Consider the following 144179-nt stretch of genomic DNA (forward strand, 5'->3'; position numbering starts at 1 on the left):
GGTCCCTAAAGTTTTTTCCAATTTTATATCGATGACTCAAGAGGGAACTTTTGAGCACCATACATTTTAGCTATTTTTATCTTTGCCTTTTGTCCCAGCCCTACTACATTCTGAGCTCCGGGGAAAGCAGGGACTATATCATATACTCCCCCCCCCCCCCCAAGTGCTAAGCACAGGGCCTGAGAACACAATAAATGTTCACTGATTGACTTACTGATTGTGGATCAGCATCTGATTGCCCTTGGTTCTGTAAGCCAGCCAGAATATCAGGATCACTTTTCTGCCTATGAAGCCCTAATGGATACAGATGAAAGACCCAGAGTCCACATTTCTTGCTGCTTTTTGCCCTTCCCTTGCCTGGTCTTTGGACAGTTTCAATAGGACCAACATCATTGGGATTAAGAGATTAAAAATTAAAAGAGATTAATTTTAGAGATTATCTAGCACTGTTTTTTTCTTCTCCTTCTCCCTCTACTTCCCATTTTACAGAGGATTGGAAAGAAGCCTGATGAGGTGAAATGTGTTGTCTAAACTCACATTCCAGGAAATAACAGACATCAATTCAATTTAACATCCACACTCATAATACCACTATTCCCACCATAAAGAAGGGAGGGAAATAGGTTATCTCTTCTTTGAGGACAAACTTGGAAATCTAGAAGTTCAAAAGTCATTTAAGCAGCTGATTCCAGCCCCTTACCCACATAAAACCGAGGGCAGAAATAGGATTTGCTCTCACACCCATAGACTGACCCTGTGGCCCTCTGGTCATAGCATAAGGATAAGATGCTCTGACTACAAATTCAGGATTCTCTGCCATCCTAATTACCATGCCCTATGATAGGACAAACCCAAGAGTCTGCTTCATGGAGTAGTATACAAGGAGCTGTCCTTGGTGTCGGGTTGCTTGCTGGCTGTGTGACTGAGGAAGTCACAACCTTTCAGGGCCCTAGATAATTTTCTACACAATTAGGTTCCGAGCAATTATTTGCCCTCATTGGGAAAAAGAGTTCCTGGATGGGGAGCTTCTTACACAGATGAAATCATGGGTCCAAGAACAAAACAAACAACAATGATAAAAAGAAGACAAACATTTATTAAATGTCTCCTATGTGTGGTACCCAGTGCTTGGCTTTGAAGGAAATACAGATCTCCACCCAGCTGTCATGAAGGGGCACATTTTAGTCAGGGGCTAAGACTGGCATTGATAATTCTAATTTCCAATAAAATTCAGGTTCACCAAACACACATTGTGCACAAGAGAAAAACCTACTACATATTACATAAGACACAAACCTACTATATTTAACAACAGCACACACCCATTGTGCTTTAAAATTTGGGAAGAGCTTTTCACATAACAACTCAGTGAGGTAGATGGTAGTATTTTTTCCCCTCCTACAGATGAGGAAATTGAATCTGAGAGAACTTAAGTGACTAAACCAGGATCACACAGCTAGTGAGTACCCGAGGTAGAGCTATCCAGACTCCAGTTTGAACACTCTACTGCCTTTACCACCTAGCTGTCTCCTTTTTGGATGTAAACTCCTTGAGATCAAGTAGTTTCAGGTTTTTTCCCCTTTGTATTTCTAGTGGCTAACATAGTGCTTGGTGGGAAGTAGGTGTTTAAAAAATTCTTACTGACTGATTGACTAATGTTGTTCATCATTTCAGTTGTATACAACTCTTCTTGATCCCATTTGGGGTTTTCTTGACAGAGACTGGGATGTTTTACTTTTTCCTTCTCCAGCTCATTTTACAGATGAGGAAACTGAGGTAACCAGGGTTAAGTGACTTGCTCAGGCTCTTACATCTAGCATCTGAAGACAGATTTGAATTCAGGAAGATGAATCCTTCTGGTTCCAGGCCAGTTGTTTACTGCATCACCTAGCTGCCCTTGATCAATTAACATAAGGACTATAAAATGAAAAAAAGGGGTGAAAACAAGTTAGTAAAACTAGCCTACAAATCACCCATATCTGGCATTGTATTCTGTGTTTCACACACTTAGTTTTCCCCTTGTGTGAAAAAGGGAAAGTTGTATATTTCCCCATCTCTTCTTCAGGGCCGAACCTGATGGTAATGATATATAGCACTCGGTTGGACTATTTTTGTTCTTTCCACTTACATTGTTGAAGGCATTGTGAATATTTTTTCCTAATTCCGTTTGTTTCACTTTGCCTCAGTTCCTATAGAGATATGCATCATATGCATCATTTCCCAGAGTACTGTAATATTCCATTATGTTCATGTACCACAAAAAATATAGATCACCACAATTTTGCATGTTATCTTTGCAATAAGGGCCATACCACTCTTCTCTGTATCATTATGATTTTAGTATTCTTGTTGACAAATCAAACAGAGATATGGACATTGTCGTCACCTTTTTTTTGGATAGTAGCCCAGTACATTGCAGACTTTACAGGAGGCTACCCCAGGGTAAAAAAAGGGGGCAAAAGATCAAAATATGAAAAATGCATGTCCACATATATTTCTTAGAATTCTTGGGTTTCTATCTTGTTTGCCCTCAAAGACACTTCCACCCAGATTTTTACAGGCTAAGGACAAAGAAAGCACCTTATCCCTGTGACTGCAATTGTGGAAAAACCAAGTGTAAAGTGATCTTTTGGTAGAACCATTCATTTTCCCAAGGGGAAAACCATAGACTATAAATATATGTATATGTATTGATATATGTAATGTTTATATATACACATTATATAATCTATATACATGCACATACATATATGTGGATATATTAGTTTATGGTACATATATATGTGGGATGATTGTATAGATAGTATGCATACAGATGTATATATCTGTATATGTATTTATGGATATGAATGATGAGCAAAGTGGAAAGGAACTGAGTCCAGAAAGAGTGTAGGGTATAGTTTGGGGTGAAATTAGAAACTACTAAAAGTGAAGTGAAACAGGATTGTTCCATAGTTTCTTCTACTTCTGCTTCCTGAAAGCATTAGAGGAAGCTCCTGTTCATTTCTATTCCCCCTGGCAAAAAAGGGAATTAGGAAGAAAAGAAGAAATCAACCCAGGTTTCAGTGTGATTATGGCCGGCTATATGGATCTTAGTTTTATTGTTCCTATTTATGTTAAAATACAAGGACATAAATTGCAAATGGTGAATCCTATGAGTTTGGAATTTTAGGATTAAGTGGGGTATAAATTTAGTCCTTTGTGCATGGGGGTGTAGAAATGGGGGCCTGGAGGAGAAATTTTGCATTTTGTGTAATTTTAAAGTATATTTGGGATCAGATCTGCTGAGCTACAATTGCATGTGGGATGAGAGGGAATGGGGGATAGGTAGTGAATAGGCTGCTCATAGGTAGCTCGAGTTCCCTCTGGTGGCCTAATAATGTACTTACCTCAGTTTGCTAACATCACATGATACACCCTTCCCCCTCCCCAAGTCCCCCATCTCTCTCAGCAGAGAGCAAGGGAACAGCCAGAGGTGATTGATTGCATCTGTTACTAAGTGCATCTTTTAGCAATGCACCCAGCGCTTCCTGAACACTATTATAGCATCATTACAAACTGGCTTCCAGAATGACTGGACCAATGTGCATTTCCACCAACAGGGTTACTGTAACAACTGTATGTCTGTCTTCCCAAAGCCCCTCCATCACTGACACAAAAAACTTCTTCAAGAAGCTTAGGAGTATTTTGATTTGATTTTTCTTTCGCAGCATGATGAATAGGGAACCATGTTTAAAAGAACTGCACATTTTAATCTAATTCGGCTTGCTTACTGTCTTGTAGAGGGGAAGAAAGGTAAGGGAGGAAGGGGGAAATGTTGGAACACAAGATTTTGCAAAGATGAATGTTGAAAACTATCTTTGCATGTATTTGGAAAAATAAAATTCTATTGAAAATAGGAGTAATGGGGAGGAGAGAGATGGATTAGTACCTGAGTGATAGGGGAGGGTCAAAAATGATTTCATAGGATTATAGACATTTGATCATGTTTTGGAGCAGATGGAAGGAACCACTGATAAGGGAGGGAATGAAGATGTTAAAGTGACTGCTGTAGCACATAGTTTCTGGAGCCTGTTAAATATAGAATTAGGAACTTCTTTGAATCATCACAGTATAGATACACAGTTTAATTACAAAGTTCCAACTTCATGAATTATTAGACTGACTTACTCTATCAGGGTCAGGTAGCCCTTTCTTAGAAAACCAGGCACAACCCCCTAGCCTCAGAGTGAAGTTTCCTAGCATCCAGGGTGGCTGCTTTCTACTTCTTGGGTCTTTGGGCCTAGAATCTCCAGGTGTCTCCTCAAGAGAGAGTTCAGCCTTTCGCTGATCCTGCTTGGATTTTGGTTTGCTTTTCCCCTCTCCCCCCACTGCCTTTAGTTTTCTCTCTCATATCTCCCGTTTTATTTGCACAGGCATGGGATTGATGTAGATGTACACAGACATTTGAGAGGACATCTCCCAAATACCATACCTGTCTCACAGAATTACAGAGTTAGGAAAGTAGAGAGCATCTTGTTCAACTCCGTCAGTCAAAAAGAGAACCACAAAAGCCCAAAAGTGTATTAGGGCTTTCCTTATACAGTTTTTCATCTTGTACATTTACCAAAAAGATTATTTTATGGAGAACCCACATAGGGCAAACACTCACAAGGTGGTCAATAAAAGTGATATAAGGACATTCTCAAGGTCTCTATAAAGACCTTTACATATATATATAATTGACTGCATGACATGGGAGCTATGGCGTGTCTATATCAGAGAAGGTTCTATACTCTATGAGAATTAAATTAGCTCAGAAGAAGCTCAAGATGTGCAAAGTTAGAGAAGTCACCCCAAATGTTCATCTGGACTTTGTGGGAGAGCATTCTGAGTATGTATGGGTCTAATCAACCAGTCACCCTGTAACTTGATTCTAACAGAGTGATGTCATTTTTACCCTCTTCAGGAACAAAGGACAACAACCAACTTTTCACCAAGGAGGACCTCAGAGTCAGGGGTTGCCAAATTAGGAAAATGTAGGGGGGAGACAGATAAATGCTTAAAGCTAGACAGAATGGATCAGGCAGGACTCAAAGTCAGAACTGACCCAGGGATGAAGGAGACTTACAATACAGTAGGTAAACCCGCTATATCGACTCCTTCCAAACAGACCACTGACCCTATTGTTTTTTGTTTTTTTCTGAGGGGAGTGGATCTGTCTTGTCCCAGAGCCACTATCCAGATTGATGGGGAAATTCAGTGTGGAAAGACAGAAAAGGGAGAAATGTATATTTCCTTAGAGATAAAACTTTTACCTCACACAGAGGGAAGTGAATGGATATATACAACTGACCTCCCTTCCCCCTTTCACTCTCAGGAACTGACTCAGGACGGAAATGGAGTGGGGGACTTTAAATGTATACATAGCCTGCACATTTAAGGAAGTCAAGGGGGTTTGCAGATGCCATTAACTTTTTTAACAAAATTTTATTGATGTCTTTTTAAAAAATCATAATCACATCTGGAAAGTTACCTTCCCTCAACTCACTTCCTGTCACTTCCCTTATGGAAGTCCTTGCTAGTAACAACAAAAAAATTAACCATAAAGATCCATATGATAATATAGACAATGCTTTATTTCATTTTCTCCACTCCAGGATCAATAATTTTTGTTTTAAGTAACTTAGTTTAGTTTCCTTTTAGCCATCTTTTCAATAATGCTGTTGTAATCATTGTGCATATTGTTCTTTTGGTTCTCCTTATTTCACTTTACATCAATTCAAATTTTTCCCATGTTTCTCAGAATCAGTCAGTTAATTCTTCATATTCATTATTAGGGGTCCCTCATCTTGAAGGAATTTTGTTTACATCTATCTAATACACTTATTATATAATAGTTTACAGAGAACTGTAGTTGGGGCTATGTTACCCAACCAAAACCCCATCATCTACAGAAAGTCTCTCCCAATCTCTCTTCATTCCTCTGTACCCTCCTTCAGGATCCCCATTAGAGCAGAAGGTACAATAAAGTGAGACTTTACTCACTACTCAATAGTCATTCATTAATCAACTATTCCATGGGCTCATACTTCTAGAACCTGGGACTTCAGAGGCCATCTAATAAGTCCAGCCTCTCAGTTTTACAGGGAGCCCAGAGAGGTGAAGTAGCTTGTGTGAGGTCTCCTAGGACAAGAATAAGCATCAGAGAACTTCAGGCAGGATGCTGTCCTGGGCACTAGCAGGGATGGCGAGAGAAATAGAAGAACTCCCAGGCCACTGGGAGAAATGTGATACACACAGATAACAAGAGCGTAGATGAAAATGTGATAGACTGCAAAATGCCAGGAGATCACTTGAAGGAGATTATTTTCCAGTTATAGGAAAGTCAACTAATGTGAGCAAAGCAGGCGGCTAGGTGGCACAGTGGGTAGAGTGCCAGCCCTAAAGTCACAAGGATCCTAATTCAAATCCAACCCACACACTTTAGAATTGTGTGACTCTGGACGAATCATTTAGTCCCAATTGCCTCAAAATAAATACAGAAATGCTAAAAAAAAAAAAAAAAAAAAAAAGGAGGATCTGGACTCCTGAAAGAGGTGGGGAGATTCACTTGGAATTTGGTATTTGAGACTGAACATGAAAATACTGGAACCTGTCAATTAAACTCATTTAATTAATTTCTGTTCAGTTTAGTTCAATTCAGGATGCCTTTGTGGAAGACACTACAGTAGATGTTGGGGATAAAATACAAAATAAAAAAAAAAAAATTCCATTTCCAAGGCCCTTACAGGAGGACTTTGCTGCTTCCTCTAGGGATTGGTACCTATTTTTATTAGTTTGTTTTTTTTATTATCCTGTATTTACTGTTCTGTGAAAGCACTATATCCCACTGAAGATAGTAAGCCCCTTGAGGAAAAGGATTGCCTCACCTTTTACTTCTATTACCAGTAGTCAGTGTAATGCCTGACCACAGTTCCTGCTTAATAAATGTTTGTTGATTGATTGAATGAATGATCCAGAATCCAGTTGTTCTTTCAAAGAAGGCAACTGAGAAACTAGAATTGTGTGTGTGTGTGTGTGTGTGTGTGTGTGTGTGTGTAGGGGAGGAGTTGAGAGGGTAGGTAGAGAAAGAAAGGGGAAAGGGGAAGAAGGGATTTCCCCCAATCATGCCCAAGTCTCATCTGTACTTTTTTCCATCGGGAATATGTCTCAGCAAACCCCATTCCATTTACTTACTGGGTACCTCTTAAATGAACCCTTTCTTTCCAGGAGCAGAGCTGGAATTTATCTGGAAACTAAAAAGGATAAAATAGAGCCACGGAATTTCAGAATCCCAGCATTAAAAGGAAAAAAACAAATGAATGAATGAAAAATACTTATTAAACCTTATGATTGGATCTTGTGATATTATGGTGAACCTAATGGGTTCAAATTCAAAAATAAGTCTCAATAATCTTATATTCTAATAGGGAAAGATAATACAATAATAATAGTTAGGAAGGGGCATTTAGAGGGACGGGGGTGCTGCTGAAAAGCAGACTGCCATGTGGCAGAGGAGAGTATTGTGGCTCTAGGACTAGAGAAAGGAGAAGTGGAGAAAGATCACTGTCTTAGGCTGTGATGTAGAGAGGTGGAGGTTAGGAAGTCAACAGGCAAATATTAAGCTCCTAATGTGTGGCTTGATTCTATGCCAAGGGCTTGGTAGGGAGTGAAGGGAAGCAGGGTTTTAGAAAAAGCGTGGTCTTCAGGAGAGGCAGAAACCAGTGAAGGTGGAGAAGAGGAAGGGACAGATGAAGAGGAGGCTGGATAGGAAAGTATTTACAGCTGGATCCTTTGATTAAACTATTAATTTTAAGGATGAAGGGGTTCTATCTCCTCTGTAGTTTCTCCAAAGGATTGCCTTTTGTTTTTCATCATTATACTATAATTTACAAATGAGTCCTGAACTGCTTTCTTCCACTGAGCTCCCTTATTCTGGCCCCTATGTCATTGTTATTCTCTCATGTTCAAAATCTCATCTTTGAGTCCTTGTTGCTGTTGTTTAACGTTTATTTTTATAAGTATTTACTATCTCTCCCTTCCACTGCTACTCCCAACCCCGCTTCATTGTACAACAACAAAAGAAAAAGACACTTCTGTAATAAATACACATACTCCAGCAAAACAAAATCCCACATTAACTCTTTTCCCCCTTTTATGATTTCATTGGCATACAGACCAGAAGAGACACTACTGGATCAAAGATAAGCATGGAGGTGGGAGACTCAAAGCCAGACCCTTTAAGTGAAGTCTGGCACTTTTTTCCTTCTACCATTAAAAAAAAGTGCAACTCAAATCCAATTCAGTAAACTTATTTTTTGTGTTTTTTTTAGATTATGCATGCACATTGTTGGTGGAGTTGTGAATGAATCCAACCATTCTGGAGAGTGATTTGGAACTATGCTCAAAAAGTTATCAAACTGTGCATACCCTTTGATCCAGCAGTGTTACTACTGGGATATACATCCAAAGAGATTATAAAGAAGGAAGGGACCGTAGTGCAACGAACGTTCGCAGCCCTTATATAGTGGCTAGAAACTGAAACTGATGGATGCCCATCAGTTGAGACTCGAATCAAATTGTGGTATATGAATATTATGGAATATTATTGTTCTGTAAGAAATGACCAACAGGATGATTTCCAGAAAGGCCTGAGAAACCTTACAACCAACGATGCTGGAGTGAAACTGAGTAGACCAGGAGATCATTATACTTCAACAACAATATAGATGATGACCAGTCCTGATGGACCAAGCCATCCCAGCAACCAGATCAACCAAATCATCCAATCGGAGCAGAAGAACGAATCAGCACCAGAGAAACCTGGGATGACTAACGAACCATCACATCGAATCAACCCATATCTATGCAACCCAGCATTTTGATCCTTCACAAGTCTAAGTACAATCTCAAAGTCCGATCTTTGTACAAAATAACCTTCAGATCTATCCTGTGATCAATCCATATTCTTAATCGATCTAACATCCATCCCGCCATCTAGAGGTGATAAGATGAAAACGAACAAGATATCAGCAATCTCTGTCAACCACATATAACCGTACAATCACCATTAAACCAAAGATCATGCACCATCCATTCATCTTCCATGAACCATGTTAGAGAAAACCAAACAAAACGAAACCAGAGAAGAAAAGTGAACATCAATCGATCCATCCAACCTAGTCCTCCGATCAGAGTCATCCCAAACCAAACCAATCCATGAAAAGAATCAAGTCATCCCAAACCATAAACTCAAGATATGAACATTCACATAACGAAAAAGCATTCAATCATACGAAAACTCTAATCATGATCTTGAGAAACGAAAACATGACAACCCTATTCCATCTTATATCCAGATCATGTCTATTATAAACACAAACAAACGTCTGAGAGGATATGATAAACCGAACCAACCTAATATTGTGAGTCGTAAACCGATCCAACCATCCAGAGAGAAACCTAGAACCATCCCAAAAGACTAATCAAACCGCAACCCCTGATCCAGCATCCCATCATCCATATCAACCAACGAACCATAAAGGAAAGCAACCACTGTATAAAACGTCTAGTAGCCCTCCAACAGATTGAAACGAAACGCCAACCACAACCAGCATGATGAACTATACATTATCCATCCATTATATTACATATTATATCACGACATACCATAACACATCACACATATATACACAAACCTATCCAATACACAACCCCAACATCAACACACTCACACACCATACACACACATACATACTATTACACATATAACACACACACAAATACACACACACACACACATATAACACACACATACACACATAACAAACATATAACACACACACACACACACACACATAACACACACACACATATATCACATATATCACTACACACAATTATACACACACACATCACATACACACTATACATACACACACATATATACACACATATACACCACAATACTACACATTATATACACATAATATATACACATATATAATCTAAAGCACACATATACACACATACACGCACATACACACATATATACACATACATACACACATATACACGCACATACACACATATATACACATACACACATATATACACGCATATAACGCACATACACACATACATACACGCATATACACGCACATACACACATACACATATATACACGCACACATATACACACACACATACACGCACACACATATACACGCACACATATACATGCACACACATATATACACGCACATACACACATATATACACATACACATATATATACACATACACACATATATACACATACATACATCACAACATATGAAAAATACATATACACGCACATACACACATACACACATATATACACGCACACATATACACACACACATACATACAGCATAACATACACGACATATATACATCAACATATATATGCTACATACAATATACACGACATATACATTATACATATATATATACACATACACATATATACACATACATATATACATACATATGCATATACACATATACAATTATACTATATATCACATATACAATATATATACACAACATACACATATATACATATATATACACATAATATAAGCATACATATATACACACACATACATACACACACATATACATGCACATACACGCAATACACATATACACGCATATACACGCAATACACATATACACGCATATACACACATATACATAACTATGATACATGTACACATATATATATACACGCATATACACACATATACACGCACACACACACATATACACATACATATACACGCATATACACACACATACACACACATACACACATATATACACACATATACACGCACATACACACATATATACACGCACATACACACATGTACATACACATATACACATATATACACATATACACACACATATACACGCACACATACATGCACACACATATATACACGCATATACATATACTACATAAATACACGACACAACTACATATATATATACATGAACATATAGCATAATATACATACACGCATATAATATATAACATATATAATACCATATTATACAACATGCTACATCACACATAATTATATCTATATATGACACATACATGACAATCACATAATATACAATATATGCTACATATATTATATACATACAATACATATATACAATTGAAAACAACATATATAACAACACACATTTATATCAAGGCAGTTACGGTTTTGTTTCCTCATAACCTATGGTTGATACCTTCACAATATGACAACATATGAAATACTTAAATAAGATTTACATATTTATACATTATCAGATACAGCTGGATGAAGAAAGAGAAAAAGAACATAATAAGTGAAAATTATTTACCATTATTGGAAAAACAAATACTGAAATTAAAACCCACTTAAACCTATAACAACACAAGTATTATATTACTATGTCAAGACATATAAGAAAAAGACGAAACATACAAATACATCTTCATTATGGATTAGTATTGCTGTGGACAAAAGAGATGGTACAGGGTGGTACTAGGCAGAATTAGCCCCCATCTTCCCTTACACAGGGCCCCAGGGTTGTGGGCAATATACCCATAACCAGAGATGGAAGCACATTTAAGATATGAGATGACGTCCACAGCCTCATTTATCAAATCTGTTGGGGTGTGTGTGTGTGTGTGTGTGGGGTGTGTGTGTGTGTGTGTGTGTGTGTGTGTGTAACTGTTCAGGAAGATCCATAGAGGAGGGAGCAAATCTTATGCTGAAAAAAATCATACTTTACTCAGCAGGGAGGAAATGACAAAGTTATCCAGCCAAGTGAGGTTGTACAGGTAGAAAATATTGAGGGGGGGCTTCAAAACTCAGAAAATCATAGCCACTGATTCCAATGTGACAAAGCCCTGACAGAGGGGAAGGGAAGTCTAGGGATAGTTTGCGCTTTGGGGGCTGGTGTCAGAATGATTCCGTGACAATGATTGCCTCCAAATGCTTTCAACATCACATGCCTTGTGTGTATCTCAAATCTCAAGGAACATTCCTGATGTTAGGTGCATGGGGAAGGCAGAGGGAAAAATACTTGAGGCTTCTGCCCTGAAGGAACTAGCATGATAGGGAAATCAGAGATCCAGAGGAAAAGTTAACCAAGAACCTAAGGCAGTGCATGCACCCCAAATACCACGTGAATGAATGGTACCAAGTTCAGAGAAGGAAGAAAAAGTGCTCCTTCCTGGGATGGCCAACAAAGGCTTCATGGAAAATGTGGCATTTGGGCTGAGCTTTGAATGATGGGAAAGAGGAGGAAGAAGAGAGATTCTCAGTGTCAGGAGCTTCACGTGGAGAGGCAGCCAAAAAACCCAAACCATCATCCAAAGTCAAAGCGAAGTTTACACTTTGGTTGGTTACTGGTCAGACGTTAAGGTCATCAGTAACACTGCCTCTCCAGTTTTCTTGGCTTCAGTGCTGGCTTGACTCACACAAAAGGAGTCTCTTTAGGCTCCACTCTGGCAGGGACTCTTGGAGCCGGCCTGATCGTAAAAGCTCTGGAGCCCTCAATACCTTCCTCCAACCTTGCCCAGGCATGAGTCCTAGGGCTGGAGTGCTCAGCTTTTGCTAGGGCATCGTCAGTTTGGATGGGATCCCCCCAGAGGCCTCTAGTCCAGCTCAAACATTGTCAGCAAACCGTCCTTTTTAGTCCAGCAAACTCCTGGGTCAACCCGCTCCATTCTCGGAGAGCTGGTGGGAAGCTCTTCCTTACACAGAGCAGAGATGCCTCCCTCTACCTTTCCCCAGTGGCCAGCCTTCCTCCCTCACTCTAAGTCGCTAGCCCTGAGTTAGCTGTAACCTCAGAACCTTTGAGGAAGCAGCCCAATTCTGCTTTGACAGATGCCCTGCCTCAGGGAAGCCGACATAGGACCTGCGCTGCTACAAGCTCTGTCTACATCCTGAATAAAGTCCAGTTTCATCACCCAACGAGACAAGTGATGACAGCAGACCTTAAAATGCAAAGGACCAGTGTGTGTTCTCTGCCTGGGTTTTCTCTCGGTTCCACAGCTGCAGAAGAACCCCAGCATCCCCCAGGCACCTCAGCGTACAGCTCACCCCCATCCAAAGGGGGTTCCCCAAAGTCCTGTGTGGGTTAGTGTGGCCCAACTGTCCCAAAGCTGCACACAGCCAAGCACGATGACATTATTGTGGAGAGAGCACAGCCAAGACTTCACTCTGTCTAGATCCGAGCCAGGGACATGTGGTGAGGTTGGCTGCAGTTGGAAGGTTCCACCCCAGGCCCAGCCACGCCACCCTGCTGACCAAGGACGACACAGACACTGAGATTCCGTTAAGTTGTAGGAATTTATTTTAAATAACCTACAGTTGATTAAAAGGGAATTCATGATAAAAATAGAAGATACTTGAGGAAAGATGTGGGAAATGGTCTTTGCACACACTCTAAGCTAACAATGCCTCTAAAACTAATGATTATAGCAAAAGAAAGAAAAGAAAAGAAAAGAAAGAAAAAAAAAGTCTTCACATTAAAATTCTGCTTTTTATGTTTTTTTTTAAATTTTTTACACAATTACAAAAGAAAAAATAAAAGCCCTAAAATCTTGATTATTTTTTCCTTTTGGGACCAAATACTCATTTTCCTCGAAATTTATTGACCTGTGGAACTTTTTACACAATAGACTCTTTCAAGTAAAAACATTGGGGTTTAAAAAGAAAAAAAAAAAAGAGAGAGGTGGGTATTTTAGAAGTGTACAGAACATGCTCAGAACAAAGAATGATGGGAAAATGGTTTCAGTCACTGATTATTTCATTATTCTCAAACTCACTCATCCCTCATCCCTCCCAACCCCAATCTACACGATCTTTAAGATCAAGAAAAAGGTTTAAATATTTTAAAATAATTAAAAGAAATAAAAATTCACATTTAAAAAGGAACACTCAAGTCAGGAAGCATCTTCCCATCATGCTTTGCTGTGAACAGATGTCTGAACTGAAACACTGCCGATGTCACAATTGCTTCAAGCTAAATGAAAATTGATTCCCATGACGATAGTGACAGCTCTAACAGGTGCGCTGGGTTTCTGTTTTACTTAATTTTAAATTTCTGAAATGGGAGAGGAGAAGGAAGTGGGGAGGGAAGGGTTAGGAGTTCATTTTCTATTAAAATATAGAAGTTATTGCAAAACCCTAACTGTAAAAACGCACCAATATAATCGGACTTCGTATACAGTAGCTAAAGAACCCAAACTCTTCAGTGAAATAGCGAATTTGTCTGGCGGAAGGTTGACAAATTCCCATCCACTCGCCCTCTTAAAAAAACAAAACAAAACAAAACAAAAAATGAAAAAAAATCATACAGCTAGAATTTTGATATCTGAAATATTTTTAAATAAGTTGTCCATAGGACAACTGGCTCAGCTCTCTGTTAGAATATTTCCAGGTTTTTCTCTTCTCAAAGATGTTGGCTTGTTAACACTTCCTTGCCCACTTGCTGTCCTTCTTTCCCCACCCCCCTCCCCCCAAGTACAAGGGCAAGTAAGGCTCACAGTTTCTTAATATTCCTCAAACCTGTTTCCTTCCCATAAAACCTCACCCTGTAAAAACAACTAAAATTCATAGTCTTTATCGGCCATGTCAATGGCCCAGGCAAACTTCTCTCGCTGGGTTTTGTTATAAATTTTCTCAATCGGGATTCCCCACTTCTTACACCTAGAAACAAAAAGGAGACAAATATTAGTTGTTTATTAATATTTTTAAAAAAAGATCTCCTGGAGAGAAAAGACAAGTCCAAATCTGATGTCCATTTCAAATTAAGGATCCATTAGAATCCAAAAACTAAAATGCATTTTAAACCACGGTGGTTGTTTCAAAGGACAAAACTTAGCACCATATCAAGCCAAAATTACAAAAACACAACCCACTCCAAGGAAAGAGCTTCAGACTGTCAGTAGTAGTATCTTTGGAATGCCATTCCATGGAAGCTTCTGTGTACATTTCTGAATTTATCTTTGTTCTTTTTATTCCCTCACTAACTTTTCCCTGATATGTATAATTTTTTTAATGTTTATCAAATAGCACTGTGATTTTCATTTTCAGCATGGATAAACTGAAGGGGAACTGTGGTCCAGAGGCTAGAGAGGCAACCATGGAATCAATAAAAGCTAGGCTCAAGGTCTGCTTTTATAAAAAACACTCTAATCTTACATACTGTTACTTATTACACATGTTAGGACTCTGGCCATGGTAATCGATCTCTCTTTGATCCCAGCAATGTTAGTCACAGAGCAGGTATAGGTCTGTATTGGGATAGGAAATTTTGTCACTAGCAATTTCCTATACCTATGAAATCCCAGGTCTGGTCTAAAAAAGGAAGTAGACAAATGAACGTCTAATATTTTGCTATTTTAAATCTTGTTGCTTTAAAAACAATAACAACAACAATTCCGACTTATGTGATTTGTTGGAAAATAAGAGTTCCTATAATAGAATTTTGCTCTTAGTCCTAATAAGCCTAAATTCTTTCCAGGAAATTTTAAAATAAAAATTAAAAACCATTTCAAAAGCAGCAACTCTAATAAAAAAAAGCATTGGTTGTTGCTAGCCATTAACCTATTCCTTTTGAGTTGAAGGGGAACTTATTGACTGATCAGCCTTCAGAAAAGGTAATGCGTCCCTGAGCCAAGTCTTCTTCCAAAGCTGAGTTGCAGAGTTTAGCAAAGCCCTTACTACCATCTCTCAGAAGGGCAGGGAATGTAAGAAAAGCAAGGAGGAAGCTGTACACAGAATCAGCATCCTTCTGAAAAGGGTATAAAAGGCCCTACCTTCCTCAATATAGAGGGCAGGTACTTACCAAGCAACTGAGATCCTGGGATCTAAATAGTTGAGTTTGGAGGTTCCCAAGGCAATCTGTTTGTTCTCCTCTCTGTCTGTGGCCTGAACCTCCAGCTTCATCAACTGCTCCTCCAGCCTCTGAACAGCTTTCTTCTTAGTTTCTACCACCCTATAAACACGGGGCAGAAACATTACTCAGAGATGCCCGCCTCTCAGAATATCCGCTGGACAGGCTTTGTTCACAGCTCAGTCACTCAGTCTGACTTTCAGATGCCAAAAGAATCCCCTGACCACATAGCCTCCCACTCTTCCCCATGCCCTGGGTTCGCTGCTGTGAACCCCTTAGCCCTACAGGCCACCTCAACGTCAGGACCTACTTTTTAGATTTGACATCCTTTCGGACCTTGGCCTCAGCTTTGGCACTTTTCAGATCTCTTCGGGCATCAGCGAGCTGGTCCTTCTTGGCATCAATCTGGGTCAGGAAAGAAACCACAATAGCAGGGATTTGGATTAGATAAAGCTCCTGCAAGAGGACGGGCCCCTGGTGACCCAGAGGGAAAGGAGAGCAGCTTCACTGGGCTCATGGAACCTCAGGAAACTCCAGGGCCTTTGCTTCTAGGCTCTAATTTTTTAAAAAAAGTTATTTATTTAGTGTTTCATTTTTCCCCCAATTACATGTGAAAAAAAACACTTTATATTTGTTTTTAAAACTTTTAAAATTCTCCCTACCTCCCTCCTTACTCCACTCATTGAGAAGGCAAGCAATTTGATACGTTATATATATGTAGTCATGCAAAACATATTTCTATATTAGTCATATTGTAAAAGAAAATATAAATTAAAAACCCTCAGAAAAATAAAGACTATTTCAAAAAAGTATACTTCAGTTTATATTCAGATACGATCAGTCCTTTCTCTGGAAATAGATAGCATTTTTCACCACAAAGTTATCTTCAGAATTGTATTGGATCATTGCATTGCTAAGAACAGCTAAATCATTCAGAGTTGATCATCTTACAATATTGATACTGTTCTCCCGATTGCACTCATTTCACTTTGCATCAGTTCATGCAAATCATGCCAGGTTTTTCTGAGAGCATTCTGTTCATAATTTCTTATAGCGCAATAATATTCCATTACAATCACACCAACAACTTGTTCAGCCATTCCCAAATTGATAGGCATACCCTCAATTCCCATTCTTTGCCACCAGAAAAGAACTGTTGAGTACTTTTGTATATATAGGTCCTTTCCCTTTAAAAAAAAAAAAAAAATCTCTTTTTGAATACAGATCTAGTAGTTGCATTACTAGATCAAAAGGTATGCATGATTTTATAATCCTTTGGGCATAATTCCAAATTTAGAATGGTTCTCTAGAATGGTTGAGTCAGTTCATAACTCCACCAACAATGCATCAATGTCTCGATTTTCCCATATCCCCTCCAGCATTTGTCATTTCTCCTTTCTGTCCTGTTATAAGCCAGTCTGATAGGTGCGAGATAGTACTTCAGAACTATTTTAATTTTCATTTCACCAATCAATAGTGATTTGGAGCATTTTTCATAGGGCAGCTTTACTTCATCTGAAAATTAACTGTTCATATTTTTTGACCACTTGTCAATTGGGGAATGGCTCTGATTTTTATAATCTAGGTTCTAAAATTTTACATGAGTGCTGTGACCTTAGACAGACTATTAATGTCTCAATACCTGTTTTCTGAAGGGCCACAGGAAAACGTTGAAAAGGAGAGTTAAAGAAACGAAAACCTTTGGCAAACAACTGGCTGGAAACAGTATATCACAGCAAAAGTCTCAGAGATTACCAAAACCAAGCACCAAGAGACAAATATATATATCAAGTACCTACTGTGTGCTGGACACAGTGGGTGAGTATATGAAGACAAAATGAAATAATTCTTTTTTTCCTCATATAAGAAAAATATACCCTTCCTCACATACACCCCCTAATGTTTCACTGGCTTTAAAAAGATGCCTAAGTGAGGAGTTCCTTCTGCCAATGCTCCTGTTCTGCCTTTTATGTTTTAGAGGGCTACCCAGATATCTAACAGGGATACAAATTTTGATTTGCCAGCGACACAAAGCCTGTGTGTTCAAGGCTTCCAGGTCCTAGGGCCAGGAACAGTGGCCATGATATATTGCCTTTTTACACAAGTATACGCAAAACATAAAATAATAAAGACAGGACTGTGAATTGGTCCAGACAATCTGGAAGCCATATTGAAAGCATGTTCTGACCCAATGATACAACTTCAAAGCCTACACTCCAATGAACGATGAATTAAAGGATTAGACAAAGGATCTATACCTCACCTCCCTGTATCATAGCAGCTCTTTATGTGGCAGCCCAAAACTGGAAACTACAAGATGCTCTCATATTGAGGAATGGATAAACAAATCATGGCATAGGAAGACAAAATCAACAATTTCAGAGAAATTGATATAGAGTGAAGTGACTAGTACTAGGAGAACAATTTATTCAATGATGACAATGATTATAAAGTAAACCAGCTATGATAGACTTCAGAGCTATGATGAATGCAATGATAAACTCCCAGGCCAGAGGACTGAAGGTGAACTAGGCCATCTACCTGCTGCCAGGAGTGACGGACTTAATGAAAAATGAAACATATTTGTTATGGTGGACTATGTATACTTTGAGTTTTGTTTTTTTGGTGCAATTAGGGAAGGTAGTAGGTGAGATAATAAATGTTTCTAAAATAAATTAATAGAAAATGTAATAAAAGGTAATTGGGGGAGAAAAGACAATAACAACTATAGGGCTCAAGAAAGGCCTCAGGAAGAAGGGATCACTTGAATTAAGCCTTAAAAGAAAACCAAAATTTTTAATTTCCTTGTCATAAATAGTTTTTCGAGTCATGAAGACCTGAGTTTAAATCTGACCTCAGATATTCACTAGCTATGTGAACCTGGATAAGTCGCCTCATCACTGTTGGCCTCAGTTTCCTTATTTATAAAAAGATGATGATAAAAATACCTCCCTCCTCCTAGGGATAAGAAAACAACTGTAAAGTGTTTTGCACAATGCCTGGCAACAGTAAGTACAGTATAAATGTTAGCTATTTATTAATCTGGATGAGATTTCTTCAACTCAAGAATGGGAAACACAGAACCTCTCAGGGACAAGGAACAAGAGTTGCTCAGACAAAGGATTCTCACTGGATCCAAAGCACACCAAAGGAGGGACCCTCAGAATGCCCCCGGGTCTTTACAGAAGGAGCCCAGACAAGCACAGTTCTCTAAATTTCCAGGTCCCAGGGAAAATGGCAAACAGCTCCTCACAAAGAGGAGAATCCAGAACAAGACACAAGACATAAGCCTTGAGAGTCCTGGCAATGCAAGGATTCTTAAAACAGAGAAGAAAGGGAACTGCAAATAACCAGAAAAATGGAAAGTTATTGCACTTAAAACACCCAGCATTTGGTTCAGCTGGTACCACCTCCCACCCCTGCACCATCACATGATGAAGGGGGCAGTCCCAAGGTAGAGATGGAGTGAAATGAAGCAGCAGTGAGGACACTCTGCCTCTCCCCTAACAATTGAGATAATTCCAGGCTCCTGTTTCTCCACTCCAATCCATCTGTCCTGGCCCAAGATGCTTCACAAAGAGATCCAATGGGGATGGCTGAGGTGTGATTATGGCCTCTAACCCACTCAGGCCCAGGGGAAAGAAGTGGACAGAACGGGGGCTGCTGGCAGAGAGGAGAGGCAGAAATGGGTCAGGAAGGGGATGGACAAAGTAGCATAGCCAAGGACAAACCTGGGCCTCCATTCTTCCGGCTATAATTAACCCTCGACCCACTAACTTTGACCAGCTCTCTCCATCAGTGACATGCCGCTACTTCCAACTCACTCCCGGCATTCTCAGCACTGATATTCTCAATAGGCTCACAGGCCCTTTTGCCATGGCCAGGGCAAATGTAAGATGATCCCAGAATAATCTGACGTATGTGCCAAGTTATTTAAATGATTCCAAGTTCAAAAGAGTTTGTAAAGGAAACTAACAGGCAAGGTTAAAGCCAAGAATTGGGTGAGCAGCACAAAAATGGTATCAAGCATAAATCACTCTTGCCTTGGAATGAAAACTGCCCACTTCCTGAGATAGTCTGCTGATCTCTCTACCAGCTGTAACCTCCAGAGAACAGAGCAAGACATCACTCGGGGGCCTAGGGAGGCAGCTTGTAAAGCCTCTCATTGTCTCCTTCCAGACACACACAGAATACTGAAGGCTGAAAACAGGGCCCAGCATTGTGAAGGACATTTGAAATAGAATCATCAAATACATTTTACTACCCATGGCTTTTGCCCTAACATACATGTTGGCTGAGGCCAAGCTACGATAACTGAAGGCTGTACACAAAAGAAACCCTCCCTGCACTGGTTGAGATCATCTTGGGGCTCAAAATGAGCAAACCACAGGAATCATCACCCACTTTAAGAGAAGGCAAGTTGAGGGGAGGGGAAAGGGGGGGGGGGGGGGGGGGGGGGGGGAAGGTCAAAGTTAGTGGAAGGAAGGAAAAAGAGATGGAGAGCAACTGGTCTTGGAGCAGCATTGCAGGAAAACAGCCACACCTGCAATGCAGCACAAGGAACCATGGGATTCAGAGCTGGCAGAGATCTCATTTTATAAAGGAGGGAATAGAGGTCAGAGAGGTTAGTGCTGAAGGTACCACCATCTCTCCCAACTTCCCAAAGGCAGTAATTTTTAACTCTTGCCCAGGTCTGAACAAGTCACTCTCTGGCTCAAGAATCTTCATGGGTTTTCAACTGCCTTTATGACAAAGTACATTTTTTGTAGGCTACATTTAAAAACATTGCAATCTGGCTCCAACGTGCTTTTTCCAGACTTTTTTATTTTCTATTACTCTCCTCTATATAAAAGGCATTCCAGTCATATTGGCCCACTTTCTATTCCCTGAATTTGATGTTCCAGTTGTTACTGATATTACTTTTGCACAATTTTCTCTAATGTCTGCAACGTATTCTTTTTCCACATTTTTTGTTTCTTAAAATTCTTATCTTTTTTCAAGGCTAATTTAGCTCAGGTCTCATCTCTGTGAAGCATATCCTGATATACCTCATTTTTATTTCTCCCACTATCTAAAATGATCTGATGTTGATTATCTGTTTACCTGCTCTTTACCTTAGCTGAATGCAAGCTCCTGGAAGACAGGAACTGCTAAGTTTTTTCCTTTGTATTTTCAGGGTTTAACATGTAATTGGTGCTTAATAAATGCTGACTGGATTGAATTAAGTGATTTACCCAAGGTTACACATTCTAAGTTAATTTCCTAGTATTCTGAGATGTCCAAAAGTCAAAAGGGCTGCTTCAAGGTCTGTAAGTAGAGCCTGGATGGCCATTAGTCAGGTATCTCAGAGTGAGGATTCTTTTGAAGAAAGATTGGAGTACGGTCATGAGATCCCTTCCAATTCTCAGATTCTGGGATTCTCTAAGTAATTGAACTAGGACTGTGTATTTAAAGTAGGCTTTATAAAGCCTGTATCCCAAATTAACATTAATTTTCTTAGAAAAAAGTAATCTTGTCTCGTTTCTGATATGGATAAAGCACTAACTGTGGTTCTCAAACCAGAGACCCTCTCCTGAGGTTTTTTCCAAAGAAAGGCCAATCTGCCCAGGAGGTCAGGAAAGGCCAGCCCCCTGGAGAGGGTAGACTGCTATTTCCTCCAAATGTGGTACCTGAAACCAAAGCAGGGAATAAGTCATTTCTTCCTTCTCTGTGTCCATTCAGTTCCAAAAGTTATAAGGAATATAACACACCACTTCCTCAACAGGTTACTGATGCTATCTTCTCATAATAGCTATACAGAAAAAGGGAAATTTATAATGTCCAAGATGTAATTTCCTTTCATAACCTGTGGCAGCAGTCATAATCTCTCCTACTTGTACATTTTGTGTATTTTCAGATAGCATTTGTTTTTTCCTTCTACAACAGTTTTCACCTCAGCAAAATTTTTTGATCCTGTATTGCAAAGGTCCTAATTTGTAAGTCTTTTTCATCTGCCCCCCTAGGGTATTGCTACTGAAGACAAGATGTTTGAAGTTATTTACCTTAGTCTGCAGGTTCAGCATGGACTTCTCAAAAGTTTTTGGTGGTGCCCTCTGATGGTTACACAGAATTGCAACAGCTCTGTTGGCACGGTTATAAGAAAGGATCTTTGCTGGGATATTTTCATCCGCTATAAAAGAACAAACACCGTCTTAAGTTGAATTTGGTTTTGACATCCCAGCTTGTCTCTGCCCCACTCATTTTATTGGCTTTTATTTTATTCCAAAGATTGAGAGATGACGCTCTCAGAATCAAGGTCATGAAGATGGATGCTAACAAATTAAAATACTACCTGGAATCCCACATGCCAGCTCATTCTGGGTTGGCCTTTTATTGAAGATTAGGGGAGCGGGTGTGGAGTTGAGGGGGAAAGGCTTTAGAGGATGGACTCTAGATGGCAGAGAACTTACTATTTATACCTTCACCTTTATTAAAGCCCAACAAACCTATCAATCCCACACCAGCATTATTCTTCCCATTCCTTAAAGGATCAATGGAAAATCTGCAGCTGGGCCAGAAAAAGACCAGGAAAAACATGACAAGAATCTTAGTCTACAGGTTTTTTTTTTTTTTTTAAATCAAGCTTAAAATTCTCTCACTTTGAAAAGAAAAAATTACATGAATTAAAAGAGGCCGTGTCCAGTGAACCTTTTTTGAAGGCAATAATATCATGTCTCTACAGGTGACTCAACACTTGAAAAGCTGTTGAAACTCTGATCCCAAAACCATGCTGTCTCTTCTCCAAATGTTAACTCACCATTTTATGGTTTATAATGTAAAGCATTAAAGCCACTCTCCATATTATAGAGAGTAATTAAAACTTGGCATTGATTTGCTTTGAGGTACTAGCAAATACCCTTCGGAGCTGGTTTTTGGGAAATACAACTAACTATGAGGGGAAAATAGCATATATAACATATACCTCAGGGAAAGGTTTGCTGCTACCTCCTCCATCTAGTAACCATGACAACCCCACTTGCTCTCCAATTTCAAAAGGACATCATATCACAATGTCTTCACCAGAGTGAGCTTTGTAATAATGTATATAAAAAATAAAAGCCTTTTCAGAGCTGTGCTTCAACACACTTGCCAGTCCTTTAGGGAATAATGATGCCAGCAGCCAGCGAAGGACTTATCAGTCTCTGAGCTTCTTCAAACATGAACATGGACACCCCCACCCCCACCCCCACCCCACCCTTGTACATATGTGCCTGTATGCCTGGGATTTGATGAGCTGAGTGTGCTGGATACCCAATACTGTGTTCATTCTATTCAGAAGGGGATCACTTACGGGCAGTGAGTTCCTTTAGCTGCTGCTGTAGCGTGATAGAAGCGTTGTACGTACGGAAAACCTTGGCTGTCAAGCCCTCCATGAGATCTTGAAGGTGTTTGTTGAGGATACTGGTCTAGGAGAGGAATTGAGAATTTCAGCTGAAACCCTGGCCCTGGAATATCATTTGATTACTTCCAAGCCACTAGATCTTACCACACACCAATACAATTTCTCCTATTAGGAACCAATTAAACCAAACACTAGCAGAGGAGAGCAATTAGTGCCCTCTGCTGGATGGAAAATTAGGGGCGAACAGTCTGAAAGCTGAAAAAGTAAAGTCTACCTTTCTCCACAAAAACCTAGAAAGTGGAGCATCTCAGGTTTAGACAAACTTAAAGGCAGGTCTAGAATTTCAAGCTCAGGTCTACAAAAGGATTAAGAGAGGCTGTCAAAGCCTGCACTAATAAAAAGTTAGGGGTACTGTGAACAAAGGACAGATCAGCACCAAAGCTTACTCACTTGGGCCATTTCTGAGCCCTCTAATCTCAGGCTGAGGAGCAAAGTGGGTTGACCCAAGTCACCCACAGATGCTGCTCCCTAGCGGGGATTTCACAATACAGCTTAACTCTTGAATATACTTACATTTAGTCTATCAAAAAGATCATCCTCAGGCTGCTTGTTCTCCATAAATAGCTGAAGATTCTTAAAAACCTAAAAGAAAACATGAGTATAAGAATATACTAAAAATCTCAACATATTCATCATGCCCTGACCTGGAACCTTGCACTGTAAGGGGTCATCCACTGAGGCACATCAGAAAACTTTCTTAGAGACGTACAATCAGGTAGTGGGGCCCCTAAAATAGCTTTCTAGATAAATGACCACAAGTAAGGTTCAGAAGGGGTAAGTGGGAAAAGCTTCTTGAAGGGCAAATCTAAAAGAATGGATGGGGTCAATAAGAGTCTGAACTTCATGTGTGAAAGCTTTGCACTGAATTAAAATCACTGCAATACTCAAGTCTTTGAAGCACATTCTGCTGCATATTAATGAAGCTAACTTGGAGACAAAAATAAGGAATTTTTAAAAAACATAAAATAAGGATACTCTATGGCTCTAAGGCCACACCCTTCTGAAGCCACAGAACACCAACCATAATTGCTTACCCTCTTCTCAACAGGGACTTTGTTGTAGTATCGGATGGAATCCTTTCCTAGGAAATCAAACTCAACCACGTATTCCTGGCCATCCATCTCCGGATGTAAGTTGATGTGCTCTACTCGGAGGGAACAGCAGCCCACAGTATCAGCTGTCTCTCCTTCTTCTTTCTCATTGCCAGCTCTCAGAGCAAGCTGTAGATTTGGCAGCGAGAATTGGAGGGGACAGAAGAGGGAGAAGAGTTGGCAGAAAGAATACAGGTGAAAAACGTGAATTAAAGTGGAGGCTAGACTGATGTCATGAGACTTAAAAAGGGAAGCCTTTTCCTCTCCTTTGGGTAGTTTTGGAATTCCCATATACTACTATTGTATACACTTATTCTCTCAGCTGAGAATCCTCCAATATTCCAATAGGGTATTGCTACTGCTTCAGTCTTAACTTTTTTGTGTCTGTGTATCACAGACACCTCTCATGACCCCCCAGCAGCCTATCGAGGCCTATAGCTCTCTGTTCAGAATTGTGTTTATAAAACTACAAAACACAGAAGATTACAAAGGAAAACAATCATAGTGAAAGACAGTGATTAATGTTTAAATTTATAGGTCCCCTGAAAAGTAGCTACAGGTTAAAAACTTGCTCTATTGTGAGGTAAAAAAGTAGAGATTAAAGAGATTTATAACTTAATTCAGACAAATTCAGACTGCTTTTTGTCACTAATACATATAATTTTCTAAAAGGGACAGAATGAATCTGGCTTTTTAAAATAGGGCTACAAATAAGATGTTGCACCATGCTCGAGAAGCCTGGGATTCTGAGCAAACAACCATACTCACTTGAAATGGTTTGCCATAGGCAAACCCTGTCTACACAGGATGTTAAGCAAAATGTTACTGGGCCCATTAGTTCTAAAGGAAAAATGCTCTATGACAGTATTAAGCAGGATTTCACAACTTTATGATGAGGCTTGATTAAGACAACAGAAACATTATAATAAAACAATTTTGATTTGGGTTATTTTATGTAGTGTGTGCTTATACCCAGTATGGGAATACAAATAGCAGAGTAATTAGGCAACTACAAAAATGATTTTGCCTTTCACCAGAAGATGCTACAGAAAGAACTAGCTTCTTTGAGATAGTAATTACATAATTTCCCATTCATCCTCATTATTTTATATGGACTATATCTTTTAATGTTGGCTGGAAAAACTTGGACTGGCCTGACAACTGGCCCTTTACCTAGGGCAAGATTAAAAAAAAAAAAGCAAAAGAAAAAAGGGAAAATTCCCTCCCTAGTCTCCATGTCAGCATGCCTTTTACCTTGTCAATGAAGTATAATGCTACAGCCCTCTGTCGGACTTTCATTTCCTTGGACTTCCAGTCTTCTCGGTATTGGTTCCGGATCTTGTCTACGCACTTCTTCAATCTACGGGCTGTCTCATACTTCTGCCAATCCTTCTCCCCCTGCAAAGACCCAATCCCAGGAATTTACTGCCAAGAGTCATAGGAGTAAAAAATGTTTCTAAATAAAGCTCAGGCCAACCACCTGAGTAGTTAATACCCAGGTAAAAAGCCTCGGATTGGCACCACATTTGGGCTCCAATCAAAAAGATCCTTCGAGTTGGTAAATGAATGGAACTGAACTAAAAAGGAACTGGCATATAAGATGGATGAGAATTCAGACTATCATAATAGGATTATCAAATCTAGCCCTTTATCTATCAATAAAGTCACTGGCTTTATCTCTGTAAAATGCCTCCTATTTTGGAAAAAGTGTCCAACTGTACCAAATGGAATACTGCCATAATTATCACAGAAGTTATCAAGTATCTCAATATTCCCATTTCATTTGTTACACAGTCAAAAGCTTTATATAAATGTGCCATAGGGCCAGAGTCCTTGAAGTAGCTTCATTCCAGGAATTAGATTCTATGAAACTCAGTATAATCAGGAAGACAAAGAAGCTGGACCAAAGATAACAGCACGAGATAGGGTGCAAAAACAATTCCCAGGTAAAGCTAATCATTTTAAGACCTCTTTATTTGGAGGCATTCTGTAGTACAATTTTGAGGTTATTAAATTCATGCCTTCATTTGTTTCTTAAACCTTTTTTTTGCTGATCTTTTGTTTTTGTTACCTTCATTTTTGAATATATTCCCTCATTCTTTTCCTCCCCAGAAAACTATTCCTTGTAACAAATATTATATGGAAAAAAAAGAGAGAGAAAAGCAACTCAGTAAAACCAAACAATTACCAACTGTATCTGATAATATGAGTAATATTCCACACTTAGAGTCCCACACTTAGGCCTAGCATAAGCCAAACTTATTAAAGTGGTCAAATATTTAGTTTCACTTGCTTGTGTTATGCTATTGCAGTCTCTGTGCATACTGCTTTCTTGGTTTAACTTACTTTACTTTGCATCATTTCATATTAAGTCTGTTCGTGCTTCTTGAATTCTTCAAATTTATTATTTTTTTTTTTTTGTGGTACAGAAATATTCCCTTCCTTTCCCCCTTCCCAGAGAACTATCCTTTGTACCAAAGCATAAAAAGAGATTTTTTTTAAAAAAAGGACTTTGGTAAAATTGGCTGACATAACATGCAATGTTCTACATCTGGTGTCCCCCCACCTTTATAAAGGAAGGATAGAGGAATATTTTCTCCTCTCTTCTTTGGGATCAAGCTTGATTATTCTAAGTGTTCAATTTATATTAGGAATTAGTTTTTTCTTCTCCTTTTCCAATCCTATAATCATCATCCTGACTCTTCTCTGGACTCCATCCCAGCATTCCAGATCTTAAATCAGGTACCCAAAACAAAAATGGTTTAATCAGTATAAAGGTGGATGATAAAATGCTTCTTAGTTCTTCCTCCCTACACCTGGCTGATTACAATATGGAAGGCCTGGGGCGAGGGCTTGGAGACAAGGAAACAAACACATTCTTCCTGCTCTCAAGGAATTCGGTCTAGTCAGGAAGATATTCCTAACAATCTAGTTATAAATACTAGCGTAGTTAAATAATCCCTTAACAACTTATATTGTAAGTTTAAAAGGATAGCACATATTTAACCTATATCAGATTATGCTTGCTGTCTTGGGAAGGAGGGGAGGGAGAGAGAACATTTGGAACACAAAACTCTTACAAAAATTAATGTTGAAAATAATTTTTACAAATATTTGGAAAATAATACCAACAGTATTGGGAAAAAAAAGAAAAAAACAATTCATATTGTGTGTACTCCTTATTCATACGTAAGCTCTTTGAGCAGGGATTATTTAACTCCTTGTATTTGTATTCCCTGTGCTTAATGGTGCTTGGCACATAGGAGGTGCTGCTCAATAAGAATTTAAGATTATAATCAAATACCTACCTGCCATGGGACGTTCTATGCAATGAGATCCATCCTCTTGATATTGCTAAAGTAAACCCGTGAGATGTTCTTGGCTGTTAAGATTTTTTTTTTTTTTTTTTTAATACGTGAGAGTCTTTCTTCAAAAACTAAGGGAAGTTCCCCATGTGCTCGGGCTCCCTCCCAATACACAGACACACACATTGGCTAAGATGATTATTTCCAAGTGCTCTGTTACCTTGATTCGTGAACTAGGGTTCAGCATAATGTACTTGATGGATCCTTGGATATTCTCAGTCCAGGACACCAGCCAGGTAACCTTGTTATCATGTCGAACTTCTTTCCATTTATGTCCAGGGGGAGGAGGAGGAACCTTGGAATCTCTACAGAAGACAATAAGAAAGCATTTAATTAAAGAGAAGCAATCAATGATAATTTCCTTTTTAAATCTATGAAATCTATGGTGTCCTAAAAAGTGACGGGGAAAAATATATATAAAACAAAAACACACATATATAATATGTATGTGAGTTGGTCTTATTTGCACAAATTACCACATTCACCCCTTTCCTTAGTAAAAAAAAAAATTCCTCAAATAGTTGAACCATTTAACCGCATATAATTAACATATTTCCAATTAGACTCCTTACACTGGACAATTTCAAAGAGCTATATGCAATATAGCAAACCTTCCCATTTCCTCTCTTGCCCTATCTTCTTTACCACTTTAGGCACTTAAGGAGAAAGTCAAAGATGACTGTGCTCACTTGCTACAGTTGATAATTATATCTTCAGGCATAATCCGCCTTTTCAACATTCCCATCTTGGGATGGTTGCCTCGGCCCCGGAAAAGACCTGGAGGTTCAATCTTGAAGTTGGCAATTCTCTCTCTGTGATTGTCCATCACACAGAAACCATACTCTTTCAATAGCCTTTCATTTTCCTCTTTGATTTTCTATGAAAAAACAACAACAAAATATTAAAAACCGATTCAGACTCCAGTCATATTTTAGGATATTTTATCAACTGGCCTACAGGTCAAAAGCACATATAGATTTAAAAAGCAATGCAACTAAAACAATTTGAACTCAAAATTATCAAATGACACAAGTGATGTTCAATGATTAAAGTTTGGAATAATTTATTCCTCCGACTATCCAGTCTTACCCAAAAGGTATAAGAGAATCTGGAAAAAAGATTATATCTTCCACCTCCCCCCAGGTCCCCTAGGATTAAAAAAAACAGATTTTCTAATAGGACTGCTTTGAACTTCTAGGCACAAGAATCATTTATTTTTTACAAATAATTTACTGACATTTTAATAAATATATGGAACACTATACATTTTTATAGTATGCCAAGATTTATAAAGTATATCTTATGAAATAAGATAAGAAATATAACAACAATTGTAATAAAATTATTAATTTCATTTTTTAGATAAGAAAACTTTGCTCCAATTACAGAGCTAAGCATTGCCTGGGACATCCTGGCTTTAAATCTAACATTTTGCCACACCATAGACGTTTCCTTTTTCATTGATCAGACTTCATTTTTTCAGTGATTCCTATTTACATTGTAGTCAGTGATACATGCTGATGTCCATGTATCATTAGAGGCAGAGCCATTACTAAGGAATTTTTAAATCTGGGACAAGCCCCACAAAGCACTCAGAGAAAACTATAAAAGGGCATCTGAGTTGGGCAGATGGAGTGAATGCTACTACAAGGGAGGGGCAGAGACCCTGGGATACCAATCACTTATTCATGAAAAGTCTTAACTTATCCTCTTAGCAGAAGACTGCTACTGGGGAGCTTCCTATTTTAACTAATCAGGCTATCTGGATGCTAAAATCATGCTATCTTTGACATTCTAGAAGCCTGATTATTAAGAAATGAAGGTAGGAATAGAATGGTATCCTTTGGTAAGGGGGCTAAGATCACTGAAATCCTATAAATGCCTAATATGTCAGAGAGAATATTTAGTATAATTCCTGGATTTTATAGAGGAAGAAAATGATATCCCCAATCAGGGAAGTTACTTTCTTAAGTTCAAGGAAGATGAGCTGAGAGTAGAGTCGAGAAATTAAATTTCACGCCCAATTTTTGTATAAAAGAGGGACCCAGAGTTAGTGTTATTAGAGGCTTGAACAGAGATTTCTGTCACTTTACTTCACAGTGCAAAGGAAACCAATTGCCTTGAAATAAAATTGTCAAAATATAAAAATAGAGGTTCACAGACTCGGGGAAAACAAAAGTCACTTGAAAGGACAAATCTCTGAAGGAAAGGAAAAAACCCTGCAAAAAGAGGCAAATGTGCTCTAAGGAAAGTGTAGGGATTCTACAAAGGGCTAAAGAATAGTTTTCCTTTTCCCACTTCCAACTCTCTGGAGGTGGCTCTTTTCAACAATGAGATGATTCAGGCCAGTTCCAAAGATCTTGTGATGAAGAGAGCCATCTACACCCAGAGAGAGGACTGTGGGATCCAGAGAGTGGAGTATGGATCACAACACAACATTCTCACTCTTGTGTGGTGGTGTTTGCTTGTATTTTATTTTCTTTCTCATTTTTTCCTTTTTGATCTGATTTTTCCTGTGAAGCCTGGTAACTGTATAAATATGTATGCATAGATAATGCATTTAAGATATATTTTAACATGTTTAACATATACTGGGTTACTTGCCATCTAGGAGAGGAGGTGAAGGGAAGGGGAAAATTTGGAACTCAAGATTTTGCAAGAGTCAATGTTGAAAAATTATCCATGCATGTGTTTTAAAAATTTTTTAAAAAGAAAAAAAATTCCATCTCTCTTTGGTCCAACTGTACTCCATCGCTGTTCTCTGGTCTACTCCTGCCTCCTGGGCAGTGAGATATGTTGTATGATGCTTCTTAAATGTACTACTGCTTTTAGAACAGGACCTGACTTCCCTTTCTACTCCTTAGGCTGGGCCAGAGCTCAGAACCTATCACTCATGTTTTCTCTGCCCTGTGAATCCCAGGACACAGCTTTGAGGTTTCATTAGCAGAAGCCCCTCCTCTCACCAAATTTCAACCAACTCTTCCTTTTTATATTCCTGTCCCTCCCCCACTACCCAGGTTTGATTTCCCATACCTCCCCTCTCAGAATAGAAGTACAAATGTGGTTATCAGCCCACTCTATTTTCCATCCTGGAACAAATCTTGGGTTGCTGCTCTGCTCTTCTTAAGGGCCTGACTATAGGAAGGAAGCCAAATATAATTCCAACTCTCCAATGTCAGATTTGTCTTGCTGGCCAAATTAGTAAAGTCTTACTATATATTATTAAATTCAGGAATGATCAAGTACTTCTTTTCTCATATTAAATTGCTGAGCTTATGTACCTGCATTGCCAAGTCCTTTCCCTTTCTAAGGATAGATAAATATATTTATATTTTGTGGTGTCTGGGCTTCTATGAGAGAAGTTGTGGGCTGCTTTGTGGCCTTTTCTTGAAGATCCTATGGAGTTATCAGAAAAAAATTATAGGATGAGGAATGAATGAAGGGAAAGAGTAAGAAAAATCAATCTCATTTTGAATAATTCTAAAACCTAGGTTGGCAATGGGCTAATCTGTTTTGTTTAATTCTATTTCATTGTATAAGGAAAGGTTCTACAGATCAATTAAGTTTGGGAGGAAGAAAATCATTAGGAAGCCAGGTTTTTTTTTTTGTTTTGTTTTGTTTTTTTTAAAGACCAATAAAACATTTCCATTAAAAAAAAAAAAATCTCTACTAAGCAGCCCACAGAGACTACCAGAACTGTTTCAACAATGAATGATAATGACACAAAGAAACACAAAAATACTTATATAAACTGATACAAAATGAAATAAGCAGAATTAGGAGAACAAATTGTGTAATTACTACTATATTGGAAAGGAAAATGACTTAGAAAGAAAGAATTCTAAATAAATGTAATGATCAATCAATTACAACTGCAGAAGACTAATGATGAATCATGTTTCTCATCTTTCCCAAAGTAGTGTTGGTCTAGAAGTGGAGAATGAGTCATACATTTTCAGACACAATCAAGATAAGGATTAGCTTTGTTTGATTATACTTACTTGTTAGAAAGAAGGTCTTTTTTTATGGGGAGAAAGAAGAGGGTTTTAATGAAAGGGAAGTAGAAATTATAGTGATAGTGATGTCAGAAAGAAAAGAACATCAATGAAACATTAAAAAATATATATAGATGAGGGAAAGAAAGAAAGATCATTAGGAGACAAGAGCAGTATTAGTACTACCACACTGCTTAGTTTATATATGCTTTTAGCAACCAAGCTGCACACTATATTTATTTATATGTTTGTTTGCTTATTAGAAAAGACTTTACTTCCCTCATTACCTTGCAGAAGTAGAGGGCTGTAAATATAGAATGATGCATATAATGTCAGACTTAGTTGAGATGATTATAAGTCTTATTAGACTGCTTTCCCCTTTTTAAAATTCTGTTTTAAGGGACAGCTCTTTGAAACAGGGATATGTTAGGCAATAGATATGATGTAAAAACAAAAGACAGGAAGACAGGAAAAAGTGATGTTTTTTTCCAAAGGCAAAGAAGATTTATGTGTGTGTCTTTTTGACAAAAGTAATGCTCTAAGAATATGACATTCAGAATTTGTTTATTCTTATAATATAGTCAAAAAGGGTGTTCCAAAAAGTTTTAATAGCTTACAACTGCATGAAAACGTTTGGAAAACTTTATACAACTGTTTTAGTCAGCTGACCCCAGGAAGATCAGTCTTTAAGAAAAATCAGTAACACAAACTGGAAAAAAATGTATCAGTTGAAAATCAAAGTAGGATTGGATAAGCTTGGCTTTTACCCCCAATTAAATGTTATTATAATATAAGTCAATTATAAAAGCCGGTAGATGGCAGAGTGTGGATAGGGTAACAGTCCTGGAGTCAGGAGGATGAGTTCAAATTCACCCCCAGACACTTAACACTTACTAGCTTGTGAGACTTGAAAAAGTCATAACTTTTACATCTATCTCAAGAAAAGGAAGGAAGAAAGAAAGGAGGGAAGGAGGAGGGAAGAAAGGAATCATAAAATACAGAAGAGTATTGTGATTATTAGTAGTGTTGATGAAAAGTTTTAAAAATATACCAGTTTCTCTTCCTTGCTCATTTGCTTTCTTGCTTCTGACTGGGCTTTGAAATACTGGCTTATCTGGTTGAAGTCACACTTGCTAAGACTGGTGATATTATTTTTCTCTTCATTTGTCATCTCCTGATGGGAAAATAATATGGGGAAAGTTAAAAAGGATCCAAGAAAGAAAAAAGTTATAATTTCCCTTGTCCCCCCCATTTTACTTAGAAAAATTTCACTAATTAAACTGATGTGCTCTGGGAGGTAGCCAGTCTGAATTAATGAAAAGATCAGTTTAAAATACATAGTTTAATAACATTCAAGTCCACACAGTAATTAAGACTTTTCTGATACAGGTATGGTTTCTAAGAAGACTGATATAAGATTAGCACACAAGCACCAAGACTCACATGCCAGTTAAACAAGGGTGCTTTCAGAATTTTCAGAATTAGTGAATTTTTTATTATCTAACCACTTGGCCAATAACATCTAAAAGCCCCAGTCCAAAATGATGAAGGTTGAGCTGCAGAAATAGTAAAATCAAATAAAGTACAATAAAGAGGAAACTAAATTTTCTCTTCAGAATTCAGAAATATCCATTTCTTTTCTATAGTCAATAGTCAATAAGAGAAATTGAAGTTTTCTCCCTGTATTACCTGTCAGTAAGTAATTCTCAAAACTATCTTAGCCGTTGTTAAAGAGTGTTACTTTGGCCATATGGTATAAATACCTATAGCTCCTCTCTAATATAATGAGGCAAGACAACATTTAATTCTCCTATAAACTCCTAGAATCTCTTCCCTGCTACCCCACTTGAAACATAGCTATTAACCAAAGATTAGTTCTTCATTCTTCCCTGACAATGGCATTTACTCTCAGAGCTTCAGTTGTCAACTTTTATATGAAAATTTTCCAAATCTTGATTTTAGTTACTTTTGTACATGTGCAATTATCCATTGGATTGTGAGCTATATAACAGTACTCTGGTAAGGCAAAGTGCAGGATCTTTCCCAAGTATTAGAAGCTCATTCAAAAGCTAGTAAATTGAATCAAAAGATTACATGATCTACAGCTGGAAGAAACTTCACAGGTCATCTGCTCCAACCTCCTCATTTATAGATGAGGAAACTGAAGCTCAATAAGATGAAGGAACTTGCCCCAAGGTCAGTCAGAGATTTGAGCCCAGATCTTTTCACCCCAGAAGCAGGATTCTTCCCACTGGCCAATCAAATTTCACTCTAATTTTAGGGAACTGTTTTGTCAGTTATCAGTACTCTTCAACAGACTTGTGATTTCACTGGCTAGGACATGCTCTCTCTCTGATAGAAAAATCAATTCTTCCAAACCTTAGATTTTCACGACTTGCTGTGATCATATAGTACAAGTTATAAAGACTAAGTAATTGTAGCTCTAATGGAGAATAATTTTTTCCAATTTAATCTCACCTTTCGGTACCATTCTACATTCAAGATTTTGAAAGTTTCATTTTACTAAAATCTGAGGGAGACATACCTTTCTCCAGTCTTTGAAGAAATTTTTCCTAAAAATATCCTTAGTAGTGTATTCATGGTCAAGCATTTTTGCAAAGAATGTAGCCACTTCTTCTGCTTTGGGACTCAGCTTCATGACTTTACCTAGAGAAAAGATGTTCCCAACAAAGGTTAGCCAAGAATTTAAAGCCACTGTCTGTATAAGCCCCTTTTCCCAAGGCTTGTGAGCCAAAGATGGCTTTTCTAGAGACCAAGTCACTATAATCAAAAAAATTTCTTTGGTAGTTCTTTAAAAGCCCTGAAACAGGCTTTTGATGCTGCTGATTCAGGCAATATAACCCCTTGGGAGAGACTAAAAACTCAGCAGATTCACATGAGGAAAGCAGTTCTTTCTGGGAAATGACAAGCATCTTTTCCAATATACATATTATGAATTAAGATCTTTTTTCCCATTTATAATATAGTTCCCTCATTCTTCAACTGAATATTCAGACTGAGCTTCCTGAGGACAGGAACTATGTTTCCCCAGGTTTCTGGACCAAAGAGGTACTTCATAAATTGAGGATTTATCTTGGGGCTTCTGGCAGTAAACAAACAGTGTACAGAAGGTTAGAGCTAAAAAGAACCTTACGTTATCTAGTCTAATCATTTTGCTTTCTATATAAGGGCAGAAAGACACACAAGACTTGCTAAAAGCCAAGTAATTAATTACAGAGCCAGGTCTAGTTTCTCTAAATTTCCTGCCTCATTCCATTTCTGTTTTAAAGCAATATCAATTTTATTAAATGACTGATAGGCAAAGTTTGATAAATTTAAGTTTTAAATACACTGAGATTTTTATTTATACATATTTATTAGTAGAGAGATATTTTATTGTCCATCTTTGAAACAATATTTTTCTCTGGAAAATTCTCAAGGTAAATTTTAATTTTCTTGGCAAATGTATTTTATAGAACTCCCTTAGATTCATGGATGATCTGCTTCAACCCCTTATTGTGGCATAGACCCTTTTGGTGAGAAGAGCATTTAGCTATAATTGAGTCAAAGTTCAGTCCAGGAGAAAGACAGTTCAGTCAAAAAACAAGAATTGACATTTCAGGATATAGCTACATCCCTTAGAAGACAATGGCTACCCCTTTGTCTGAAATAACAAATTGTCAGGCCTAGAGGGAGGAACCTTAGAGATCACCTAGTTCATCTATTTACAGAGAACAAAATAGGCCAGAGAGTGAGCCTGTCAAGGTCACAGTGAAGAAACATGAGCCTGTTTAAAGGTCATCATTAGTCATCCCTTCAGAACTGACCAAAAGGTGGCGCTCCTTTCCATACAAAGACAAATCCACTTTTAGATCCTATAAGCCAAATGTAGCAATCCAAAGGCCTACAACCCACAGAACCCTTGACACAGCTGTGGGGGACAAATCACTATAGCTATAAGAAGGAACTGCAACAATGTAAAAATTCACAAGCAAACAATAAAAACAATAATGTAATACCCAGGTTTTATAAGTAAATGATTGTTTGGCAATGTAAACATTGGTCAGGATACTAACATTCTGGTTGGGAAAAACAAAAACAAAAACAAAACCTTCCAGCTAAAGTGCATAGACGAAAGCTTGTGCTCTCAGTTACAGCTAGCCCTGACCCAAAAAGCTTCACTAGAAGGGGTCAAAGAGCCAAGTGGCCACAGGAAATATTCCAACTCCTCCAGCCTCTGGAATGTTAGTGAGTTTAAAATGAGCTTCTCAAAGTCAATGACAGTTCCTCACAGTGGTGAGAAGGTGATAGGGCTGTTCCTGGCAATGATATCATTTATGGAACAGGAGAAGCATCGAGATCCAGGAAGAAACTGCTGAGTCAGAGCTGAAAACCTGATGTCCCTTCAGGAAGAGAAGCTCATGCATGTTCTTAGTCATGGCAGGGCCCTAGCTCCCCTGCAGATTTCTCTGGGAAGGTAAATCTGACAGGTGACTCAGAATTCTCTTCCCAAGAGTCTTGTAGGACCAGTTTGACTTTTTCTCTAGGTGGAGCTTGCACAAATGTGTAATCTCAAATCAGAGGGAGAACAAAGTACTAGTTAGTCAAAAGGGCTGAGAATATCTGACACCTCCATAGGAAATGGAGTCAAAGTAGAGGCAGCATGTGGAAAAGGCTATCAGTGATAGTTACACATCAGAAAGACCAATACCAATGATCAAATACCAAAAGAAAATACCTTCAAATTCACTAACAGAATCAACACAAAAATCAAGCCTGTAATTTCAGTGTATGATGGAAGAAAAGAAAGTGGGGACTTTATTATCTCTTTTTAAAAAGGAGATTCAAAGGCAACATCCAGCCCATAGCCACAGTCCAGTACACTAAAGCCTCTTTTCAAAGTCACTTCTCTGGCTATTAATCTTTACTAAAACAATGGAAAGTTGTGCTTTGAAAGGCTACCTCTTTGAGGATTTTAGGGAATACTATATTGACCTTGCTTCCTAAGAAGCACAGATGAAAAAATAATTATATGCCAACTGTTTACATCGAGACACCAATGTCTTTATACAATGCTAATTCATTAAGTTTGGTACTGTTCCCAATTACCAAATGTAGGTAGACTTAACCCTTTTGTCCAAACCATGACTTCATCACATTGAAAACACAAAAGTGCTTATGAGCAATAAGATATGTAATTGTTATCTGAGGCAACTCTGGGGGATCTAATTGGAGCTCCCCATCATTGCTTCTCTTAGCTCTCACATGTGGGAAACTCATCACTTTATGGTAAAAACGACAGATGTGTGTGTGTGTGTGTATATACACACTGCATTTGAAGGTCTGCCAAGTGCTTGCCTCACAACATCCCTGTGAGGTAGGTATTGCAAGTATTATGATCCCAACTATACCTGGCTACCTATCACATAACTAAGAATTGAGATCCATTCCAATGCTCCAGTTATTAATTACTAGTTTACTTTGAGATTTAATCAATATAAATGTAGCTTATGGAAAAAGGGAAAACTTGAGATTAACATCCTGCATATGAGATGCCAGTAATGCCTTTGAACACGTACCCAGCTCCATGGGTTTGCAACCATTCCTGCAGCCAATGGACCAACCAGCCATTATCAAAAGAGAATAGCACCCTTGCAGATGCAATGCCCCAGAAGCGGGGCTGCCTGCTACAACATTTATTAAGCACCCATTCAATACAGAGCACTATGCTCACCTACAGGTGAGTCAAAATTTAGATAAAATATAGTAACTGCCCGCATGGAGCTTACAGGCTAATGGGGAATAAAACACAAGCACCAAGTAAATATAATACACTCTATTACACAGTGATCGGTTTAGGTAAGAAACTAAATGTGTTACTAAAGATGTGAGGAAAAGGGTGGCCAAAAGCCAAGGTCTGAAAGTGCAGGGTGTGTCTGAAGCAAGTAGTAGTTTGGCTGGCAGTCAGAAAGAATGGAGGGGAGGAACATGAGACAAGGCTGAAAGGCAGACTATCCAAGCTTTTAATATAAGACAGAGGAGTGTGAACTTTCTTCCATAGACAAAAGAGAGACTGAAGATTTTTGAGCAGAGAACATAATTAGGTCTATCCCTAAGAAATCCAGCACTGATCTGGATGGACTAGACCAAATAGAGAAGGAAGACAGGATGTGTAATGAAACTATTACTATAGTTCAGGTGGGTGGTGGTGGTGGGAGGAGGGAGAGAGAAGAAGGGAATGATCCAAGATATGTTGCAAAGGTAAAATGGTCAATATTTGGTAACTGACTGAATAGAAGAAGAAAGAGTAAAGATAATCAGTGATATAAGTATAGGAGATTGGGTGAATAACTGTTCAGTCAAAAGAAGGAGCAAGTTTAGGAATAAAAATGATGAGCTCAAAGAATAATACATGCCTCTTCAAGCCAAGGCAGAGGCTAGAAGAATCAGAAAATGGATTTCACCCATTGCTGATTATTGTCTCAGATTATAAACCTCTGTTTAATTGAAATTAAGTAGTATGTTGACACTGAACCTTGAATAATACTGTTGTGTGCTTTTGTTAGAACCATTAGTCCCAAGGGACACTGCTAAACTACAGGTACTGAGTATATCTGTAGTTACCTACCTCCCAGAATGGCTGAAAGGATCAAATAAGGTCATGTGTATGAGACATTTTATAACCTGAAAGCACAATATAAATGTCAACAATTCTTGCTTCTTCCCCTGATATGTAGGTACCCTTCCATATGCCTTGGTACCATTAGGGGAGGGGTGGCAAGGTCAAGATCTTTAGGACTAGAGTATTTTAGGATAACATTAGGGGACTCTGTTGATGTAGGTATTTTCTGTTACAGGAACCAGTGGCCTGAGATGTGGTTTGACTCACAGCCTCTTGACATAATCAATTATCTACGTTCTTCCCTTCCCTTAAAAAGAGGTGAGAGGACAACAGGGGATCCAGATGGAAGGACCAACACTCATGGGATCACAGAGATGGAATCGTCTTCAGTGGCTAATCTAACTCCTTCATTTCACAAATAAGCTCACTGAAGCCTAGGGAACCTAAAGATTTGCCCAAATTCACAGAGGCAGTGGGGTCAAAATCTAAACTCAAGTAAAATATCTACCAAGTAGTATTTTTTCTACTGCAATACAGGGAGTCCAGTTTTGTAAATGAGGAAAACATGTTAATAGTCGTCCCGTCCCCCCCCCCCCCCACCCCGGCCCCTTTGGGACCTCAAATACCATGACCTGAGAGCAAACAAATTTTTAAAACTATTGCTAAAAGGTGATTCAGACTGTTTCCAGGGCACCCAGGCTATGGAGATCTATGACAAAGATGATCAAATTCTACAGTTTAGACCTTAAAAGCCACTTCTAAGATATTTGAACTCAGAAGCAGATGCATATATGTGCTTTTGCTCAATCTGGTATTCCTTCGTGGACTCAAAAGGACAGTACGATTCTAGGTTCATTTCCTGTGAAATGATACATATCACTTTCCTTGTATGTTTTCTAAACATATGTCTACATTTGTGTTTACTAAAAATACGTTGCCATGAGTTTGGCTTTCCCAACTAATTCATTCACAAGAGATCACAATGGAACAGAACAGAATAGAACATTATCACAAGGGTCCCTTGAAATACTATTCCCATCGAAATAATCTTTATATCAACTTCTGTGCTTAGAAATGTAAACAAAATAAACTAGATCTTTCTTCGCAACACTGTTTTAATACTAAATGTATTTTATTAGATCCTACCTCCAACTCTGTCCCCCTGTGTGGGGGTGGTCCACCACACCATCCTTCTTCAGGACCACAACCCAGACAAATCCTGAACAACTCACCATCATAGTAGAACTTGACATTTTCTGGCAGAGGCTCGTAAGGTGGAGCAAACACAGGGCCTTTATGTTCCAGGAATTTCCACTTGATGCCTTCAGGATAGCGCTCTTCTTCCCACCTTTATAAGAGAGGGGGGCAACCTATATTAGCAATCACCTTGCGTAACATCACCCATCAAATGTCAAGGAACCTATAGTCTACTTGGTTGATTAGGATAGTTCTGAAATTCCAATTGTGTATCCAATTGTGTTTGTCCCTCAATCTGAAAAACCAGATGATTATGACAGTAAGTATAAGGAGCTCAGTACAAAAGCATGATTTATTTGGGGAATGAAGATGTATCAATCAATTCCAAAATGTGGGTTTCATCTAGCGAAGTCAGCAAATTAAATGCCCTTGTCATCATCAATTCACTTGGCCTTTTAAAGCACTATTAAAACAGGCAAAGTTTTGTCTCACCAATAAACAACCATTAAGATTTGGCAACTTCTCTCCCCACTTAAAACCATAAAACCTCATAATGAATATTCAGGCTTCTCCAATGCTATTTTCACCTTTACCTTTTTCAAAGGAAAAAAGTTAATATACTATTTTCATCTTACTACTCTGAAATTTTAATCAGTTAGGATACATAAAACAATACATATTACATAATAACAGCAACATTAACAGCAAGTCAAAGAAATACAATTAGTATTCAAATCACATAAAACTGTAGTGTTATTAGGGTCATAGCATTGCAGGACTTAAAAGAGTTAAAAGGAACCTTATACCTCATCTTACTCTAAGTCCCAGCATTATATAGATAGAAAAACTATGGCCTGGAATGGTTGAGGAAAAAGAGCAAATTAACAGAAGAACTGGGACTACAAACCAGGTCTCCTGACTCTAAGTCCAGTGTTCTTCCCACTAAAAAACATGAGAATGCCAATCAATTGTTTTCTTCCCATAGGCAAATATATCCTGCTCAACATATTCACAATTATCAGATCAGAGAAAAGTTCTGTGTAGATTGTGAATAGACATGACAAGAAAAAAAGAATGCTTGTTTCCAAAAAACCCCACAGAATTTCCCCAATCTCTAAAAATCTAATTTTCTACTTTACATCAGCTTCTATGTGGCTCAGCTATCTCAGGACCTACTGTTTTGATCAAATACAATTATCCCTATTTCATTTTGCCTACCTGAGGCCCTTTCAATTCTCTAATTGTAGTGGAATCACTCAGGGCCATCAGACACTACTAGTTCTGTCTTAGCAGGAAGATTTGAAACAGAATTTACAGAGGTTACTGTCATAGGATCAATATCTCCTGCTCTGAAAAAAAAAAAATCATTATTCAGGGATGGTATGCTAGACCTCTGCTTTTAAGTTTCTTGACAAAACAGTTCCAAATTATTCTTAATGAAATTTTATAGTGAGGATTATCATAAAGGGTTAAGAGATGAAAATAGGGGAGAGAGATAAAAGAATGCTTGGTTAAAGGAAAAAAAATACACAACAGTATAAGGGGTTGATCAGCCACAGGGAAGTTAGTTCTTATAATTTTATGTGAATATCAATGCTAAATGGATCTTTGAGCAGAATATCATTTCTACAGTATCCATAAAATCCTGGCCATTTTAATAAGACTCTTCACTCTCTATATTATGATCATCTTTTATTTATTATGAGAAACTCAAAACTCTCAATAGAGCTTTAAACTGGTTAACACTTCAGATGAGAATAATTTAAAATATCTCTAAGTTTTTCTTTGTCTTAAAAAAAAAAATTGTCTGCTGCTCTCTCTAGAAGGAATATCAGAAGTAAAATATAGAAAGCTCCCAAATTATAGATGTTCATTTTAGGATTTTAGTTTGTTAATATTATCATAAATAGTGGTAATATTTCCAGATTAGCCCAAAGGGTTATTTACTTAATGTATAATATATTTGAAAATATCATGTATTTACAATGTAAAATTGCTAAACAATCCTGCTATAGATATCCACATTTCTACATTACAAATAAAGCTTTAACATGAGGCCTCCTCATGGTATGGGGGTGACCCAGGTTTCTTAAAAGTCTTTTGTGTGCATTGCATAAGGCCTAGCAGGTCCTACACCAAGCTGGAAAATGCAGGTACAGAGTTAAGAGTATGAGGTATTTGTCTAAGGACCAGTACAGCTAAGTTCAAAGAAGCTCATTATCAGGTTTGCTACATAATTAATGAAGTTTTTGGCCACAGAGATTTTTAGAGACCAGCCACTAAATTTTTTGGGGAACTGTGATATGTCAGTGGAGGGGATACCCATACTAACTAAACTACAAATCCTTGAGAGTACTGAAGAATAGATTAAACACATTTTTGCACACATGCTTGGGAGCTTAGTCAATTAACATTTTTAAAATAAAATTTTAAAAACTCTTCAATTAAGAAAAAAATTTTTTCTCTCCATTCCCCCCCCCACTCCCTTACTATAGAAAATAATAATCATAAAAAGAAAACCAAATCCATGTTCAACATTTCTTTAGAAAAACAGGTTCTTTATTATTATTCTGTAAGAAATGATGAATAGGCTGATTTCAGAAAAGCCTGGAAAGATTTACATGACCTAATGCTGAATGAACTGAGCAGACCCAGGAGAAGACTGTGCACAGTAACAATAAGATTATGTGATGATTAACTGTGATGGACTTGGCTCTTCTCAACAATGTGGTGATTACAGGAAATTCTAATAGACTTGGAATGGAAAATGCCTATCACATTCAGAGAGAGAGATATGGAGACTGAATGTGGAATACAGCATAGTATTTTCACCTTTTTATTTGTTTTTTTCTCTTTCATGTTTTTTTTTCTTTTGGTCTGATTTTTCTTGTACAACATGATAAAAATGGAAATATGGTTAAAAGGATAGAATATATTTAACCTATGTCATATTGCTTGTTGTCTTAGGGAAGGGGGAAGTAAGGGAGGGAGGAAGAAAAATTTGGAATGCAAAGTTTTACAAAAACAAATATTGAAAACTATCTTTACATATAGTTGGAAAAATAAAATACTATTGAAGAGAAAAAAGGGAAAATGTATTCTTCAGAAATATGTCAATGATGTTACTTTTTCATCTCCTGGATGATGAGCTAGTAAAAAGTATGTACATGTGGAGAGTAAGGAAACAGAGGGGCTGGTGTCTTGTGATAATCTCTTTTGCCACTTGTAACTATATTCCATGTGGAACTTGGGACTGCTCCCAAAGGTTAAACGATGGAAGATGCTTATAACCTTGTTCTTCCTTCTCATAACCTAACCACCAGCAAGAGAATATTAATCTCCTGCCTCTTACCTACAACCAACAATAAAAAGAATACAGAATGATGTCCTACTTTCTGTGGTTCCAGTAGGTCTGTCCCATCTATAGTATAAATCAACCATTCTCAATAAATACGAATAATTAGAATAGGGCTTGTACAGGTAAACTAGGTTTCTTTGTCTGGGATGAATAAATGAGGAGAAAATCAAAACACTACAATACTTTATGCTAAAAAGTCTGATTTGTGTTGAGAGAATTCAAAGTAAAATGGATGAAAAAAAATTGCTTTATTCATACTAAATTCTATTTGTTTTTATGAGCCTTAATCAGCAAAAATAGTGAGCTAGTTTTTTTCCAACTACCTCAATCTCCCTCTTCACCTCCCCAAATACCATGAGTTATATAGCTATTGGTTCTTAAATAAAGATTACAGAAAGTCACATGGGGTCCACTTACAGCACCTCATTTCAGAAGGATCCCTAAAAACTCAAGGAAAGTGCAATACAACACCAACTTTGCCAGTGGCTGCCCAGTGCTTTTAGTCTGTTTCTGGTCAGAAAAAGAACAGAATGTAGTACCTTCTCTTTTATGCAGAGTTTCAATTAGGAGGAAGTAGATAAAGTCTTCCCCAACCTCCTACCCACCCACACCCCAAAATCTCATCTGAACCAAAACACTTGCTCCAAGACAAAACACTATTTTCTATAACCCCACCTCCCATCTCCAAACCCATCAGTGTAAAGGTCAGTTCCCTCGGATAGGACTGGATTTCTGCCATTCTTGGATTTTCTTCCTTCCTAACAAAAGACCCTGCCACCCAAAGGCCCACTTGCTCCCACAGCATCTCCCGGCAGCTACAGCTGTGACGGCTACCTTCTCACATCCTGCACAGCAACAAGTCATACAAGTACACAGCTAGCTTCCTGCCCTGTTTCAAACTGCCCTGTTCAGTGTTCCAGCTGAACTGAGAAATATCTAGAATGCCAAGCTTACTGAGGTCCAATAGACTAAGACAAATACCTCATAAAGAGATAGTCTGCATATGGAGGAAACATAAGTTTATCCAGATGTTTCAGATAGTTCAAAGTAGGTGGGAAAGTGGCTTTTGGAAGTCATAGCTTGCCAGTTAAGTTCAAGGACAAAGTCAGAAAACAGCTGGAGCTTTTTCAAGGATGTGAGTTTAACAAAGAAGTACATGAACCAGATTAGAAAATCAATCTTGAACATTTTAATTATTCAGAAGAGACTAACCATATCCCTCTACTGTCACTTTATGCAGTTTGAACAATTAGAGATGTTTTGGGATAGAACTGTGGGAAATCAGTCAGTACAACAAATGCACTGAAATGGGAAGAGTAATATTCATTCATGACAAATGAAACCTCTCAATGACAAGTATTTGAAGAAACAATAAAAAATGACTGGAAACAGTCTAAGAGCTGACTTGAAAGGAATACAATATGCCCCGAGAATTTTTAAGTACTGCCCTCTAAAGAAGTTACAAGATGTAAGATATAAGTCAACTTAGAAGAGGGCCCACACCCAAATTGAACATAGCAAGCATCCTTATCCTAGGAGATTGCCACTGCCTGCAAGAAAAGTGTAAATAAGGGAGAAAAAAAGAATACCTGACAAGTCAGACTTACAAAATATAGCAAATCCTCTTCATATCTCGGACAGCGAACTTTAAGGAGCCGTGGAGACCACAGTGGCTCATAGTGAAGAAAAACAAAGATTAAAGGACAGTCTGGCTCATCTAAGTTAGAAAGAGCCTCTTCAAAGACACAAGTTAGAAAGAGACTTAAGATCAACCCATCAAGCCACTAGTTCTGCTTTTAATTAGAACTATCAGAAGAACGAGTTTTTTTGAAGCTGAAGAGAGATGATTTTAGATAGCAAGTAAGGGGAAGCAGTGGGAAAAAAAAGGGAAGACGACCATCTAAGCTCCATGATTAGAAGTTGCCAATAAGTAACACTATGGCCAAGGGAACTGAAAACAAGACTGAAAGGTGATATAAAAATAAGATATATTAATAAACAGTTTTCAAAAAGCTGAACTAAATTTTTAAATACAGAGCAAAGTACTTCTACAGTGACAGAAGAAAATAGAAACTCCTATCTCTGAGTGAATTCATCATATCTTCAAAAAATGCAAGGTATGGATGCAAAAAATACTTAAAGCTTCAATCCATTTCAGGGAAGTTTAAGAAATTGGGGTTTAGAAGGAAACATGCATTTAACATTGTAAAAACTATTCATCTCTTGATCCATGATCCATGATTACTCACACACTCAATTTTTGGTTAAGTACATACTATAACTAGAGTTAACTAGATTCTCATTTTAAAAAAAGAAAAAGAAAAATCTTCAAAGACAGCAGCTATTATTTGTCATGTGAATTCAAAGTACAAATGATTAGTTAAAAGTAACATTACAATATCCAAAAAAAGGTAACACATCTTCTAATAAAGATTTAAACATTAAATTGTAAGGTAGCTTCACAATATAAGGAAATGTTACTCTCCTCATGAAATGTTCCCCATGTTAAAAGGCTTCTCTTTGGGAACTAATATGCACAGATATCAATGGGAAGAGAAGAAAAGAATCATGAACCAGAATCATAACAACAGTCAATTTTCAGAAACTGGAAATATGCTCAAGTTAGAATATACCTTGAGTTTAATCAAATGGAGGAGATGGGCATCTCCACTGACAAGATACGAGATCAAAACTTTACTAACCAAAACCACAGAGAAATAAACAAAAGGGCTTTTTTGTTTTGTGCTTTCTAATATGAGACAGGAGAGGCCCCAAACCCTTTGCTTTCTGACTCATTTGAGAAACTCCTTTCCCAGTAACTGCATAGCTTTTCCCCTTTGCCAGACAAGTGCTAGTGTTTACTCACCTGACTAGAGCCTCTCCTAGACCGAACTAGCTGCCGTTCCTGCCACCTTAAACCTTCATTATCAATGATTCCTTCCCTGCTGTCACCCGGGCTCTAAACCACTCTCCAGTGCTCTTCCTTTTTGTCTGGGCAGTGAGAGTGCTAAGTTCTGCCAAGCTATATACTCCAACCTGGAACTCCCCCCCCACACACATCTAATCTAAAGCTGCTAAAGGCAATCTAAGAAATCTCCTTTAGGAGAAAAAGATAAAAGAGAACCTGTAACCTTATTTCAAAAAATACTGTTTTAGAGGAGCACATACTTTCTACATTATTACCACAAAAGTGAACTCCCCAATTAGACTAAATTAGATAATAGAGAAAACTGCTAAAATTTTATCCCAGTGATGACATGTTACCATTTCCATTTTTGCTCCTCCTCTTTCTTGGGCTTCTTCCGCTTGTTATCTGGTTCAGGAAGTTTCTTATCTTTGTTCTTGATTTTTTTTGCTTTGTTGTCCTAAGAGAACAGTTAAGAGAAAAGCACTAAGTCATGGAAGGAAACTATTTAAGAGTCAGCATAAACTATACTGTACTCACACACATAATTTCTTGAAGGGTTGAGGATCTGAATGTTCAAGACTGGCTTCACAGCATGTTTAAGTTAAAAGGAATTTTGGAGATTACTAAGTCCTCCCCATGGTACAAGGAGAAAACCAAGATGAAGAATGAAGATAATAGTTCCTTACAAGAGGAAGACAGCTCAGAGAAATGTCTACTTTTTTACTCGACTATACCTTGTTCTCAAGCGCTTCTACCACTAACAATCTAAGTATTTATGTGGTCCAATGTTCTCACAACTGACCTGGTGGTAAGTGATCTATTACCACTATCAAAAGGTAATTATTTGAAATCATATTTAAAATGAGGTAACAAAATCAACATAATGTGGCCAGAGAGACCTAAAAAGCTTATTCATTTCTATATTGGGCTTTTCTCCAAGGGTAAGTTGGCTCCACTTTGGCTCCCATTTTTCATGAATACACCAGTCTCAGGCAACAGTATTAAAATGGTAGTGGTCCAGCAGCAAATATAAGTAACACAAGCTCACTGAAACTTTTGGTGAAAAATAACATAACCAGACAGAATATGTATGATCAATGTAAAAATGTCATTTTCTTTAAAGTAAGAAGATCTTTTGAATATAAAGAAGCAAAATATTTCACATAGTATATATGCATTATACATCATGTATATTTTACATGTTAATATATTTAGGATCTTTCCTTACCTTCAGGAAAATTAAGTTTTTGCATATATTTTATATACCTTATAGACAGCAATATTTCAGCCTTTATTCATGTGCATTTTAAATCCTACTATAAGAGTTGTATGAAATTTTTAGAAAGGAAGATGTGGTTCATGAAAATGGATGAGAATCCTGAGTTTATTTAAATGATAAGGATTACCATTTAAACAAAAACAAGATAAAAGGAAATAACAGTTCAAATTATTCTCTTAATAGCTTCTGAAAACCTATGCAGATGTTCACACAAGTAAACTACTAGATACAGTATCACTTTCAAATCTCAAAATGAGAAAAACAGTAAGGGACTTCTGGGTAATTTTCAGATTAGAAAAAGTATAAAAACTTAAGTTTACATGGTATTTAAGTTCCCTGCCCTTATATAAGCTTGGTCTTTGACTGATACAGTCCCTCTGTCTTAATACCTTATGTATTTATTTGTTTGGAAGAATGGAGATCAGCAAGGAAAGGGTAAGTAAAGGCTGAAAAGAGACAGGATGGGACAATAAAAAAGAAAATTTAAATATCTTTTTGAAAGGGTTTAACTAAGGTATCTATTATCCACAACCATACCTTCACCTCAAAGATGGCTTATCTTGCTTTAAAGGGTTTAAGTATACAATCCTCTTGGTGGAACAGTTAGTAATATAAAGTTAGTGTACAGAACACTAAAGCAAGAGCAAAATCTTGGACTTAAGCTGCACATTCCTTTCTAGATTGGTTTATGCCAGTTACCTATATATAAAAGCACAATGATTGGCCACCACGATCACCACTCAACACTATTCTGAATTCCTTGAACTTGGCTGCCATAACTTGTACTATTGCCAGGAAAGGAAAGTAGTCAGCAAAAAGGCGACTTTGAAAACCAGGGAACTGAGAAATGTATTCTCATAACCCTTCTGGGCCTGTCTACTCACTACTGTTCCTAGAAGGGTTTATTAAAAATTCAGTTTCAGGGGATTGGACTAGATGGCCCCTAAAGATTTCTTCTAACTTCCAATCTATGATCCTATGATCTCATTCTTTCTTTTAGATAGTTCTATAAACTCATTATTATTTAATGTCTTCACTTCTAAGATTTTTATTCATTGACTGACTCTCCTGACTTTTCAAAATCAAAGACTAACCTTCCTGTTATTATTGTACACTCTAACATTCCCTTCCAAAAAGAAAGGTTCAACAACAGTCACAGTTAATGCTTTCCTTTCCTCTATGTACTAGCTAATAAACTAGCTAAGTATGAGAAAGTCTATTATACCCTTTTCTTTCCTTTCTATTACTGGCTACTTCCACAGAGCTGAATAAAGATTAAGAAAACATTTTGTCTGATAAAAAAATGATTAGCAGGACTGGAATGAAATAAAGAAGTGAAGATAGTCTCTTTAATAGTAGTAATGCACTATTCACATTATAGGAACTGAGATTGAGTTGGAAGGTATCAGCCAGCAAGGCTGATGGAGACCAATTCCATCTAGCTGCTTTGCTCTAAAAGGTCTCTAACTAGTGTGAGAATCAACAATTTTCTTGAATCCTCAGGGTGGGGGGAACAAGTAGACTGAAGAGGGAAGGTCAAGCACAACAACAGTTTTAGTCATCCCTTTATCCTTCACGGAATAAACCTCATTATACCTGAGTAGCTCAACATATAGGGGGTATAGGAGGAAATGGCAAGACTACCCAGCCAATTTCCTAGAAAAGTAATGATTTCAAAGGGTAGGAATTTCAAGCTTCCCAGAAAAATAAACTAGGAATCATTTAGCCAGTATTTTGATTGAGTATATCTGAACTAAGTAGCATTCTTTTTTCGGGGAGGGAAGTGGTCAATTTAGTATATTCACTCTATGATGGGAAATGTCTTAAGACTTTGTAATTCCACTCTCATCACTTAGGTCCACAAAGGAATTTTTTTTTTCCTAAGGTTGCTTTTTACATCATAGGATGATATACTTAAGAGCTGAGAGAAATCTTTAAAGATCATCAACACCAATTTACATCTGAGGTACCCGAGGTACCCCACAGAGATAAAACTGATTTGCCAAAGAGGCTGAAGGCAACAAATGGCAGAGCCAGGACTCCTAGGATCTCTCATACCCGACCCTGAACCCACTCCGTTGCACTGTGCTGTCTCCTGAGCAGATACAAAACCTCTCTGACGATCACATGAGCTATAGAAGTCAATCCCAAACCAGAAGTCCCATTCCATTTTCTTACTAACCTCCTCTTCCTCTGGTTTCCGCTTCTTCACTTTCTTGATATCTTCTGTTTTTATTTTCTTGGGTTTATAATCAGCACTAAAGAATAGCAGAGGAGAAAAAAGCACTTACGTATAAATCAATTGCTCTTTTGTTTTAACCATAAGAATGAAAAGCTCATATATGGGAATGCAATGAAATGAAAATGTAAGACCAAGTTACAGACAGAAAGATAAGATACAAAAGATATAGAAAAGAAAAGAAAAGTTACAGTCAGAAAGAAGACTACCAGGCATGGTATAAAATTAATTCCTCTAGATGAAGAGAAAGGAAATAAGCATTTATATATTGCTTCCTATGTACTAGGTATTTGCTAAATGCTTTTATTATTATTATTATTATTATAGTTTTTTATTGCCAGAACATATGCATGCATTGTCCCTTGCACTCACTTCTGTTCCAATTTTTCCCTTCCCTCCCTCCACACCCTCCCCTAGATGGCAGGCAGTCTCATACATGTTAAACATGTTAAAATATATCTTAGATACAATATATGTGTGCAGATCCATATAGTTCTCTTGTTGTGCTAAATGCTTTTTACAAATATTATCTCATTTCATCCTCATAATAGCTCTGTGAAGAAGGTACTCTTAATCACCCTATTTTATAATTAAGGAAATTGAGGCAAATAGGGGTTAAGTAACTTGCTTAGTCGGGGATACTGGTAAGTGTCTAAAGCAGGATTTGAACTCCCAACTCCAGGCCTAGTGCTCTATCCATTGCACCACGTAATTACCTCTAGTTCCAGAAGAGTGAGTGTACAATGACAGTTTAGAAACTAAAATTATGACAACACTGTGAAAAGCTATTGTGAAAAGGAAAGGAGCTTATTCTCTTATTGAATAAACAGTGAATTTAAATCTATCTACTACTTTTCTCACTAAAACACTTCACCAGCCATTCTTCTAAAGCCCGAATGTTGTGAATTTTTAACAGATATTTAGGTTCTAAGTGCCAGTGCTGGAACACTGATTTTTTTAAACTTTGTCTCACATGCCTAGGATGTTTTCCATTCCCCTTTCTTTTCCAATTTCTGAATTCCTCCAAATTACAACTAAAATCCTATCTTTTATAAGGTTTTCTTGATCCCCTTCAATGTTAGTGCCTTCCCTCTGTTGCTTAAAATTCCATTTATCATGTCTATATTTTGTTTGTACATAGCTGTCTGCATGTTGTCTTTCTACCTCACTATGGGCTCCTTGAGAGCAGATACTTGTGTATGGAGGGGAGGGCCTGGGTGAGAAGGGGGCAATGGTAGAAAGAGAGGGTACAAGGAAGAAGTGTTCTTAGTATCCCTAGTGCCTGACACAGTATTTGTCACATAATAGGCACTTAAATGTTTGCTGACTCAAAGAGATGTCTGACTGACCACCAGGTCTTCAGTATTATAGCTAACTCCTGAACCCATTTCCTTTTATCTGTGTCTTATGAATCCTTACTCTATTTTTGGAAGCACAGTAAGTAATCGGTACATAAATGAAATAAAGGAGCAATTAATGTTCAACAACTTAAGGAAAAGCGAATGAGCTAGTTTGAAATATAGAATATCTGAAAAAAGTGTAATTTTGATAACTTCTGTGTGTACCAAGTATTTATGCTGAATAAAATCCAACTTACAAAGGATCGCCTCAAAGTAACTACTTCTTGGTGAACTGTTTTAAGGAATAGTTTGGAAGACCATATATAATTAGTATATCAACTGATTTTAAGTAATAAGCATTTCAAAAATACTTCTTTTTGATCAAGTCTTAAATATCCTGTTTTTTTTTTTTTACACTGCTCTTTTATGCTTAATAAATCTTTACTCCAAAGAAGGAAAGCCATCTAATTTTATCCACTGAATCCAAATTCTGAATTAGTCAAATTAATGAAGTTTCAAATTGTATACTATGCAATCAAGTATTGTATTGACTCTTCTAGACAGCTATTCTCTAAAAAAAGAAACAATCCCCTTCTCTGCTCAATGAATCAAAATGAGTATTACTCACTCATCATCCTCTCGAGGTCTCTTTAAAGGCTTGATATCTTCTTTAGGTGAGGCAAAATAACCATCATCATCTGGTTCATCTTTAATACGAGGAGGGCTAAGGAAAGTTGATAAATCTTATTAGGAATACTGGAATTCTCTGAACAAAAGGCAGAAATCATCCTACTAAGAGATAACTGTCAGAATATATTTGGATCTTCATACTTTGGTTCTATATCAGAAACAGATTAAATCTCCCCTTGCTTCATATGTCCTTTTAGTTATCTGAATTTATCTACACTTCCTAGAATAAAGAGCTGAGTCATCTCACTTGAAATCTAGATTAGTTATACCCTTATGCACCACAGATGACTCAAGCTAAAATCAACTGGAGCCTATTCCTTATTGCTTACTCATTTCAGACTAGGGTGGATGGATTCAGTGCCGTCCTTCTGTCACAAGGTATAGCCAATCAGCTAGTCACTGCCAGAGACACACTCCAAAAGTCTTTGTATCTCTGAAGTAATTTCCTCAATATTGCACATATGATAAGGCATTAAAATTAACATTTGAGGTGATCTAAGACAATTCCAATAAAATAGGGATGGAAAATGGAATCTGCCATTTTCTGCCAGAGAGAGAACTACAGAAACGAAATGTGGATCAAAGTATGGCATTTTAGGTTTTTTTTTTTTTTGCCTTTTCTCATGGTTTCCCCCCCTTTTGGTTTGATTTTTCTTATATACCAGGACAATATGCTTAAAAAGACTGTACATTATAATCTATGACAGATTGCTTGTTTTATTTGGTAAGGGATAGGAAGGAAAAAACTAGAATGCAAAATCTTGCAAAAATGAATGTTGAAAACTATCTTTATATGTGTTTGGAGAAATAAAACCTTATTGAGGGAAAAAAAGCCCAAAGTGGATAAACTGTTCCAAAACTATTACTTCTCCTTGTAAAAAAAACTATAATTCTAAGCTTTAATGACATTAGTTTTGAAAAGCAAAATCTCCATTTACATAGTAAAGTTACATAGAATAGCTCCCTTTCTTATCAAATTTTTTTTTGGTCAACTCCCCCCTCTCTCCCCAGGCAACTAAGGTGAAGTGACTTGCCCAGGGTCACACAGCTAGGAGGTGTTAAGTGTCTGAGGCCAGATTTGAACTAGGGTCCTCCTGACTTCAGGTCTGGTGCTCTATCCACTGTGCCACCTAGCTGCCCCCTTTTTGTCAACTTTTATAGTTACAGAATAGGAAATCACTACCCACAACCCTGAATGTTGAAAAGTTCCAATTGTTCTTTGCCAGAACACCTCAATGGTTAGAAACCAGCTGAATGCAAGCTAGATTTTAGAACAGTCACAGGTAATAATAAAAACATGCAAACATGTATAAAACTACCCTGAAGGAAGTACTCCATCAGAACCAGACTGGATTGTTCTTTTTCACAGAAGTACAGAACACTATAGCTTTTTAAAAATGAACTCTGGGTATACTAATTTATCAGAGACAAGAAAGGACCATGATTTAGAACCAAATAATTTTGTTACTACTATTTAGAAAAGGTTAAATCTCCACTGGACCCAGAGAAGGCCAGTTATACTCTAAGATAAAAATGTGCCAGCACTAATTAGTTCAAGAAGCAGTTGGCTTTTAACTTAAGCTATTATTCTATATTTTTCACAATATACTTTTAAATTATGCCTAATTTTAATTTTAAAAATTATGTCTAATTATGCAACTGTCATTTCTACTTAGAGGAACTCAGAAATGACCATAAATTGTTCCAAAGAAGATTTATATTCAGAAATGAAACTAAAGTTTTAAGAATTAAACTCAAAGCACTTGGCTGGAAGCAGCAAAGGAATATCTATAGGTCTTTCCAGCAAAATGAAACAATGCTATAGGGTTATTTTAGGGAATAAACTGCCATCTTAGGAAAGCAGAATTTAAGTACTTATCCACAAAACCACAAAACTCCTGTACCTAACAGTGCATATTCCCCCTAAATATGCAATAAAATAGAGGTAGATTAAGATTGATTCCATATAGTACTTGAAAATGACAGACTTGAGAGCATGAGATTTGTTAATGAAATTTTGTAAAATTAAGTAGAACATCTCAATGGTGTTTCTTGTCACTGCTAAGAGAGAAGAAATTTTAGCTTAGTAGTAATAATGAATGGCTAGCACTAGTAAGGGCAAAATGGAAGCTGATAATTGGTTTTTGTTCAACATATCCTTCAAAATTAGGCACACATCCTCCTATTCACTTCTAAAGGGGAAAAAAAAAAGTCAGGCTTCAATCACTTCCTACCAGCCATTGCCCCTTCAAAATAATTTATTGGTATGTTCATATTGCTACTCTCTTCCTAATGTTTGATAGAACAAGAGTCAATGAGGGCTCAAATTAAATTCTTCATCCACTGCAATTGTCAGAAAAGACCAAGTAGGTCTCCTCTGTCTCTAGGCCCAATGTTGCTAATATGGTATTTAATAGTAAACACCAATATTGAAAGATAAATCGATGAAGAAGATTCCTTACCTAGAAAAACCATTTTCTTTCTCCTTCTTTATTTTTGCATCTCCAGATGGTCTTCCCTGCAAGGAAATCAACACAAACTGAGCAGCAGCTCAAATTATTTCAGTTTGAGTGAATCTCTCATATAACCATCACCATAAAGTTTTAAGTCTTTTTAGCACAAGGTAGGTTTCAGCTTTTCTTTTTATAAGGAACTTTGCAAAGTTTACTTGAAATGACAGAATTTTAGAGTTAGATGAGTTCAGGTAATCCAGTCCCCTCATTTTACAGAGGCGTAAACTAAGGCTCACTGAGTTGGACTCAGAAAGTGGGAGATCTGAGACTGTAATATGGAATATAGTATCCTGGGGTCTTCCCACTAATACCCCGTTTGTTGACTCCCAATTTTTGAGAGTGATAAAATATATAAATTCTCTCAAAGAATACAGCCTCATTATACTTTCAGAGGTTCAGAGTAAGTAAAGAGTAGGAGTCATGAAGAAACATGATTAGAGGGTAGCAAGAATTAGATGGTTAAAAAAAAAAAAAAAAAAAAAAAAAGCTTGTGGGGGTTTTAAGACATAAGAACCTTTGGTAGTCAAGGACTATATACAAATAAAATTTCACATAAGCCAGTATAGGTAGTTGGGAAACACAAAAGTTGTATCATACTAACTCCCTTTGAAAGGGAGTTTTGTTTCAGGCTAAAATGAAGATATTAAACCTTTGCGTATATGCCATTTCTTCCATTTCACAGACACCATTGTGCCTGTCACTGATGTGCTAAGCAGAGCAGGACGAAATGAGGAATGAGCCACTATTTCATGTATTTTTAAATTTAGCCAAACCAAACAGCCACATTCTTTTCTCTCAGTCTTCTAAGACTTGTCAGACACGTTGAGAATTTTTAAAAATTTGTACAATGTGTTCTACCCCCAGCCAGATGGGCAGAACCTCACTGAAAAAAGTTTTAATTGACTAGGCTGGGTCTGTGAGTCTCAGACTGATCATTAAAAAAAAAAAAAAAAAAAAAAAAAGAAAAAAAGCCTACAAGAACTTTCAATCTAAAAACAATGGCAATGCTAACAATCACTAGTATTTGTATACTGCTTTAAATTTTGCAAAACATTTTTATAAAGATTATTTCATTTGATCCTTTCCATAATTTTGGGAGATAAGTGCTATTAGTAGCTATTATCTTCATTTTACAGATGAGGCAATTGAGGCAGAGATTTGCCCAGGACCACAAAGCCAGTAGGTATCTAATGAAGGACTTGCTTTTGGATTCAAACACCCAGCACTCTATCCACTCTACCAGGTAGGCCATAATTCTGATCATATTCCTCTCATATGAGTAGGTTACTTAGGCTACCATCTTCTTGGCCCCAAAGTGTACTTCACCTGACAAAAATTTTTTATATCAGGTAAATAGAACTTATATCAAGGTACTCCATGTTTTTAGTTTATGTACTGACTAGTTGAAGGGTTTTCAGGAAAGAAGCAAAAACAATATAGCAATGATCTGCTCACCTGGAATATTACTCAAGAGTGATGGGAAGAAGGGAATTTGCTTTTTGTGGGTTAAGAATGATTTGCTTCTAAGTAACAGGCAAAACTGCCTGTTTCAAGGTCTCTATTAATAAAGAAAATTGCTGTGTTGTTTGGCAACTTAAAGTACCACCTCCATTTTTTCCCCCACTAAAAAATAATGTACCTTTTCTTCCTTTCGTTTCTCCTTGTCTCTATCTTTGTGTTTGTCTTTGTGTTTCTCTGAGCTGCCATCTTTGTGTTTGGTTTTCTCCTTTTCTCTGTGTTTCTTCTCTGAGGAATCTTTGTGCTCACTGAAAAAAGAAACCTTGAGTTAGCTTAAAACAGAGACTATAGGCGTTCACTTCACAGGATCACCTCACAAGACACACTGAGATAACATGAATCATGGAAACTCACTCATGGAAACTCACAATTACTTTATACAAACAGTCTTAGCGCAAAGATCAAGTAGAGGCTTTGTAGCTTTGTCCAAATTGATTAGCTTTTTTTTTTTTTTTAAACAAAACGGCAAGACAGAGAAAGAAAGCCATTAATGATGTAAGAATTAAAAACTTAAAGTAACCTGGAATTTATAAAGACACTATGCTACTAGCGCATTTCAATTATCCCATAAACAATGAAACAATATGAACTTGAATTGCTCATTAAAAAAATTTTACGTGGAAAGTATGTTTTAGGGTTTTATTCCAGATTTAGACTGACATGTAACATGTATAAAAAGCAGAGAGTTTTTTAAATGACCAGCAAGAAACAGGACTTATTTCCAGTAGGCTCCAAGGAAAGAGATGCAGGAAAAGACTTGGATGGTTCAGAAATCTTGTTCAGTTATGAATGTTCACTACAGATCAAACTTCTCTAGCCCTATCTCAGAAATGAGTAACTGCCATAGAAGCTTTCCATAAAATTTCAAAAAAAGTACTAAATCAGGCTGTCCAAGAATGCAAAACTCATTTTTGGGTAAGCCTGTCAAGTAGTTCCACAAGTTAAAAGATTGATCCAGAGTCAAGTCTGCTGGTAGTCAGTCCAGGCTGCTCTAGCCCACCAGGTGTAGAAGCTGAATCACTCCCTGCTGATTAAAGGGTTGGTCTTTCACAGCATTTAAAGGTCCCTAGTTTTAGTCCTTGGGAAGATGAATGAGCTTTTTTGAATCCATTCAAACTGTCAACTTATTAACTATTTTTCAACTGAAAATGAACATTTGCTATGGGTCTAGTCCATCTATATCATTAGATTATCATAATACAGTAAAGACGATGTTTATGGCCCAAAGATTATAACCTAAGAGGAAAGATAAGTTCCTGGATCTTCCACTACTGCTATATGACTTTGTACAAGTTATTTCTGTATGACTCCACTTGTAAAATGAAGGGGCTGAATTTTTTATTTATTATTTTGAGCACTAATAAAGGAGGAAAAACCCAACACTCTTCCTATATGTGACTTCACCTCAATCCAAAGCTGTGAGTAGTGATAACTGAAGAGCTAATCTGAATTTCATAAATAAGCAAATAGAGACTGCAGCAAGATGATAACTCACATTTATGTAAACTAGTTAATCAATTTACAAAATACTTTCCTCACGACTCTGGGAGGCAGGTAGTAAAAGAAAGGTTGTACTGCAACGTGCAATTATCACCATTTCTCTTTCAGGCAAGTACAGAGAAGATTAAATGACTTGCCTGGACTATACCATTAATAAACAGAAAGGCTGAGATTCAAACTGTAAATCCAAGACTAGTGCTCTTTCTATTCTGCCATCCAGTCTCTAAAATACTAAGCAAAGCCAAGTGTCAGGAAAAAAGTTAAGTCAGCACAGAGGAAGGAACATGCCTAGTCAACATTTATTGATACTCTAGGATTTTCAAATATTTGTATTTCATGTATCTTTAGATTCTTCCAAAGCATGTGTTGGAACCAGCTCAGAGAAACATTTATTAAATTTTCGCAACTTAGAAACAACAAATGCTAAAAATCAGTGCTTGATTTATTAATTTGTTGATTGCCTAGGTTTAAGAAAGTAATGGGAAAATGTTAACAATGAACCTTAGGCTTAAAAATGTGTCTTGCATACTCAGTAACAAAAGAACTATAGCTAACTTAAAATTTGAATTTTGTTGCTGAAAATAAAATTTTGAGATCTGAGACAGTTTTCATCCTGCTCCTTCTACAAGAACTACAAATGATTGCTAAGAGGTGCTAGTTCCCATAAGGCTCCCTCTTTCTTAAGTTCCACTCCACTTACTCTCTCTGACTTAATGAAGCTAATTCTCCCAGTGCTTTTGCGCTTTATTAGAACATAGGCAAATCTTTAACATTCAATTGCAATTAAAGTGCGCATAAGCACATGAGTGCTAACAGGCTACTGAAAAAAGACACAAAGTTTTATTTTATTTTTTCCAGTTTTCATTGTTCACCACACATTGGCCAAAAAGAGAAAAAATAAAGAAATCACAAAGTACCCAATCTAGGTTAACTTGTAGTCTGGGCATGAAGTATCCCATTCCTCCCTTTCTCACCCTCCCCAATACTGGTAATGACTGGCTGGCCATAGACTTGGTCCCCGAGGCCAGAGCTAGGAACCAAGAGTAGAGGCTGTAAGTTGGACAGATTTTGTTGCAATATAAAAAAAGAAAAAACTTCCTGACAAGTCTGACAGCCACAAAATGGGATAGACTTAGCTACAGGAATTATAAGGTTCTAGATTTCAAGGTTTTTCACTCTGTCTGTTCTTCATCTCTAGAATGCTCTCCTGGCTTCTTTGAAAGCCTTCTTCAAGACAACTCCAAACCCATCTCCTTTAAAGGCTTGTCAGTTCTTTTCCTGCCATTGCTTTCCCTCTAAAGCTCTTTTCCCTACACTGTATATATTTTGTACATGTACATGTACATTTGTTTGCATGATATTTCCCCATTAGAATGTGAACTCCTTGAGAGGGGCACCATGTTTTTGCCTTTCTTCCGTATCCCCAATACTTAGCACAATATTTAGTGCACAGCAGGTACTTAATATTTGCTTCACTGACTTACTAGTAGTCTTGAATGAGTACTTGTCAAGGATATTGTATAAGGAATTCCACATGAACTATGACTGGATTCAATGACTTCTTTCCAAAATTGACTCCAAAGTGACAAAAGGTGGTACCGATAGTCACAGGGAATTACAATGCCTCTTCCTTTCCCAGCATTACATGTGAGATAGGAAACTGTACCATCAGAAGCATGCTAGTTTTGGTAATGGATCTCCTTTTTTTCAGGCTTTGCCCAAATGAGATGAAACCAGGAACTGGCCCTTAGTGTGAAAATGGTCAAAGCTAATGTCAAAGCAGACAGGGAATTAACTCCAAGTCAGGGAAACCAGGGAAGGTTTCTGCAGCTATCTATTTATTTCCTTTTCTCAAAAGCTTTAAAATGAATCTAATTTTCATGAAGATCAAACAAACAAATCCCCTTCTTAATTTTTAAAATATCAAGGGATTTATGAATAGTACTGAACAAAATCAGAATACAAATTCATGACATCTAGGGGATGAATATTTGGGGAGATGTCACCCTTTTCTTCAAATTCTATCATGAGTTCACTATCGATGAACTCATTTAAAACAGATTCAAAAGGGACTTATGATTATCTACAGCTATTCTAAAATGCAGGCTCATTATATGTTTAAGAGAACAAATATTTGAGCTCTGTAGTAGAAAATATTAGGAAACCTTGCTTCCTTCCCTCAAAAAAACCTCCCACTAAAAAACAAATTTTAAAAATGTTTAAAAATATAAAAGGTAACCTATTGATTTGGAAGATAAACCCATCTTTAGAATGCCAATCAGGTCCTGCTACAATTAAAAGGTCTAAATGCAGATAACAGCATTCCCAAAACTTTCATATTAGTTTCACTTTTGATGGGATTCAAAATTACCCCCACCTATTCAGTATTATGAACCCAGAAGGAAAAAAAAGACCCCCAAAACATTGGACTACCAACTGTGCACAGATGCAGGATGCTTGGCTTTAGATTTCATTTCTGCCTGGAGGGTAAGATAGACTGCACTACCAGAGAATGAGAAATAAACATTCTAAGTGAAATAGAAGGAAACAGAGACACCTTCCTAAAATGTTTGTTTATATATTATTGTAAGGATCCAGGCACCAGGAAACAAATATAGCCCAAACCCATTCTATAAAACATACTACAGCTTCCTAATTGTGATGGTCAAATCAGTCAGGCATTCATTCAAGTAATGAAAAATGACCCTTCCTTAGTTCGGGATAGATGAAAAGTAGGGGATAAGGAAAAATAATGAGGAAAAAAGGAAGGAGAGAGAGAAATGTGTTCCCTTGTACATAGGAAAGAAAGTTATATCCATGAGTTCATTTCAACAAACATTTATTAAGTACCTACTGTGTACAAGGTACTGAGGATATTTTAAAAACAAAAATGAAGACCTTTTATTTCCTCCATTTTCACACTTTTCCAGTCTTCTGATATTTTACACTTACAGCCACACATCTTTGCTTTTCCTAGTACAAGACACTGTCTCCTGAGTCTGCACATATTCACTGGCTATCTCTTATGCCTGGAATTTTCTCCCTCATTTCCACTTTCTAGTTTATTTACCTGGTTCCCCTGGCCTTCTTCAAGCACTAACTAAAAAGCCCACCTTCTACAGGAAGCCTTCTAGTCCTCCTTAATTTTAGTGTTTTTCCTCTATTAACTGCCCCCAACTGTTGGAACACAGCTGTTTGCATGTTGTCTCCCATTAGATTGTGTGCTCCTTAAGAGCAGGAATTATCCTTTTGCCTTCCTTTGCATCCCCAGAGATTACAGTGCCTGGTGGACAGTAAGGGCTTAATAAGTGTTTATAGACTGATTAAAAATTTCTACAGACTGATTTTTCATGAGTAGACAAACCCTAAGGTTATCTAGTATACAGAACAATAATGTTCAGTTATTCTGTCCATCCCATTTTAGCCAAAATTCTCATTTTAGCGCATACACACACACACACACACACACACACACACTAGTCCTATTTCAATTCCAACACTATTTTATTTTATTCTTGTGACTTTTGGGAATGGGGGTGGGAGTGGGGGGGATGTTAATTAGAAATAATCCATTTCTTCTATATAGCCTAGGCAGACTATAGGGATATTCACAAAATACTTCTGATGCAGGGTCACTGCCTTTTCACAGAGACAATCTTTAAGAATTATTGTGAATGAGAAATGTATCACCTTGTGGCCAAATAGTTGCTGATTCTGCCATTTTTTCCAGACCTGTCTGACTCTTCATGTCCCCATTTAGGGTTTTCTTGGTAAAGACACTGGGGTGGTTTGCCATTTCCTTTTCTAATTCATTTTATAGATTAAGGAACTGAAACAAACTGGGTTAAGTGATTTGCCCAGAGTCATGCAAATTGTTAAATTCTTGAGGCCAAATTTAAACTCATAGAGATGTCTTCATGATTACAGGACTCTATCCATTCTATCACCTAGATGCTCTAAGCCTCTCCAGTTTAGACAGCGATCTTCAGATGATAGACAAATTGTCTTTAGCTTATACTTACATCCTACCTTCTAGAATAGCCTTCCCAGATTTACCACCAAGTTACAAAGTACCAGTGTAAGGTAAGAGAACTTCTCCCTCCCTATGATAACCATATATATGATAAACCAAAATACTCTCCATTGGTCTTTCTTGCTTAACAGTTATGAGTTTTCACACAAATGAAAAGTTTCTTGATAAGTCAATTTATCACTGTATTAATCAGATATTCTTCTGAATAAGGCATTTATCCCATCAAATCTAAGTAATTCCCATCTGCATTTATCAAGACCTCACACTATTTATTACCTTTGTTCTATACTTTAGTAGTATACAAACATCTGAAGTATTATCCCTACTCATTTTGCCATGACCAACTGGAAAAAGTGATGACACCACCACTAATCCTTTTTTATTTCCTTCATAGTCCCTGGAGACCTTTTCTAGGGTTACCACATATGTCATTAGAAAGGGGAAATGGCTGATAGGTTTAATGAGTCTCAGTAATTTTCATATCCCCAATACACCTCCCACTTTTATTGGTTGTGCCAAATATTTAAAGGATCACAACAGGGAAGATAGATGAAATTATGGATTTCCTGCAAAAGGGCCTAGAGTTAAGCACAGAAGGAAGTGGCATGGTTGCTATAGTGGAAAGAGTGTTGGATTTAAAGGCAGAGGATCTAGATTCAAACTCCAGCTTTGCTCCTTAGTATCTGTACTGACTGTGAACATAATCACATCTGAGACTCAGTTTGTTCATCTATTAAATAAGAGAATAAGATTAGGTGACTCCTAAGGTCTCTTCCAGCTCTAAATCTATTTTCTTATGATCTTAAACAGTGATCAGAATGAAATTACTTACATACTCTTGTATGCTATTACTTTTAGAAAAGTTTCCCAAATCCAAGGAACAGATATTTAATCCTATCTCATAAAATATTCCTCCCCCATCCTTAAAAAGCAGACTTCAAAAGGAGATCATGCCCACATTTCTCACTCTGAAAGTACAGGCATGTACTGCCAAAATAACCAAAAAGCTCAGTCCTCACTACCTCAAAAAATCAGTTTTCTTCTTCTCTTAGCTTCCCACAGATATGTCATCTGTGACAAGTTCAAGACTTGTGCTTGGGAGTTAGTACAGAAGCAGCATAAGCAACAAGAACCAAAGCCAGGCCAAAAAACACAATTTTCTCAGTCCTAAGGTTGTCTTTTCTGAACACCACACCCTCTCCCCTTTCAAAAGAAGGGGAAAGGACAGAGAACAAACCATTTCTCTTACACATAGCAACCCCCAAATAAAAGAATTTCTGATTGGGCATATGAAAAATGCAACTCTAAGGCACTCATTCTATCAAATACCATTTTCCTTGTAGATTTTTGGTCTGGTACCAAAAAGCTATACATACAATGACCCTTCTCAAGGAGGGAAGGAGAATAATATAGTGAAGCTATTCTGAAAACTCATGCAAACAACTTGAGGTTCATTTGTCACAACTGCTGCAAACTTCTCCAAATCGTTTTAGCTTAAAATAACCATGATCTAGGCCAATCTATATGTTGTTTCTTAAAATTTTACTGGTAAAATCACAAGGGAAATGAATGTTTCTGAACTGTTCAAAATAAATAAAATTTAAAATTATATATAATGGCAATGAGAAGGTAATAGTGTCAAGAATAAGGATTATTTCAAGTTTCTTCTTTTCTAATTGTCCTTGGGGTTCATTATTCATTTAGCTGAAGTTCTGCCTTCTTAACTGTTTTACTTCTAGATATGTCTAACTCAAGAAGACTGGAAGCACATGTTGAAGAATAATACACCTTGTTCCTCCCAGAAGGAGCATTTTGGGGGAAACACCTCAAATAAAACTTTTTAAAACTGTCCACATCTAAATATTCATATAAACGTGAAGGCTTAAGCATTTAAAAATATAGTGGGAGTCTGTTGGATTTGTTTTGAGAAAGTACAGGTATGTATTTTTCAGCTGTGAAGAAGATATTTTAAGTAAATTTTAGATTTCTAAAATGTGGGATCAGGAAGTGTCAACAGTGCAAATATAATTAGGGACATCCAGGCTCTGCAGAGTAGCAAAAAAAAAAATCTCAAGGAAAAAGTCTGGAGAAAACAGAGGGAGACAAAACAATAAAAGGTCACAAAAGTTGAGGGTCAATGGCAGAGTGAATGGGACATGAGAAGTCAAACAGGACCTAGGGAGTCCTAGGTCTAACATACACTAGACAGGAGTGAAGAGTAGCAAGTCGAGATTTCTTAGGGTTACTACTGGGGATGGTAATCATGATGCCAAAGGGACCAATGCAAGAAGCCAGTCACAGACTTGGAGCCCAAATAATCACAAATTTCAATTAAGGAGAATAGATGGAAGATGGTAGGTGGAAAACTGTTTGGTACTTCTATTGTATCAGTAGTGAAGTTCACTAACAGAAAGGGAGATAAGAGCCTACTGAACTGAGGTATCATAAGCCTGTTCTGTCACAGAATGGATATGCCAAAGAGCCTTTTTTGTTGTTTGTTTTGGCTACCTTACTGTTCCGGGTATTATAACATGTTGCTGCTCCCTAGTGGAAAGAAAGATATCTCCTTTTGTGTGGCTCCTAAGTGAAAGAGACAGAAAGCCTAGGGCTGCAAAAGGGATGTAGCTAGAGAAACAAGCAGTAATATGGCCAACATTCCCGTGGAAAAACTTCTTGTTAGCCACGTAATTGTACACCAGCCAAAGCAGCCAAATAAGGAAATGAAAAACATTGGATTTTGTTTTCACATTCCAGATGTGAACATGCTAAATCTTAGAAAGAAATTAAGTGATAGCATACACTAAAAAGTTATTATTTTCCTAATCCAAAACAAAAGTGAGGCTTAAGAAACCCAAAACTCTTGTAAGAATCAATTGGGTCAATTACTTCCATAAGAAAAATGGAATTAATTTCACTGGTTCATGAAAAAGCATATTTGCTTTGTGGCAAAGGGGTGCTTTTGTCAGAGGAAGTCAAAATGCAAGGAATTTTGAAAAAAAAAAATTTTTTTTTCAACCCACATCATTTTAATCAGCACACTCAGGCTTTCTCATGTGAAGAGAGAGACTGGGCCAAAATTATTCACAAGTGAAAAGACAAGAGGCTAAATTTTCTCAGAACATTTAGATTGTTTACCTGAAAAGCACTAATTCTAGCAACGCTTTATACCTTTTATTGATGGAACCCCCAGGTTATAATTCCAGCAATTTAAAGGCACTAAAACTTTGAGTAGGTCATAGCCTTGAATCTGCCTGGAAACAAAGCTGGATACAAACAAGGAATGATATAAAGAAAATTAATGTTGAACTCTATAGCCCTTGTTATTTGGAAGGGAGAAAGCACCAGAATTTAGCTAACAGAGCAGGGATAATTAGAGTGCAATTAAACTTCTAACTTTGAAGTCATTTTTACTTCTCCCCTCATTTCAATGTAACTTGGAATAAGTTCTAAGGGGAGACACATCACATTGCAGTTAAACATCTAACATTATACTTTACTTCTTTCGTTTTCCCTTTTCATTTTATATCTGTTGTAGAAGCAGAAAATTTGGCATTTTATCATAAATGGTTTGGGTTTTTTTAAATCATTGTTTCATGAACATATTTTTTTCCCATTCCCCACTTGACTGGCAGATAGACCCACTTTTTTAAACTTCCATATGCAATAAAGTATGAATATCAAATATGTCTCAATACAAAATTTGCTGATTGCTGGGGACACTAGGCACACCTATACAGTAGAAAGTATATAGGATTAGGTTTTAAATAACCTGAGTTCTAGTTTTAGTACAGCTAATAATTAACAAGATATAGAACATTGGGCAAGTCACACCACTTTGTGATTCAATTTCCTTATCTATTAAATGAAGCCATTGAATTATATTCCTTTTTTAGCTATGAAATTGTTATCCAAGTGAAGATGCAAGGATAGTAAGACATAGGAGACCAAAGAAGGAATGTCAGGACTAGACATATAGATTTGGAAGTCAACTACATACAGAGTATCATTACTCTGAGGTAACAAAACAAGAAGAAAATAAAAGGTCAGTGGCTGATGGTTGGAAGATGGTAATAATAGTCATAGAAGCCAAAGGAAGATAGAATTAAGGAGAAGGAGAATGGCCAAAGACAGCAGAAGTTAAAGTCAACAGTTCTGATGGACCTGGCCATCCTCAGCAATGGAGATCAACCAAATCATTTCCAATGGAGCAGTAATGAACTGAACCAGCTACGCCCAGAGAAAGAACTCTGGGAGATGACTAAAAACCATTACATTGAATTTCCAATCCCCATATTTATGCCCACCTGCATTTTTGATTTCCTTCACAAGCTAATTGTACAATATTTCAGAGTCTGATTCTTTTTGTACAGCAAAATAACGGTTTGGTCATGTATACTTATTGTGTATCTAATTTATATTTTAATATATTTAACATCTACTGGTCATCCTGCCATCTGGGGGAGGGGGTGGGGGGTAAGAGGTGAAAAATTGGAACAAGAGGTTTGGCAATTGTTAATACTGTAAAGTTACCCATGCATATAACCTGTAAATAAAAGGCTATTAAATAAAAATAAAAATAAAAAAATTAATTAAAAAAAATTATCCAGGTATATTCTAAAGATTGATAAGTATAGCAAAAGAGAAAAGTATTTCTATCTTATAAAAATACAATCTAGCTTTTAGTTTAAACATGATTATTTTTTTTTCTTTAAAATACAAATAAAATAATAAAAAATAGATTTTAAAGAAATTGGTGAGTTAGGTCCTCAGCAATTAAATTAAAATACATGTTTTCTAACTATGGAAAAAAAAAAAAAAAAAAAAAGAAGTTAGTCAAGGAGCATGAGAGAGAAAAGAAAACAAATTTTGCCTAAAGGGCAATGACTGGTGACCTTAAAGAGAGCAGTTTAGAACAGTCGGGAAGAAAGCCAGATTGTGCCAGATAAGGAGGGAGTGGCTGATGAGGAAGTGAAGGTAGCAGTAGCAACCATTTATTGGAGAAATTTACAGGCAACAGGTGGGAGAGAGTGGAGTCAAGGATGACTCCAGTTTCAGGCCAGGGGCACTTTGGGAATACAGGGTTTCTGACAGGAATGGGAGTTGTTTTTGAAAGTAGCTTGCCAACCATGATGTAACTATGACACACTGACACAATACATGCATAGACTACAATCCCTCTCTGTAGAATGAAACTGATAGCACTTAATCCCAAAGCACACCACACATTGTTAAGGTGAAAGGGTTTCTTGGTATGGAAAATAGAAATAAATCTCAATTTGGCCACTAACTATGTCATTGTATGATCCTAGGCAAATCATTTAACTGTGCTTGGGCCTAAGCTTTGGAAGATGCAGTATGTACTGTTAAACTATGAAGGATATATTTAAATAAATTTTAAAATCTCTAAGACATACAATCTAGGAACTGTTAGAAGTGCAGGTATCTCCACTAGCAGTAGGAGAGACTAAGAGGACTCTAGCAGAAGGTTGGATTTGAGTTAAACATTGAAGAAAGCCAGCAAGCAGAACATTCTACGAATGGAGAACATTCACTAAAAAGGCACTGAGTTGAGTGCTATGTATGAGGAACAGCAAGACGACCAATATTTTTGGATCTTTAGGGTACATGAAGGGGAGTATAATCCTGGAAAGGTTGAAAAATGACAAACTGCTTTAACTTCAGACAGAGGGTTTTGATATCTGATGCTAGAAATACTAGGGAATCATTGAAAGTTACTGAATAGGGGAGATGACATTACTAAACAGCTATTAAACTGTGCATATCCTTTCACCACCAATATCCCTACTAGGTTTATACCCCAAAGAGACTAAAGAGGAAAAGGTTCCATATAAACAAAAACATTTATAGCCCCTCCTTTTGTGATGACAAAGAATTAGAAAATGAGGAGGTATCTATCACCTGGAGAATGGATGAACAGTATGACAATATGAAAAATTATGAAAGTGATTGTTTCAGAGAAACATGAGTAGACTGGCATAAACTCATGCAAAGAAATAAGCAGAACTAGAACAATTATGCAACTAACAATAATCTTTGAAAGACTCAACTTTGATCAATAACTAATAATAACATTTTATCTAAAAGGTTGAACTCAAGAGTGTAGACAGACATATTTAGGGGAGATTACATAAATATATGGGGTTTTGTTTTTCTTTTTTTCCTCTTAGGGGAAGATAGAAGGAAAATAATGTAAGACTTGAAAATACAACTGAATTTTTAAGTCCCTTAATATTTGACACCTTTCCATATATTGTGCTATTGACTTCCAAAAACTACAACTGGCACCAGAAATCCTATTACTACAGACATACCTCAAAGATTTCAAAGACTGAGAAAAGAATAAGATATGGAAAAAATTTTATTGTAACACTTTTTGTATATTGAAGAATTGGAAATAAAATGGGTACCAATCAATTGAAGGAACAGATAAATAAAATGAGGCACATGAATATCATGGAAAACTACTACTATGTTCGAAAAAATGACCAAGATGCCAGATCAGGAGAAATTTGGGAAGACATGAATAAATTAATACAATGAAATAAGAACTTGGAAAATAATTTACATGCTGAACACAATAATGTAAAAGAAAACAACACTGAAAGATGTCAGAAGTCTAATCAATCCAGAGACCAATCATGACTTCAGAAGACCAATGAAGAGTGCTTCCTATCTCTTAACACAGAAGTGATAAACTAGAAGGACAGAATGAGAAATACATTTCAAGATACAGTAAGGTTGTTGATTTATTTGATATTTATTTTTAGGAAGGGCTTCAATGGGAAGCAGGGGATAAATTAATGGATAATAGATGCAAAAGAAAAAAATAAGAGTATCAATAAAACATTAAAAACACAAGAGGAAAAAAAAAAACCATTATAGTCAAATTTAGAACAAGTTGTTACCACCAAGTTTGTTAAGGACGAATTTTAATTTAAGGATAAATTAAATTTAATATCTACTTTGAAAACTATATGTTATTATATTGTATTTAACATATACTTTAACATATTTAACAGGTATTGGTCCACCTGCCATCTAGGGGAGGGGATGAGGAGAAGGAGGGGAAAAGTTGGAACCAAAAGTTTTGCAAGGGTCAATGCTAAGAAACTACCTATGCATATTATCTTGTAAATAAAAAGCTATAATAAAAAAAAAAGAAAGAAAGAAAACTATATGTTATCAAAGTTTGCCCTTGTTCCTCTTTGTATTATGAAACAAAATCTCTTTGGTAGTCAAAGAGAATAAACTAGATACCCAGAGGCTTGAGGTACAGAAATCAACTAGAAAACTATTACAGTAGTCCTAGTGTGAAATGATGAAGGCCACCACCAGGGTGGTTTCTATGTAAGTAGAGAGAAGGAAACTTGTATGAAAGATGTTGTAAAGGTAGAAATGACAAGGATTAGAAAACAGTTTGGATAGATAACATGCAGTAAATGTAAATGAGGCTGAGGAAGACACCAAAGTGATGAACTTTGGTAACTGAGTGGAAGATGGTACCCTTGAGAGTAATTTAGGAGAGGAAAAGAATTTTGGGGAAAAGACCATTAATGAGCTCTGTTTTAGATATGTTGAAACTGACATGCCTAAGGGATGTACAAAAAGTAACTGGTGAGTCAAGAGTGGAACTTAAGAGAAAAGTTAGGATTGGATATATAGATCAGGGAATTATCCACACAGGGATAACTCATGGGAGCTGATGTGGTTGCTAAGTGAAATAATATAAAGGGAAAAGAGAAGAAGGTCCAGAATAGACTGTTGGACACTCATGGTTAGTGGGTGGGGTCTGGATAAAAATATACTGTAAAGGAGATAGAGGAGAATATATAGAGAGAGGAAGGAATAATGTTATTAAAACCTAAAGAGAAAGATTATCAAGGAGAAGAATATAATCAACAGAGCTAAAGTCATTAGATAGGTCAAGAAGAGGAGTAAAGATCACTGGGTTTTCTTTTCATTAAGTTTTTAAATCCAATTTTAAAAGCATCAATCTCTCTTTCTGACAACTAGACCTTTACCCTGGAGCAGTTCTATTTCAGATCTTATCTCATGTAACAAATAAAAGCATCAATTCCTTGAGAACACAGGGAAGCCACCCCAAAGTAAAACTATTCTTGCCCTCAAGACATCTCCATCACATTAAAGTAAATCTGGAAGATTTTAAGAGAGGGAAAGCAATTCTTCACTGCTCAAGGAATTTACTAAGCGTCTCAAGTGAAAAACAGTGCCAAAGCAGAGACTGGAGCTCGTCTCTAGCTGGTCTAATGTCTTCGTATTACCAATTCCAAAGTTCCACTTGAGCTTTGGAATTGATCTCAATTTCCCTATCAATCTGTCAAATGGTACTTAGACTAAGCAATATCTTTTTTGATGTTTAATTCCCTCTATTCTGGAGTATGCAAGGCCAGGAAAGATCCAATTTCTCCATGGTCCCAAATCAAATGACATTTCAAAGGCAAAATATTCAGAGTTCCTGGAAGACCAGTTAGATCTGTTGTTTTCAAGAAGTGTTCGTTTTGATTGTAACAATGAATGCACGTTTCTTTCTTTGAGAAAGGTAAAGACTTCATAGCATATCAAGGAAAATGACATCATAAGCAATGGTTTGGTAGTTAGATAAGAATAACTGCTATTCCAAGTAGTCAGTCAAAGCATTTACTGAAGGTTTACTATGTGTCTACAAAACTGAATTCTTATCATGGTCACCTTAACCATCCTCTGCAGAATAAAGGGATAGATGAGAATGAAGCATATCTCTGCTTAGTTTTAAATCCACACTACCTAAAATTCTCTTGAAATTAGCTCTCATGTGAGCTAAGATCTTTTCAATTATCTAAATAGTGATGCGCTGACAAAGATACTCTTACCTATTACTGTGCTTGGACTTTTCCCGGTCTTTTTCCTTGTCCTTCTTGTGCTCTTTGTGTCGGTGTTCACGATCTTTGTGTTTATCTTTGTGTTTGTGAGAATCTGCAAGCAGAGGAGATGAGTCAGTCAAAGGAAGTCATTAGCTCTGGCCTGCTTGCCTGCCTTATACTGGCTGGATTGTTACCCAGTACAGCTTAAGAATCACAAAGACAGATTAAGTTTGCCTGTTGATGTTTATGCATAATTTCCCAAGAAGTTCAACAAGGCATGGGCTTGTTTTATCTGTAGCATGCAACTTACATGTAGGGCAAGAAGAAAACCTCTAAAGGATATGAGATTGCTCCTCTACTCTTCTTGTATACTTAGCTTATTTTGTTATAACTGAATCCAGTCATTAAAAATCAAAAGGAAAACCATTTAATGACAGGTGGCTCAGCTACATGTCTTTAGAGAAATTCAGATCTCTGGGGCTACCTACTTTCCCCTAAATCAGATAAGTAAGTTTTACTCAAAAATGTCTTAGTGTTTGTCTTTGTTAAAAAAGGTTCAATTTGGGGGTGTCATTATCATATGTAAGCAGAAATGCCTGGGATAGCTAAAAACAACCCAAAAGACATCACTAAAAAACTTAAAATGAAAATAAAAGCCAAAAAGCAATTATTGAGGAAAAGGTAGGAAATACATGAGGGACAAAAACAATGACACACTTGTTAATGCAGGGAGAGGTGAAGCAATGCTTGCTCCAGCACTTACTGTGCAGCTTTTAAGTCCTGTGCTGACTTGCCATCAGAATGGATGGCACCAGACAGTTTGCAACCCAAGATTTAAAGACAGAGAAGGCTACGTTTAATCCACACAATTGCAGATCAACAATTTATTAAGCACTTTCAATGAATAAGGCAGGTTGATAGAAGAAAAAAACTCAAAGAAGGTGAAACAGTTCCACATCTACAAAGGTGAAGTTTGCATTCAAAAGAGGTGGAGACAAAAGCAAAATACTAAGCTTTTTATTTGTTTTTCAAGAAAGGGAAAGTGCTAAGTGACCGGATTAATCCAAAGCAACAAAGTATTTACTAAACTCTAGCTAAATTTAAGATACAAAGCTGGGTTCCAGAGACAAACATAAGATAAAAAATTTGTGAACTTAGATCCTCTACAAAGGGAAAATGTTTAAAGGTCTTTAAACATTTAAACAGGTAAGCAGCTACATGATTATCTGAAGAAGGTTCTCAAGGTAAGAGTTTGTGGAAGATGTGGTGCCTGGGCAAAGAATATCTAAGACAGGAGGTGGAATGTATTATCTGAGAAACAGCAAATAGGAAAGCTTGGCTAGAATATAAATTGTATGAAATAACATGAGTAATGGGATATAATCCTGGAAAAGTAAATTGTCAGTATTAGAGAAAACCTGAAAAGAAATCATGAAGTGACACAGTGGAGTGCAGAATTTATACAATGACTACAATGATGTAAAGAAAAACAAGTCTGAAAGACTTAATTAAATTAAGTTATCTACATAATGACTAAACACGCTATCAAAATACTGTTAATAAAGCATGCTTCCCATTTCTAGGCATGGTGGTGATAGACCAGAGATGCCAAGTGAGATGTACTTTTTCAGGCATGGCCAAAATGCAAACTTATTTTCTTTCTCTACACTTATTTGTTAAAAGGGAAAGTTTCTCAGAGGTGAATGTTAGTGGTTAATGACAGTAATACAAAAACAAAAACAAATCCCCCCAAAAACCACAACCCAGGTCAATAAAAATACTCAGAAAAAAGGCCAAGAAGAGGACCCAAAAGGTAACTTTGTTAGTACCTTATAAAATTTAATGCACATGTTTTAAGGACAGTGGCTGACGGACAGGGGAAAGAAATTGTGAACCCAGTTAGGAAATTGATGCAAGAGCCCAGGTAAAAGGGTTAAAGGCTGAAATAGGTTAATGGCTGTATGAACAGAAAGCAAATAAATTTGAGCTATGTTGCGGGGATGGATTGCATATAGGGAGAAAATTGAGGATGCAAGATCAATGGTGGTGCCTTCAAAAAAAAAAGGGGGGGTGGTGGTGGTGTTAAGGGGGTAGGAGATGTGAAAGGGTTTGAGCTGTGGGACCATCCAAAAGTTTGGATCTATGACTGATCCAACAACAAAAGCCATCTAACAAATCCAACCCTCTCATTTTAGAGATGAGAACCTTGGGTCTCTTTCTGAGACACAGATAAATATGAATTAGAAGTGGGATTTGAACAAGGTTCAAAAAGCAATTGGCTAAAGTGGGACTAGAGATAGAGTTAGGTCTGAGAGTCATTTACATAGAGATAATCATGGGAGCTGATGAGATCACCAAGAGAGAAAGCACAAAGATAGTAGAGAGGTATGTCCAGGACAGACTTGGGAGAAATTAGAAGAAACAGAGATGATAATCAGCCAAAATTCCTGGAAAGGAGCCAATTGGTAGGAGGGGATCTCAACAGCAATGTCAAGAAAAATCAAGGAAAGAGTATCTAGGAAGAAAAGAAGGTCAAGAATGTCAAATAAGGCAGGTATGTGCCAAGCACTGAGAAAATACCAATGGTTTTACTATGAGAGCTTTGATAGTCTTGAGAAGAGCAGTTTCATTTGAATGAATGAAAAACCAGACTGCAAAGGACTGAGAAAGAGAGGGAGAAGAGGTAGTGAAGGCAACAGATATAAATGATTTCTGCTGTTTCACTGTAAAGGTGAAGAAAGGTATCAGATGAAAGCACAAGGGAATAGCAGGATTCAGTCAAGGTTTTTTAAGATGGTGGAGACCTGGGCAAGTTTGCAACAAACAGTAAAAAGGACCATTAGACAAGGATAAATGAAAGATTTGGGGTGGATAGAAGGGGCAAGCTTTTACTTCTAGAGAGATAGAGAGAAAATCAAAGACACATAAGTAGAAAGACAATCTCTTTGGAAACTATTGTTTGTCTTTCATTCTTAAAGAGGCCCATGACATCAGGGAAGTTATGCCATGACATGCAAGTGAATTGGATTTGTGCAAGGGGATGCTATGCAAGGTCTCCTGCCTCATTCTCCCATCTGGGTCCAGTGGCAGGATATAGACCAGGGAGACTGGAGATGGCTCTGGATGCAATGGGAATCCTCAGCCTTTTTAAGCTAAAGTCTTCAACAGGTCTCAGGTTGACTAAGGCTGCACCCATTCAGTGATTATGGCTAGGTAGAGATTAAGGTAAAGGAATGGCCTCTTTCATCTGTCCAAAAAAACAACAAAAAACATTAAATAAATCTGGAAGGGGAAGACTCAGAGCAAAGGAGGAGAGAATGAGGAATGAATGCATTTTAAGGTATGGGATTATGGGACGAGATGGCACTCCTCTGATGGTAGTGGTAGTGTAAGAAATAAGAGAAGGTTTAGATCAACCAGAGTAATAGGATAGATTGGTGGAGCTGTGAGTTGAGGATATATATCAAATTTTTAGTGACTTCAGTTGGCGCAGTTATGTGAATCTGGTTATCTGAGGTTTAGCATCTGGAGTATAGAAGCAAAGGCAGAAAGACAGAGAAATTGGGAGTTTATCAAGATACAGGCAGCAACAGAACAAGAGAGAAAGGAATTTGAGAACAGCAGGCAACATATGGTTGAATATACACTGCATGGCTGACAAGAGGATCAAAACTATAAAGGAAGAAATGATGGCGTGGGAACAAAAAGAAAAGACCATATTGAGCATATGAGACACTATAACAATAACAGCTAGTACAGCAAGCTAGGTGGTTTAGCACTGGTATACTGTCAGTCCTTGTGAGGGGGGACCATCTTTCACATCTTTTTGTATTCCTAGTACTTGATACAATGCCTAACACATAGGGGGTTTTTAATAAATATCTATTGTTTAACTGACTTATGGGGACAGAGATAGAAGGAACTGAGTTCAAAATCTACCCCAGGTATGAGATGCTAGGCCAGTTCCTTTGCTTCAATCAGCCTATTTCCTAATCTGCAAAATAGGGATAATAATAGCAACTACCTCCCAGGGCTTCAAACAATAAACATATGTAAAGTGCTACATAAATACTAGCTATTATTCTAAAATACTTAGAAAAATAATAGCATTTACATAGTGCTTTAAGGCATTGTAAATGTAAAGAATTTTACAATTATTTCATTTGATTCTCGAGATAAACCTGGGTAAGTGGGATTAGTATTATTCTCACTTTATAGAAGAGTAAACTGAGGCTGAATGAGGTTATATAACTTGCTCAAGGTCACATGACCAAAAAATAAAGAACAGGTTTTAAAAAAATTCAAAAACTGATGAGAAATGGAAGAAGGTGAGAAAGCTTGTGATCAGAGGTTATGAATTTTTTATGGACAAAATAGTATATGGAGACAAATTGAAGGTAAAGGACAAGGAAGCTGAAGAGATTAATGAACTGTAAGGCCAGGATGCTTGAGGAGACATCAACTCATCTATCTGAAGTTGCCAAGCAAAAGGGTAAATACTGGTGTAAAGAAGACTGCTGAACTCCTTGAAAAAGGAGGGAAAATCCTTTTGTAGCTAATAGCAGCTAATAGCAATAGCACCATAGCTAATAACTCCTTTTTCAAGGAGTTTTGTAGCTAATAGCAGATGAATGAAGTGAATGAACATCAAAGGAGGAAATTGGATGAGTGGTGAGAGCAAGTCACAGAAAAGTATATATAAAGAGTAGGTCTATTCTTCTTCCTGGCCCAGAGAGATAGAAGAAAGGAGATGAGAGAGCTAAGAACATAGAGTTTTCTGAGGGAGCCAGGATTCTAATGAGAGCAAGTAGACAGAAAGAGTGAGAAGAGACCTAAGATAGAAGGAGATTTGTTAATAATGGAACAGGGAAAATACAAAGAGGGCAAAATAGAGCAGAGATTCAGGAAGTATTAACACTTAAGCAGATGGGTATGAAACAAGTGGGAAGCAGTAACAAGTAAGAAAAAGGGATTTTTTTTGCCTAGGTATATGGCAACTCTGTGGGGAAGCAATCTGAATGAAATCTGGGGAAAACCAGATCATGGGGGAAGACTTTAAATGTCAGGAAGGAAACAGTATTTTAATACCTACTCTTGCCAGGTATTTTAAATACCTTAAAGTGCTTTAAAATATATCTCATTTTACCATTACACACCTCTCAGATTGGCTAACATGACAGGAAAAGATAATAACAAATGTTAGAGGGGATGTGAGAAAACTGGGACACTGATACATTGTTGGTGGAATTGTGAACAGATCTAGGTATTCTGGAGAGCAGTTTGGAACTATACTCAAAAAGTTATTAAGATCTCTTTGGGATATAAGCCCAGTAGTAACACTGCTGGGTTTGACAATGAGAGGATTCAAACCAGTTACATTTGTTCAGTAATGAGAGCCATTTACACCCAGAGAGAGAACGGTGGGAATAAAGTATGGACCATAACATAGCATTCTCACTCTGTTACTTGCTTGCATTTTGTTTTCTTTCTCAATTTTTCTTTTCCTTCCTTTTTGATCTGATTTTTCTTGTGCAGCAAGATAATTCTTTCCAATTGTTGAAAATTATTTTTTGCATATACTTTGAAAGTAAAAAGCTCTTATTAAAAAAAGTGTCCTTATTGAGACCATTACTGCCCCTTCCACAGTGCCTTGCACTTATCAGATGTTCAATAAATGTTTGTTAAACAAAAGACTTTTTAGTCAAAACTTTTCTTACCAACTAAGTGCTTTTTTATATGGTCTTGATTTGAAATAGATTGATAAAAATGCCACCCAGTGCAGCAATGAGCAATGCAGGGTGCAGGGATTTTTAATAATGCATTTTTCAACTTTGATTCTAGGTAAGTAACAAGCCAGAAGGTCCTACACAGTATGGCCACCAATCCAATATATGGAAAAGGTGATTTGGGAGAGCAAGATAAATGTAGCATATGTAGCATACCTTCTCGCCATCATAACATCAGTTAACAATCAGAGGATGGCCCATGCTTCTAGGGAGGCCTAGCCCTCTGGTGACCCCAAATAAAGCTTGTCATCAGAGCCAGAGCAAATCAAGTACCACAGTTTAAATGTTTGGCCTTGATTGTGGGTTGGATCCAAAATGCAGGCCACATCACTCCGTCATGCTCGAACACAAGGATTACAGTGAAGCAGGGACACACTATTAAGATATTGCCAAGCTTTTAAGAAGATTAATCTGACAAATGATAGCTTAATTATAGGGGAAAAGTGCGCTAAGTAACTAAAAAGCATTAGATTCAAAATGAAAAGGAAGCTAAAGGTATGACAGTAGATAAACTCCAAGTATGTTTGAAATATCCAGTACTGCAATGAAAAATTATTTTGAAATTTCTCATAACATCAAGAGTTTCTGGGGTACAGTTCTATTTTTTCCTTTCTCTCCCTATAGAACGACTGTTCTGAATATGCAGAATCACATTCTTCAATAGGTCCCTTACTAAGAATGCATTGATAAACAGTTTTTGGGGTTTTTTTGCATTTGATTAGCTCTATTGGCATTAAACTATCAAGATACCGAGTATAAACCTCAAATTCATTTATAAAAAACACACACTTTTAAGTAACTACTATCAATAGGTCCAGTGTCCTGTACTAGGAGAGATAAAAAGACGAGTGGCAGATTTACTACTATCATGGAGTTATACCATTTAATATGAGAAAAATGAATGAAATACAAATAGCATGTGATTCCTCAGAGCATTCAATGAAGTTCTCTTAGGCCAGTTCATTATGTTTCTTAATAGTTCACTTGACTTCTATGGACTTCAGTTCTTTCATCTATAAAGTAAAGGGGTTGGGACTAAGCCAACTAAAGATCTTTTAATTTTAAGTCCCATGAGCCTATGGATTGACATATTTATCAAAAAGATGACACAAAATAGGAATAACTGAAGTGGTGGACAACTGAATAGAGAAACTAACAACATCAAATTGAACAGGAATACATATAAAACACATTTAAAAACATTCCTTGTAAAGTACATATTTATCCCTTAGTGAAATTTATTTAGCAAATTACTAAAATGCACTGGAAGCAACTGCAATCTTTAAAAATTAGTCATTTTCCTCCAGGTATTTTTAAAATACATCATTATATTCAATTTCGTTGGTTAAGAGAAATGATTAGAAATAAAAAGCTCTAAACCATGGCACTTTAGATCACTAAGAAATCCAGCTGACAAATAGGTTATGGCAATAAACTTCTCATTTTTTAAGCATTCAGAAATTGCGGATGAAGCCAATGTAGCCTCTGATAAAGCAGCAGGGTCAAAAATGCAATCATGAAAATAACTATTTACCTATGCACCTAAGGTGAATAATATTTTGTGTTAAAGAGCAGAAAAGCTTGTTGATTTCTATTCACTGCAATACTATGACAATTCCAAAAGGATGAAAGAGTAGAAAATGCTTTTTTGAGGGTGAGGGTTGGCAGTTGCAACAAAGCACTCAAGGGAAATAGACCTAGGTTCAATAAGTAGACTAAGTAAACTAGTCATTGATTACTAAGTGAATAAAACTGAAGAGAAGGGAAGTAGAGTACCTTTCATTTTGGGGAAGGGCACTTTTTAAAAAATTTTATATTACAAAAATGCAACGAGAAGGTAGAAAAGATAAAGAGAAATCAATCCTAAGGACCTTGTCTCAAAGGAGGTTGGGAGGAAGAGAGGGAGGGAGGAAAGGAGAGAAGAGAGAACAGGAAGGGAGAGAAGGGGGAAGAGGAAGGGAGAGAAGGGGGAAGAGGAAGGGAGAGAAGGGGGAAGAGGAAGGGAGAGAAGGGGGAAGAGGAAGGGAGAGAAGGGGGAAGAGGAAGGGAGAGAAGGGGGAAGGGAAAGGGAGGGAAGAAAAGAAAAAGAATGAAAGAAAAGGAGAGGAGGAAGGAAGAAAGGAAGAAAGACATCAACATGAGCTGCATAATTATCCACTTAAACAGATTTAGAACTAGTTGAATGGTTGGACTCCAAAAGTAAGGCATTAATAGTCTGACACCAATTTGGAAGATGATATATTTTGTGCAGTGCCTCAGAGATGTCGGACTGTGTTGCATTTTATTCATGTCTGGCTAAAGGCATAGTGGACATAACTTATCAAGTTTTCAGATAACAGAAAGCAAGGAGAGATAACTAATAAAGTGGATGACAATCCAGAACCAAAAAGATCTTGACAATCTACAATGTGGGCCAAGTCTAATAGCATATGTAATGGGAATATATATCAAGGCTTACACTGGGGCACAAAAAAGTCAACTGCAGAGGACAAGATAGGGGAGATGAGGTTAGAAAGCAGTTTATCTAAAAAAGATCTGGGGATGGGAGATTAGTGGACTATAACCTCAATGAATCAATATCTCCCCAAACCTAACACAATTAGGATTCATTAAGAGAGGGATAATATACAGGCCAGAGAGTGGCAAGAGTCCCACACTGCTCTATCCTTCCTTGTCAGATCATATCATGAATGTTGGGTTAGGGACAACACTGATAAACTGGAGAATGTCCACCCAGAAAGGCACCCAGGGCAGGGAAGGGCCATGAACATCACAAGACTTAGAGGGAACATGATATATCTGTCAGTAAGGGCTGTATTTGAAAGGCTGATATATGAAAAAGGGATTAGATCTGTTCTGTTTGGTCCCAGAGGACAGAATTGGGAACGATGAGGAGAAGCTTGAAAGAGATTTAGATTTGAGAAACTTCCTAACAGTTAGTACTCGAAAAGTAGAATAAGCTGTCTTAGGAGGCAGTAGGTTCCTCCTCACTGCAAGTCCGTAAGTAAAGGATAAAAAACTTGCCAAGTCAGTTACAGAGGGGGTTTCTTGAAGCAGTTAGTCTATGTCTCAGATCTCTTCCAATTCAGATTATGGGATTCTGAAATTATCCTTTGAAGAGGTGTCATATACATGCATGGTGACAGAAATATATATTACATATGTGTGTATATATAGGTAGCTAGACACATACATATGCATATATAGAAATATTATCTCAGAGTATGACTCTGATGGACGATTCTCAAAAGATGTGAATCCTGTAATAGTCTATATCTGTTTTTATTCTTGAGAATCTCAAGCTAAATATGAAATGAATGACTTCTCAACTACAATCAATGAATGGGATTTTAAAAAAGGTTATATTTAGAACTGTGTGACCTTTTAAAAAATGCAGCACGGATTTTTCCAAAGATGAATGTGTCTATATTAAACCAATAGATTGGTGCCAGCACCTTGGCTTCTTACCCTGGAAAATATTTCTGCCTCCCTGCCCAACTACTACAATTCAGCGGATCTCTTTTATAAAAATTTTGGAAAGGAAGTCCTAAAGGTTCTACAGCAATTTTCTTTTGGTTTCCAAATGAAAGGTGGCATGCTGGCTTTATCTGATGGTACATCAGGGAACTGGTGTAAGCTCCCTTGACACTTCATGCTTGCTGGCTAAGCTGCTGCTTTACTAAGTCCCTGTGTTGTGACCTACAAGCCACCATCGCAAAACTGTCAGAAGAGATGATAGAGGCAGAAACAAATGTTAGTACTATCCTTCAACCTGAGGAAATTGGAGGCAAATAACAAAATACTCCATTCCAGATTTACTACAGAAATACTCTTTCTAAATGCACAACTTTTACCATTATCCATTATAGAAAAATGGAGAAGAATATAATAAATTTGAATCGAGGAGGCAAGCCTTATCTTAGGTGACTATTCCAATTCATCAAAACTGTAGTTACTTTGAATTCATTGAACTTCTTGCCTAGGAAGAGGGAGATGGGTATTTGGAAAGGCTATGTGAGAGCTGCCTAGTGAAGAGAGCTAAAACAAGATTTCTGTACATTCTAAACACAGTTCCAACACCTGTTGCTAATAATGACAAAAGTATTTTTCATATACCATCATCTCTTTTGATCTTCACCACAAACTTTTGACTACAAGAATTATTAATTCCCATTTTACAGATGAAGAACTGAGGTTCAGTATGGTTAAATAACCTACCCATGATGTCACTGCAAAGATGACAGAGGCAGGATCTGAGGCCAGGTCTCTCCTGACCCCACGTTGAGCATAAATTTTACCTCTTACCAGAGTCTATTTCAATCTTCATTTGTATGGAATGGTACTTGAAAGACAAAAAGAATTGCCGATAAATCCCACTTTTCCCCACTTTTATAGTGCATATCCCCCTCTCCCCTTTTGTCCCTCACCTTGCTCCTAGGTCACTTCAAGGATCTGAACCTTCACTGAGAATTATTAAAAAATAAATTCCAGCCTCTCAAGGAGAACAACATCTCCAGCCCTTAAAGTTCCAATGGGTCTTGTAACGGAGAGAGCCATTTGGACCCAGGGAAAACTACAGGGACTGAGTATGGATCACAACATAGTATTTTCACTTTATTTTGTTGTCGTTTCCTTACATTTTGTTTTCTTTCTCTCATTTTTTCCTTTTTTGATCTGATTTTTCTTGTGCAGCATGATAATTGTGGAAATATAGAAGACTTGCACATGTTTAACATATATTGAATTACTTGCCATCTAGAGGAAGTAGGGGAAAGGGAAGGAGAAAAAAAATTGGAACACAAGGTTTTGCCATAGTCAATGTTTTAAATTATGCATGTTTTGAAAAGAAAAAAAATTTATCAAAAAAAATTTTAAATGTGCCTTTAAGGACACATTAAAGATATCACATATTATAGTTTCCCCAACACTGTATTTTGCTTCATACAGCCTGTTGACTTTTAGTCCTAGATTTTTTAGTAGTCAAAAGACAGCTAACTTAAGTACAAACTCCCACCATTTTTTTTTCCTATCTGCATAACTTAAACAAGCCATGCACCTAGTCAATCATACAAGTCAACCTCCTCTCCTGATTGGGCAGCCATTAGACGAACTTCCTAATAACTGGCAAAAATGGTAGATTTGGTTCTTGCCTAGAGGGTCATTCTGGAACCTCAGATATAAACAGGTGCTCAAATAACAGAGCAATATTTCTATTGGATTACATTTGTTTTTTAAAGTCAATCAATTATGGCTTCCAAAAGAAATATTAGATTCAATTGAGTATCTCAAGGCCTATATAAATATCAGCTATTAAGAAAAGCAGAGTGAAATATAGTAGAGAAATGGAAAGCCAGAGTTTACATTGCACATAAGACAAAACTTCTGTGATTCATTTCATCTGTGAGCCTCAATTTCTCTCAATTTCCTTACTAGCAAAATGAGCTGTGTAATTCCTACTTCATCAGGCTGTTGGCTCAGAAGAGATCCTATGCATAAAGTTCTATGCAAATTTTTTAAGTATTAAGTAAATGCCAGCAAATAGAATTCTCTGTCAAAGTGAAAAGAGAAATACAGAAAACAGTTGGAGTAAATCATTTATTAACAAAATTTAGATCACCTGCCCTGAACACCAATTCAGCTGCTGTAACTTTAGAAACCAAATGCAACATCAATCTTAAAAGGCCTAAGATCAATTTGATTTAAAGTACAAGGTGAAAGGGGCTAAAGTACAAGGTGAAAGGGGCTAAAGTACAAGGTGAAAGGGGCTAAAGTACAAGGTGAAAGGGGCTAAAGTACAAGGTGAAAGGGGCTAAAGTACAAGGTGAAAGGGGCTAAAGAACAAGGTGAAAAGCAGAGAGGGCCATCTCCAGTCATCCTGATCTATATCTGGCTACTGGACCCTGATGGCTCTGGAGAGGAAAGTGAGGCAGAGAATCCTGCAATATAACAAATTGAAATGTGTCTATTCCTGAAACTAAGAGTATTATTGGAAAGTAGTGTGTAGCTCTATAAGCCACTCAATGGCTTCCCTTCTGCATTAGAAAATGCTAGCAATCATCCTAATAATAATCATACTAGTGAAAGACAACTCAATTATCATGTATAGTGTTCAGAGCACTTTCTTCACAATAATTCTAGGAGATGGACTTCAAATATCACTACCTCCATTTTACAGATGGGGAAACAAGATCAGCGGTGGTTAGATGTTTTGCCCAGGATTATATATCTAGCATCAAAGCTGGACTTCAAGACAAAGAAACAATTTTAGAACTGGAAGAGACATCAAAGATTGTCTAGTCCAAACCCATCATTTCACAGGTGAAAGAAACTATAGAAAAAGAAATGTAAAGCAATGTGCCAAAGGTAAAAAGGAAATGTGGAAAATTAAAATTCAAACTGAGGTCTTCTGACTCCAGTTTGGGTACTTTTTTTTCTATTCCTCTATTGTCCTATGTATGGCACTTGGAACACTGGAAGAACATTAATTACTGAGCAAGAAGGGATTGAATGCCTTTAGGCTTTTTTCTTTTCTAACTTAACTTAATATGGGGCTCACGGCCTGACCAGTCTACATGCAAAATCATCACCCATTTTCACTCGGTAAAACATACATTGTCCTCTGACCCAAATACTATCTCCCCTTGCTGATTGTATGGCAAATGGCATGGTACTGTTATAGCAGCTGAACCTAGAGAAAGGCTGATAGGCGCTTGGGGCAAGTTCAGAGCCAGGCCGTCACCATGGAGATTCATTCAGAGGGAACCAAAGGCAAGACTGCCAAAAGGGGAACTCCAGGAAACTAGGGAAACTCAAGGCAGGATACCAGCCATGGAGGAATCAGCAATAGGAAGTAACAGAATGTGAAGAAGCTTGTAATGGCCAATATGTGATCATTGTTTTTACTCCCTAGGGTACTCCACAGGCTGCTGTTTAAAAAAAGTTTTATGGATGTATTTTGTTTAAGAGGTGTCTTGCCACAAATTAAGACAAGCAAAAAAATATAGTGACCTCATCTGAAAGTGCATGCAACATTTTACATCTGTAGCATCTCTACCTCTCTATTTTTTCATCTATTTTTAAAAATAAATTTTTGATGAACAAATCTATTCTTTCCCTCCCACCCCCATTAAAAGAAAAACATTCTTTATCACAAATATATATAGACAAAAAAAAAAATTTCTCCCCAGCTATATACAAAAGTGTATGTACTGCTGCACCATAAATCTGTCCTGTCAGGAAATGGATAGCATGTTTCCTCATTGGTCTTTTAGCATTATGCATATAACATGGGTTGAAAACATACACTCAAGCAAGAGATTCCACTTCTTAAGCCCATAGCTTTCCCAAAACCCCAAGTCCTACAACTGCCATAATTGTGGTTGGTTATACCATCTATGACTGTGGTAATCAGGGGCTGCAAAATTCGCAGGCTTTTAGGAATATCTTGGAGGCTTTGATGAAAGAGTAAAAAAAAAAAAAAAAAAAAGTAGATATTGTTCTGGGAGCTAGCCAGGTGGAACAGTGGCATAGTCACAGCCAGGAACATATGAAAGAGGGCCCAGATCTTAGATAAGTCACTTAACTTCTTAGGCCCACTTCTTATATTGCCATCTCTGTGGACAAATATAGACAATACCTATAATTGATACCTAACTATTATCTATAGACATAAATAGCTATAAAATATGAGGGTTAGGCAGATAGCCTCTGGGGTCCCTACCATCTCTAGACCCATGAGCCTATAATCTTAAGTTTAAAGCCAGGTCATCACCATGGTAATCTGTCAAGAGCAGCAAAGGAGTAACTAAGGAGAGGTTGCCAGTAAGGGAAATCCAGGAATCATCACCAGGGAAACTTAAGCCAGGGTGCAAGGCACACAAGAATCACTAACAAGGAAGAAGAGAATGCAGGGGGAGGGGTGAATAGGGAGAGAAAAATGCTTGCAATGAGTAACTATTAATTAATTGAGCTATTAATGGGATGTTCTTTTGCATGTGCATTGCCTATGTCCACCCATACTTCTGAAAATGTTCTGCAGCCTGGCTGGTACACTGACCCACACAACCCAGGCACAAAGCAACAACCTATAAAGAAGTACACAAAAACAAAATTACTAAGTTTGACAAGCTTCAGACCAAGCTTCAAAGTCCTATGAAGTAACATGCTTATGTTGGCTGAAAAGAAAAAGATTAAAAAGTTTTGGAGCTGAAAGAACAGATAGTCTAACCCTACTCAGTTCAAGATAATGTAACTCACAAAAAGTCACTTGCTGAATGGCAGGGTTAAATCTGGAATAATCCAGGCTTCCCAACTTCCTTTGCCCATTATATCATACTATACTTAAAACATAATTCCAAGCCATCTCCTCTGATCTCACCTCATTGGTTAAAAAGTTTCTTCTCAGACTTCAGAGTACTTCGATTTCTAATTTTCTGGTGCATCTATCACGTGACATATACCATTATAAATGGCATCTATGTTGGTCTCTCATCCTTCTACTGAACTGCAATGTCCTTTAAGGAAGAGAATGTTTTATGCATAGTGTATCACCATCAGGGCCAATCACAGAGCAGATGTTGAATAAATGCTGTTTTGTTGTTGCATAATGAATACATACGACTGCCAAATTAAGAACTTCAGGTTCAAACTAACAAGATTTATTTTAATAGGGATAAATGTAAGATGCTACAATTAGATTCTTAAAACAATAAAATTGACCATATATAAGGAAAAGGGGCCATGATAGCAATTCATATGAAAAAAACTTGGGACTATTTGTTGACCACGATCTATATATTCAATGTCAATATAATGAATTCTTGGGTTGGTGTATGGATCATTATGCAATTGCCACGTCCTTCTAAGGTTTCCTTCTCTTGTATCTATCACCAGAAGATGAAGAGTATCCATTTTTTAAGAAACATATAAAATTCTGGCCTACATTAAGTTTAGTAGCTTCCTTCAACTTGGGAGCCAAAGAGCTTACAAGTCTTTTCCAGTACATAAAAAGCACCAGCCAATATCCTGGTGAGCAGTTTGATTGCAGCTAGAATCTGGCTAATACTGTTGCCAAGGTAATTCCATCTTGGATCAGAACTAAGGTCAAGTCAGATCTGAGCAGGAATTTGTAACATGCTAGTAAGGAGGAAACTTATAAGGAACTGAGTCACACCCATGGCACAGAAATCAAATCACTTCCTCACCTGCCAAAGTTCACTCTGTGATGCAAAAATTGTTGCAACTCAAGAGCCATTGCGGCCATGTACAGAAGTATGCCCTTTGCTTCCTTGTAAACAAATACATACTATTCTCTGGCCAACATACTATTCTCTGGCCAAAAAAAAAACAAAAACAAAAAAAAACGTAGTGAAGGCATTCATAGGATTAAGTTGTTCAAGGAACCTTAAAATCATTTAGTCTAATCCTATCATTTTAGAGATGAAGAACTGAGAAGTCCAAACAAGTTAATGTCATTTAGGTAGAAAGTGGCAGAGGGAGCATCTGAACCTGCCCTTAGATCAAACAGATTATGCTAATTCTGGCCAGCCCTTCCTCAACTTCCAACTCCCTCTTAAGCCCCAGATGTTTCAACACTAGGTGCACATCTAGGTGCACAGGATGAGTTTTCTCAAATAGAACCATCAAGTCTGTTGTGTACAATTCCAGTAAAAAGACAGTTCTGGATACAGAATGGGTTATTAAAGTATAAGATGACATTCCCAAATAGGTAGTCTTAGCAACAATGTACAATGGAACAGAAGAGAATAACCTGAACTTCAGAACGTGTAAGTTCCATTTTTTGCCACTTACTGTTGCGTGATCTTAAGCAAAGCAAGTAAGTCATTTCACTCTCTACTTTCTACATTTTCTATATTCTTTCTACATTCTCAGCTTTCCTTATGTTAAATTAGGATGATGGCCTCCACCTGATTCACAGAAGACCACTAGAGTGTATACTCTAGAAATTTAAGCTACATTATTAATTGGTGCTTGATTAAGCATCTGCCACCTCAGGGCTGACCTGACTAAATATGGAGAGAAAGCCATTATCAGAAATGATTCATGAATTAGTTCCTAAGGCACAAAGGAGCCACAGTTAGTGCTGGGGAGCAGAGACTCAAACAGATTAGGTCTTGGGAAATCTCTAAAATTTTTATTATTTCTTCACCTAGGAATTCCTTCCTTGATGCCTCCAAACACACTCAAGTCTCCCTCACCCTTAAAAAAACCCTTCACCTCATCCTTTCATCCTGTTTGGTTGCCTGCTATTTTTTCCTATCCTTTCGGGCTAAGCTTGAAAAAAAGCCATCTGCCCTAGATGCTTCCACTTTTAAACCCTTCACAATCTGACTAATCTTTCAACTGACCTTATTCTCTCAAAAGTTACCAATGATTTCTTAAATGCCAAATATAATAGCCTTAAAAAAAAAAAAATGTTCCATTCTTCCTGATCATTTTGCAGCCACTGACATTGTTGATAACCTCCCTCCTGAACATTTTCAGTTCTTCCATCAATGTGACTATTTTCTCAGTCACCTTTGACAGATCAGCTGTATCATGCCCACTACCTCTGAGGTGTTCCTCAAATCTGTCCTGGGCTGCCTTCTTTCTCTTTATATGCTCACATATGGTGAAGTCATCAACTCCCATAAGATCTATTACTGTTATACCAGCAATTCTCAGATCAATATATCCAGCCTTAGTCTCTCTTTTGGACTCCATTCCTGCATCATCAACCGCCTATTGGTCTTTTGCAGTGGAAGTGCTGTGGTCATGTCAACAACACATTCACATCTAAATTATCTTGAGGGTAATTATCTTTATCCTCAAATCAACCCTTCTTCCAAATTTCCCTATTACTGTCAGAGGGTATAGTTAGTATTATTCTTGACAACTTGTTAACTACCCATGCATTAAATCAATTTCAAAATTTTCTCTTTTCTGCCTCTACATCTCTTTCCTGAATATTCTTTATTCTCTTCACTTCCATGGCCACCACCCTATTTCAAGACTCATTACTTCTTGCCAAAATTAGTGTACTAATCTTCTAATTAGTATCCCTTCTCAAGCTTCTCAAAATTCTTCACATTCATTGTTCTTATGGTAAAATAATATTGCATTATGTTCATATACTACAATTTGTTTAGTCATTACCCAATTGATGAACACCCACTTTGCTTCTAGTTCTTTGCTATCAAATAAGTTCAACATTAGTTTCACAAAGGCCACATTGCTACCAAAGAAGTATTCTATGTCTGGCATGCTGAAACCAAGGAAGCTCATTCCAGGGCAGATAAAGAGCTGGTCTTATTTGATAAAGCCTAACAGCAGTTGTGGTCAGAAAAAAAAAAAAAAAAAAAAGCATTTATTTTTTCCTCAAAAAAAAGACAACTAAAAGAGCAAAGCATGTCATGTCTCTAGTGTCTCTAGTTGGATATTCCTACCTTGACCTGTCTGAATTCAGGAGAACACTAATCTGATTTTAAAGGAGAAAGGAGTTTTTCCCTAGTTCCTTTCCATACCTGCTACAACTAAGGCAGAATACCGGGAAACTAGCTTGAAATTCTTTTTGGTACCAAATTCAAATCCGTTTTCCCCTGTCTTTAAGAATCCCCAACAATGTTTTACAGTTTCCAACTGAAAAAACTGATAGAATTCCAAGGTTTAATTAGCCTGCTGAGACTAGGCCCATAAATTCTAGAATGTATAAGAAACCTAAATGCTCTTTCTATTAAAAACAACTTTTTCTTATTACTTTTTTTAATAGGGAGAATTTAGCTTCTGACTTAGAAACTCCACTTTGGAAAGAGGATACATTTTGGAGTTTTAAATAATCAACTAAATATTCATTCAATTAGTCTAAGAAATATTTGTGTACTGTTGTTTTGAATATGATGAGCTAGATATTGATATAGATATAGCTAGAGATAGATAATATAAACTGAATGAGGAACCAAGACACAATTTCATTCAATATTTTTCACAAGAAGGGAAACCTCTTTCAGAAAAGTTGGATTTTTGTTCTTTAGCCTATAATTGCCATTCTCTCTTAATAGCTTTGGAATCTGCCCTTCCTGCCTCAACTGCACAAGCACACAGAAATGCAATGAGGGGAATGCAGTCTCTAAGAATGTTTGCTTGCAAGAAAAGTCAAACAGGAGCTTCTATTCATATCAGGCCCATGTGTAGCTCAGTGAACCAGGCATGAATGCTAGTGAAATTGAAAGCTCCAGACTTTCCCCACAGGGTTAAGAGTCAGAACAAATTAAAAAAAAACATCTAGATCAATTTGTGCCACTATCCATACACAAAATCCATTAGCAGTGCTACAATCATCATTTATAATATTTTCTCAAAATCTTTAGAAAATGAAAACCCAAAACTCTTAAATGCAATAGATTCTGTATTAGAGACATCTTTTAAAATCTTATAAGCAGGAGGGCAGCTAGCTGGAGTTGTGGATAGAGTAGCAGCCCTAAAGTCAGAATGGATCAGAGTTCAAATCTGGCCTCAGACATTTAACATTTCCTAACTGTATGCCCCTGGGCAAGTCACTTAACTCCAATTGCCTCAGCAAAAACAACAACAAAAAAAAATACCTTATAAGCATTTCTCATTGAACTTTTTCACTAATCCTAACAAACAATAGTTTTCTTCAACAACATCTTAGACTAGGATCTGATGCCATGTCATAAGAAGTTGTAAACGAATATGCAACCTAAATAAAAAAGGTATATCATGAAATAGCTATAACAGAAAAACAAAATGCATCAATAAAACATTTTTAAAGTCACTTAAAAATATCTAAAAGTGTAATCTGAAAGGCTGTAGAATGTGAGGGAATAGTACAGCTAAAGAAACACTAGTCTTCAAATCTTGGAAGTAGACTGAAATTTCTATTTCTTGGAGCCATAGCTGCCTTATCTACAAAATAAGGACAAAAATGTATCTACTACTTGGCTCACAGGGTTTATTGTAAGGATCAAATAATTTATAAAGCATCTTCTAAGTGTAAAATCCTATTGTGAGTTACTATTCAAAGTGTCTGAAGGCTTACAGAAAAACAAAACACTATGAGATCCTAACTTTGTTCTGAAATAGCAGTTTCTAAGGAACCCAATGCCAAATGATATCCCCGTGGAGATTATGATACACTATGGCAGCTAATCCACAAGTGCTTTGTACAGGCTTAACCAAATGGATATTTACATCTATTAACCTATCCTGGCTAGGGGAAAGGTTTGATAAAATAACCAGTGTGCCATAGTGATCTAGACTTCACTTTCAGAGACCAGAGGGTTAACTGGAAACTGGCTCTCTTTGGGATTGCCTTAATCTGGTCTTTTCAGTTCCTTCCTGTCCACCATCTATTTTCTACCCTTCCACTTCACTGCCTTTACCCTCACCCTAGTCAACAATCCATTATTTTAAACACTGACCTTAACAGCTTCTGTTCCACCTCACATAATTTCTTTTCTTTTATTTAAAAAAAAGTAACCCTTTATAAAGCAAAAAAGAGTCAATGTGATCACCAAGTCACAATCAACAAAGTTTTCACATTACATAGAGGATAGTTACTTCATCCTGAAGAATGCAAACATTTAAAAGTAGATGGAAGATGGCTGCTCAGGTATATAGCAAGAGCTAAATACCATCCCAAAAAAGTCAATTTTGAAGGGCTGGAACAAGATACAGTTGGAAAACAAATTTTGTAGGAATTATGATCCTTCTGGAATTATAATTTACTGTTTTTAGATTCCTCCACTGAACAGAAAAAAAACCAAACCTCTGCACTGATGACAATTCAGTTTATAGTTTGTGTTAATAAAATAAAATTTCATTAGTCTGATAGTATAGTCAGACAACAATTGCCTCAGCATAAAAAAAAAAAAAAAGAAGAAAGAAAGAAAAAGAAAAATACTTAGAAAAATTGCACATGTTTAACATATTGCATTACTTGCTGTTTAAAGGTGGGGGGAAATAAGGGGAAGGGTGGGAGAAAAATTTGGAACACAAGATTTTGCAAGGGTGAATGTTGAAAACTATTCTTTGCCTATATTTTGAAAATAAAAAGCTATAAATAAAATAAAAAGTCAACTGATCAATTAATGACCATTCATATTTGCTAAATACCAATGAGGGGACAGCTCTCTGTACTCCCCCTTCCCCACCTCCTTCCCCATTAGAGAGGTGATAGTCAGAATGCACAAAAAAATTTGGACAATATAGGAATTCATTTTGTTTGACTCTACAGATTTGTTACATGGATTTTGCTTTTCTTTTTTCAAGTGGGAGTGATAGTAAAAAGGAGAGGGGGTTATTAGGGATAGCGTCCCCTTCTCATTCAAATGAGAACACAAGGCCAAAAACAGACAAGCAGGATGGTTGAAGAGCAGCTTTGTGCACAAACCCCCTTTTTTGTTCTATAATATAGATAGAAACATTCATTTTATTCAGTGTTTGTTTCCCATAAATTGTTTCTTAATAATGTGCCCAAACTCTTTGGCAAAACAGAACTAGAGAAGCTGGGGGACCTAGCAAAATAATGCATCATTTTTCATATCTACTTAGCTTTTTACATGATTTCCCAAGGAACATATACACGAACCATGTGTAAATAAATGTGACAACACTGTATAACAGATCGACCGCTGAAATGGAAGTGAGAAGCCCTGCCCGAGTGACAGGCTTGCCTCGGCTACTGTATGCTGCAGACCCCAGAAGGTCACTTAACCTTTCTAGGTCAGGGTTCCTTACCTGAACAAGAGAAGAGGAGCCGAGACAGAGAGAGGGTTAGACAACGATGACTTTCCAGCTCTAATAGTCAGTGATGCTATTTAGCTGGTTTGGCTCATGAGTAGAAGAAAGTCCAGGTATATGATAATGCACTGATACAAGTCGTATGGGAGGAAACAATGCACCAGCTGGGACTGTTCTGGAAAACCTTAGGGTAAAACCAAAGCCCAGGGAAGCGGGCTGCGTCCCCAAATTCTTTCAGCAACGCCTCAGCAGGGGATAGTAAATCAGTAAGCCAAATCGCTCCAGGTGATGCAGACTGCATCTTCAATTCCTGGTGTAATACAACCAAGCTCTGCTTTTCTACAAGACACTAGAGACAACTGAATGAGACCCAGGTGAAGATTTTTAAATCCTCGGCTAAAAAAAGGCAGAGGTTTCCCATTGTAGAATTAGTATGAGTGCTATTTAAGAAAATCTGCTTCTGGGGAGGGAGCCACTTGCGGGAGAGGGGCTGAGGAGAAAGCACTGCCACCCCCTTGCTCCAATGAAGCCTGGATGTGAGTCTGTTGGAAGCTGGAGGGGAAGGAGCAACTGCAGCTGCAGCTGCCAGGTCTTGGAATGGAGCCAGGAGATCTTTGGTGTGGACCGGTAGTGGGTGAGTAAAGCTCTATGCTGAGAAGAGCCCCCCCTAGCAGGGGGCCCAGGGAGGAAAGAGCAAGAACCCCGAATAAAGGCAAGCCCAGGGTGAATGAGACAAGAGGCCGAGGGCAGTCCTTCCCATCATGGAGATGTCCGGCTCCACAGCTCAAAGGCTGCTGGTCTGGGATCTGGGGCCTAGGCAAACCACTGACACTCCTTGAAAGCTTTCTCAGCGGAATCCCATATTCTCCTCAGTCAGGCAAATTGGTACCAGTCAGTTCGAGAGGGACAGATCCACCCCCGGCTGGGTCGCTAAGCGTCTGTGAGCGTGACGGGCCTTTTTTGGGTCCTGTCTGTTCCTCTGACCTAGGCCCTGCTAGGCTCAAGTCCCCAACCCTTCCAGTCCTGCCCCAGAGGCCGTCTCTTCTGTAACAGAGGCTTGGCAAACTCCAGCTGGGGCCCCTTCTGGCCTGCTAACTGTTCTTATGTAGAAAAGGCACAGAGCTGCCCTGGGCCCAGAGTGGGCTTAGCCCAGCCCTACTCAGGACTCTTCTGCATCTTCTCCTGTTCCTTTAATTTCCTTGAGGCTGAGCCTCAGAGCTAAGTCATCAGATCTTTTCCCTCCTCTGCAAACTCTGACAACCTCCTAAACCTGTCTCCTGTAGCCTCTGCCACTGAAACAACTCTGGAGCTCCAGTTAACCCAACACTACTTGGGAACGTGGCCAATTCCTCTTGGCCTTTTCCTAAATAGAAAAGGCAAGATTTCCCCTATTTCTTCCCAAGTGACTGGGCTGGCAGGTTCTGAGAAAGTGCCAGCTATTAAGTCAAGGTGAGGCTGTGCAGTGACCCACTGTGAGCCCCAAAGGTTATTGTCCTTGATGCTGCTGCTTTACTGAGTCATTGGGCTAGTTCATCCCTTTCTTTTCCCCAATTCAGTGGGGCCAAGGGCAACGGGGCTCAACCACCACTGAGAACATGGAGAAGGGGCTTCCAGGGCAATACAAGCCAGATTCCCGGGCTGTTTCTAGCCTTCTCTAAGGCAAGCAAATGGCCAGAAGCTAGCCTTCAAAGAAGGCAACTTCCCAATTGTGCTGGCTTCTGTCCACATGCAGCCCAAGCTCCTGTACTGCCACGTCATTCTTGATGTGGAAGACTGATGCCTACCCTGTAGCATTCTGGGTCTCTTAAAGAATGCCTTCTGGATAAAAGAACTTGACTGTTCCAAATGATGCACCAAGAAGAAAAGTAAGCACTTTAAAGAGGTCATCGTTCAGCGTTTTCGAATTAATAGTCAGTTTAAAACAAATTATTCCAAAGGAACGGCCTGAAGCTTTCTTATTCCTGGACTCTCTTAACTCTGAGGACTCTGGTACCCAGCATAGCTCAGAAAAGGCTTTTTTGAGAAGACAAACAGGAAAATACTCAATGGTCGATGACATCTAAATGCAAAAACATCCTTAACAAGAAAGTTTGCATACCTAAATTTGGTCAAATTGCATAAAATCAAACCTCAGTGGAATGGTTAAGAAGTGTGTAACTATAAATAAATCCTCTCCCACAACAGGAGCAGAGGCCCATTCTGGCCTAGAGTTTTATTGCTTTGGTTAGCTCTATGGTCAGTTGGGTGGGGGCAACTTCCCCTCTACTGGGTTGTTGCATTAGACTATCCTTTATCCAGGAGACTCCAGTCTGAAAAGAGAAATTGGAGAGCCCTGACTGAGCAGGATTTCAAAGGGCAGAGAAAATAGATGAAAACAGATGATAAAGGTTGTAAACAGCAAGGTAGATCAAGGTAAAGGGTTTTTACTTTCATGCTCATCTAGAAATCTGTGACTTTCCCTCCCTCTATTCTGCTGCCTTTAAGAAAGAAAGTGGAATGAACTGCACTGAAGAAGCTGAAGTGCTTTGTACTGTGCCTGCTGAGAGAATGGAGTGCACAGAAGTGAACTCAAAACCAATGGCAAGTCTTGGAGGTCACAGCCTGCTGGGACATATGATGACTGTGTGACCCTGGACAAGTTATCGGATTTCAAGTGCTCTAGGTCAGTGGGGCCAAGGAGGATGAGGAGATGATGGTACCTGAAAACCCAGAGGAGAAGGGAAAGGGTGATCAAGTGTCCAGGGTTTCAGAAGGCAAGGAAAATGAGCATTAAGAAGACAACCGGACTTGGTAGTTAACGGGTCACTGGTAACTGGAGAGGGGAGTTTGGGAGGAATGAGGAGACTGGAAGCTGGAGACCAAAAGTGTTGGAAAGAGAAAATGGAAAGCATCTGTTGTAGACTGCTTTTCTAGGGAGTTCAGTCACAAAGAGCAAAAGACATACATGGATGACAGCAAGAAAAGGATCGAGAGTTTTTGAGGAGGGGGTAAACAGACATGTTAATAAGCAGTAAAGGGAGTTGGATGGGGAGAAAACAGTGCCAAGTGATAGTGGAGATGGCAGAAGAGCCTGGCTAAGAAGTGAAGGCTGCTTTATCATGTGACAGAGCTATAGGAGCAGGAAGTAGCCAAAGGCACCTGAAGGACAGGAGATAAGGAAGAGAAGCATGCATAGCGCTCAATATTTTCTGTAATGGCCTCAATTTCTGTAAATCATGATGGGAGGCAAACTCATGGGAAGCTTGAGGAGGAATGAAAAGTTTAGAAGAGCTGCTAGGTGAGGAAAGTAGTACCTAGCAGCAAGTGAGGCTGTATTATATGAACTGGTAGATGAAGGTTAAGTGAGATCATTCTGTAGTGGACTGGCTTGGAATGGTTTGGTGACTCTTTATTTAATGGCAGGTCTACAAGAAAATAGAGGGGATGACAGGAACAATCCAAAGTTGTTCTAGCAGAATGTTATCCTTGAAATAAGGAGGTGGGGATTGAGAAGAGGGTAATGTATTGTAAACTTGAACTGTTTCACCAAGGGGACAACATGGAAAAGAGAAGAATGCAGGGAGATGAACTGGAGATCAGTAAGGATGCAAAAGTCAGAGTTTGGTAAGAGAAGGCAAAAGAGATGGAAAGCCAATTAATTCTGGTCAGAGACTAAGGGGACTTCAGAATCCCCCCCCCCCCCCCCCCCAAGGCAAGTGGGGTTAAGACACTTTCCCAGGATGAGGCAGCTCATAACTAGTGTCTATTTGAACTCTGGTCCTCCCAACTCTAGGTTACATTATGACCTAGAGGGGTTCAGAATCACTGGGATGTGCATAGTACGATCAGGAATGAAAAGGTCGACCAGTGAACAGAAGGGAAGCTAGAGACATACGGTCCTAGGAAAAAAAGCACAGGGTCAGATGGTCGGCCCTATTTCACTCCTCCTCCTACCTCCAAAGCCTGAAGACTGGGCAGGAAAATTGCAAAGCAGGAGATGAAAGTACCACTCTACCAATCTGTCCCTCCCTCTTAAGGGACAGGAATCAGAAGACCTGAAGTCAAAGGGAAGGTTTCTTCTTTGTACCAGAGATTCTCCACATGTCTGAGATCAGACTGGCAGCAGGAAGAAGTTGCCTTCTGCTGACAGGAATCCAAGTTAGCCCAGCTGGGTCCCTTGCTGCCTGTCTTCAGGGGACACGCACAAGCTGAAGGCTTGGTTCTTCTCACTGGAGATCAGGCAGCATGGAGCAGAGTCACTACCTGGACTTCACATGACAAAGAAAATGCATAGGAGAAACAGAAATAAAGCATAGAACAAGAAAGTGGTTGATCATCTAATGTTGGATGAGATACAATTTATCTGCTCCGCTGGCAATTATCTAAATGTTAAAACCTCCAGGAAGGTCTCCAGCTCGTGAGATGGAACTCTTGCTTAAAAGATCCATGGGAGGGCATCAGGAAAGATCTTGATAACAAGGTACAACTGGGGTACAAACCACCCTGAGAGTACCCACATCCAAGAGAACAAATATGAAGAATGCTCTGTCTAAGCAAATCGACTTGACTGTCAGAATAACAGTAAATTATCTACATGCTATGTAAGGCCTTTACCCTTGTGGTTTGATATGCTCACCTGGTTACAAAGCCTTGAATTTCAATAAAATACTGAATTCTATATGATGTATCTTACTCATTCAAAGGTTCTTTAAAGGTGATCTAGTGGTGGAAGAATCTCCCCTTATATTTGACAATGTTTGGATGTAAAGTAGAATATAAGTTCCTTAAAGCATGGACTGAATAATTTTCATCATATGTCCAGGCCTGGCTTACTGCCTAGCACAGAGTAGGTATTTAAATGCTTATTGATTTGGGGCACTTTCTTCCATTATAGAACTCTGCCTTCTGAAGTCATACTTTAAAGTCCTTCCTTATAAACCAAATTGCCCAAATCCCAGTGCTAGAAGGAAACCTCAGAATGGATAGTCTAACCTGTGTCTGGAGCATGAATCTTCTCTAAAACAATGATTTTAAACTCACAGGCCAAATGGCAAGCTTCACAAAATATCTGGTACCAAATACAAGGTTTGGGCTTAAGTCCTCCTCAAGACACCAGTAAAATATGAAATTCTAGAGTCGAGTTAAACCACAGGGTACTTCTAAGGACCATTTCAGCTTACTATAAGAACAAATTCCCATTTGGGGGGAAATTGTCTTGGTTTAAAGTTTAACTCCCTCACTTGACAGAGATGGCCTCTGCAAAACAAGAGCTGGAGGGAATGGGAAGGGGATAAATTATCCAGTGAAGTTCTAATTTAGTAGCTGCTCCTGAATTCTACTGTACATCATGAACAGACCCAAAGTTCAGTTCCACAACTCTTTATTCAGGGCCTATTAGATGAAAGCAAATCTGAAGCGTTTCATTGTAGGTATGTGTGGGTTTTTTTTTTTTTTTTTAAAGGTTAGGTCTTCCCAACCTCCCCAAGTAGCTGGTAGATCCAAAGAGGGTACGTTTGGTACCAGATATTCTTTTAACTTAGCCCTACAACAGCTCAGAACTCCTGTGCTCAACTGATTCACCAGTCTTGGCCTCCAGGGATTATTGACAATGTACCACCATGCCAAGCAAAACATCCAGTAAATCTAAAAATTTTAAATGTAATTACTTGTACAGCAAGTTTCTCTCGTGTGTGTTTTGCTGTTTAATTAAAAAAAAAAAAAAAATACCTCCAATCTGGGAATAGGTAGTGTTTATATCACTCTTCAGATTACAAGGTGCTCCCTTCTCCCAGGGCTAAGAGGCAGCAATAACACTGGCACTATCTATTTTACACAGGAAGAAACGAAGCTCAGAGGTCACTGCTGCCCAAGGTCCCACAAGCTAGGCCAGCTCTTCTGACTCCAGGTGCAAGGTTCTTTCTTCCACACCACATTAGACTGCCCTGGTTTGCAGGGAACAAAGAAGTTGGGCTTCAGGAGCTCTCTATCTCCTCTTCACCCAAGGAAAACTAGCCCAGATTCAGCAAGGAAAAAAAGTTCTAAATAAGAATTCAATGTTGAAAATCCCCAACTCTGAAGATTTTCTTAGTCTATCATCTGACAGTAGTTAAAGCGGGAGAAACCTCTAAGGTGGGCACTTCTATTTCATGTTTCCTTTATGAAATGAATCGTGCTTTTACAAGGACCCCTCCATCCTGCAAAACCTCCCTTCCCAAGAAAAGAACTTGTCTAACCTGAAAATGAGCCTTCTTAGGCAAGCTAAATTAGAACAGGTCCCTTCCTGCAGCTGTGAAGGTGAGCCCATTCACCTAGTTTCACTGACTTGGGCTAGGAATAAAGAATTGGAAACTTCCTGTTTGGACTTAATAGGAATCTACAATTCATAATTATCTATTTTCCTAATTTAGCACAGTCTCTACAACTTTAGGTTAGCATCTTTGTGGCTAAGAAAAGGAATTTGAAATGGGACAAAATACTGTAACAAGACTGCTATTGGCCCTTGGTCCTACCCCATATTAGGACACTCTTCTCCCCCATAACTTAATTATCAAAAGTTCTTTGAAAGCCTATTACATGTGGATTGCAACACATTTGCACTTTTTGTATGTTTGCTTTTCCTCTTTTTTTCCCTCTTTGATCTGATTTCTTGTGCAACGTGATAAATGTGGAAATATGTTAAAAAGAATTAAACATATTTAACATGTGTGGCTTGCCCTCTAGGGGAAGAGGTGAGGAAAAGAAGGGAGAAACTTGGAATAGGGTTTTGTAAGAGTGAATGTTAAACTCTTTGCATGTGTTTTGAAAATTAAAAGCCATTATTAAAGAAATACACAGCTTGGGGGGGGGGGAGAGGGGGGAAGACCTATTACAAGAGAAGATTAATGCCTCGGACATAAAGGAGAGTTCAAGTGTGTTGGGATGGGGGGAGGTGAGAGGGGAAACTTGCAGGAGCAGGATATTGTCTAATTCTTCCTTAGAAATTTGACTATTTGACTTCTATGGGATTAGACATGTAACAGAGCTGAAGAACTGCTAACTCAACCTGTCTATAACAACATAACACAAAAGCTCTTTTAATGATTAAAATAGATTCTGTCTCCTGAAATTCTTTACCGTCCCTGAGACAGAACAATGAGTAACTTGAACACTACATATTTGGAAACAAAAAAAGTAAAAGTCCAAGTGTTATAGAAATGTTGCCCTGCCACAACTCTCATTCTTCTGCAAGAAGCAATTCAAATCATTAAGTTGAACAGCTGCTATAATCTCAAGCAAATATAAAACCTGCCCAGAAATGTCTATGAAAATTACCTCTATTAAACCAGCCAACCCTCAGTGAAATAGGGGGTAGGATGGGGGAAGAGAGCAAAATATTCCATTATGTTATAAGAACCTTTAGAACGTGGGGGACTAAAAGACAGCATGGTAAAGTGGAAACACTTGGCTTGGTTTCAGGTTAGACTCTGGGTCCAAATCCCAATTCTACATTTAATAGCTAATAATTATAGAGCACTTTTAACTTGTGATTCTCAGTAAGTCATTTCTTTTTATTTAGGTTTCAGTTTCTCATCTGTACAATGAAGGGGCAGAGTATTAGGACAGACAAAAGGTCACTTTTTGGATCATGGAATCTGCCTTTATCCAAACGTACTCGCTTTAGACAGTAATGATGGTTCAAAAAATGCTGTAGCCAACTAAAAGATTTTCCTTTATCTTCTTAATAGACCTTTGGTTATATGATTTAATTTGTAAAGTTACACATGGATATTTCATTTTCTAGTCTCTTTGGCTCTATTCCTTACGAGGTTTTTGTTGGGTTTTTTTTTTAATTGTTTGGTCTAGATCTGTGATTAAGGAAGTCCTGGTGAGAACTCCCTCTACCTAAGGAGATCTGAAAATTGTAGTCTTAGAGTTGTTTAAGTCACTGGAAGTAGTGACTTATCTAGTTCCACAGCCACCATGTATGTCAGAGGAAAAAAATATCTACCTACTACTCTAAGACAAGTAGCCTTCTCTTAGGAGTATCTGCATGAAAACACTTGTTCAGGCCCAATCCCCAAATCACCTAATCCTCAGGTGACATCAGAATTAACTGGCCAGTTAAATAAGATTATTACAAAGATTACAACTCTATAAGAAGCAGAGGGTCAAACAGCAACACAAGCAGATAAACATCTTGGGTGTTATTCAGGTAAATGTGCCTGTAAAGGAGAAAACTGGAAAACACTTCCACTTAAATGCCAGGAGAAAAAAACAAACCTCTGTAAAAGGTTCCTCTGAATATCTCAAATCATGAGGTAGTTTTTGACCTACTTCCTAAAACCTAGAAGAGTTTAGCAACTCGGATCTAAAACAAAACCCCTTGATGTGATATCTCTATCACATGAAGAGAAATCACAGAGCAAAATAGGCATTATGGGGCTTTTTTTGTATCTGCCATAAACTAAATACAAGATGCTCTAGAAATGTTACATTACCTTCTAGGAGACAATTCTTCACAGGGTTCTAAAAAGTAAGCGAGTGGCCCTGCCCAAGAAGAGGGCAGAGTGACTTACAAATAGTAGGAAGGGCTTCATCAATGCTGACTGAATTACAGGAACTCAAGCATGCTACTGGTTTTGGAGGAAAGGCCAATAGTGATGGGACACGGACATATCTTAAGGAGGAATAGGACTGGGATTGGTAAAGAGGGACACTTCAGGTAAGAACAGCAAGAGAAACAAATCCATAAGCAGACTATAGCAACACAGCAAAACCAGAGGGTTTCTACTGAATAGCAGGAGATAAGGAGCTAGAAAGGAGAATCACAAAATGTCAGTGCTGAGGTCACTAACCATCCCCTAGGTTGGTAAATCTGGTAAACTTTTCCCCTTCTCTCCTTGGCTTCCTCTGACTTTTCTTTCCAGACTTTGGCCTGGGTCACCCTCTTCTTTGGCCAAGGCAATCCTTACGGATCTCCTTCTTTGACCATCATTTTAATATTTTTTGATGGCTCTTTAACCTTCTTGTACCTTAAATGTGAGAAGTCCTTTGGGGGTAATCTCACAGGTTACCCTCTTAACTTGCCTTTTTGGCAATCCCACAGCTTTAATGATTACCATTATGCTGCTGGCTCCCAAAGTTCTACCTCCACACCCTATTTCTGCCTGGATTCCCAACTATCTGCCCACTACCCATGAAATGTCCAGCTAATACCTGGAACTGAATGTATCCAAAACCAAGTTCATCTTGTCTTCCCTGGGAAACCCGTCATGCCTTATCACTGTAAAGTGCTGACATAACCATCTTCCAGTCACCAAGATGAACTCTTCACTCATCTTTGACTCATAGGATATGTCAAGATCTGTCAATTCTACTTCCGCCGTTTTTCCTATCTGTCCCTTCCAAACCTACAGCAACCATCCTAGTGCAAATTCTTCTCCCTTTAAAAGATGTTGTATGACTAGTTTTCATTAAACTAATTAATCCGTTTTCTTCCAGTCTACCTCTAATTCATTCTTCCACATAAGTCCCTGAACCTAATGGCTCTCCATTGCCTCTGAAATCAAATATAAATTCAGGAGTCCGGCAGGCAAGGCTCTGCACTCTGATTCCAACCTCCCTTTAGAGCTTCATGTATACTACACTTCCCCTTCATGTTATTACCTTTTAGCCAAACTACCTTCTCAATTCCTTGTTCTTCTCACCTTCTCCAATCTATGCCTTCATTCATAGGGAGGGAAGGGAAGAGACGTGTAGAAAAATAACCTGTACAAAAGTATAAGTATTATAGGCAAGGTGTTGTCAGAAATTTGGTGAGAGACTCTTGGGAGAGTCAGAAGTTGTGATAAAGATACTATCTTCAGGAAGAGTTGAGCATAGAAGGAAAACGCTTAAAACAGTGTTAGCCATTTGAGTGGGAAGTAATAATTAGTTTGAGGAATGAACCAAGTCCTAGACTTGGCAGCAGAGGTGGTTGAAGTTCCCCTTTAGGCCCAGACCAAGTTTTCAAATCAGGCTTTCAAATAGATTTGCCTGCCAAAAGTTTCTCATTTGAACTGTTAAGTAGCAAAAGTCACTGTTACTTTGTGGCTGCTTCTATAAAAAGGTCACTCTCAGAAGAAATAGGATATGACTGGGTCAATCTTTGAAGTATTTGGAAAACCAAATCGGCAAAATCCTAATTCTTGTACCAATTAGTACTTTGTATCTCTCATCTACATAGATATATCTAATCCTTCAGATCTCTGTGGTTCAGGAAGGGTTAACTTAAATGTTAAAATTTTAATGATTCTACAATGTTTCCTGGTGCTTTCAAGTGGTGATTATAATCTTAATTTTTATACTCTCTGTGGCTCAACCTGTCAACATATTCTATTGAATGCTCTTTTTGCTGGAATTTATTCTTAATTTCAGATACTTCAGTTGGGGGATTTAATATATTCTCCCTAATAAAGAGATATCTGGTTCTGAAGCACTCCCTCCACAGTACAACTCATGGGGGAACTGACTGAAGTCCATCTAAGTCCTAAGATGCCTGACCTTTATGTCCAAAGATGATAGAAACTATAGTACTTGCCACTTGGATGAAGTAAGGATGGATTATTCACAAAAAAACTTTATGCAGAAGGCACCTGGGTATCCTGGCAAAGATTTAATTGCTTCAAACTCTAATAGCTCACATAGTATACAGTTCAAACTTCTTCAGAAGAAACATTTATAGTAATAACAAGACACTTAAAATCCAACAGAAGCTGGAAAAGCCTTTATTCTCTTGAAAAAATGTTCTCTTCACCAGTTAGCCCTAAACTGAAACTGCTGGAAAGTACCTCCCACTGAAAGAACCCACTCACTATTAGCATAGCATCGAGGGTAACCAGAAGGAGAGAACCAGAACACACGGACTCCCAGATAATTGGTATACTACTATTGAAGAAATGAAAACACTGTAGCCTCTGTTAATCCTAAATCCATGAAAACCTGCTCATGGGAAGAACTTGCTCTTAAAAGGGAACTGTTTTTCCCCCCTACTTAAATAGAAGTATCAATTTAAGCTTTCCAAATAGATTTTTTTAAAGTCTACTACACTAATCCACAACACTCTAAAATGAAAAGCAGTTATTTGCCAGTAGAACAACAAAAATAAAGAAATTACATTTAGTTTATGGAAGCAAGTTATAGCAATACCAACAAGTAAGAGACTTGATAGTTGTAGTGGGCCCAAACTTAAACTTTCTCAGTAGTTCTCCCCCCCCCTTAAAAATGTAAACAGCTATCACAGTTAATGTGCCGAAAGCTTAAAATTAGAGTTTAAACAATTCTTTTTACAACTCCAGTTTAAATCTATGTGAAAAGGGTCTTTGAGGAAGTCATAAAGGACAAGGTCTTAATGTCTCAAGCAATTGAAAACTGGCCCAAGACAAGCCAAAGTTGAGGTGTCTTCAATCAAATAGCAGTCTTGACTATTTACAGCAGTAGTACTAAACTCAAATATAAAACAGGGCCACTCTAACAATATATAAGGATCCCTGAAGTTATCTCAGAAAATCACATATTGACATTGTTTTATTGTATTTTTACATTTTATTTTAATAATTATCTCCCAATTACATTTTAATCAGGTTCAGGCAGCTCTCAGTTGTGGCCCACTGTTGTTGACACCTAGCTGACAGCATAGTTAGGGTATTGTATTTGAAGAAGGTTCTTTAAAATATTAGGTTAGTCTATAAATCCTAATTTTGCCATGTATTTCCCCTTGAAAGTATTCCTCGTATGCTTTCTTGTCCTTAACTCTTACTTAAAATGAAGAATTTTATCTCTAGTTCTGTTCAATTTTTAAATTTGCTAGCCATACTTCAAATTGATAACCTTTTTCATCAGTTACTTTTTAAGCAACCAGAGGCTCAGTTCAATCTTACTCAAATGAGGAAATAAGACTTTCACAGATACACAGTCCACATTATTCCGGGCTTTCTTTAAGCAAAACTTGTTGAAAACTTTGAATTCAGAAAAATTAGCTATTAAAGACAGTTAGAATTCTGACCCATTACTGAAACTTTGATAGAACAAAAAGATATTCATTCTCTGTGGTAAAAATCATATGGAGCTATTCTTCTACAATAATTTAAGTTCTCACTTTAAATGTTTTAAGGATGTGACATTTGGATGTTAAAAACTGGCAAGAAGTTATCAGATGAGATGTCAAAGTACATGTATTAAGATTTGCACGTAAAATAACAATTTTGGGTGTACTGAACACAGTAGGCTCTAAGTTGAGATTTTTTTAATAAGGACTTTCCATATATAGCCCATAATGTCTAAAAGAAACCTTTAGGAAGTTTAATGGTAAGAAGAAATCTTCACATCATAAATAATGAGAACTTGGCATTTCATTTACAAAATATCTGTAACCCAAAGCTTTAGGTAGCTTCGTAGAAAATCTGCAGAGTTCTATTAAAAACCAGTAAATTAGTTGTAAAATAGACTTCCCTAAATCTGAGTGGATAACTGTTTCAAGAAAAGGTAATAGACACCTTTACCAAAAGCACCCAGCTTTCATAATAGTTAGGACTCCTACGGAAGTTATGTTTGCCATCCAAGCTGTAGGTGAGTAGAGGTTGTTGTTGTTCTAGAAGCAGGGCAAGTTCCTGGGGTTTTCTGGTCACCTGTAACTGTCTATTCCCAATAAGAAAATGATCTTTAAAGTAGCAACTAATGATTACTTGTCCATAGTGTAAAAAAAAAAAAAAAAAAAAAAAAAACCATAGCAAAAAAATAAATCTGAAATCAAAATGTAACTATAACTTCATGCCTGGATTTCATTTACCTCTTCTTTATGAAAAGAATCTATGACTAAGCCTGGGAATTCCCTATACCAGAATCTTTATCCTAGAGTAAAATCTAAATTCCAAATTGTTTAGCACCAAAGGCTGATATAAACTCAGTCTTCCTTATTCCAGTGTCCAGCACTGTATTCCCATGGCATATTGTCTCTACTATGAAATTAAGTTAACAATTTTGCAAATGGATTTTAATCAGCAGCACCTGTAAGATTTTAAGTAATTTCCCCTTTTATCAAAAAGTCATATAGTTCCATCATCTCCCTCCTCATTTTTACCTGTATCCTGAGAGAGTTAGAGCAACTTATCCACCAATGGGTATTCTTGAAAAGTCCCTCTGAGATAGAATTAGATAAAGGTAATCTCTAAAATGCTTTCTTCTTTTATAAGAGATAAAGTGACCCAAAATCATGGTGGGGTGGAGATTGGGGGGAGAAAGGTAAGCAGTGCTATGATGCTTTGGAGTTAGCAGAATGCTTTACTTCTAACTAAGCTGTGGGGTGGGCAGCATGAGTATTATTTCCATTTTACATCTCTCAAAGTCAGAGCCAGGATTTTAATGAGACCTTCTGAAAGCACATTCTATAATCCTGCTATACCACTGGGTATCTTTAATAAAACAAAAATTCACATTTATGTAAAAAGATAGAGAAATGATGGTTACATTCTAGCCCTGAATAGAAAAATGGAAAGTAAAAAATATTTCACCCAATAGGATTCACTGACCTCTAACTATTGTACTTTTCTGCCTACTTTCTAAAAGCATCATCTTGAGGAAGAAGTATGGAAAGAGCATTGATTCTAGAATCAAAGAACTTGGCAACACGTTCTACTTCTGATTACCTAGATGATCTTGGGCAAGCCCCTCATATGGCCTGGGCCTTGGTCCCTTGACTGCATAAGGAAGGGCTGTATCAGATGGCCCTGGAGAACCCTCCCCCAACTGGGGAGAGAGAAAATCCTATGACCTTTAGATGTTAAGACTAACAAAGAATAGTATTATTCTAGATCAGTCATTTAAATGACTGATCTAGAATAACTTCTACCATGACCTGATACGTAAGGTAGCCAAGTATTTGGAAGATCAATGAAAGGATGAGAGTATCAAACTTGAGCTTCAAAATAAGCATAATAATGATCGTTCTACAGTTCCTGTAGCAGATACAGCTGAGAAAGGAGGCCAGTTCCCTCTAGATGAAAAACTGGCTTCTCTTACTGAGCTTTTTATTTCAAATATGCTCACTATTAGCTCAAAACACTTCATTTTTGCCCTATCATTCTCAAACCAAGCAAGGTTGGGAAGGGAATATGTGTGGGGCTTACTCCAAGAAATGGTTCTCAAAGGCAATTATTAGTCAACACAGTAACTGAGAGAATAGGGACACTTTCTTCTGGTATATTACTGCTGAATACACTAATCTCGATGCACTAAAGATTGACCTAAAGTAAACCTGTCCAAAGAAAAAAAACATGAAGTTTTGCTGAAGGAAATATTATAGATCATGAAATATTAAAAGCCATAAAGATCATTTAGTCCAGTCCCTTAATTCTATAGAAGAAATGAAAGCCCTAAGAAACTAAGTCAAGGACATATAGCTAGTTAGTAAAAGAGAGAACTAAATCTAATTTTTTTTGTTCCAAATCTAATGTTCTTTCTATTGCTCAATTACCTGTGAAACACTTCTTTCTCTCCAACACATGCCAGTGTGCAATTCCTCTTAATCCCTCCCATCCACCCCCAAACTCCTCCTAGTTCCCTTTCCCCTTGCACTGTGAAGTGACACAGCTCAAGGAACTGAGTGTAGAACAAGTTGGAGATGTTTGTTTCACTGTGAAACTTAGGAAACATAATTGGTCTGAATCAAAGGAGTACTCCAAACAAAAAAGAACATTACTTTGGAGTGAACTGGAGTTATGATTTGGTCTAAGATCAAATCTTCCAAATATTAGTGCCTTGTCATGTGAGTACAAAATACCCAAAGGACATTTATAGACAATGTTTTTAATGCATGATGACACTAAGATTTCACCTTTCATCTATCCCATTAGTAGCAAAGTCTACTTTGGCATATATTTGGACTCCAATAAAGTAAAATTGAAAAAAGCAGTTGAAAATTCTAGTTCTGTACTTAATAGCTCTCTGATTTACAGGCAACTGGTTCCAGTTACTGGGTCATCCATAATCTGGGTAACTCTGGGATTAAGAAACAAAAATGTCTACATTATATAAAAGTACTTATATGGGACCACATAGCCACAAAGATTTCATCAAGTGTGGAAGTTAGATTAATTCCATATCAAAGAACCAAAAAGGAGAATTCAAATCTTCAGTAATCCTGATTTAGACACTCCAGAATATTTATGAATTTTCTTTCATTCCCAAAGAAAACAGACCATAAAATAACTTTAGGAACTCAGAAAGAAATCTGTGATATCTAATGGAATCATCCTCATACTAATTTGGCTTTGATATGGAAGAATAAAAATTCCTTCCTTGAAAGGAAATTTCAAAGTTGCAAACTATTCTAAATAGTTCTACATGAGGACCAAGTGACAAAACTATTAATAAAAACATAAAAAGTGTTGGCCAAATAGCTAAAAAGTGCTTTATGGCAACAATATGAAAAAAAGGAATCTATTTGCTTAAAAATAGGAACAGAAGATAGGAATTCGGGCCAGAAACACACTTTTTTATCTTTAAAGAAACTGGAGGGGAAGATTTATACCTCTTCACTTAAAAACTGTATACAAAACATTAATGACATTCCTAAATAACACAATCATTTGGATAATGATATCTCTTTCACTCTTTGACAACCTTCACCTGATCTATTTACTCAATAAATCTCAGCTATGCTATGACTTTCTTCTCCTTTGGCTTTATTCCCAAGTATTTGAAAACTACTCTGGTTAAAGTAGATCTTGAGTAAGGTTTTTTTTTCCTTCCTGTCTTTCACAAATACATGAATGAAAAAGCAGTTCAAAATCAGACATAACTTGCAAAAATGAGCAATCTCTACCAGAAAAGATTAATGGCTACAATAAAATGGCAGCTAAATATAAGACAGCCAAAAGCTTTCCCCCTTTAAATTCCTCCTTTTCCCATTTAATTCCACTTTTCACTTGTCAGCCTATCAGTACAGAACATACCTCTCCTTCCTTCTCTCAAATACCAAAAGGGGGGTCATACAATGCTGCCATCCATGTATTTATGTAGGACCAATGAAATTTAAATTTCATCCTATTGCTGCTACTCATCTCCCCCATATCTGAGACCCAGGTTGGATAATGTAGCAAATACAGCCTGTAAAATAAAGATGACTAGGTTTGCAAAGAACCCAAAGTGGAGAAGTATTTCTTCATAAGTTGCCAGTACGTCTTACATATTACTGTTGACATAAAAGGAAAATATTTAGGTCTTGGAGGTAGAAGATTAATAGGATTCAAAAACTTTTCTGCTACTTTCTACCAGTGTGACTACATTAGACAAGTTACTTATCCTGTCATCTCTTTAGAACTCAGTTTCCACATCTGTAAAACAATGACTTTATGTTGAAATCAACCATCCCTCACAGCCCTAAACCTAAGATGCTAAGATTTCAAATAGATCCCCAACATTTACTTTATTCAGGTATTTCCCCAACCAATTTTGTCAAATTCTAAGTAAAAAATCTTAAAGTGGTATTTTGAAACCTACTAGCAAAAATTATTATGCTTTGCCTTTTCCTAGACTACCCTGTGATCAATGTGCCACTGAATCACTATATAACTAAGAGATTGCTAGATAGAGAATTTGAATCAAAGGCTAAATACAACTGATTATTTGGAGCCTAAATACAAAGTTCATCAGGATGTCATAAGTCCTTTGAAGCCTCATCATCAACCAAGCCCCTCAGAAATCCTAATTTTCCCTCCTAAATCTTTTGCTTCTATTGGCTTATTCAAATTGGAAATAAAATCAATAAGTTAAGGAAAGGCTCTCAAGAAGGGGAATATATGCAGGGAGAAATCTAAGGGATGTAAAGCAAAAAAACAAAAACAAAACACACTAAACTTTTTTTTTTTTAAAGAAACTAAATTCTCCAAATAAATTTGGAACTTTGTCTTCATTAAAGTTCCACATATGAAGTAATCAAAAAAAGTCTGAGGACAAGAATATTCATTTTTCCTGTTGTACTTTAAATAATAATCCCTTTAAATCTTTATAGCATCTTTCAAAATAGTGTATCTTTATTATTTCACTTGACTAATAACAACCCTATGAAGGTGAATAGGCCAGAACAGGTAATGAATCAGATTGTTTTCTGAGGTCATACATCTATAAAATGATAAGGCAAGGACTAGAACCCAAAACTCAGGAGGAAGGGAGAAAAATTTGCAACACAGAGTCTTGTAAAAATGAATGTTGAAAACTATCTTTAAATATACTTGGAAAAATAAAATACTATTAATTTTTTTTTTAATTAAAAGGGAAAAAAAAATTAGAACCCAAGACTCCTGACTTAGGCATTAGGCAGGCTCTTTCCCCTAAGACAAACTGTTAAAACAGAACCCAAATTATATATATGTATATATGTGTGTGTGTGTGTGTGTGTGTGTGTGTGTATACACACACAAGCACAATATCAAGCCTCTTCTAAGTTCAATTAATCTCCTTGAATTTAACATTTACAACTACATTATAATATAATCTCAAAGAATCCAAAAAGCAAACACTGTCAAACACTATTCTGAAATCACTCCCCGTACTTGAAAACAGGTACCTCTGGCATGGAACACATACCTGTTAATAAATCATGTATGCTACTATAAAGATCATCTAACATAAATCACACAAATTGTAAAATGGTCAGGGTATTGAATTAACACTGGGTTTTGTCAAACAAAATTCTATCTTGTTAAGAATACTATCCTCCAAGAGTGGAGAGGACCTGAGCTTTAGATGACCAGCTTTTGGATGGGCAGGTCAAAGAATCCTTGATCTTCTCTAGAAGGGCACTGAATCAAGATGACCTGAAGAAAATAAATCAATCTTCTGACTCGTGTCTTCACAATTCTACCTCAACAGTGGAAATTACCCTTATTAAGGCAGTCATATAAATAGCTATTTGCCCTATCTAATCATGATTATTCTAGGAAAATACAATGTCCTGTCTCACTTATTTTACTGCCTTTATACTGTGTCAGGGAATAGAATATAAGTAAAATTATGTGGCCTAGAAAATATTTTCTAAGTTGAATTAGCTAAAAACAAAATTTAAAAGTCACTTGATTTTAGATATAGTTAAATGCCAATTATTAAAAGGATCAAGTGAATGTGGCCCTAAAAGCTGCACTTATATTGGCTATTGATTGAATTGTTTGCCAGCCCCTCCACTGTGGGGGAAGTCAAATTCAAATGTAGTCTGGGTTTGTAGGTTAGAATGAAATTTTCTACTATCTATGCTGTCCTGTCTCTCTTTACCCAGACACTCAGAAAAGTTGACTAAACACAGAAACATACCTACATTAGCCCACTGGCTGCTATACTGGTTTTTCCCTTTCTAGAAAACCTGGTTTTTTAAGTCTCTTGGATTTAAGCAGTGTGGCAGTAGGCGATATGATATAGTGGATAAAGGACTTGCTCAGACCAGAGTTTGAATTGGACTGATAACCACCCAGCTATATCATCCATGTGTAAGATGGATTTTGGGCTTCATGATAAGAAAAAAGGAGCTAATAATCGCACCTCAGATGGGCTACTGTATGAGACAAATAAGACAACCTACCTAAAGCATTTTACACACTTTACTATGATGCACCAATGTCAGCAATCATATTGTCATCAAGGTCTAAATTTATGATATTTATGAGATCTAGTAGACTGGAGATTCAAAAAGTATCTTTCAAGTAATGCCTGCAGACTTCCCACGACTTCAATACCCAAAGGACCAGCAGAATTCTTATTGTTGTAGAAATGGAAATGGCACTATTTCTTGATACCTAATAATAATTCTCCAACTTTTTACTCTCAGGACCTCTTTACATTCTTAAAAATTGAGGATCTGTCTACAAAAAACTCTTGTTTTTATGTGAGCTTTATCTGGCAACATTTACTATATTTAAAATGAAAACATTTTAGTATTATTAAAAGTTTTGAGTTCATGGACCCCTTGAAAAGGTGTCAGGGATCACTAGGGGTTCCAGAACACACTAGGAACTACTGTCTAAGGAGATGCAAATGCCAGGTCCCACCATTCCTTAGCTCAAAAACATGGTCAAAGAATTAAGAAACCAGGGGGAAAAAACAGATTCACAGAGCAGAGCAGAGAACACACTCTGCCTCTGCCATTGGCACAGAAATAAAAGTAACTACTAGGATCAAGTACAATTTGTATTTAATTCCTTCCATTCACTAATCCATTAAGCTACCTGGGATCAATACAATAGGATGTCAAATAATGAACAAAAAGCATTACCTACAATAAATATGTCAAAATATTTTACTTTGCTAAATGATAGTGAATCTAAACATCAGTGATTGGCAAGGATTGGAGCAGTGGTGTGACAATTCTAAGTCCCCTGGAGCAATGTAAGATCATGAGTGGCCATGAATTTTTCAGCTCAACATACCCTTCACACCATTTTGACAAAATAACACAACAGTCAGTATTTCCCTAGCACTTAGGTCTTTACAGATAGGAGAGGTGGAAGGGAGAGATAATACCTTAAGCACCTGAAGTCTTATTTCACGATAAACTTCTTAAAAAAACAATACTTTTCATAGATAAGATTGTTTTTAGCAGCCAAAAACAGGTCAGAGAATAAAATGTGGGTTCCAAACTCAAGAACCAAAACGATAAACCTTTATGCATTTTTACATGGGATAGAATCTATTTTTACCCCCAGAAAGCCATGAGGGTGAGGAATGAGGGCAATTCAAGTTACATGTATAAATTTGCACTGTTTTTGTAAATTTTGTAATTATAAATAGGACTAAGTCCACTCCTAATAAAGACCAACTTAAACTTGCCTAATTCAAAGACCAGAATTAAGACAATTAAATTCATGTAATTGGACTTTGATGTTTCCCTTAGAAAAACAAGAGTGTAGAACTCTTTTAGGTGGTTAGATAATTCCTAGCTATCTAGATGGCTCTTTGTAATGCCAGAAGTAGATTGCTAATACTAGCATAAGCCTTCCTTTGAACTATGTTGGCAAAAAAACAACTCCTAAACTGAAAGCTTGGAGTTTTTAGGAACCAAAACCAAAAAGCATCTTCTGCTAGAGAAGCAGACACCAGAAACACATAAATATTTGATGTTACCAAGTCTTCCCCTGCAACCTTTTCTAAACCTCTTCAAGTCTACATATCACTTTTGATAGAGAAACTAAATGTTTGTCCTTCTCCATAACAAAATCTGTTCGAACTGAGATAGAGCTTGGCCATAACAACCACAGTAGCAAAGACAGCATACAGACAAATTAGAAATTGTTAGGATAACTACAATCAATGTTATCTACAACATAATTTATCTCAGAAAAGCAGCCTATTTTCCCATGTGCAGTCTAGGTATAGTCTTTGGAACTACTTACACATTTGTGGAGGAAAGAGCCTTAAAACATTCTGAAAACCTTGCTATAAATACTACATGCTAACTCACCCCCCCCCACCCCCCCACCCCCGTTTCTCAGCCCAAGAATTTTTCTCCACATTATAACCCCAAGGATTCCAAAAGAGCAAAGAGATGAGAATTTCAACAAATCCTGTTCCTACTCAGATTTCTCTATCATACCCCAATTTAGGGGGGGGAAAAGGACAACTTAATTTTTGCTTCTGATTATTGTTTTCTGGGAAGCTAGTCTTCCCTTTTCAGACTTTTCTTTCTAGCCTTTAAAGGTCTGGTTTAAATGGATAGTAAAGAAATTCTTAGTTCTCTTATAATTCTCCCCCTGTAGGGAACAGTCTTCTACTCAATGCCCCATTTCATTGCTGCACAAGACAGTTTCAAACTAAGCAGACCAACATGATGGTCTGCTTATTACAAGATTCAAAAACTCACCAGAAGTCTCTTACCACTGAAGTGGCTAAACTCAGGCTAAATTGAGCAGAATTCTGTATTTATAGAAGTTACATATATAGCCAAGCCTCATCAGTGGAAAGTGACAAAATGCTATATAGCATACAACTTTTTCCATTTGACTTTCATAAAAGTGTGCAAGATGAACTATTATTTTATTGGGAACGAAAAATTGCCTGTTACATGGAATTGGTAGAAATAATAAACTAATGAATTAACTTTTCAGAAAAGGGTTAGAAAGCAACTAATAAAGATAAAGCAAGAGAGCCCTCAACTCCTGAGAGTCTGTGGTTGAAATGTAGTCCCAAAGAAAAAGAAATGAATTAATAGACCTACAGATTTTAAGGGTTGTCTTATCTGATTTTGGACAAACAAAATCCCCTTTTTCTCTCTCACAATTCTAGAAGATTTGAAGCTAGACTTTAAAATACTTTTCAAAGCATTTCTTTCTAAGTGCCATAATCCACAAAGACAAGCTCTACCCGCATGTGCTAAATGTCCATAAGCAGCTGTTAGAATAAAACAATTTCTAAGCTTGGCTATCCCAATCCCCAGACAAGCAATTTACAAACTTTTTGGAATGGGGATAAATTATTACAGCACGTTTTCTGCCCCCCTCCCCCCCTCCTTTGTTCAGAGCAAAAAATGATGCTCTGCAGATGATGTATTTAGTTTTAGGGTTATAATCACAATCTCAATGCAAGGTAAAAAGGTAATATAGATCTTATTTAAAAAAAAAAAAAGGGGCAAAGCAACAGTTGCAAAACTGACCTTTTATTTTAGAGGGAGGAATGGAAACAAACCAGATGCAGGAGAATGGAAAAAAAAATAATGTAAGCTTCTTTACAAAAGAAAGAAAAAAAATCAAACTCTCCCCGCTCTCTCCCTTCTAGTAAGGACGGTGATTTATAGGGCTTTTTTCTGCAGAAAGCTCCTCCTGGGCAGCTTTAGGAAGGAGCCGAGGGAGGGAGAGAAAGACAGACACAGAAAGAAGAGGAGAGAGAAAAAGAAAATGGCGCAGAGACTAAGTCCTGACTGTCGACAAGGCGACTTTCCAGGGGGGAATCCGGGCCCTGAAAGGCTCCCAGGCGCCGGCTCAACAGGGATAGGGGGCCTCGGTGGTCCCCTCTAGGGCAAACCGGGGTCCCCGGGGGGCCAGGAGCCCCGCAAAGGGGCGGTCGGGGCGGCTCGATGGGAACAATGGGGCCGGTGAGCGAGGAGCCGGGACTTAGTCTCTGGGACGCCATGTCTGTCCTTTCCCATCCGCAGCCGGGGAGAGCCGGGCGGCGCAGGCGGGCCTCTCCCCCACCCCCCCGGGCAGGGGGCCCAGCTCGGGCCCCGGGTGCACACTCACCATTCACTCGGAAATCCGCATCGATCTGTGGGGAGGGAAAGGAGAGGAAATCAAGCCTCCAATAAATAAGACACACTAGGTTGGGGTGGGGGTGGGGGAAGTAAAGAGAGGAGACTCTGGCGGGGGAGGGAGCACCAGGGATCTGACTCCTTACCTTCTCAGGGGGGGAGCAGAAAGCCGGGCAGGGTGGGGAGGGGGCTCGCCCTTCCAAACTTTAACTTCCCGGCATTTCCAGCCCGCCGCCTCCAGGGCGCCCCCCCTCCTACTCCTGCCAGCGCGGATCCCCCAAAGCAAGATCCCCTTCCCCCCAAACACATTCCCCAAACGACCCACTACACGGGGTGGGCAGGAGAGGGGGAACCTGTCATCTCCCCCAGCTACCAAACGTCAAAGATGGAAGGGGAGGGCAAGCTAAGGGAGCGTCCGGGGGAGGCAGGCCCGGCTCTGGGGGAAGGGGGAAGTGAGAAGCCGGCTCTAAGAGGAGCCGGGCCCGGGGGCGCCAGGAAGCCGGGCCCCGGGGCGGGGGCGGAGGAGCCGGGAACTCGAGGCTGGGGGCAGGCAGGCCCGGAGCACCGGGAGATCCGCGGGCCGCCTTACCTGGGAGTCGTTGTGCAGTTGATCCCCACTCATGTCGGACGTAGCCGCGGCACCGGCGGGACTGGGAAGGGGGCGGGCGATAGGAGGCACAGACTGCTCGGACCCCGGCCTTGAGTAAGGAGATCAGGCCTCGGAGCAAAGGAGGCGGTGGGCGAGTGAGGCCGAGGAATCAGCAACAGCAGCGGGAATGGCGGCGTCGGCGGCAGCGGCGGCAGCAGCGGCGGCGGCGGCAGCGGCAGACACTGGGGAGGGAATGAAGCTCCGAGGAGTTGTGTAACAGACTAAGTTCGCATTTCTCCCCACTGCGCCTGCGCGGCCGCTTTTAAACAGGACCCGGCGAGAGGGAGGGGGGCGAAACAGGAAGGGAGGAAGAGCACAGGAGGAGGGAGGAAGAAGAAGAAAACCAGCAGCCTGGAGGGAAACGGGCTTGGTTCTGGGAGAACCCGCCTCTCGCTACTCAAATGGTTGGCTCTGATTTGCATCTCAAGCCACGCCCCACGTCGAGACAGCCCCAACCACCCCACCCAGCGCGGAACTCATTTGCATAAGGAACTCCTCCTTCCACCGCTCCCCCAGAGTCCCCGCTCTCCTCCTTCAGCTACTCTCCTCCCCCCACCTCCACGACTCGGTTCTTGGAACTGGAGCCCGCTGGCAAGCGCGGGGCTAGGAATCCAAGGGGCTGCTCCCGGCGTCGGCAACCCCCGGCGATGCGCCGTGCGCAGGCGCCTTTGGCCACTCGGGCCTCCGGAGTTGCCGGGCGCTCACCACGTGGTGGGTTTTAAAGCCCGGCGGCCGCAAGCAACAGGAGGCGCCGGTTGGAGAGCTTTCTAACCTGCCTGAATTTTAAGCGTTAAATGTGCACGTCCCTCTCTGCCCACGCACCCAGCACCCCCGTCCGAGCAGCGTCACCCCGGGAAGCGGCAGCCTTCCTAAAGAGGCGTCCTCTGCCGCAAAAGGAGAGCGTTAGACTCGGGCTCTTCCAGGCCCCCTCCCTGGCGCTAGATCCTGTAAGCCTGCCGGCCTCGGCGCTCGCTGAGCATCCCCACAGAAGTGGAAGTAAACAGTGCAAGCCTCTTCGTTAGCAGACCGGAAAGCCGAGGCTCACAACCGGACGGTTCCAAAATCACAAGGCCAGCCACCGGCCAGCATTAGAACTCGAAACGCAGGTTTCTCGGCTCCGGTCCGTTGCTCTCTGTACTGCCTACTGTGGGAGGTAGTGAGGACACCTTCACAGCCCTGATGTAGGTGGTATCTCCAAGTCCCTCCCAGCTTCCAAGTTTTAGGATGCTGGCCACTCGATCTAGGCCTCGCGGCCTTGGCCAATCTATGTCGCCGTTACAGGCCACTCAACCCTTGTAAGGAAGGAACTGCTTTTAAAAAGCCAGTTAGATCTGACTCTTCTTAGTGAGTAAATGATGGACTATAGCTTCGAGATAAAGCAGGCGTGGGAGTGTATTCCGGTGGCTTGTGCGTTTCCACTAGGCTTTGCTACAAGGCAGTACTGGCCATAGAGCAGCAGGATGATGCCAAGTGAAGTGAGCAGAGCCAGGAGATCATTGTACCCGGCAACATCGGGATTATGCAATGATCAGTTCTGATGGATGTGACGCTTTCCCAACAATGAGGTGCTTCAGACCAGTTCCGATGCTCTTGTGATGAAGAGAGCCATCTACACCCGGAGAAAGACTGTGGGAACTGAGTGTGGACCACAGCATAAAATTCTCTTTCTTTTGTTGTTTGTTTGCATTTCGTTCTCTCTCTCGTTTTTTAATTCAGTATTACTTTTAACATATTTTTACCATGTTTAACATATATTGGATTACTTCCTATCTAGGGGAGGGGGTCGGAGGAAGGGAAGGGAAATTGGAACACAAGGTTTTTCAAGGATTGATGTTGAAAAAGTATCCATGCATGTCTTTTGAAAATTATAAAGCTTTAACTAAAAAAACAAACAAACCAACAACAACAAAAAAAAAGCAAGGAAGGGTTGTATTTAAAGTGTGGGGGGAGGGAGAAAGGGAGTAACTGGGGAGTTATAGCAATGTAAAAAACAATAAAAATTTTTTTTAAATTTAAAATTGCCTTCAGATAAACTCTGTAATAGAACTATCCTTAGAATTGGATGTCAGGAGAGTAGGAACCCTTATTATTGAGTTATTTCAGTTCTGTACAACTCTTTTCTACCCCATTTGGGGTTTTCGTGGAAAAGATACCGGGATGGTTTTCTATTTCCATCTCCAGCTCATTTTACAGATGAAGAACTTAAGGCAGACTTAAATAACTTGCCCAGGGTCACACAGCTACTAAGTGTCTGAGGCTGAATTTGAACTCAGATCTTCCTGAGTCCAGGCCTAGAGTTCTAGTCATTTCACCACCCAGAAAGAGCCCTGTCTGTCACTATGAAGATCACTATGATCTTATTTTCCTCTTTTATAAAATCATCACTTACTTTCTATTCATTGATTGTACTTGTACACTTAACACTTAGTTTACACTAACCTAACTAGGTTAGGCCTAGTTAACACTTAATGAATAGCACTCAGTAAATACTTAGTTGTTTTATCACAGCATTAATTAAGAACTTATATTTACACTGTGGTGTGAACCAAAGAGTTCACAAATATTATAGGCAAAGCATTTTCTTTCTTCCAGTAGAGGAGAGAAATATGAGTGCTGTGGTCTCCTCTAAGATTCTATAATTTCTCTAAATGGAACTACCTTCTGTCCTCTGAAAGTTGCATGACATTCTACCTCCTCTGCACTGTAGCCCATTTTGTGCCTGGAAAGTTAACACTTTTTTTCCTTTCCACTCCCTAACAACCATAACCCAATTTATCATTCTACTTTTCTCTTCTCTTTCATGACAAAATTCATTTACTGCCTATCTTCTCATTCTTTTCTAAAACTCTGAAATCTGGATTCCCACCTGATCAGTCAGTGGAAAGTGCCCTCATCAATGATTCCTAATTTCCAAATTTAATGGCCTTTTCTCAATCCTCATTTTTCTCTTACTCTTTGTGGCAATTGGCACTCTTGATTACCTTCTGTTCTCCTGGATAAGCTTTCTCCTCACTGGGTGCATATGACACTGATTTTTTAGGGTTCTTTTCCTATCATTCTGGCTTCTTCAGAATATCTTCTGCTGGTTCTTCATCTAAATCACACTCACTGATCATGGGTGCTCCCCACCCAAGACTCTTTCCTGGGCCTTCCTTCTCCCTTCTATATGATCTCCCTTGCTGATCTCATCAGCTCCCATGGATTCCACTATTATTTTTTCTTTTTTTATTTATTATTATTGCTATTTTTTGCTGAGGCAATTGGGTCACACAGGGTCACACAGCTAGGATTTGTTAAGTGTATGAGGTCAAATTTGAACTCAGGTCCTCCTGACTTCAGAACTGGTTCTCTATCCACTGCCCCACCTAGCTTATCCTCAATTATTATTTCTCTGTGGATGAGTCCCAGATCTATATATCTAGTCTCTGAACTCCAGCCCTTCAACATCAACAATCTTTAGGACCTCTCAAATGGGATGTCCAGTAGGCATTTCAAACTCTACATCTCCACAATAGAACTTATCTTTTCTCTGACATTTTAATGAACACTGTGAGAGTTTCCTCATCCTGAGTAGCCACATATTGCTAGTAAAGTAAGAGGTGAAGAGATCAAGAGATTCAGTCCTTGAAGATCTTAGAGAATATCTAGCCCCAAATGGTCACTGAGCTTTCAAAATCTAACTGATCTGCATGAGATAATAAGAAATACTAAGTTCAGAGAGCTAAGACTCAAGTCTGCAACTCCTAACTAGCCTCTAAATCTTGTGCTTCTTCACTAATTAGTTTCGGTCTGCCTTTTCCTGGAAAATCAGATTCTGTGTGAAGGAACAGGATCAATAATGCACCAGCTCATCCTCTGGATGTCCCAGTGGCTCCGGTGGGAAAAAGGAACAAACCAAAAATACCCCAGGTGGGGGCAAAAACTTTTAAATAGGTTTAAAGGGGCAAAAGGGGATTCAGAAGCCTTAAAAAAAAAGGGGGGGTGGTTGGCCATTTCCCGGGGCCAATTTTAAAAAGTTTTGGCCAGAAGAAACTGGGCAACGGATTAAAGTGATTTAAATTTAAGGTACAAAAAAGGGAAGTCAGAGAACCTGGGAAAAGAAAACTTTTATTAATTGGCTACAATTTAACCCATTTAGCTGGCCTCCCTTTTTTCCATCCTTAAATTTAGTATTTTTTGAAATTTTATAACTCCATTTATTTTTTCTTTCAAGGAAATGAGGGGAAAAGGAATTGAGGAAACCCATAACCCAAATTAATAATATTTTGAAAATTGTAATTTAAATCCAAATGAAAGAAAAGTTCTTTTATTTTCCACGGTTTTTTTCCCTAAAATTTAGCTGGCAAACCTTTATTTTAGTTATTTTTTGAAAATATTTTCTTATTTAATTTTGTGAAGATGGCAAAGGAAAAGGTTTGAAAAGAATTGGGAAATATCCTAACAAATTTGGAAAAGTTTGGTAAAAGGGGGCCCTTTTCAAATAAACCTGGAACCAGATTAATATTTTCCACCCTTTTTGGGGTAAAATAAATAATTTAATTTGAAATGGAAAAGTATTTTATTGGTTTTCCATGTAAAACTTTTCTGGAATTTAAACCAAAAAGGGAAAAGAAACCTTTAACAAATGGGAATTACCTTTTAAAAGGAAAGACAAATAAAAAGAGGTGAGTCAAAAACCTTTGGGAAAATTATGGCAATATTGGAGAAGGGTCCCCGAGGAAGTAGGTGAATAATTCCCTTTAAGGAAAAGGAATTGATTTACTGTTTCAAACTTGGGAAAAAAAAAGAAAGGAAATCCTAATTTTTAATTCTTAAAGGAGACAAACCTATGGAATTCCAGAGGCTTTGGGAGAAAAATTCAGGTAGGAAATAAAAAGGGCACCTTTTAAAAAGGCAGAAGGTTTCAAAGCCCAGTTGAAAAAAGGAAGGGAAGTTATTTTCTAGGAGAATAATTGGATACATGGAACCAATGAAATGACCTAAAGGAATTTAAGGAAAAACTCAATAGAAGGACCTTTGGAGTAACCTTTTATACAAGGTTTGGAATAAAATTCCTGTTTCCCTCCCTGTTTGAATTCCTGTGCATCGTTTAAACAGCAAATTCAACTTCTTTCAGGAAGTTTTCCCTGGGCCCTTGGTTAAAAAAGTACTTTATCAGGCCTCTTATACTACTTTGTTCTTACCTCTCTAATATTCTCCTTAGAGATCACAGTTTATTACGTGTATGAATTTCATATCTTAACTCCTTACCCGAACTCTAAAATACACGAAGGCAAAGACCCTGTCTTCTCCTAGATTTTGTCTTCTCTCTCCTTCCCCTTCCCTGGCACCTAATCTAGTGTTCTACACATAGGTGCTTAATAAACATTTGCTGAAATGAATGAATGAATATGGATGGAGTCTCTTTTGCTAAATCACTTCATGTATTACTACATCCACAGGGCAGAAAACTAATATTTTTTTACTTGCTTGGTAGATTAGGGAAGAATTGTAAATATGTATTTACAATTAAAATATTTCCACACTCAATCACATCTCATTTTCCCTCAGGGATAGCAATGATGCTGGCTGGCAGCCTGGTAGAATGGAAAGTATATTGGAACAGGAGCCAGAAGAAAAAAATGCTAGCCCTGCTAATTAGCTGTGACCCTGGGCAAAGCAGTTTACTTCTCTGAGACTAGATTTCCTCATCTGTAAAATGGAATTAACCATTGTAGATCTATCAAAGCTATAGATTTGCTGTGGTAACATTTAGCTTCAGTCTGCTGACTTATTATGAAAAAGCATGATTGTAACTGGAAAAAGTTGATATTGGATTTTTTTTTTCTTTTTTCTATTTTGGTGATTAAATGACTTGCCCAGGATCACATACCTTTTTCTATTTTGTAGATCTTTTTTCAGAGTCCGGCATAAAAAGGTTTTTTGTTTGTTTGTTTTGGTGTTTGTTTGTTTTTTCTTTTTTCTTTGTTTTGTCTCTTTCCACTAGTAATATTGTAAGTTTCTACTTGTTACATTTTATATCATATTTATGAGATTGTAATGAATATTTTCCTGGCTTCATACTCCCTGTTTTCCTCCCTTCTTTGATTCATAAAATATTAGACTTGGAAGGTTCCTTTATATATCGACTAGTTCACTTCTCCTCATTTCATAGGTGAGCAAACTGAGGCTTAGAAGGGAGAGAAGTTATCCATGTTCATCTTACAAGTATAAGAGAGCCAAAACTAGGTCATTTAACTTCCAATTCAATGTATTTGCCATTATACTGTCTTTTCGGCTTTATTCTTATTTCAGGTTCTACAGTATGCAGATTCCCCTGGTATTCCCCCTTTTCTGCCCAGTGCTAGTCATAATAGCTCACAGTTCTATCTCAAATCAAGATTCTCCCTATGACATACACTGGCTGTATGACCTTGGGCAAAACACAAATAGGGAGCCTGCGTTTCCAATCAGGAAACTCTCTAGTCCAGTGAAATCCTAGGTCCAATCAGTAATCCAATCTTTCAAGGTTTACACAAGGCTTTCCTCACAACCACCTTTTGTTGTTAGGTAGATCTGTGGTGCATTACATGTATAATCACATGTCAATCCTTTGTTCAAAATTCTCAAATGATTCTCTAGGGTCTTGAGGATAAGATGCAAAAATGCAAATTTCTCTGTTGTTAGGCATTTAAAGTCCTTTGCAATGTGACTGCAGCCTACCTTTCTGGGCTTATTATCCATTATTCCTTTTCATAGAACTAATGACCCTTAACAGGCTATTTTACTTTTAGTTTCTCATTCATGACATTACATCTCCTATTCCATCTTGCACTGACCCTCCCCATGTCTGGAATATATTCCTTTCCCATCGATGCCTCTTAGAATCCCTCGCTTCCTTCAAAATTCAGCTCAGCACCACCTCCACAAAGGAAGCCCTCTCTGACCCCTTCAGCTGTTGCTGCACTTCCATCCAGCTCCACTCCTATCCCCACTCCTCAAATTACCTTGTACTGACTTTGAATTTTGGATTCACTTATATCATTGTATATTATTTCTCCTGATAGAAAGTAAACTCCCTGAGAGCAGGCATTCTTTTATTTTTTGCCTTTGTATCCTTAGCATCTAACATAGCAGCAGCATTAATAAATGCTTATAGACATGAACTCCCATAGCATCCTCATTCTTTTTGTTGTTTGCTTGTATTTTATTTTCTTTCTCATTTTTTTCCTTTTTGATTTCATTTTTCTTGTGAAGCAAGACAATCATATAAATATATATGCATATATTGGATTTAACATATATTTTTACCATGTTTAACATATTGGATTATTTGCCATCTAGGGAAAGGGGTAGGGGGAAGAGAGGGGGGAATTGTAACACAAGGTTTTGCAAGGATTAATATTGAAAAATTATCCATGCATATGTTTTGAAAATAAAAAGCTTTAATTTTAAAAATTGTACTTATTTCTCAGGGTTGTTGTGAAAAGCATGAGATAGCTTATGTAAAGCGGTTTACAAACCTTAAAATTATATGTAAATGCAGCTATATTATTATACTATCCTTAATACAAAATTTTTTTAAATAACCGCATTAGCTCCACTTAAAAAAAAAAAGAAAAGAAAAGAAATGAACTCCCTCCAAAATTATATGGCTTGGAACCCAGCTATACATTTTCACCTCATGTAATGTGATTTCTCCAAATCTTCCCTTAAACCTTCTGTAGGGGATCTAACCAACCTGAGAGAGGCCTTCTTCTAGGTCTTTTATTTTTAATTCTAAATTTTAATTTTAAAAAATTTAAACACCCTCAAAGTGGATCATTTCCATATAGACAGCAAAACATAGACCAGCGCATGATTTGAGCTGTCCCTGTCATTTTTCATTATATGATCAGCTAACTGACTTTGCTAGTCATACAAGTAGAATGAGTTTAATCCTTTATTATTAACAATTAGCTTATTTAGAGGGGCAGCTAGATGGTGCAGTGGATAGAGCACCAGCCCTGGATTCAGGAGGACCTGAGTTCAAATGTGGTCTCAGACACTTTAACACTTCCTAGCTGTGTAACCCTGGCCAAAGTCACTTAACCCTAATTGCCTCAGGAAAAAAAAAAAAAAAAAAAAAACAATTAGCTTATTTAAAGACTAAGGGGCTATATAATGGTCCCCAAGGTCAATTTATTTTTTCACTTTGACTTCAGGGAATTTTTTTTTTAAGATGAAAAGTTCTGAGTGCAATCACAATTCCTTGGAGCTCCCCAATTAGGAAAAAGTCCTAAAACTTAGGCAGGGATTGAGTCCTCTGACAAGACTTACATTTATAAATATCAGTTTCTTTGTAGTCAAGGCAAAATTCAGATTACTGGAAGCACTTGGGTAAAGAGGCAGTAGATTGAATTATAGCGGATGGAAATAGACCCCCCCACCAGGCAGGAAAGTTGAAGAAAGAGCAAAACATTTTTTAAATAGTATTCAATTTTTCCAAATACATGCAAAGATACTTTTCAACATTCGCCTTTGCAAAACCTTGTGTTCCAGATTTTTCTCCCTCTCTCTTCCCCAAGACAGCAAGTAATCTGATATAGGTTAAACATGTACATTTCTTCTAAACGTATTTCCATATTCATCAAGCTGCACGAGAAAAATCAGATCAAAAGGGAAGAAAACATGAGAAAGAAAAAGAAAAACAAGAAAAAAAATCCCTAAACAATAACAATTAAAAGGTGAAAATACTTTGCTTTGATTTACATTCAGTTTCCATAGTTCTCTTTCTGGATGTGAAGGGCACTTCCCATTACAAGTCTATGCCCTGAGTCACTGCATTGCTGAGAAGAATCAAGTCCATCACAGTTGATCATCGCATAATCTTATTAATTCTGTTCTGCTCACTTCACTCAACCTCAGTTCATATAAGTCTTTCCAGGGTTTTCTGAAATCAGCCTGAAGAGCAAAACTTTTCTTGAGACTTCCATTAGCTTGGATGTTCTTTTCTACCTCTCCATGAGGATTATAGATCCCAAGACTTTTCCCAAAATATCTTTCTTCTTTGCTAGAACACAGAACCTCTTTTGCCCCATTCTTGCTGCCATGTCTTAAACCTCATCATTCAGAAAAATCTTCTTTCCTAATTCTGAGATAGTTTATGGCAATCTCTCACATAATGGTTTTTGTTCAAGAGGGAGAACAGGCCTTCTTCACACTCAATTCTGATCGTTGGATTTAAATTTTAAAAATTGTTTGTCCTAGTCAAGGCATCTGGCCAATGTCACCCAGCCAGAAAATGAGAAGACCAAGACCAAAAAGCAATTGTTTTGTCCAGTTTATTACTCAGTTCAACAAACACTTATTATCTCACCATCACACAGCAATTTCCCCCTTCTCCTGGTGACGGATCATCACCTTCCTACTCAAAAATCTTTGATGTTTCTCTTCCCCCCAGAATAAAATTCACCCTCTTCAGTCTGTGCTTTAATACCCTCTGCAACCCGACTTCAGGCCACTGTTCCAGTCTATTTCACATTACTTCCCTTCACTCCTTCTTATGCTCCAGCAAAACTGGCCAGCTTGCTATTCTCCACATGGGAAATCCATTTCCTTCTTCCATGTTTTGACCCAGCTTGTCTACCATGCTCATGAAGCACTTCTCGTTCATAGGGGCTAGTGGATAGAGTACCATACTTGGACTCAGAAGTTCCCGAGTTCAAATCTGGCCTCAGACTCTTCCTAGCTCTGTGATCCTGGACAAACCGCTGCACCTCAGTTTAGCCTCAGTTTCCTCACCTGTAAAATGGGAATAAGGATAGCATTCATGTTCCAGGACTGTTGTGAGGATCAAATGAAATAATAGCTGTGAAGGGCTTAGCCTAGTGAATGGCACAAAGCTCTTATCTTCAAACTGCCTCTTGGAATATTGCCGTTCATTCAAGGTTTAATCGTTGTGGAGGCCAGTTTGAAGCCTTTCCTAATTCCTCCTAGTTTGTGTTCTCTTTGTCCTAATAATGTAAAATGTTACATATTTTATATAATTTATACAGAACAGTGTATATTTAATAATTATACCATTATTTTTATTATATTATATATTAATTATATGATCGTGCATAATTATATAATTAATAATCATATGTTTACATAATAAATATATTTGTGTAAATACATATTCAAATAAAGCATCATATATGAAATAAACAATAATGTATAGTTTATGTATAAGTTTCTTGCGTCCTTTTCTGGGCACGTGTTTTATCTCCTTCCTGCGCGCTGGGTTTCCGCCTTTTCCCACCCACTCCCGTGACAAAGTCTTGCACTCGCGCACGTGATCAAAGGCTGTCGAAGGGAACAAGTCCCGAGCCCCGCGGGTCGCGTGCTCGGCACCGGGAGAGACTCGGACCCCCCCTCCCCCCCGGCGGGTCCCAGCCCCCACCCCGGAAGCGTGAGCGGTGAGACCGGCGGGATGGGAGAGCGCGGACAGCCGCGAACCCCCCCCCCGCCCCGCCCCCGCCCCCGCCCCGCGGACCTCCCGGCGCCGGGATCCGTCCGGGTTCCTGGGCCCGCACTCCCCCGGACGTTCCCTTCCTCCCCCGCAGCGCGGCAGCCCCCGGAGCCCGGCCCGCCCCCCAGCAGGGTCCTTTCCTCTCAGCCCGCGCGCTCAGCCGCCCCTCCCGCCGATCCACGGTCTGTGTGCACTTCCTTTGGGGGCGGGGGGCGCCGGCCCCTCTGAAACCCCTGCTCTCCGTTCCCGCCAGCGCCCCTCCCCCCTCCCCGCTTCTTCCGGGGCCGCTGTTGGGCGGGCGGGGGCGGGGCCCCGCGGTGCTCACCTGTCCCTTTCTCAGTCCGGCCCCGTCCTGGCCCGAGGGCACAGCAGGCTCTGCCCGTCAGAGGCCGCCGCGCCCCCGCTCTCGGACGGAGCGCGCACGGCCCCATCCCCGGGCTCCTCTCCGGGCGGCGGAACTTTCTGCCCGACGACTCTGAGGGGGTCGCGTCCCCCTTTGAGGGGCAGCCGAGCGTCCCCCGGGGGTCCGGCTGGTCCGTGGCAGGGCCGCGGCGCGAACACACCCTCCGATGCTGTTGGCTCGTCGTTCTCTCAGTAAAACATCGCTCTTATTCTGGCGCTTTTACTTTTCCCAGCGACAGGCCGGGCGTTCTCAGCGTCAGCCTCCGCAAGCCCCGGCCTCCGGATCCCTGCCCCCGCCGCCCCGCTCCCCAGCAAGCCAGCCGTCCGACGCAGGCTGCACGTGCGCGGCCTTCCCGGCCCGTTTCCGCGTGTGCCGCGTGGCGCAAGAAAGAACCAGATAGAAGCTGGAAACCCGCAAACAAGAACAACAAAACACGTGCCAATATCACGCTCTGCTCTGCATTCGGTCTTCCCGAGGCAGAGTCCTGTGCGGCACAGGGCCACAGGACAACTGGTTAGCCGAGCGTTAGTTATGAGTGCTGCGGGCGGGGCTCCTCCTCAGGCGGGGAAGACGCTGCTTCTGACTCGCAGAGTCGGGGATCGGCAAAGGCAAATCAGTCACTTGTCTGCAGCCACACAACTAGTGAGTAGCCAACTGCGGCCTCCTTAGCGCTCTTCCCAGGCCCTCCCGTGACTCTGCCTCGGTGTCGTCCCTCTCTTCTAGAACCTCCCCAGTTCATCAATCTCCTTCCTAAAATGTGGTGCCCAGGGCTGAGCACGGAAGCAGGCGGGCTAGGGCACAGAAAGGTGCGGCTACTTCCCCCTTAGCCTCTCCTGCATGGCTACTTCATGCTATTGACTGGACAGCGAGGTGACGGAGGCGATGGATAGAGCTCCAGGTCTTAAATCAGGAAGACCTGAAATCAAATTTGACCTCAATTACCAGCTGTGGGACGGTAGGCAAGTCATTTTGTCCTGTCTGCCTCAGTTTCTCATCTATAAAATGAGCTGGAAAAGGAAATAATGACCACTCTAGTATCTTTGCCCGAATTGTCAAGAATCAGACTGAAAAAGTGGTGCACCGAGGTCATAGTATTACACTCATAATACACTAAAAGCCCGAGAACTTTCACAGGAAATGTCAACCAGACACAACTCTGCACTCAGAACTTACAAAGTTGATTGCAAACAAACAAACAAAGAACAAATTGAGCCATGGATAAGTCACTTGCGGGACTTTTATTTGCCAAGTTTTATCTCTCTCTAATAATGGGATTGTCCTTTTCTGGAATTCACTTCCTCATCTCTGCCTCCCGATTTCTCTGACTTCCTTCAGGACTTAGCTGAAATCCCATCCTCTGTCGAAGGCCACTGACAGTCCCTTCCCTCTGAGACACTGCACGTACCCTGTATGTTATTTTCATGTTTTTCCTTCCGTTAGAATGTGAGCTCCTCGAGAGCAGGAAACTTTCCCCCCTTTCATTATATCCATACTGCTTAACCTAGTGCCTAGTACATGAAAATGTTTAATAAATGCTTGTTGATGGCCTGATTTAAATGGCATCTTTTAAACTTTCAGTTTCTCCATCTTTAAAAAGGGAAATAAGCCTTGCAATACCATCTCACAGCATTGTTTGGAAAGGGGGGAAGCACTCTGTAAATCACACAATGTTTTAGAAGAGGGAACTCTTATTACCCATAATAACTTGCTCTTTCCATAAACGAAAAACACTTGGCCATTGGTTCATTTCCTCTTCCCTTTGCTACAGTCCTATTCCCCCATATATTCCCTAGCCCAAAGTCCAAACAGCTCTGCCGCTTTAACTAGAGCTGTTAATACCTTATAATGTTTCCTTTACCCACGACTTCATTCCTAGAGTCTGGATCTGGTCCCTGGACGCACCATGAGGTTTGCCAGCCATGCTGGCCTATTTTCTCCTGATACATTCTCCAAAAATCTTATTTCTCCGCTGGCTTAAGGAGCACATCAATTTCTCCTCTTCCAGGAATCTGAATTTTGGCAAATCTGTTAGTTTTGTTGGGCCATCCCTGAAGAATTGGTAACCTGGGTTCCCATCATCCTCTGTGTGTGGTGAACAGAAGGGGTTCTCTTGTGAGCTTCTTTCTACCTTGAAATGGTAGAATTTGCTTTTTTCTTCCTTCTTACACCTTTTAATGACCCTTGTAGAAGAAAAAAAAAGTGAACAGGCCAGTAGTACTGCTTCCATTCTCTTCTTCTTTTCTTTCTTTCCTGTCTCTTGACTCTATCACTGAATTCTATTGCTCTTCTCCTTAAGAGTACCCCTTCTCAAGTGTCCTTTTCCTTGGTCCAAACTTGAATAGTAACACTAGCTAGTTGCCTCTTTTCTCATCTTTAGGTTCTTCAAGGCCTGTGCCTACTAACAACTGTCTTAATGTTCTTCTCTCACCACATCACTCCTCTACTCGAAATCCTTTTTCTGTAGCAGGTTGAATAAAATATAAATTTGACATTGAACAAGGTCTTTCACAATCTTACTCTAACTTACCTCTCCAGACTTCTCATACAACTCCCTTTCATGTATTCTTTGTTTCTGTCAAACTGGACTCCTCTATGTCTGGTTCTTGTCTTGCTCTCTCCTGTGTCTAGACCTTTTTTTAGTCATGCCATAACTCCTGAATGATTCCATCCATCCCTCTAACCCTACCTCTCCACCTCTTCCTTTTTTCTACTGAGATGATTCCCTTCTTTTCTACTCCTAATTCAAAAGTTACAGTCTCCAGGAAATTTTCTCTGACTTCTCTCTAAGTAAAAGTGATTTCTTTCCTCCCAACTATCTTGGAATACTTTTCCTGGAGTCTTTATTTGCATGTATCTCAACTCCTTTGTGTCAGAGTTCTTGTGTATATTTCTAAGGATCTTAGATTTATTTTTATTAAAGCTTTTTAATTTCAAAATATAAGCACGGATAATTTTCAGGATTCACCCTTGCAAAACCTTGTGTTCTAAATTTTTTCCCTCCCTTTTCCCCACCCCCGCCCCTAGATACCAAGTAATCCAATATATAATTGTTATATATTATTATATTAATTATATATGTATTATATATAATAAATATATTAAACATGTGCAATTCTTCATACACATTTCCACAAATATCATGCTACACAAGGAAAACCAAATAAAAAAGAAAAAAAAAGAAAAAAAAATGCAAGCAAACAACAAAAAGAGTGGAAATGCTATGTTGTGATCCACACTCACTTCCTACAGTCCTTCCTCTGGGTGCAGATGGCTCTCTTCATCACAAGACCATTGGAACTGGCCTGAATCACCTGCTGTTTTAGAGCCAGAAGAGACTAGACAGGTGGAGAGGTTGCCTGGTCACACTTTCTGACTTTACAGATGAGGAGAAGGAAGCTCAGTGAGATTAAGTGACCTATTGCATTTCACCCTGGGGTCTTTTCCCACTCTACCAACTGTCACTTCTTGACTGTATAAAAGCAGTCTCTGTGTTTGACCTCCCATTCCCCAGCAGCTGGCAGTGAGTTTTGCGCAGCTGTTTCTGAGCTTAAGAAGTATTTTTGGAAGTGAATCTCTCCTCTCTTTTCCACTTTCTCTTCCACCCTGAGGAGCTGCTTCAGTGTTTCCTGGTAGTGCAGAGTATGCCATAGTCATAGCCTATATGGGGGATTTCAGGGATGCATCACTCCCACCATATCCATGTGGGCACGGAGAAGAAACTGAGTGAGATTTTTAGTGCATGAAGGTGCGTCCTCTCAGTTAAATGACGATGCTAAAGGGTGCTGGCTAACACTGGTCTCCAGCGGGAGCGGTCTCTGGTGACGGGCCTCCGTGGGGCTGATCTCAGTCCTGCTCTGGTCACCGGTTTTATCAAGGTCAGATTCAGCGACAGAGGCTTGTCTAATCAAGTCCATAGGTGGTACAAAGCTGAGAGCAAGAGCTAATGCACTGGATGGTGGAACCAGACTCCAGAAAGAACCAAGAGCAGAATCAAACACAATGAGATCATAAAGGGCTAAGTGCAAAGATTCACGCTTTCAAGATGGGGGAGGCCGGACCTGGCAGAAAGTGGTTCAGAAAAACACTTGGGAGGTGTTTGTTTGTTTGTTTTGGTGAATTGCAAGGACAACAAATCCCTGATGTGACAAAGTAATCAGAAAGCTAAAGTTTAAGATACAGAATAAAGATGGCAACAGTCCCATTGAATTCTGCCCTTGTCAGAGCAAACTGGAGTGTGGTGTTTGGTGTTAGGTGCCCTGTTCTAGGAAGCTATAATCATGTAGAGAAAGCAAGTATGAGGTGAGAGGTCTCACAACCCTGTGCCATAGCTGAGAGACAACTGAAAGAATTAGGACTTTTTAGCCTAGAATAAATGAAGAGGAATTAGGGGATAGGGACGTCATTGACCAGTTTCAGGTTGTAAAATGGGAGAACAATGAGATGTATTTTGTATGACTCCAGAGACAGACACTCAATCAACGTTTATTTATTTATTTAATAAAGCGTTTTTATTTTCAAAACATATGCACGAATAATTTGACAACATTGACCCTTGCATAGCCTTGTGTTTCAGATATTCTCCTCCTTCCCCCCTACCCCTCCCCTAGATGGTAGAAAATCCAGTATATGTTAGACATGTTAAAATATTTGTTAAATCCAATATGTATAAACATATTTACACAATTTTCTTGGTGTACAGGAAAAATCGATCAAAGAAAGAAAGTAAATGAGTAAGAAAACAAAACGCAAGCCAACAACAAAAAGAGTGAGAAAGTCATGTTGTGATCCACACTCAGTCCCCTCAGTGCTCCCTCTGGGTGCAGATGGCTCTCTTCATCACAAGACCATTGGAACTGGCATCAGTCGTCTCATTTCAACCTGTATTTATTAAGCATTTACCATGTACCAAGTAGGTACTTTGCTTCGGGGAAACAGGGTCAATCAGTGAAAGTTACAGCTAGAAAGATTTCAGATCCATATAGAAAAGACTTTCCCAATGAGTGGAATTGGCTGCTCCAGGAGGTTCTGAGAACATGGCCCAAGAGGTGTTTAAGCAGAGACTGGATGAGGGGAGGACCTGTCACAGAGGCTGTATGGGGGCTGCAGGGCATGACCTCTAAGCCCTGGGGCCTTTGGGATTCTCTTCGAAGCCCTTCATCCTCTCTTCTGACCACATCTTCCCATCACCCTGCTCTCTGCCCTCAGATACTCGCCTTCCTTCTTTCTGTGGCGGAGCCCTTGTCAACACCTGGATCTTCCCAGGATATTTTCTTCCTTTCCCTTTGCCAGACCTCTGTCATGGCTTCAGGACCAAAATCATGACTTCTGTCCCTCCAGGAGCTGCTCCTAACCAAGCTCGCCCAAATCTGAGCCCTCCTTTCTACCAGTTCTAGCCCTAGGTGTGACACAGAACATCCAAGTTCAGGCCTTCCAGGGGATGAAAAGCACATTGCTCACACCTAGAGACCCAGGAAGAGCTATTCAAAGTCTACTGAAGTAAAAACAGCTGTTTGGAATGCAAATAAAAGCCACCTTCACTGAAGCCGACTAAGCACCTGGAAGTAAACAATGAAGTTCATTAAAATACCTGTGGGACCACCTGGCTCTGGGTTCTTTGAGGGGTTAAAGAGGTAGAAACAGGGCCGGGATGAATTCTCTCTTGGGTTGGGATTTGTTTATTTTACTTTCCATTGTCTTGAGTGGGACAGAGTCCTAAACTCTGCAACTGTTCTAAGTTTATCTGAAAAAGGACAGTTTTCCCTAAGGGCCTTAGGGCAGGAAGAATTAAGGCAAGTTTTGCTGAAACTTCTAAAGAATTTATCAAGAATTAATCTTTTTGTGCTCGTATCAAGTGCCTGAGAATCATCTGTGCTTGGGGGACTGGTACACTAGCTTAGAAGACCAGTCTCTGTGTTGGGAGGATGTGGGACCAAGCCCTTCCAATCACTCATGCTAAGTCTGAGATTGCAGGCAAATTAAACTCTTCATGCTTCAGGCAACTTTCTGAGGCTAAATTAGGTAAGCTGGTTGATTTTCATTAGTGGATGAAGTTTCCACAATGGGGGTTTTCCACACTTGTAAAATCACCTGCTTCTATGTCCTCCTCCTCCCAAAATAATTACAGCTAGCTATACTGTTTGATTGTCACAGCAACCTTGGGAGATATATTTAATTATACCCATTCTATTCCAGAAGAAACTGAATAGAAAGATGATTTTTCCCTCCTATATTTTATTTTTCCAAATATGGATAATATTCCATAACATTCATATACCATAACTTGTTCAGCCATTCTCCAATTGATGGGCATCCATTCAGTTTCTAGTTTCTGACCACTATAAAAAGGGCTGCACAAACATTTTTGCACATGTGGGTCCCTTTCCCTTCTTTAAAATCTCTTTGGAATATGACCAATAGAAACACTGCTGTGTCAAAGGGTATGTGCAGTTTGATAACTTTTTGAGCATAGTTCCAAATCGCTCTCCAGAATGGCTGGATGTTTCACAATTCCACCAACAATATATTAGTGTCCCAATTTTCCTGCATCCCCTCCAACATTAGTCATTATAGTTTCCTGTCATCTTAGCCAATCTGAGAGGTCTGTAGCAGTATCTCAGAGTTGTCTTAATTTGCATTTCTCTGATCAATAGTGATTTGGAGCACCTTGTCATATGACTACAAATAGTTTCAATTTCTTCATCTGAAAATTGTCTGTTCATATCCTCTGACCATTTATCAACTGGAGAATGGCTTGATTTCTTATAAATTAGAGTCAATTCTCTATATATTTTGGAAATTAGGCCTTTATCAGATCCTTTGGATGTAAAAATATTTTCCCAGTTTATTGCTTCCTTTCTAATCTTGTCTGCATTAGTTTTGTTTGTACAAAAACTTTTTAACTTGATATGATCAAAATTATCTATTTTGTGATCAATAATGATCTCTAATTCTTCTTTGGATACAAATTCCTTCCTCCTTCACAAGTCTGAGAGGTAAACTATCCTCTGTTCTTCTAATTTGTTTATAATATTATTCTTTATGTTCAAATAATGAACCCATTTCGACCTGATCTTGGTATATGGTGTTAGTGTGGGTCTATGTCTATTTTCTGACATACTAGTTTCCAGTTTTCCCAGCAGTTCTTGTCAAATAGTGAATTCTTATCCCAAAAGCTGTGGTCTTTGGGTTTGTCAAATACTAGATTGCTACAGTCATTGACTACTTTGTAGAACAATAATATCCCATAACTGCCTTCGACTTGTTCAGCCGCTCTCCCGCTGAGAGGCATCCTCTCAGTTTCCAGATTCTTGCCCCAACCATTTTTGCACAGCTGGGTCGCTTTCAGTGGGTGCACCTTTCAGGGACTTTGCCTTCCCCAGGTCCAGAATGCAGGACAAGGCCAAGCTTCATCTTACTCAGGGTGCAGGGGCCACGGTGGTTAACTCTCTGCCCTTTGTGAGCTTGCATTCAAGTTGGGAAAAATAAAATTAACATAAGGAAACTACTGCAAGACAATTAAATGCTAAACTATGTCACATTAGCCAGAAGTAAGAAGGCTGGGCCCTCGCTGAAGTATGACTGAGTAGGTAGAAAAGGCAGTGGAACCTGAAAGACCAGATTATAAACACTGGGAGGGTGCATGGTGCAGCCGAAAGGAGAACGGTTCTGAAGTCAGAAGGCTTGGGTTCAAGTTTTATCTCTTTTTTGGGACCTTTAAGCTGTCTTGGGGGGTCTCAGGTTCTTTGGTTATAAAAAGAAGAGGATTTAGAGACATCATGGCAGTCAGAAAGCTGTGTGCCTCTGGTCACGTCACCTACCAGCTCTGTTTCTTTGTTTCCTCCTGTGTAAGGAGAGGGGTTGGAATTGATAGTCTCTAAGATCCCTCCCAGCCTTAAATCTATGATCCTCTGATTCTCCTTTATAGGCAGGTCAGGAGTGTGCTTTGTAAACCATATAAGCTATATTAGATTGTTTGCTGTCTATGGAATGGGGTAGGGAAAGGGAGGGAGAAACATTTGGAACACACAAGGGTAAATGATGAAAAATGTCTTTTGCATTTGCAAAAATAAAAAAAGCTACTAAAAAAAGAGAGATAAATTATGTCCTCCCTGATTCTTCTCTTCTCCAGGCTAACTAGAAGATCTAGTGGTACAATGGATTGGGGACTAGACCACATGGAGCCAGGAAAAGGAGTTCAAATCTGACCTCAGGCACTTACTTGCTGGACAAATCACTTAACCTGTCTCTGCCCCAGTTTCCTCAAATGTAAAATGGGGATAATGATAGCATTTCCCTTGAAGGGTTGATGAGATAATATTTGTCAAAAATAAATTCTTGGCTCATAGTAAATGCTATCTAAACACTTATTACTCCTTTCCCTAAACGTTTCCAGTTCCTGCAATCAATACTATCAAATAGAGTGGACTCAAGCCCTTTTAACATACTGGCTGCCTTCCTTTAGACAAGCTCCTTCTCTTCAATGTCCCCTTCTAAAACAGGGTCATCCAGGATTGAACACAATACTACGAATGAGAACTGACCAAAACAGAGTCCAGACTATTGTCTCCTGATCCCTAGAAACTGTCTCTCTCAGCGTTGCCCGAGATCACCTTAAGAAGTCAGGAAAGTTTTCCTGATCCTTCTTAGAGTTACTTCCTTCCTTCTGTTGCCTGCTTAAACTTATCTGTACCTACATAATTTGCATTGTTTTCATGTGAGCTCCTTGAAAGCAAGAACTACTTTTTTCACTTTCTTTGTCCCTCCATCTCTTAGCTCCGTACTTGACATAGTAGATACTTAAAAGATGCTGGTTGACTGATTTACATGAGGAGGTTCCCACACACACACCCACAAAGCTGACTCACTGAGTTTGAGGTACCCCAAATATCCAGATATTTCTCAGAAAAAAATGTTCATACCTTCGGTGTCTCTGATGTGTAACTAGGGATTATGGCCACTTGTTTGGTGTTCATGAAATGAGAGAGAGAGAGAGACAGAGAGACAGAGAGAGAGAGAGACAGAGACAGAGACAGAGACACGGAGAGAGAGAGACAGAGTGTATGTTTAGGTAGGAGTTGGGGAGGAGTGATAATTTTTTACAATCAAGTGATTTGTGGGAGAAAGATACCAGATTTGAAGCTAATGTTCCCTAGCCCTCATGTCCACCCCCAATAACATGTCGTTCTGGGGTCATAGAAGGGAAAGAGTATAGAAAGCGACCTTAGAAATATAAAGTCCAATCTCCTCATTTTATAAATGAGGAAACTGGGGAATAGAGAGAATAAGTGACTTGACTAGAACCAGCCTGAAAACAAATAAACCAGAGTCCCAGAGGTTTGCAACTGCTGCTGCTTTAAAAAAGAGAGCTCCCATGGGTGATCCCAATCACAGTTATCTGTGGAAATATCAAAGAGCTCTCACAGGTTAGCACAACAGGAAATGTGACACATGTGCTGGGGCCTCCTTTTAGACCCACAGTAAAGATATCAGTATATCTACCAATGGCTACATTGGGTGTAATCCTGCCAGTGAGGGGGTCACAGAAGCAATGAGACAAATTTGATTCCTAACAGGGTCTCATGACCAGAATGTGGTTTCTGCAGGTATTTGTCCGAGCCCAGGAACTTCCTGGTGTTGCTCTGAAACAATTCTGGGATTTAGTGTGGCTGAATTCCTTTAGAGCAGGGTTGGGGAACGTCCAGTACAGTCCGTGGGCCAGAAAAGGTCCTTGAAATCATTTGGCCCTGCCAAGGTAACCACAAGCAGTGATGAGCTGAAATGCTCATCGGTCTCAGTGCTTGAGTTTTTAAGTTGATAACTGTGTATGTATAACATCTGAATGAAGTTTTAAATATTCAAATGACCCTGGACAGTAAATAGGTTCCCTACTTCTGATCTAGAGGGAAAGTGCAAAGGATTGTTGTTATGTCAAGCCCAGGATATAGTTTGCTGACTGGGCTTTAGCTCTGGAAAACGGGATGCTTCCTGTTAATAAAAAAGTTAAACAATAAAAAATAATAAATAAACAGTAAAAAAAAATAGTAAAATGAGAGGTGTAATCTTGGCATTGAAATCCTGGCACATTCATATAGCACCTTAACATTAATCACATTTAAAAAGCTACCAGGAAGGAGTGAGAGTGGTGGGACAGGACACTGGAGGCCTGGCTTCTAGTTCAATCTCTGCCAATTATTAGCTATGTATGCTTGGGTAACCTTGTCACTGTCCAATAAATGCCTTATTAATAAAATGAGAGGACTGGATTTTGGTTATAGATTTAGAACTGGAAGGTCATCTAGCTCAACTGCCTCATTTAACATGGGATGTTGAAATCAAGGCCCAGAGATGCTAAAAGACTCACCTAGTTGACAGAGGTAGACTATGAGTTCAGGTTTTTTTGCTACCAGATTGAAGGCTGGCCCCCATGTACCATGATGTTTTTCTGTGCATTCTGAAATTAAGAGCTAATAAAATCTAATCTCCTTTTTCTAATATGTTCTTTTTTTTCCTTTGGTATAAAGATTATGATTTCATCAGGGTGAGAAACTTCTTCACCAGCTGAGGAACTCCTTCTTCCAATATAGGTCAATCTCTTTCTTGAAACTTGATGCTTAAGAGAGGTGTAGAGATGTGGGAGGGATGTATTGAAAGGTGCCCAGAGTCACAGTTTGTATATGTCCATGGTAGGACTTGAACCCAGCTCAACTTGATTCTGAGACAGGGTTTCTATCCATTGTGCAATGAGACCTCTCATTGCTTTGTTCTTTTCTGTGAGAGATGGTGGGAGGATCATTGCAAAAGTATTTATAAGCTTACCTATCTCCATGTTTTTCAAAGCCTCCAATAGTGATGCTGGAACAAGTTTTATAGACAGTTCACAATCTCTGATCATTGAGATAAGGTGAAGAACCTGTGTAGTAGGTAATTCAAGGAGACCACTTCCAACATTATTTCCTTTGTGACTAAGAGCAAGTCACAACATCTCTGAGTTGCATCCTCATCCATAAAATGGGGATAATAACACTTACTCTACTTACCTCATAAAGTTGTTGGAAGGAATGCAAGTTCCATATAAATGTGAGTTATTATTATTATGAGGGCTCTGGAAGCTAACCATCTATCTCTTGTTGGTATCTTCCTTAGGCAAATATTGTTGTTGTGGGGCTTGGCTGGGTTCTGGGCTCCTAGATCCCCCCAGATATTCCCAGGCCTGTTGATCCTATTTCCCCTGATCAAACTTAACCTCCTAGCTTTGTAATGGACCTCTGACCTCACTCCTGGTCATCAGATGACTCTAGGCCCCCAGCAGAGAAGCCCACATATTCTGCTCATCAGAAGACACTCCCATTATAATTTCATCATTTGGCTCTCCCATGTCCATCATCTCTCCTTTTCCACTCCATCCTCCAACCTGACTTTGTGTATGTAGTAAAAGCTAGGAGACTTGGATTTAAATTCTAAACTCAAACCTTGGAAGTGTTTAAGAGTAGGCCCCAGTTTTCCCCTATGTAAAACAAGCTGTTTACTTTGAAATCATAATAATCGACATTCACGTAACACTTGAAAGTTTTACAAGTAACATAAATTATCTCATTAGAGCCTGTGAGGCAGGTATGACAGGTATCATTATCCCCATTTTACAGATGAGGAAATTGAGAGGTGGTGACTTGCCTATAGTCATGAAGTTAGTAAGAAAGTGGAGGTGAAGCAGCTGGTGGTGCAATAGAAAGAGCACTGAGCTTGGCATTAGAAAAACCAGAGTTCAGATCCAGTTTTAGATATTTACTAGTTGCATGACCTTGAACAAATCATTTAACCCCTAGTTGCCTCATTTTCCTCAACTATAAAATGGGAATCATCCTAGCAGGGTTGTTGTAAGGGAAAAAAATGAGATAATATTTGTGGAAAGTGCTTAGCCCAGTAGCTGGTATACAGTAGGTTCTCCACAAATGCCTATTCCCATCTCCAGAGGTGGATTTTAATTCAGGTCTCCCTGGCATCAAATCCTATACTCTCCCTGCTGGGACTCTGTCTCATTCTGTACCTATGATTGATATCTAAAATCCCGAGGACGGGAGGTGACACATGCTTGTGACATGGGCCACCTCACCTGGGCAGAATGTTGGGCCCATTTTCAGATGTCATCGCTGTTTCGGGAGGTACCCACCCAAAGGTTCTTTTGGATAGAGAAATATCTTCTGGGATGCAGATTATTGATTTCAGGAATAATACCACCAAAATATCATTCCCAATCTCCTAAATGGGAAAAGCCTGAGTGGGCAGACACCCCCAAGACTCAGGCCCCGATCCATCAAGACACTTGTCCCCAGGCTATCTCCCCAGGGCTGTGTGGAATTTTATACAGCTCAGTATATCAGCTATTAAACACCTTCTATGTTCAGTGCCTGGGGGGGGGGGGGGGGGGGGAGTCCTGAGGACACAAAATGTCCCTATACTCATGGACTTTACAGTCTACTGCAGGAGATAATAGGCACATACACCAGTATTGGGAAACATAGAATAGAGTCATGATGACACAATACAAAAACAATCACTAACTTTGAGGTAGGAGATTGCTGTCAAGTATGATTCTTCATGACCCCATTTGGATTTTTCTTGGCAAAGATATTGGAGCACTTGGCTGTTTCCTTCTCCAGCCCATTTTACAGATGCAGAAATTGAGGGGAATAGGGTGAAGTGATTTGCCCAGGGTAATAAAGCTAGTAAATATCTGAGGTCAGATTTGAACTCAAGAAGGAGTCTTTCTGATACCAAACCCAGTGCTCCATCCATTGTGCCATGTAGTTACCCTGAAGTAAGAGAATCAGGCTTCAAATACTCCCTGCCTATGTGACTTTGCCTTTCTGGACCTCATTTTCTGTGTCTATTGTTAGAATCCTAGTGTTAACTCAATGGAATTGATACAATGCTTATACAAGGTGTTAAGTCACTAGTATTGATAGAAACAATGCTTAAGTTAACACCTTTGAGAGTTCACACATTAGCTCACATTAGTTCACACCAGGGTTCAGTATGAGATATCCAAATTCACACCTCCCATAATCCCATTCTCAGAGGAGGAGTTAACCTTTGAGTTTACCCCTCTAAAAGAGCATAAAAATAGCTGAGCTCAGTCAGGAGAGTTCAGTTGAAAAGATTGAAAGGGGAACGTCAGTTGGAGATTGAGAAGCCACGAGTCGGAGTTGAGCTAGAGGCAGAAGCTGGAAGAGCTAAAAAACAAGCTGCAAGAGCTCTTGGAACCAAGGAGAGAGAGAGGCCTCTAAGAAAGCTAACCGGGCCCAAGGAAAGAGATAAGAATTGGAAGGAGAAAATAAAGATTTAGATTTTATCAGCTGGCTTTATTTGAAGTGATTATTACTTTGAACTGAAACTAAGGCTGCCTCCAGAGAACCTCCCCAAGAAACCTGCTCCCAGAGAGAACCATCTTATATTATAAAAAAGAAGAACATCACAGTCTATAATAAGAGAGGGTTAGACTAGAGAGCTTTTAAATTCCTTTACTTTTTTTTTTTAATTAAAGCTTTTTAATTTTCAAAAGATATGCATGGATAATTTTTCAACATTAACCCTTGCAAAACTTCGTGTTCCAATTTTCCCCCCTTTCCCTCCACCCCCTCTCTTAGATAGCAAGTAATCCAACATAACATGTTATATGTTAATTCCAAAATATGCATACACATTTATACAATTGTCTTTCTGCATAAGAAAAATCAAATCAAATCCCCCCAAAATGAGAAAGAAAATAAAATGCAAATAGAAAACAACAATAAGAGTGAAAATGCTATGTTATGGTCCACACTCAGGTCCACAGTTCTCTCTCTGGGTGTGGACGGCACTCTTCATCACAAGACCATTGAACTGGCCTGAATCATCTCATTGTTGGAAAGAGCCACATCCATCAGAAGTGATCAACAGATTGTTGCCGTGTATAATGATCTGCTCATTTCACTCAGCATCAGGTCCTGTAAGTCTCTCCAGGCCTCTCTGAAATCATCCTGCTGGTCATTTCTTACAGAACAATAATATTCCATAATGTTCATATACCACAATTTATTCAGCCATTCTCTGATGGGCATCCATTCAGCTTCCAGTTTCTGGCCATTACAAAAAGAGCTGCCACAAACGTTTGTGCACATGTGGGTCCCTTTCCCTCCTTTAAGAACTCTTTGGATATAAGCCCAGAACAAACACTGCTGGACCAAAGGGTATACAAGTTTGATAACCCTTTGGGCATAGTTCCAAATTGCTCTCCACAATTCTGAATCTATGATCCAATGGAGATGACAGGAGAAAAGAGACAACCAAAGTGCTCTATGAAAATGTAAGGACAAGGGGGGTGGGGAGGTGGGGAGGGTAGAGCAGGAAAGGGATCAGGTGAGCCAAAGTGGAAATTTGGAGGTATGGGAGAACAGCCTTGAGGAGGGAGAGATCGGGCCAAGCTTGGGGAACAGTTATTAGTCATGTTTGGCTGGAATGTATATAGAGAACACGAAGAAAGCAAGATAAATCAGCATGGAAAGTTAGGATTGAGGCAGACTGTGAAAGGCCTTAAAAGCTAAATTTAGGCATTTGTGTTTTAACCTCTGGGCAATAGGAAACCACTGACGGTTTTTGAATAGATGAATGACGTTTTGCCTTTTACCAGTTATTGAGTCAGCAAGACCTGAGTTCAAATGTAACCTCAGACACTGAGTAGTTGTGTTATCCTAAGTTTCCTCATCTGCAAAATGAGCTAGAGAAGGAAATGATAAATTACTTCAATATCTTTGCCAAGAAAACTTTAAACGGGGTCACAAAGACTCAGCCACAATTGAAAAAACCCAATCTAAGAGGAGAAAACTGGAGGGTTTCTGGCTAACACATAAACAACTGCAATTTAAATTCACTCTGAATCAATTAGGGCCCAAACAATGACTAATTAGGCTTAGCCTGGGACCTATTGTTGACCAATTAATGAAAGTCAGAGTGATTTGGATTTAAGGCAAGGTCTTTAAGAAAGAAATCTTGCTAGTAAATCCCAAGATATCTTGGGAGATTTCAGGGATTAAAAAAAAAAAAATTGCTTTCTTTGAGCAGCACACTCACAGGTGTATGATAGTCAATGTGGATGAAAGGAAAGAAGGAAGGAGGGGGGGGGGGAGGAAGGAAGGAAGGGGGTAAAGAAGGAGAGAAGAAGGGAAGGAGGGAGGAAGGAAATAGGGGAAAAAGGAGCAAAAGAAGTAAGGGATGGAAAGATAGAAGGAGAAAGAAATGAACTGTGCTCCTTTTCAGTTCCAGCTGGGTCCCCAGTGGACCAGCTTCACTCACAGAGGTTGTTGTTTGTCCGTTGTTCTTGCAGAGGACCATGATATCAGGGAGGGGATGCCATGACTTGCAAGTGAGCGGGTTTAAGAGAGGGAGGCTTGTGCAGTCACCAACCTCACTTTTTCCTCCAGTGCCATCTGGGTCCAGGGGCCAGATATAAATTCAGGATGACTGGAGATGGCCTTGTTCATAAATTTAAGGCTCAGGAAAAAGCATTTCATGAAATGCTTTATGTACCCCTTCCTCACCATGTTGGTCTAGCCTGAAGGTGAAAAGAAGGGGTTTGATCATCTCAATTTTTCTATGGTACCAGCTTGTTATACTTATTGGTGTCTTCTTCCTCTGGTAACTGCTTTCCTGAGTCAAAGGGAAGGAGGTGCAGAGCCTGGATCCATCCCTCAGGGACAGATTTTTTCTAGGGTCTAATTCCAGAGGATTTAGATCCCTGTTCCATCTGGCCTTTTAAACTGGGCCTTCTGCCAGGTGTACTGTGAGAGCCAGGGCTGGCAGGATTGTGGTGGCAGCAGGTACCCATGGCACCTTCTAAGGAAAAGTCAATAAACCAATTCGGTGCTAGTTCGCTTGTTTCAATCATGTTCGGCTCTGGGTGGTCCCGTTTGGGGTTTTCTTGACAAAAAGAGTGGTTTAAGTATCCATTGTTTTCTAGGCATCCAAAGGAACTGTACAGAAATATCTTCCCTGCCCACTCCCACATTTATCCCCTTCCACCCTCCCCACCCCCATCCCTGTTCCCAATAATTTAAAAAATGCTTATGTTCCCGTGGTTAGTGGGGCCTTCATCATGTGGAACCCGGAGTAATTCTGAATGACTGGATGTCCAAGTAGCTACAATTGGCTGATGTGTGTGTGGGGGAGTGGGAGAGTATGGTCTGGGGCAGGCAGAAGATGGGAAGGACTCAGTCTTCCTCTCCAGAGCTTCTAAGCTGGACCTGGACCTGAAGCTTGTGTTAGGAGGGAGCCCTAGCAGGGGGCCCTGGCCTAAAATGTTCATGCTCAGGATAGGCTGCATCCAAATCCTGGACTGAATGTGAACTAGGATTTCACCAAGATTAATCATTTATCATTAATCATATCAAATAAATAATTTGATGAACTTGAGACACAGAGAATTAAGGCTTGGATAAGGGCAGGAAGTGTACAGGGCTGGACCTCTGAAAAGGTGTACTTAAATCTAGGTCAGCAAGGTACTTACAGCTAAGCATATACTTAGTACTTAGTAAGGTGAGGCAATGGTTGCACTTGCTCAGTGTGCTGTAGTGATGTAATCATACGGAGGTATTTAAGGGAGCCTCAGTCACAGACACAAGAGAGGACGCCAGATTCCAGACTCCATCTTTGACCAGCCACGTGGCCCTCCTGCCCCCTGCACTCCTCCACTAAGACCAAGGACTCGAGCTGATTCCCAGGTCCTCCAGAAAGTTGTCCCGGACTTTAGAAACAAACAAAACTCAAAAGACTGAAAATGCTGCAGCGGACAGGGACAGTGACAGGGCTCTGGGCCTGGTGTTAAGGACCCTCAGTTTGAGCCCCAGCCCTGGCATCTGACAGCTGTGAGATCTTGGGAAGTCTTGAGCCTCGGTTTCCCCATCTGTAAAGTGAAGCTGATCTTGCCATTACTGACCATGAGATATTGCTTTGAGTGTGGCAGAAAGACAAAGTTAGAAGACAAAACGTGGAGTCATGGGACCTGAATGTGAATCCTGGCCCTGAAAGACACATTACCACTATGGAGCTCCGTGTCCTGATCTGTAAGACAGGGTGATCCGACTAGATGGCCTCTGAGGACCCTTCCAGCTCTAGTTTTTATGATTTATGTCTCTAAAGGGCTTTGCAAACCTTAAACTCATAGAAATATTAGTTCTCATTATTCATTATTCCTTTCCTCCATCACTCATTTAAACCAATTATTCAAGCCCGTTGGGGAGCCAGGACATCCATGTAGACATGAATGGACAGAAAAGCCATTACTAGTCCCTTATTCTGAGTACAGGAGCATTAATTGAGAGGGATTTCTCTCCACTCTTTAGTTCTATGTTTCAGAAAGAGATCTTCCAACTGGGGTAGTTCTGGAGTTCCAGTTCTGTTGTTCATTTCCACCACTGGTAGCGGGTCCTTGCTCACCTGGTGCCCGTGTCCTGGAAAACTTTCCTGACAATTCCTAAAGCATTTTCTGCCTTCACATGGATTTATTTGGTCTCTCCAAAGGCACAGTGAACTCTAAAGCCAGGATCTAGCCTCAGTTCCATTCTATATTCCTAACTAATCTTTGAGGGTTGGATCCAATAAATGCTTGTTGATTTGGTTTCATATGGATAATCCCACAGGAATACCTGCACCACGGATTGACCTGAACTGCCTTTTTGACCATCCCCTGTGCTTACTTCCTTAACAGCTTTCTTCAGGGCTCCATCAGTCTGATGTGTTTGACTGACATGCTGATTTTCTCTCCTCCTCCTCTCATTCCCTTTCCCACACATGCACAGTCTCCTTCTAGATGTAAGGGGGAAAGGGAAATATCAGTTGTCAGCTTACTTTACAATTTGGAAATTGTTTATCTCAATGATAAATGTTGGAGAGAATGTGGGAAAACTAGGACACTAATGCATTATTGGTGGAGTTGTTAACTGATCCAACCATTCAGGAGAGCAATTTGGAATTATGCCCCAAGGGCTATCAGGCTTTGCATACTTTTTGGTCCAGCAATGTCTCTACTGGGTGTGTATCCCAAAGAGACAATAAAAAGGGGAAAAGGACCCATGTGTGCAAAAATGTTTGTAGTAGATCTTTTTGTAGTATCAAGAAACTGGAAACTGGGTGGCTGCTCATCAGCTGGAGAATGGCTGAATAAGTTATAGTATGTGAATGCTATGGAATATTATTGTTCTGTAAGAAAGGACCAGGAGGATTATTTTAGAGAGGCCTGGAGAGACTTACATGAACTGATGCTGAGTGAAACGAGTAGAATTAAGAGAACATTGTACATGGCAACAAGAAGATTATGTCATGATCAGCTCTGATAGACTTGGTTCTTTCCATAATGAGGTGATTCAGGTCAGTTAAATCAATTTGTGTTGGAAAGAGACATCTGCATCCAGAAAGTGGATTATGGGAATTGAACGTACATCATCACAATATAGTATTTTCAATTTTTTTTATTGTTGTTTGCTTCTTTTTTCCCCTCCCTCACTTTTTTTTCTCTTTGATCTTCTTTCCCCTTGTGCAGCATGAAAAATGTGGAAATATGTTTAGAAGAGTTGGGCATGTTTAACCTATACTGCAGTATTTGCGATCTAGGGGAAGTGAGTGAGGGGAAGAGAGGGAGAAAAATTTGTAACACAAGGTTTTGCAAGAGTGAATGCTGAAAACTATCTTTGCTTGTATTTTGAGAATTAAAAGATATTATTAAAAATAAAAAGATAAATTGTTCATCTCTTTCAACTACCCTCTTTTTTTGTGCTTTTGGTCAGCAATACCCCTATTTTCCCAGGAAGTTAGGATCAAAAGTCTGGAGATCTCTTTGGTCCCTTCCTATGGAATGGGAAGGGATGACATAGAATTGAATGAAGTGGGATGGGATGGAATTGAATGGAATAGAATAGAATGGGATGGGGTGAGATATAATTAAATGATGTAGAATGTGAGGGGGGAAAGTAGAATATGATGGGATATAACTGGATAGGGCAGGCTAGGACAGGATAAGATAAAGAGGAATAGGGTAGAAAAGGTTCGGACTGGCTGGGTAGGATAGAAGAGGCTAATATAAAATGGATGAATTAAAATTGGACAAGATGTCGTAGGTTGGAAGGAGATGTAAGTGGGGTGGTACGGGCAGCAATAGGATAGGATAAGATTTAAAAAGGTCAAATTAAATTAGATAAAATGTGATATTATGGAATAAAAAAGGATGGATTGGATGAATTAGCAAGAGGAAGAACTACCTTTCCCCAGATTAGGTCTTCCCTTCTTCCCTCTCCTACCCATTTCCTACTCCCAGGGCTAACATGGGATCTAAAGTTCAGGCTCAACTTTTCTTACCCCTAATTCCCAGAACATTGACACCCCTCTCCTTCCCTTCACCCTCCTAACCAAACTACGGATAGGAAACACTGGCTGAGAACAATCTCACAGCAAAATGGGCACCAAGAGGTTAATTTGCCTTCACTTTCTCTATAATGATAATCCCTTCAAAGGGATCTAAAGAGAAAAAAAGTTTTATGCAGAAGAGAATAATTAATTTCTCCAAAGGGAAAAAGAAACAATTAGATGGTGTTTGTCATAGAAAGGAGTCAGTTTCTCCTCCTAGGCTTGTTGTATCATGTTCCTGGGTGCAGAGGCAGCAATTGCTTAGAGACAAAATACCTGCTTTCTCAGGGAGGGGAATGGAGACAAAAGAGAAGGGGAAAGGTGGAGGCAGAAAGAAGGAAAAGGAGGAAAAAGAGGAGGAATGAAGGAAACGGGAAGAAGTGAAGAAGGAATAATAAAAAGAGCAGTGAAAGACTCTCTTTCAACGGTAAAAATTCCAGAATCATGTGCTCTAGGGAATAACTTAGGGATTTAGGCAGTGTGCTCCTGATCGTGAGTAGAAGCAGTTGGGAGTGGGAAGAAAGGAGCT

General features: G+C 38.7%; 1 protein-coding gene across 1 annotated transcript; it reads right to left on the reverse strand.

Moving 5' to 3' along the window:
• Window positions 1-13741: 13741 nt before the first annotated feature.
• TOP1 (DNA topoisomerase I) lies at window positions 13742-113628 on the reverse strand. The gene is made up of 21 exons (XM_031954018.1): window positions 113286-113628; window positions 112689-112713; window positions 69941-70043; window positions 55638-55764; window positions 53948-54003; window positions 51424-51519; window positions 49399-49474; window positions 46294-46394; window positions 39707-39822; window positions 34398-34519; window positions 32904-33026; window positions 28547-28734; window positions 28018-28162; window positions 25747-25890; window positions 24436-24621; window positions 23915-23983; window positions 23291-23405; window positions 22002-22129; window positions 16271-16365; window positions 15913-16062; window positions 13742-14771 (listed from the first exon to the last, which is right to left on the reverse strand). Exons 1-21 carry the CDS (start codon window positions 113316-113318, stop codon window positions 14669-14671), a joined length of 2301 nt encoding a protein of 766 aa, XP_031809878.1. The 5' UTR covers window positions 113319-113628; the 3' UTR covers window positions 13742-14668.
• Between the last annotated feature and the right edge of the window lie 30551 nt (window positions 113629-144179).

Source organism: Sarcophilus harrisii, chromosome 2, assembly GCF_902635505.1.
Source record: "Sarcophilus harrisii chromosome 2, mSarHar1.11, whole genome shotgun sequence".
Taxonomy (NCBI): domain Eukaryota; kingdom Metazoa; phylum Chordata; class Mammalia; order Dasyuromorphia; family Dasyuridae; genus Sarcophilus; species Sarcophilus harrisii.

Bases quoted from the DNA above. Each gene is read 5' to 3' on its own strand.
- TOP1 (XM_031954018.1), bottom strand. From the start codon at position 113,318: ATGAGTGGGGATCAACTGCACAACGACTCCCAG. The intron at 70,044-112,688 runs GTGAGTGTGCAC...CTCTGCTTGCAG, and splicing joins TGCGGATTTCCGAGTGAATG to ATTCTCACAAACACAAAGAT. The intron at 14,772-15,912 runs GTAAGTACCTGC...TTTTGTTTCTAG, and splicing joins CCCAGGATCTCAGTTGCTTG to GTGTAAGAAGTGGGGAATCC.